The sequence below is a fragment of the Heptranchias perlo genome, chromosome 5 (assembly GCF_035084215.1).
Source record: "Heptranchias perlo isolate sHepPer1 chromosome 5, sHepPer1.hap1, whole genome shotgun sequence".
Taxonomy (NCBI): Eukaryota; Metazoa; Chordata; class Chondrichthyes; order Hexanchiformes; family Hexanchidae; genus Heptranchias; species Heptranchias perlo.
The window spans coordinates 78,721,205-78,865,383 of NC_090329.1; the positions used below are offsets into that span (position 1 = coordinate 78,721,205).

Sequence of the window (144,179 nt, forward strand, 5' to 3'; positions counted from 1 at the left end):
CATAAGGACAGTGGTGAGAAAGGATCTTGGCTCAGAAGATCGGGAAGTAGAATCAATATGGGTGGAAATTAGAAATAACAAGGGGTAGAAAACATTGGTGGGAGTAGTTTATAGGCCCCCTAATAGTAGCAATATCATTGGACAGAGCATTAATCATGAAATAATGGGAACTTGAAACAACGGAAATGCAGTTATCATGGGGGACTTTAATCTGCATATAGACTGGACAAATCAAATTGGCAAAGGCAGTTTGGAAGATGAGTTCATGGAAAATATTCGAGATGGTTTCCTCGAGCGATATGTCATGGAACCAATCAGAAAACAGGCTATTTTAGATCTTGTATTATGTAATGAGATAGGGTTTATTAGTAATCTCACAGTAAAAGAACCTCTGGGGAAGAGTGATCATAATATCGTAGAATTTCACATTCAGTTTGAAAGTAATGTACTTAAGTCAGAAACTAGAGTCTTAAACTTAAATAAAGCCAATTACATAGGTATGAGGGGCAAGTTATCAAAGGTAGATTGGCAAATTAAATTAAAGGGGTTGACAGTAGAAAAGCAATGGCAAACATTTAAAGAAATATTTCAATATTCTCAACAAGTATACATTCCATTGAGAAATAAATACTCCACGGGAAAAGTGATCCACCGTTGGCTATCTAAAGAAGTTAAGGAGAGTATTAGATTGAAAGAAGAGGCCTATAATGTTGCCAAAAAGAATAATAAGCCTGCAGATTGGGAGAGTTTTAGAAACCAACGAAGGATGACTAAAAAATTGATAAAAAGGGAGAAAATAGAATATGAAAGTAAACTAGCAAGAATATAAAAACGGATTGTAAGGGCATCTACGGGTATGTAAAAAGGAAGAGAGTAGCAAAAGTAAATGTTGGTCCCTTAGAGGCTGAGACTGGAGAAATTATAATGGGGAATCAGCACAAAAAGTATACCACTAGAGAAAAAGTACTGGACAAACTAATGGGACTAAAAGCCGACATCCCCTGGACCCGATGGCCTACATCCGAGGGTTCTAAAAGAGGTGGCTGCAGAGATAGCGGATGCATTGGTTATGACCGTCCAAAATTCTCTGGATTCTGGAATGGTCCCAGTGGATTGGAAGGTAGCAGATGTTACCCGCTATTCAAGAAGTGAGGGAGAGTGAAAACAGGGAACCACAGGCCAGTTAACCTGACGTCGGTCGTCGGGAAATTGAAGGAATCATTATTAAGGAAATGGTAACAGGGCACTTAGAAAATCATAATATGATTAGTAGAGTCAACATGGTTTTATCAAAGGGAAATCATGTTTGACAAATTTATTAGAGTTTTTTGAGGATGTAATTAGCAGGGTAGATAAAGGGAAACCAGTGGATGTAGTATATTTGGATTTTCAAAAGGCATTTGATAAGGTGACACATAAAAGGTTGTTGCACAAGGTAAGGGCTCATGGGATTGGGGGTAATATATTAGCATGGATAGAGGATTGGTTAAAGGACAGAAAACAGAGAGTAGGGATAAACATGTCATTCTCAGGTTGGCAGTCTGTAACTAGTGGGGTGCCACAAGGATCAGTGCTTGGGCCTCAGCCATTTACAATCTATATTAATGACTTAGATGAAGGGACCAAGTGTAATGTATCCAAGTTTGCTGACGATACAAAGCTAGGTGGGAAAGTTAGCTGTGAGGAGGACATAAAGAGCCTGCAAAGGGATGTAGACAGATTAAGTGAGTGGCAAGAAGGTGGCAGATGGAGTATAATGTGGGGAAATGTGAGGTTATTCACTTTGGTAGGAAGAATAGAAAAACAGAATATGTTTTAAATGGTGAGAAACTATTAAATGTTGGTGTTCAGAGAGGCTTGGGTGTCCTCGTACATGAGACACAAAAAGTTAGTATGCAGGCACAATAAGCAATTAGGAAGTCAAATGGTATGTTGGCCTTTATTGCAAGGGGGTTGGAGTACAAAAGTAAGGAAGTCTTGCTGCAATTGTACAGGGCTTTGGTGAGACCTCACCTGGAGTACTGTGTACAGTTTTGGTCTCCTTATCTAAGGAAGGATATACTTGCCTTAGAGGCGGTACAACGAAGGTTCACTAGATTAATTCCTGGGATAAGAGGGTTGTCCTATGAGGAGAGGTTGAGTAGAATGGGCCTATTCTCTTTGGAGTTTAGAAGAATATGATCTGCAAATTCCTGCCGTGCTCTTTGACCACAGTCTTAGCTAATTTACAGCGATGCTGAGGAAACAGTACTTTCCCCTTTCTTCTCCACTTCTTGCAGAGCATTTTGAGAGTCTCATCATCAAAGCCGGGGAGTCCTGCTTCTACTACTTGTACTGCCATATATTTTGCAACAAAGACACAGTAGCATGGCCAACAGAGAAAAAGGCAGTAGAAGTAATGCCAACTAATATGAAAATAATATGTAAACCAAAGCAGTCAGAACACTCAAAATGGCAAAGGTCAGCCTCACAAGAAATTCTGTCAGCTATCGATTCCCTCCTTCCTTCAGCACTTTTCAAAGTCCTGCTCAAAGTCGACGTGCACCCAATGGAAGGCCTCTACATGGGCCTGATGCATGCCCACTGCACATTAATCAGCCTGACTTAGAAATACGGCAGGCGTATCCACTTTCTGGTACAGGGCACGTCTGGTGCACAACACTTTCTTTGCACCCATAAGGACAGGGAGAAAAATTGGCGCTCAAGAGTCACTATGTGGAGAGAGCTGCAGAAATTATGTTTTTTGTACCATGCTTTAAAATTATTTGTTAAGTGTGTCGTAATAGCCAATGACAGAACAATGCTGCATCAGCCTACCTTTTATGTGATTGATAAGCTTCCTAATTTGGATACTCATGGTTTCTCCTATAGTTCCCTTTTGAAAAGTGACCTATCCATTGCATGTTTGCTTGCAGTTAATGCTTAGCAAAAGTGACTTTTTTGCTTATTCTGCAGTTATTAATCTATTATATCCACGTAAAGTTTTTCTTTAACAAAAATCTAATCAAGCCAGAAGCAGAGTTGATAACTGGTATTTGTGTGGCTATTTATTTAAAATGTATCATTTTGGATACATTGAAAGGGATTCCCTTTCAATGTATCCAAAATGATATACACGGATGTAAGGTAACTTAAGTAAACCTAGACTCTGGTGCCTAATATAAGTATGCTGTATTAACAGAAACTATGCCAAATCCAAACTACATATGTGTTGGCAACTGTCTCCATTGACTAGCTCATTCACTACAAGCTGTCTTTGCATTTTGCTTGCTAAAGCCCACATCCAGTCTGCACAGTGACATTAATAACAGCATCTGGTGTCTTCCTTTGACTAGAAACTGCAATGGGAATAAGAACATGGCCAAATACTGTTAGTGATGTATGATGACAAGCATTTTCAATTATTTCTATTAGGTCACCTTATTCCAAAGGTAGTACTTATCCCATATTGTAGGACATCACAAATATATATATTGAAACTGATGTAAATGGTGATTTGTGTCTAATGTTTTTTCAGAGTATGTTACTTTCCAATAAAAAGCATAGACATTTTCTTCCCCATAACTTCTGTAACAGCCCCTCTGATAGGGCACTTTTGTGACCAAGAGAGCTCCCAGTGCACTACTCCCAGCACTAAGATCAGAAACTCAATGGGGCAGAGTCTCGAAACTGCAGCCTTCCACTTGCAATGCTGTGTGCAGATATGTGTGGCCCACCTTGTTGGCAGCTGTTGACATTGTGGCATGTTCCTTTCTGTAATTGGAATGTTCTTGCTTTTGACTCTCATGGATGAACATTGATGATGGCATCAACCTCCTTAGTACAAATCTTAAAGTTAATGCAGACAAAAGTGTAATACTTAAGGAAGGATATTTTCAATAGTGTTACCGATCCATTTAAAAACAGAAGAGCAATGGGGTGAGGCCAATAGGCTCAGGATTGGGTTTCTTCCCACCTGGCTCCAGAGTACCCAAACGCCAATGCCCTATCAGGAGGGTGTTCGGAGATGGGCATGCAGTGGGAAGCTAACCAGTCCTCTTTAAGGTGCACAGTTTTATCTGATAAATCTCTAGCCGTATCCCCATGCACAATTGGGGCTTCTTGCTAACCTGTGCCTACGCTCTCTGGACTTAGGTAAAGTGGGGTGTGTCCCTACAGCACAAGAGTCTGCACTCCATATTTGGCAACTGAAACTCTACTTATGTGGATATTTCAGTAGCTTGGGTTTCTGCATGCGTTGACACTAGGCAATGAAGGGTCTACACCTGAAATTGTAACATATCTGTGCTCTCCAAAGATCCTGACTGACATGCTGAGTGTTTCTAGTATTTTCTGTTTGTGTTCCCAATTTTCTTAAACTTTTCCAATAAGTTAAAATCCTGTTACATAAATCATCTTTATTGCTCGTCTCCATACCCTCTCAAGTACAACAATTTTTCCTTTGATTAGGTGACAGGAAGTGCTTGCAATATTCCCGATAGGGGGTCTGTCCAACACCATAAACATCATAGCAGTGACTAGACTAAATTTGAGACTGAAAATGCAAATTTGACAAGTTATAAAATGTGACAGCTTCCAAATGGCCACTCCCTGGAATTTTGAATTTGCCACCAAGTTCCAGAAATCTCTCAGGGAAATGAAATGCTACCACTCCTCATTCAAATTACGAGTTTCCATGTAGGCTTCAAAGGTCTCAAAGCTGACTGTAACTTGCCGGGCCCTAACATAGTTTCAGAGTTTTGCTTAGTCCTGTTGTTAGCCGGTACTGTGATGGTGGTTATGAAACAGATCCACCAAAAAAATCATACTGAGGGATCGATAAAGGCACTGATTGCAATAGATATTTCATTGTCACAGATATGATCAAAATCAAGATTGTACGCAAATGATGCTGCTGCTTAGCCGGCTGGGCATCTGTGACCATTAAAACTCTTACTGGTGTGAGCACCTACAGCAACCCTTCAGCTATTAATGATGAACTTCTGGTGAATCTTTGTCATAATAATAATCGTCACAGCAAACAACATGACAAAGCAAAGTGGTGGAGGCTCCACCTGTTAGAAATTAGTTTACTAGTCTGGGAACTCCTCCATACATGCCCCCAAAGCAGTTGTAGAACATAGGGGGAAGGGTGGGCAGAAGGTTGGCTGCTCTCCTCAACCAGAATTTTACTGCTTTTTACAGGAGACAGAAATCTGGCAGATCTGGGTCCCCTCCCCCAAAATTGTAGCCCCTCCCCACAAGCAGTCCAGTACTCTATGTCCTTCCCAGCCCTTGGAATGTTATGCCCCTGTAGTCTAATACCTGAATTTCTGACTATTATATACTGTTGTATACATGGATCTTTATTTGATACATTTTCTAAAAAATGCAAATGACTGTAATACTAAGTCTACTTTACTTTTTCTTTCTGTCTCTCATGTCCCACAGAAATGACCCTGGATGTTGCTCTAAGCACAAAAAGTCTAAAGAATTGTACTGGGGTTACCATTGGCCAAGCTTAGAGCCTCTCCAAGGACTGATTCATGCTGCAACAATCCAGTTCAGCAAGTGACGGTTAATTCTACTTTTACAAATCAGCAAACAAAAGACAGAGTTCAAAAACACAGGAATAGAGGACAACAAGCACGCAAAGGAACAAAGGACCATAGATGTACACCAGGACAGAGAGAGAACCAGAGCTTTAGGATTTTACTCCAACAAAATTAGGTGTGCCAAATCCTAACAGCCTGATGTCCCTTTTTTAACTACAACAAAGTATTATGCTGATGGTTTTGTGGATTTCTCCACTACAACTCCAATTTATTTTCTGTTTAGCACATTTTACCATTACTCCAATTAATATTCTCCCTTTTTTCTCCTCTGTTAGTTACTTCACACTTATCCACATTGAATTACATCTGTAACCTGGTTCCCTAAAATCCTTTTATATCTGATTGTGTTGTTCATTATTCACCCTGCCTCTTAATTTAGTATCATCTGAAAACTTGGCGATTTTGCTTATTATATCTTCATTTGTCATTTAAAATATTTTTAAAAGTTGACTCATAAGATTGTATGGTAACCCTCCAGTACCTCACCCAAATGGTCACTCTTCCTATGTGAGTCTGGAAAGTGAGTGTTTTGCAGGCTGTTTGACTGTGGTGTGCACAAATGTCAAAACTGATCCTGTCTTTGTTTACATTTACATGCACTTTTCAGCAGGAATCACTGATACTGATCAGAAGCAGGAGCCATGGCTGATTTTCCCCTCCTAATCCAGTAGCACTTATGTTAATTGTACCACCTTCACTGCCATTGTGGCTGAAATTGGATAACCCAATAAATACAGGGATCTGCTGGTTTATTTTAGATGTGCTTCTCGCTGGACACTTACCCATTTCCATGAAAAAAAGGTCAATCTTGTTGATTGAATGGGAAAACATATTTATAGCACTTAAGGGATGGACTGTGGAAGAGAAAGAGCAACATTACATTTAATACTAAATTGTTTCCAGTGATTGGAGGTGTGACTGCTGCAGTCGCAAACTTTTAGGATACCATATTCTCTCACTGTTGAGAAAGTATATACAGAATCTCCCCTAATTGAGCAGTGCACTTTCCAACTAAGCCGATGTGGAACTGACGCATATAGATCAGGAAGATCCCAGGTTCAATCCGAGTCTGTTCTGAGTTAGCTGGGAGGTAAGTGTGCTACGCTTGGTTTCAGCACTGGAGAAAAATCAGCTGGGGTTTTCTCCTAATTGCTATCCAGTGACTCCTGCTGGAAAGTTTATTATGACAGAGTTGGCACTGAACACAGAGTCTGCTTGGGAAGTTAAGGAAGTTAAATTATCTGGAACTAAAATGATTTTATAAACTGGATTTGACTCTCCTGAGGATTTAAATGGGAGGGGCCTATTTGAAAAATATAGCACATTACAGCAGAAGTAAATTCTATTAAAATTGGCTCAGTTTCAGTATCTACTTAATTTTGTGAACTTATTTACTTACTTCCTGCTTTGGAAAACCCCCGTTATCTCTGATGCAACAAGTTACAATGGTATCAATAGGTGAGGTTTATTCCTGTTTGCAATGAGAGGTTGTATGTAGTTCAGTGGTTGTCCTTTGTTCTGTCCCAAGAATACCATGAATAAATGAATGAGTCTGATGCACTTTCCTAATTCTATCATATTCACCCTCTGAAATGAGCAGATAATCAGTTTTGCAGACGATGTGTGAAATAAAGGTGATATATTTTTGGAAAGCAGAAAAGAATCTCCGCAATCAAAACCTCAGCAAAATTAACAACCTTGAGACAAGCTAAAAGGGCTCAAAACCAATGGGCATCATTTTAGCACCCGCTATCGGGTGCGTTCCTGGCGGGGGGGCTCCGAAAATCGGAGAATCCCCGAGCTGGACCGGAGCCCGCCCCGAACCCGCGCACTTCCGGGTTCCCCACTGACGCAACGGCGTGCGCGCGCAGCCCCCACTGGTGGGAATCCCGCAGGCAATTAAAGCCTGCGGGGTTCCACTTGAAAGTACTTATTTAGGTATTTCTGGTCATTAACTGACCTGATTAAGGGATTATGTGAGGAGGGGTGGGATTTTAGAACAAACTGGGACTGTTTCCCACACTGGGGGAAACACTCCCAAGTCAAATGGACGTGTCGCAGCTGTCAGCCTGTGGCAGCTGCAAAGGTCCATTTGACAGGTCGGGGGGGAGACCCTCACCCATTGCAGGAGGCCACTCTGTCACTTGGGACAAAGTTTGGCCTCCACCACCCTCCTCCTGACAGTCAAAGTCACCAACCTCCGCACTTACCCCGGGGTCCGGAGACATGTACCTACCTTGCGGACCCCCTCAGATGTACATCTTGCGGATGGGGGCCGCCGTAGCTGCAGTCATGACCTCCTCGAAGGGCGAACAGCATCACCAGCCTCACCAGCCTCGACATCCACGCCGTCCACCTCTGACACGTGGAGCTCCACAACAGAGTGCTGTGACACATCCACCTGTACAGCAGGAGGGAGGGCTACCGCAGAGAGAGATGCGTCGCAGAGGGCACTACCCTCGCCACAGGGTCCACAGACTGAGGCTCAGCCTCCTGGACCTCTCTGAGCAGCAGTGCACACGGAGGCTCAGAGTCACTCGACATCTAGTCGTGGACATCTGCAGCCTCTTTCATGCCGAGCTGCTCCTGGCTGGCCCGAGCACCATCTTCTTACCTGTCGCTGTCAAAGTCACCACTGCCCTCAACAACTTCTCCTCCGCATCCTTCCAGGGTGCTACTGGGGACATCGCCAATGTCTCTCCGTTGTCTGCGCAGAAGAGCCCTGCAAATACACCTACACCCACTCTGCAGTGACACAATGGGTGGCATCAGTTGTGGGTCCTCATAGTGATCCTCAGGAGAGGGCATTATTGCACAAACCAGACATGATTTGCGAAGACATGGCAGTAATGGTGCCAATATAATATGTAATGTGAGTTGGTCAGAAATTCAATATAAGTAACACCCATGACAAACCCTCAAACACCCTTGTGCATCCCCTTCATGCTCACGACACGTTTGCCTTACGCTGCCTACTGCACATATGTGATGCATGCCCTGTGGCTGCAGCACAGGTAGTGGCAGGTTGAGTGAGGCTGACCGTGAAAGAGATGCACGAGAGGGTGAGTATGAGAGAGAGCCATGAGATTGTATGAGGATTGGGTTGAGTGGTAGTGGCGGGATGAGTACTGGCGAGGTGAGTAGGTGCAGGTAAGATGAGGATGAGGTTTGAGTGGGTATGAAGGGTGATGTGACAGAGTAATGTTGGCAGTGCTGAAGGAGATGTGGGGTGGGGGCAGTGATGTGGCAGACAGAGTCTAGGGGAAAGACTACGTGTACTCACTTTGGCTGACCTACTGAGGTCATTGGAGCGCCTCCTGCACTGTATGCAGGTGGGCGATATGTTGGTTGCGCTGGTGACCTCCTCTGCCACCTCGAGCCAGGTCTTCCTGGTGGCAGAGGCAGGCCACTTCCTCCCGCCCACCGGGAGGAAGATCTCTGTCCTCCCCCTCCTCCTCACCCCATGTATTGATACCTGGAGTGAGGCATCATTAAACTGGGAGCAGCCTTCCCCCTGGGCTGCTCCATGCTGTAATTTTTGCTATTTGTTGCAGCATGTGTCAGTGGAGGACTGCCCCTTTAAATAGAGCGCCTCCAGCTGATAGATCTTACTGCGCATGCGCAGCCCGCCCGACGCGCAGATCAACAGTGGGGAACCCGGAAGACAAGGTAAGTGGATCCAATTAGTGGATTGTCTGCTACAATCGCGCGGGGAGCTGACTAATTTCACCGGGCGCGTTACCCACGCGCCCGATAGCCCCCCCGCCGAGAACCCGCAGCCCTACTAACATCGGGCCCAATAAATCTCTGGGATAGATAATATTTATCCCAGATTGCTTAAGGAGACTTGGGGGAGGTTTATGAGGCATTGATAACCATCAGTGGCCGCTGAGGGGGTACTAGTAGGTTAGAAACAAGCGTCATGCCTATTTTTAGAAAGGGCGACAAATGAGGTATAAACAACTATAGACCCATCAGTCTTACTTCAATCCTCCTTTAAATAATTAAATCAATTATCAGATGTATTATCTGTATAATAATAACTTAATAGATTGCAATTAACATGGATTCAGAAGGTGAAGATCTTGGCCGGCTGTTACAAATTGAGGGTCTTGCTGTAGATATTCTCTTGGGTAAGTGGTGCTAGTCACTCCCATAAGCGATCGTAGCATCTTAGGTTTAGGGGTGTACCATACCGCCCAATATCTAACTATACAATAGCATAACCCAGGGATGTAACGATGGTATTACTTTGTGATCTGAACTGGATATTTCTGTCTTTTGTATGTGTGCTTCTTCAACCTTTTTGAAAGTGGATCAAGCAAGCACTTGGTAAGACAAGGCCATATACGAATTGTTAAGCCTTGACTGAGCACCTATTCTGTCACCTTGGCACCTCTATAAAGCACCACAGAGACACAATCTTCAACCCCCTTCTTTGTCTCCTTAATCCCAATGGGGAGCTGCTCACCCATTCTTGGCTTCTACCTTCCTTTCCTGCAGATCCACCAGAGAAACAGATGGCACAGGAGGAGGAAGAAGATGATGATGGTGAAGAGGATGATAAGGACCAAAACAACTAAGAATCACAGCTACATGATACTGTCGCCTCTCAGGACAGCAACATGTACCAAGCCTCCAGCTGTCCCCCTCATAGCACTAGACTTCTAGAACATGGGAAACACAAAGCTGCTAAGGAGCAAGCTGCCATGAGATGAGGGGCCCCTCAGAACCACAGCATGAGAAGCCAACCACCTCCCCCGATCTTGGCCCTGGGGTGGCACCTAGAACAAGATTGAGAATAGGTTAAAAAAGGCACATGTGTTCACACAGGGGAAGCACTCTGTTAAGAAAGTGTAGGATGCTTGTGTGCACTTTGGAATTCACTTTAATAAAATGGAATATGCACTGACATGGTGCTTTGTTATTGATGGAGCTTAAAATCACACAGGACAGAGTGCACTTATTTGGTGCTGACATCCTCAATCAGGTGATGATGATTGGCATGCTCTTGTAGGGGTAAAGAGAGCTGATGGACCATCATGTGGTAGGATGGGTAGTGGTCTGAAAATCAACTGGTGCTCTAACCCTATGAGAAGTAGTCAGAAGCAAGTGCAAGTGTCGGTAGGCAGGATGGGAAAATAAAAATGCTTTAAAGATTGTTTCCTACCTGCAGAAATTTATATTCAAAGATCTTCAGACTCTTGTGTGCCAGGAAGTCCTCACTTCTGCCTTGATCAGCTGATGCTGACAGCTGCGGTGCCTCATAGAACTCAGTGTAATTTACTTCGAGTGCAGCAGCAGCCCAAACCCAGGAAACTCAGAGCTGATTTGCCACTGGCTTTTGCTTTGACATATGCAAATGAGGCAAGTGGCAACTCAATGGGCTGATTGCAGGAGGGTCCCAAGAATAATAATGTGCAGGCATGGGATGAAGCTCAGAAGAGGAAAGCTAAATGGACAGATCAGTTACAACTATTTTGCACAGAGGGAGTTGAATGTTTGGAATGAACGGATCAAGGCTAGTAACACCAGTAATTTTAAGAGGAAGTTGGACAGGCATTTGGAAAGAAAATCAATTGAGGGATATAGATAATATATTCTGTTTTTGAACTCTATGACTAGATAAATGGATCAAACTGAACCAGACTATGTATGCAAGAGATGTGGCACCGGTTCTGCATACCTGTATGGGATACTTGTGGATGTGCTGTTATTAAAAAAAAACACTTAAAACATTCCTCTCTGATGGATATCAATATTAGTAAGAGACATGCCAACATCTGTCAATGGTGGTAAAACCGCTTCAGTTATGGTGGGGGAAGGAGCAGAGTGGGCTTTAACAAATCAGACTGGAGGCGGCTATGATTTTGCTTTCGCTGCCATCACAGTGGCAAGAAAGCAAAGTCAGAAATCAGGTCTGGCACCTCCAGCTTTTGGAAACCTTTCCTTTAAGTTAGCTTTGTTTTGATATGTGATGTTTATAGTGGAATACAGGAGTTGAACCAGGCTAGGCAGAAAAAATAAAGAGACCTGTGAGAATTTGAATTCAGGGCAGTTAATGAATAGCCTCTCAGTTATACGACGTGGCTTATTATGCTTTTCTTGCTGGCATTCTACACAAAGGGAGATAGTCTGAGCGAAGAAGAGAGAAAACTGTGGAAGAGAATTAAAATTATAAAGGAATTTGGAAATAGAAGGAAACTGCAAAGGGTATAGGCAAATATTGAGAAAAGAGTGAAAGGAATAGAAGCAGTAACTAAAAAAGAGGTAGAGACAAGATACATTTTTATCTTTAAATATCTTATTTTACCAGTTTTTCATACAGATACAACACAGTACAGTGTGATGCTCTTGATTTACCACAAAGTGTAGCTGGAACAGGCTGCCAGGAAGGGTGTTTGACATCAAGACACTGGTTTCATTTAAGAAACAGCTAGACACTGCAGTGAGAAGATGTTGGAGTTAGTACAGTATTCTAGCTCAAAATGGACTAAAGAATCTATTTGGTTTGGACCTATCAAGTAATCTTTTGATAAATTGCAGATGATACATCAGAGTATATAAATTGTAAAGCACTGACTTCAAAGTGTGTATGTCATTCCTTCTAACACATTCTAGCTCAATAAAGTGCAACAAGGATTTGTTAAAAGATATCTAAACTCGCCATCATGTTTATAGGAAACAGCATTTTTGTTTTAAATTGTAATTAGTCTCAGTTACACTTAGTCATACATTTATACATTGTTGCCATAGGACATAGAGCTCTATTCACTGGCCAGTAAATTTTTAATGTTTTCATAGCATGGGCTAGAAGGTCCACATTTTCATAATATTAAAAAGACTCTGGAGTAAGTTTATGAAGTGTTCCAGGTTATACTATCGCCAGTGCGAATCCAGTACAGAGGAGTACTGGAGGTCTTTTCACTTCTACAGCCAAAATACATTAAGGTGTCAGTTTAATTAGCTGATCATCCCTTAAATTTGCTTTGCAATGTTTCTAGGTTGCTTGCAAATAAACAGTTGCAACTCAAATCCACAACCATTGGATCATTTTCTTGCTGTACAGCATCACGATGGTTGATATTGGATCTCATTTTGACTTTGTTCCATCTAGAATGTGGAATTCTTCCTGTTTCTCAGCTCCAGGTCCACCAGAGGAACTATAGTCTGTGCCATACCTGTTAAACAGCTAATCAAGGGTGCACACTTGCTCCACCCAACACTTCATTAATCTAAGTGAGCTAATCCAACTCATGTTTCCACACAGACTGCTAGCTATTGCTTCTGTCGAAGGTGCTGTCTTTAGATGAGACGACAAACCGTCTGCCCTCTCAGGTGGACGTAGAAGATCTCATGGCACTATTTGAAGAAGAGCTGGGAAGTTCACCTCGGTGTACAGGATAATATTTATCCCTCAACCAACATCACTAAAAAACAGATGATCTGGTCATTTTCTCACTGCTGTTTGTGGGACATTGCTGTGTGCAAATTGGCTGCCGCGTTACCCATATTACAACAATTGTAAACAATTTTACAACACCAAGTTATAGTCCAGCAATTTTATTTTAAATTCACAAGCTTTTGGAGACTTCCTCCTTCCTCAGGTAAATGTTCAGGATCTCCTTGAAGCCTACGCATTTATACATATAGAACAATACATGGTGTTTACAGACTGCCCCTGCAACTGCCCGTTGCCAAGGCAATCACCGTGTTCAGACAGAGAGGTGTCACCTGCAGAACCCCCGAATACATATTACAACAATGACTACACTTCAAAAGTACTTAATTGGCTGTAAAGTGCTTTACGATGTCCTGAGGGCATGAATGGCACTGTATAAATGCAAATTCCTCTTCTTCTACAGTAACCAGCAAAAATAAAACTCATCCCACAAAACCTGAAATCCCCAGCTACAGGAATCAAACAGCATATGGTTTCTAAACTATTATTTAGGACGTTCCATAAGTGACCTTTGTCTAGTTGAAATTTCAATTGTATGCCCCTGAGAGATAGGGGGTAATTTTGACTTTGTTTGATAGTATAAAACGGGTGATAATGAATCGGCAGTCCACTTTACAATATAGCATTGAAGTCAATGGAAATAAAAATCGGGAGAGATGTAAAACAGGCTGCTGATTTGTTGTCACCCATTTTACACTATCGAACAGAGTCAAAATTACTCCCATAGATTCCAGTTTCAGGTGAACAACATGAATTACTCTATGATATACCTGCTGAAAATTAATTGTTATTTAATGTACAGACTTTGAATTTTAAGCCTGAAAGCCTCATGATTAATGCCTGATGCCTTATAGATTATTTACATCTGTTGTCAAGCACAAACTGGTGGCTGCTACCATTTTGGGCATTCTTGTTGAATTCACTAACATGCTTCAGACTAGTTTCATGTGCTTTGTGTCTTTATTTTGCTTGCTGCATTATTTATTATTTGGAATTGTGGAGGAGTGAGCTCAGGCTCAATTCTATGTGAAGAACTAAGAACGAAGGAAAAATATCAAGTCGAAGTCATGAAAAGAGATAGGAAGTGGAGGAAAGGGAAAGTGAGATGACGAGGTAACCATATCTGCCATTGTTTCTTGGCCCAAAATCTGGGCTTGAGTAAATGGATGAGTTCTTCAGGGAGGACAGCAGTATGAAGAGATCAGCAGGTTAGTAACAGTGACGAATGATTGGGGTAGATTTTGACTTTTGGGCAGCCGACTGGCAGAGCGCGATGGTCAGCCGTCCATTCCGGTGGCGAAGTGGCTTGAATGATTTTGAGGCTCCAACCTCATTTACATTCGCTAGGCGAGCTGCAAAGGGGCAAAGTTGGAACAAACATTCCAACGCGGCTCGCCAGATTCAGCACAAGAAAATTGACTAAAATGGCAATCAGGGGCCCTATTTACGTCATAGGACCCCGATTTCCACCACTTCGAGGAAGCACTGAGGGTAGCAAGGGCACAGAATGTACTCTGGGTGGGGGACTTCAATGTCCATCACCAAGAGTGGCTCGGTAGCACCACTATTGACCGAGCTGGCCGAGTCCTGAAGGACATAGCTGCCAGACTGGGCCTGCGGCAGGTGGTGAGTGAACCAACATGAGGGAAAAACTTACTTGACCTCGTCCTCATCAATCTACCTGTCACAAATGCATCTGTCCATGACAGTATTGGTAGGAGTGACCACCACACAGTCCTCGTGGAGATGAAATCCCGTCTTCGCACTGAGGACACCATCCAACGTGTTGTGTGGCACTACCACCGTGCTAAATGGGATAGATTCAGAACAGAACTAGCAGCTCAAAACTGGGCATCCATGAGGCGCTGTGGGCCATCAGCAGCAGCAGAATTGTATTCCAGCACAATTTTTAACCTCATGGCCCGGCATATTCCTCACTCCACCATTACCAACAAGCCAGGGGATCAACCCTGGTTCAATGAAGAGTGTAGAAGAGCATGCCAGGAGCAGCACCAGGCGTACTGAAAAATGAGGTGCCAACCTGGTGAAGCTACAACTCAGGACTACATGCGTGCTAAACAGCGGAAGCAACATGCTATAGACAGAGCTAAGCGATTCCACAACCAACGGATCGGATCAAAGCTCTGCAGTCCTGCCACATCCAGTCGTGAATGGTGGTGGACAATTAAACAACTAATGGGAGGAGGAGGCTCTGCAAACATCCCCATCCTCAATGATGGCGGAGTCCAGCACGTGAGTGCAAAAGACAAGGCTGAAGCGTTTGCATCCATCTTCAGCCAGAAGTGCCGAGTGGATGATCCATCTCGGCCTCCTCCTGATATCCCCACCATCACAGAAGCCAGTCTTCAGCCAATTCGATTCACCCCAAGTGATATCAAGAAACGGCTGAGTGTACTGGATACAGCAAAGGCTATGGGCCCCGACAACATCCCGGCTGTAGTGCTGAAGACTTATGCTCCAGAACTAGCTGCGCCTCTAGCCAAGCTGTTCCACTACAGCTACTACACTGGCATCTACCCAACAATTGCCCAGGTATGTCCTATCCACAAAAAGCAGGACAAATCCAATACGGCCAATTATCGCTCCATCATTCCACTCTCAATCATCAGCAAAGTGATGGAAGGTGTCGTCGACAGTGCTATCAAGCGGCACTTACTCACCAATAACCTGCTCACTGATGCTCAGTTTGGGTTCCGCCAGGACCACTCGGCTCCAGACCTCATTACAGCCTTGGTCCAAACATGGACAAAAGAGCTGAATTCCAGAGGAGAGGTGAGAATGACTGCCCTTGACATCAAGGCAGCATTTGACTGAGTGTGGCACCAAGGAGCCCTAGTAAAATTGAAGTCAATGGCAATCAGGGGGAAAACTCTCCGGTGGCTGGAGTCATACCTAGCACAAAGGAAGATGGTAGTGGTTGTTGGAGGCCAATCATCTCAGCCCCAGGGCATTGCTGCAGGAGTTCCTCAGGGCAGTGTCCTAGGCCCAACCATCTTCAGCTGCTTAATCAATGACCTTCTCTCCATCATAAGGTCAGAAATGGGGATGTTCGCTGATGATTGCACAGTGTTAAGTTCCATTCGCAACCCCTCAAGTAATGAAGCAGTCCAAGCCTGCATGCAGCAAGACCTGGACAACATCCAGGCTTGGGCTCATAAGTGGCAAGTAACGTTCGCACCAGACAAGTGCCAGGCAATGACCATCTTCAACAAGAGAGAATCTAACCACCTCCCCTTGACATTCAATGGCATTACCATCGCCGAATCCCCCACCATCAACATCCTGGGGGTAACCTTTGACCAGGAACTTAACTGGACCAGCCATATAAATACAGTGGCTACAAGATCAGGTCAGAGACTGGGTATTCTGCAGCGAGTGACTCACCTCCTGACTCCCCAAAGCCTTTCCACCATCTATAAGTCAAAAGTCAGGAGTGTGATGGAATACTCTCCACTTGCCTGGATGAGTGCAGCTCCAACAACACTCAAGAACTCGACACCATCCAGGACAAAGCAGCCCACTTGATTGGCACCCCATCCACCACCCTAAACATTCATTTCCTTCACCACCGGCGCACTGTGGCTGCATTGTGTACCATCCACAGGATGCACTGCAGCAACTCGCCAAGGCTTCTTCGACAGCACCTCCCAAACCCGCGACCTCTACCACCTAGAAGGACAAGAGCAGCAGGTACATGGGAACAACACCACCTGCACGTTCCCCTCCAAGTCACACACCATTCCGACTTGGAAATATATCGCCGTTCCTTCATTGTCGCCGGGTCAAAATCCTGGAACTCCCTTCCTAACAGCACTGTGGGAGAACCTTCACCACACGGACTGCAGCGGTTCAAGAAGGCGGCTCACCACCACCTTCTCAAGGGCAATTAGGGATGGGCAATAAATGCCGGCCTCGCCAGCGACGGCCACATCCCATGAACGAATAACAAAAAAATGGGGCCTATCGCCTGAATGAAGCGGGCGCTTTAGACACACGGCAGTAGGCCCCTTTTAAAATTGCAACAGCCGCATCACCGGTGTTGACGGGGCTGTAAGGCTGTCGACCCCATTTTGAGCCCATTACTGCCCAGTTAACACCAGGCGAGGCCACTCAAAATCAACCCCATTGACTCATCAGGCTGTGTCAGGAACATTTTTCTTTTCGGATGGAATTTTGTTTACAAAGAGAGAGTTTTTTTTTATGTGACATTGGGACACACAGGGTAAAATAAAGGTATATGTTAAAGGTGTAAAAAACTGACACTGGCCTGAAAAAATTTGCAACAATAATTAGAGAGAATTACATAAATCTGAATTTATTTTACACATGTCCATATAATCATGTTGTTCAATTAAAATAATGGAGGACTCCCAGATTATAATCATAGAATCATAAAATGTTACAGCATAGAAGGAGGCCATTCAGCCCATCAGGCCTGTGCCAGCTCTCTGAAAGAGTTTAGTGATGATTAGTGAAATTATGATCAGACTTCTTTTGTGTATCACTCAGTTTTTCCCAGTGAATTTCCTGTAGATTTCTTTGAATAAACCCTAAGTGAACAAGCACCAAGCAAAGCGGAGAAAGTAATGAAATTGTCACGATATTTCTTGATCTGTCAAAGGGTCTAAAATGTTTACTAACCCCATAATACTATTTGAGTGGTCTGTGCAATTCCCAGCCTCAGATTACATTTTTCAAACAAAAGAGCACCATTTTAGAATTAGAAAAGAACTATTGTCCAAATCTCAGTCAATCCTGTAATTTTGTGATTTCCTTCCCACGTCCAACCAATTTATCTTTTTCCAGTATCCCTGTAGATTGCCGTTGAATCATTTCTGTTATTTTTATAATCAATTTTTTTCCATGTGCATTTGCTCATTGAATTCATATTATCCAAGTGTCTTGGGCCCCTGTGATATAAAACAACAGAACTCACATATGGTCAGTATTTTCTCCTACCCTCATCTGGTGTCTACACAATTGCACTTTCCAGTGGGACCTCTGGATAGTAATCAGGAGTGGGAACCCTGGCTGATCCCTAACCAAAGGGACACTGAAGCCAATTGTCGACTCCTTTCACCACCTTGGCCAAAATCAGCTAACTCAGTGCAGATTGTAGATTGAACCTGGTCTGTATCGCTCAGTTTGATGCTGGACGTTTAAACCATTATGGAAGTTTACAATGTCTATTTTTCTTGCTGCTATGGATCAAATGCCCACCCATTTTCTTGAGTGGAAACACACAGAAAATGAAATGATCTAAAGTTTTTATGTCAGGAAAAATTATAGCCATGTAAATTGAGTATACTTTCCCAATATACTGGAAGAAAACCATCTATTTTATTAACTCACTTTGTAATGCAAAAAATCTGTCCCCGCCCCCCCCCAAGGACATTTATATGAGAGATGACAGGTTTTGTCAGTGTTCTGCAGGAATGCAACAAATTAATGATTCAGGACAAACAAACTCAGAAAGGTCTAGAGACACAAAAATAAATAATAAAAGTGAACCACTTAACATTCTGTAGTTTAAAAAATTGCATGCTTCTATGGATATGATTTCTTAATGATTACTGAATGAATGCTTCTAGTCACCAAGGTAAGGGATGTTGGGAAATGGAACACTTTCTATTTTCTTGTACCCAAAGTCAGCATCAGCATTCACAAGTCAGATACAATGTGGGTCGTACCCAGAGTAAAAGTCTCTATGTTGCACCTAACAGTCTGCCTTAACTATAATCTCAACACTATCCCCTACAGCACAAATGTGACATTATTGTTTCTTGCACCAGCCTTCATTATCAAATCCTAATCTATATTCAAATTATTAAAAGTTTTGTGGTGCAGACTCATGCCCATGAGGAACTGGGTTGCAATTCATTTCACACAGGACTCATAACCAGCAGAGAGAGACTTTCCATCAGTCTAGGCTACATTTAAACTTGGGTCCCATATCAGAAAGAACCATTCTAAACCACTGTGCCCCTTAATCTCCTGACAAACATTCAATTTAAGTGCCTGTTAAAGCTTTTATTAGTCCACAAAAAAATGTTGTTGTTTATAAATAAAACATAAATACCAGAAAGTTCAAAGATCCTAAATTATATCTTTTCATAAAGTCATTGTGACAAATCAAAGAAATTCAAGACTCTCATATTGTCAGAGTGTCAGCTGAGCTCAGTTAATAGCACTCTTCCTTCTGAATCATATGTGGATTCAAATTCTATTCCAATACTTGTGCATGTAATTTAGACTGACACTCCAATGCAGTACTGAGGGAGTGCTGCATTGTTGGAATTTTTGTCCTTTGGATGAGGCATTAAATCAGGATCCCTTCTGGTGGCTCAGGTAGACATTAAAGATCCTATGGCACTGTTTGTAGAAGGACAAAGAATTCTTCCAGTACCAACATTCTACCCTCAACTAACATCCCCAAAAAACAGGCATTTATCTCATGTTTGTGGGGTCTGGCTATGCGCAAAATGGCTGTCGCATTTGCCTACATAATAACATGATGTGGAGATGCCGGTGATGGACTGGGGTTGACAATTGTAAACAATTTTACAACACCAAGTTATAGTCCAGCAATTTTATTTTAAATTCACAAGCTTTCGGAGGCTTCCTCCTTCCTCAGGTAAATGTTCAGGAGCTCCTTGAAGCCTACGCATTTATACATCACAGAACAATACATGGTGTTTACAGACTGCCCCTGCAACTGCCCGTTGCCAAGGCAATCACCGTGTTCAGACAGAGAGGTGTCACCTGCAGAACCCCCGAATACACATTCAACAAAAAAACAAACAGGAAAAAAAAACAGAGAGAGGCAGAAACATCCGGAAGGCAGAGAAAGCCAGCAAATGACCCATTATATTAAAAACAGATAACATTTGTTCGCTGGTGGGGTAACGTGTAGCGTGACATGAACCCAAGATCCCGGTTGAGGCCGTCCTCATGGGTGCGGAACTTGGCTATCAATTTCTGCTCGACGATTTTGCGTTGTCGTGTGTCTCGAAGGCCGCCTTGGAGTACGCTTACCCGAAGGTCGGTGGATGAATGTCCATGACTGCTGAAGTGTTCCCCGACTGGGAGGGAACCCTCCTGTTTGGCGATTGTTGCGCGGTGTCCGTTCATCCGTTGTCGCAGCGTCTGCATGGTCTCGCCAATGTACCATGCTCTGGGGCATCCAGAGCATGGTACATTGGCGAGACCATGCAGACGCTGCGACAACGGATGAACGGACACCGCGCAACAATCGCCAAACAGGAGGGTTCCCTCCCAGTCGGGGAACACTTCAGCAGTCATGGACATTCATCCACCGACCTTCGGGTAAGCGTACTCCAAGGCGGCCTTCGAGACACACGACAACGCAAAATCGTCGAGCAGAAATTGATAGCCAAGTTCCGCACCCATGAGGACGGCCTCAACCGGGATCTTGGGTTCATGTCACGCTACACGTTACCCCACCAGCGAACAAATGTTATCTGTTTTTAATATAATGGGTCATTTGCTGGCTTTCTCTGCCTTCCGGATGTTTCTGCCTCTCTCTGTTTTTTTTTCCTGTTTGTTTTTTTGTTGAATGTGTATTCGGGGGTTCTGCAGGTGACACCTCTCTGTCTGAACACGGTGATTGCCTTGGCAACGGGCAGTTGCAGGGGCAGTCTGTAAACACCATGTATTGTTCTGTGATGTATAAATGCGTAGGCTTCAAGGAGCTCCTGAACATTTACCTGAGGAAGGAGGAAGCCTCCGAAAGCTTGTGAATTTAAAATAAAATTGCTGGACTATAACTTGGTGTTGTAAAATTGTTTACATAATAACAATCGCTGTATTCCAAAGTAATTCATTGTATGTGACCTGCTTCCAAGGTGCTTTATAATGTTTACCATACTGATTCCTGGGATGGCAGGACTGACGTATGAGGAGAGATTGGGTCGACTAGGCCTATATTCACTTGAGTTTAGAAGAATGAGAGGTGATCTCATCGAAACATATAAAATTCTAACAGGACTAGACAGACTAGATGCAGGGAGGATGGCTGGAGAGTTCAGAACCAGGGGTCACAGTCTCAGGATACGGGGTATACCATTTAGAACAGAGATGAGGAGAAATTTCTTCACTCAGAGGGTGGTGAACCTGTGGAATTCTCTACCACAGAAGGCAGTGGAGGCCAAGTCATTAGATGTATTCAAGAAGGAGACAGATATATTTCTTAATGCTAAAGGGATCAAGGGATATGGGGAAAAAGCGGGAACAGGGTACTGAGTTAGACGATCAGTCATGATCATTTTGAATGGCGGAGCAGGTCCGAAGGGCCGAATGGCCTACTCTTGCTCCTATTTTCGACGTTTCTGTCTATGTTTCTATAAGTGCAAGGTTTTCCTTTTCTTGCCCTGCTCTCCTGGAAGACATGAGCCTAGATAAGCAGGCTATTCACCTGCAGTGGTCTATTACAACCAAACCTAATCCTGGTGCTTTCCTGATGCCCATATACATATGTATTTCATAGCAGGGATTACTAGATAGTGACCAGAAGTAGCTGATTTTCCAACTCGTTGCTCCAGGGCACTGAGGTTAATTTTAGAACCCCAAACATTGCCCTGGCTGAAATCAGTGTTTTGAATCTGGGATTTCCCTGGCCTGTTTGGGTCAGTCCCACAGAGGGCAGTCCATTTACTAACTCAGCCATCACGACAGCCTGTATTACTTGGTTGAAACATTATGGCCCTAAATTTCTACAGGGGTTCCCCCAATCTCCTGCTGTAACTTTGGCACAAATCCAGAGGAACCCCTGGAGAAATGGCATAAACGACGGGAGATCGGGACAACGCCTGCAGAAATTCAGAGCTTATTTCGTCACTTTCTTTTCTCAGATGCATTCCAAAGTTGATGAACTTTTTCCCATGTTTACATTTGACATGGAAAAATTAACAGTGCAGGTCTTTTTATGACAGGCTTTGAATAATGACTTGAATGTAAGTAAACTGCTGATTTTCTAAATTACAGTTTCATAATAATGTTAACGCAGATTTGAGCCCCATGTGTATTAAGTTTCATGGTAACAGAAGCAAGGCCAAATGAGTTAGCTCAATAAAAATGTGTTTTGGTGCATGTGTTACATCACAAATGACATGCTGTATCAAAAGTAGAGTAGTTCTTTCTGGTATGGGACCCAAATGTGCATAATATGGAAGTAGTTACAAATTACATTGAATTCAATTTGTCACTTGCAGATTTGTGTTGAATATTTAATGCAATTTTAAAAATTCCAACTGTTATTCTTGGTATATTTCATCAACTAAATAAGTTGATGGCTTAATGATTTTAATGATTACATTTTTTTTTACAAAGTTTCCTTCTATATTTCAGTGTTTGAAAGGCAAAATCTGATAACCCTCAGCTATTCAGAGGCAACAGTCGAGTGCTGACTCGATACCCAAACTGGATTCGCTGAAAACAAGGTTAGCTGACTCGGCAAAGCTGCTTTGTTTAAAAAATCTTTTTTTAAAAAGTACATTTGTATTCCAGTTACCCTGAGACAATTTATGATGGGTCAAACCCAATTGAATTTTAAAAGATATTTCCAGCGTAAACATTAATTAGCAGCCTCTGGGCCAGGGAAGGGAAACATCAGCCAGGGTTCCTGCAGTGGACATTAAATGAGGACAGTATTGAGCTGAGCTGTGATGCCCCTCACTGTCAAACAGGCTGCTGACAATCAGGCTGCGGACAACTGGGGCCGATTTTCCTCAAATACTATGTTTGCAACCCTGGCGTAACTCAATGGAGGTGGGGTGGGGGGGGGTGGAAAATCGGGTTGGGAACTGCTTCTCTGACACCCTGCACCCATAACCAGTTAGCAACATAGGAACAGGGCTAGGTCATTCACCCCCTCGAATCTGTTCTGCCATTCAATTATATCATGGCTGATCTGTATCTTAACTTCATCTACCCACGTTGGTTCCATAACCCTTAATACCCTTGTCTAATAAAAATCTATCAATCTCAGTTTTGAAATTATCAGTTGACCTAGCCTCAATAGCTTTTTGGGGGTTAGAGTTCCAGATTTCAACTAACCATTGTATGAAGAAGTGCTTTCTGACATCACCCCTGAACTGGGATTTCAGATCAGAAATTATATTGGCCATTTAATATGCCCAGCTAAATATGGGCCAGTGTATTGTAATAAGGAGTGAAAGATAAGAATACATCATACCATGCATTTCCCATCATTTGCAACATAGCAATGCTGGACACTAAGAACACTGAGCATCCCTGGCATACAAGGCTGCTATGGCATGCAGAGAGAAGGGTGGGGCTGTAAATTTTAAAGGCACCAATGGAGTGTAATCAATTGCAGGGTGATCAATTGTACTCCCTCTGCTCCAATTTTTAAACATTTTTGATTTAAAAAATTGCTTCAGTTACCTCAGTGGCAATACGCCAGGCGCTGCTGCTGCAGATTTCTGAGGCCTATTCCTTCCCCCGTGGTGTCATTGCCCCATGTAGGTGGGGAACCCGCCGAGTGCCCATCAAAAATATAAGATGTACCTGACACAGGAAATTGTCTGAGGTCAGAGGCACAGGCATGAGGCAGCTGTGCCAGTGTAGAGGATGGGAGGAAAATTGGCCTAAACTCACATATGAAGACTGGTCACTTGGGCCGTTTACCAAAGGGCAGGTAGAATCCCGAGAGCTGAACCCCAACAAAAATCAGGAGGGAAGGGGGGAAAATCAGAACAGTGAATACTAAGTAAGAATCATGTGAATATAGTTAGAGGGGTGAGCAATTCAAATTAATTTGGGATTATTCAGATTCCAATCCCATAAAATTCTAATATTCAGAAATCTAATTCCAAATCCCTTGCAGTAATTAAACATTTGTAAACAATTTTACAACACCAAGTTATAGTCCAGCAAATTGCTGGACTATAACTTGGTGTTGTAAAATTGTTTACAATTGTAAACCCCAGTCCATCACCGGCATCTCCACATCATAATTAAACATTATCAGTATACAAGGTGGGAGAGCCTCATCAACCTGCCAAGAAACTCAGCCGACACATATACAGACTGTACCATTTTTTTAAAAAGTTAAATGATGGATCTTAAATGTTTATGGGTTCACATCCTAGAAAAGTTAATCTACACACTCTTTACTGTCATCCAGTATTAGAATTAGTCCTGAAACAGTATCAGTTATATCCCAGCAATGGAAATACTTGCAAAAAGAGCTAAAATTTAACACCACAACTTGTTGGTGTTTGCGTGCAACTGACACAATGTGCTGCTCTAAATAGATTCAATACACATCACGTGGGCATTTTGAATCACCTGGGGAAAGCACATAGAGGAAAATGGGGCAGGTAGGTGTGCACATCGGGAAAGGAGCCCACACGATGTTCCATCCATTTATATTTAGTTATGGCATCATAGAATGTTACAGAACAGAAATAAGCCATTTGGTCCATCAAGTCGGTGCCACTGTTTTTCTTCATATCAGCAGCCTAGTCTAATCCTACATTACAAAATTGACTACACTTTAAAAGTACTTCATTGGCTGTAAATCGCTTTGAGACATCATGAGGCCATGAAAGGCATTATATAAATGCAAGTCATTCTTTCTTTTAAACTCACACTCCTGCTACCTCCCATATATACCCTACAATATTCCTCTTTTTGAAGCAACTACCTAATTCACTTTTCAAAGAATTGATGGACTCTGCTTTAATAGCAACTTGTGGCAGAGAATTCAATATTCTTTGCACCCTCTGTATAAAAAAAATTGAACTTCTTCTTTAATTATCTTAAATTTGAAACCTCCTACCATCTCACTCACCAGTGGAAGCAATCTATTACTATTTACCTTATCATTATCCTTCATAATCATGAAAACCCTGATCAGCTCCAGTGAGAAAAGTCCTAACTTCTCATTGAACTGCATTTACCACCTGTCTGCCTATCCTTCTAGCCTATGTTCTCCTGTAGTCTTTTGTAATTTGCCATACTTTCCAATATGGTGTGATCAAAATATTTTGATATTGCTTCCTCAATTCCTAAGTCCAGGTCATTTATAAGTAAATAAAGCAGCCTCAACGTGAACGTTTGTGGAGCACCACTCACCACATCTGTCCACTCTGAGAAAATTCCTTTTACCGATACCCATTGTTTTCTGCCTCAACCATCTCTCTCTATCCGTTCTTCTTAATTCCATGTGTCATTATCTTTGGCATGTCTCTTATGTGGTACCTCATCAAATACTTTTTTGAAAATCCATGCAAACACATCCAATGTATTTCCTTTATCCTGTCTATTGTTTCTTTAAAGAATTCTATAATGTTGACCCATCTCATATTTCTCTACGTATTTAGTAATGTCTAGTCTCTAATGGTTTACCAACAATAAATCTGCCAATTTAGATACCTTGAACAAGATTCCATCCTCCAACTCATTTATGAAACTTGTAAACAATAGCTGGCTCAACACCAACCTCTGTGAGACACCATTAACAATAGTCTGCCACCAAGACTTGCTGCTATCAATCAGCCAATTTCTAGCCCAGTCAAATACAATTCTGTCTATCCCATGGGCTTAAACATTATGCAGCCTATTACATGGAACAGTGTCTAATGCCTTTCTGAAATCCAGATGTACAACATCCATTGTCTAATCCCTATCCACTAGATTCATAATCTTCTCAAATAAATTGGTTAAGAATGACTTGCTACTTCTAAAACCATAACCCCAGTCCCTCAAGAAGATCCCTTATACCATCTTTCATCATAGCTTCAAACAATTTCCCCACAATTGAGGCAAGACTTACAGGTCCGTAATTTGATAGCTCGTCCTTCGCCTCTTTTTTTAAAAAGGAGTCGCATTTGCTACTTTCTGACCTGCTGGGATGTGGTGACTAATGAGCTCTGTACAATATTGATGAGAGGATTAATAAGGGCTGATTCCAGATCATGTGCTCCCAGCAAGGAGCGGTACTTGTAAGGAGCACTGGTCAAGAAATCGTGGGCCTAAAAGAATTTAAGAGGATGAAAATCTCCCTCTCAAACAGATATACCGCTTTGGATACTGTTGGGGGAGATGGCTTATCGGGGGAAAGCAGCAAGAACCAAGTTCGTGGCACCACGGGTGGCTCTGCTGCACAGGAGGGGAGGTATAAGAGTGGCAGGGCTATATTGATAGGGGATTCAATTGTAAGGGGAACAGATAGGCGTTTCTGTGGCTGCAAACGTGACTCCAGGATGGTGTGTTGCCTCCCTGGTGCTAGGGTCGAGGATGTCACGGAGCGGCTGCAGGGCATTCTGGAGGGGGAGGGTAGACAGCCAGTAGTCGTGGTCCATATCGGTACCAACGAAATAGGTTAAAAAAAAGGGATGAAGTCCTCCAAGGTGAATTTAAGGAGTTAGGAGATAAATTAAAAAGCAGAACCTCAAAGGTAGTGATCTCAGGATTACTACCAGTGCCATGTGCTAGTGAGTATAGGAACAGGAGAATAGACCAGATGAATCCGTGGCTGCAGGGATGGTGTAGGAGGGAAGGATTTAGATTCCTGGGACATTGGGACCGGTTTTGGGGCAAGTGAGACCTGTACAAGCGGGACGGGTTACACCCGAGCAGGACTGGGACCAATGTCCTCGCGGGGGTGTTTGCTGGTGCAGTTGGGGAAGGTTTAAACTAGAATGGCAGGGGGATGGGAACCTGAGCAGGGAGACAGAGGAGGGGGAAACAAGGATAGAAACAAAAGACAGAAAGGGAAGAAGCAATAGTGGAAGGCAGAGAAAACAAGGGTGAAAAACAAATAGGGTCATAGTGCAAAATAAAACTAAGATGAGTAACAATCTTAAAAAGACAAGTCTAAATGCATTGTGTCTAAATGCGTGGAGCATTCACAATAAGGTAGATGAATTAACAGCGCAGATAGATATTAACGGTTATGATATAGTTGCGATTACGGAGACATGGCTGCAGGGTGACCAAGGATGGGAACTAAACATCCAGGGGTATTCAATATTTAGGAAGGACAGGCAAAAAGGGAAAGGAGGTGGGGTAGCGTTGTTAGTAAAGGAGGAAATCAATACAATAGTGATGAAGGATATTGGCTCGGAAAATCAAGATGTGGAATCTGTATGGGTGGAGCTAAGAAACACCAAGGGGCAGAAAACGTTGGTGGGGGTTGTCTATTGGCCCACAAACAGTAGTGGAGATGTAGGGGAGGGCATTAAACAGGAAATTAGAGAAGCATGCAAGAAAGGTACAACTATAATCATGGGCGACTTTAATCTACATATAGATTGGTCAAACCAATTAGCAATAATACTGTGGGGGAGGAATTCCTGGAGTGTGTACGTGATGGTTTTCTAGACCAATACGTTGAGGAACCAACTAGAGATATGAGATTGCTTTGGCAGATCAGGCAAAGGTGAATCCAAAGAGCTTCTACAAATACATAAAGGGCAAAAGGGTAACTAGGGAGAGAGTAGGGCCTCTTAAGGATCAACAAGGTCATCTAAGTGCGGAACCACAAGAGATGGGTGAGATCCTGAATGAATATTTCACATCGGTATTTACGGTTGAGAAAGGCATGGATGTTAGGGAACTTGGGGAAATAAATAGTGATGTCTTGAGGAGTGTACATATTACAGAGAGGGAGGTGCTGGAAGTCTTAACGCGCATCAAGGTAGATAAATCTCCGGGACCTGATGAAATGTATCCCAGGACGTTATGGGAGGTTAGGGAGGAAATTGCGGGTCCCCTAGCAGAGATATTTGAATCATCCACCGCTACAGGTGAGGTGCCTGAAGATTGGAGGGTAGCAAATGTTGTGCCTTTGTTTAAGAAGGGCGGCAGGGAAAAGCCTGGGAACTACAGACCAGTGAGCCTGACATCTGTAGTGGGTAAGTTGTTAGAGGGTATTCTGAGGGACAGGATCTACAGGCATTTGGAGAGGCAGGGACTAATTAGGAACAGTCAGCATGGTTTTGTGAGAGGAAAATCATGTCTCACGAATTTGATTGAGTTTTTTGAAGGGGTAACCAAGAAGATAGATGAGGGCTGTGCAGTAGACGTGGTCTACATGGACTTCAGCAAAGCATTTGACAAGGTACCGCATGGTAGGTTGTTACATAAGGTTAAATCTCATGGGATCCAAGGTGAGGTAGCCAATTGGATACAAAATTGGCTTGACGACAGAAGACAGAGGGTGGTTGTCGAGGGTTGTTTTTCAAACTGGATGCCTGTGTCCAGCGGTGTGCCTCAGGGATCGGTGCTGGGTCCGCTGTTATTTGTTATTTATATTAATGATTTGGATGAGAATTTAGGAGGCATGGTTAGTAAGTTTGCAGATGACACCAAGATTGGTGGCATTGTGGACAGTGAAGAAGGTTATCTAGGATTGCAACGGGATCTTGATAAATTGGGCCAGTGGGCCGATGAATGGCAGATGGAGTTTAATTTAGATAAATGTGAGGTGATGCATTTTGGTAGATCGAATCGGGCCAGGACCTACTCCGTTAATGGTAGGGCGTTGGGGAGAGTTATAGAACAAAGAGATCTGGGAGTACAGATTCATAGCTCCTTGAAAGTGGAGTCACAGGTGGATAGGGTGGTGAAGAAGGCATTCAGCATGCTTGGTTTCATTGGTCAGAACATTGAATGCAGGAGTTGGGATGTCTTGTTGAAGTTGTACAGGGCATTGGTGAGGCCACACTTGGAGTACTGTGTACAGTTCTGGTCACCCTATTATAGAAAGGATATTATTAAACTAGAAAGAGTGCAGAAAAGATTTACTAGGATGCTACCGGGACTTGATGGTTTGACTTACAGGGAGAGGTTAGACAGACTGGGACTTTTTTCCCTGGAGAGTAGGAGGTTAAGGGGTGATCTTATAGAAGTCTATAAAATAATGAGGGGCATAGATAAGGTCGATAGTCAAAATCTTTTCCCAAAGGTAGGGGAGTCTATAACGAGGGGGCACAGATTTAAGGTGAGAGGGGAGAGATACAAAAGGATCCAGAGGGGCAATTTTTTCACTCAAAGGGTGGTGAGTGTCTGGAACGAGCTGCCAGAGGCAGTAGTAGAGGCGGGTACAATTTTGTCTTTTAAAAAGCATTTGGACAGTTACATGGGGAAGATGGGTATCGAGGGATATGGGCCAAGTGCAGGCAATTGGGACTAGCTTAGTGGTATAAACTGGGCGACATGGACATGTTGGGCCGAAGGGCCTGTTTCCATGTTGTAACTTCTATGATTCTATGATTCTATGATAACAGGCGATCCTACACTGGGTATTGTGCAATGAGAAAGAATTAATTAACAATCTTGTTGTGCAGGGTCCCTTAGGGAAGAGCGACCATAACATGATAGAATTTCTCATTAAGATGGAGAGTGAAGTAGTTGAATCCGAAACTAGGGTCCTGAATCTAAATAAAGGAAATTACGAAAGTATGAGGTGCGAGTTGGCTATGCTAGATTGGGGAACTTTACTAAAATGGATGACGGTGGATAGGCAATGGCTAATATTTAAAGAACGTGTGCAGGAATTACAACAATTATTCATTCCTTTCTTGCGCAAAAATAAAACAGGAAAGGTGGCTCATCCGTGGCTTACAAAAGAAATTAGGGATAGTATTAGATCCAAAGAGGAGACATATAAAATTGCCAGAAAAAGCGGCAAGCCTGAGGATTGGGAACAGTTCAGAATTCAGCAAAGGAGAACAAAGAGATTGATTAAGAGGGGAAAAATAGAGTATGAGAGTAAACTAGCAGGGAACATAAAAACTGACTGTAAAAGCTTCTATAAAAATGTCAAGAGAAAAAGATTAGTGAAGACAAATGTAGGTCCCTTACAGTCAGAAATTATAATGGGGAACAAAGAAATGGCAGAACAATTAAACACATACTTTGGTTCTGTCTTCACAAAGGAGGACACAAATAACCTGCCAGAAATGTTAGGTAACCAAGGGTCTAGTGAGAGGGAGGAACTGAAGGAAACCAGTATTAGTAAAAAAATAGTGCTAGGGAAATTAATGGGGCTAAAGGCTGACAAATTCCCAGGACCTGATAATCTACATCCCAGAGTACTAAAGAAAGTGGCCCTGGAAATAGTGGATGCTTTGGTGGTCATCTTCCAAAATTCTATAGACTTTGGAACAGTTCCTACAGATTGGGGGGTGGCAAATGTAACCCCACTATTTAAAAAAGGAGGGAGAGAAAAAACAGGGAATTACAGACCAATCAGCCTAACATCAGTAGTGGGGAAAATGCTAAAGTCTATTATAAAAGATGTGATAACAGAACACTTGGAGGGCATTAATGGGATTGGACAAAGTCAGCATGGGTTTATGAAAGGGAAATCATGCTTAACAAATCTACTGGAGTTTTTTGAGGATGTAACTAGTAGAATAGATATGGGAGAACCAGTGGATGTGGTGGATTTAGATTTTCAGAAGGCTTTTGATAAGGTCCCACACAAGAGGTTAGTGTGCAAAATTAAAGCACATGGGATTGGGGGGAATATACTGGCATGGATTGAGAATTGGTTGACAGACAGGAAACAGAGAGTAGGAATAAACGGGCCTTTTTCCGGGTGGCAGGCAGTGACTACTGGGATCAGTGCAGGGATCAGTGCTTGGGCCCCAGCTATTCACAATATATATCAATGATTTGGATAAGGGAACTAAATGTAACATTTCAAAATTTGCAGAAGACACAAAGCTAGCATGGAATGTGAGCTGTGAGGAGGATGCAAAGAGGCTCCAATGTGATTTAGACAAGTTGGGTGAGTGGGTAAGAACATGGCAGATGCAGTATAACGTGGATGAATGTGAGGTTATTCACTTTGGTTGTAAAAACAGAAAGGCAGATTATTATCTGAATGGTGATAGATTGGGAAAAGGGGAGGTGCAACGAGACCTGGGTGTCCTTGCACACCAGTCGCTGAAAGCGAGCATTCAGGTGCAGCAAGCAGTTAGGAAGGTGAATGGTATGTTGGCCTTCATCGCAAAAGGATTTGAGTACAAGAACAGGGATGTCTTACTGCAGTTATACAGGGCCTTGGTGAGACCACATCTGGAGTATTGTGTGCAGTTTTGGTCTCCTTATCTGAGGAAGAATGTCCTTGCCATGGAGGGAGTGCAACGAAGGTTTATCAGACTGATTCCTGGGATGGCAGGACTGATGTATGAGGAAAGATTGGGTCGACTAGGCCTATATTCACTAGAGTTTAGATGAATGAGAGGTGATCTCATCGAAACATATGAAATTCTAACAGGACTAGACAGACTAGATGCAGGGAGGATGTTCCCGATAGCTGGGGAGTCTAGAACCAGGGGTTACAGTCTCAGAATACGGAGTATGTCATTTAGAACCGAGATGAGGAGAAATTTGTTCACTCAGAGGGTAGTGAACCTGTGGAATTCTCTACCACAGAAGGCAGTGGAGGCCAAGTCATTAGATGTATTTAGGAAGGAGGTAGATATATTTCTTAAAGGGATCAAGGGATATGGGGAAAAAGTGGGAACAGGGTTCTGAGTTAGACGATCAGCCATGATTATTTTGAATGGCGGAGCAGGCCCGAAGGGCCGAATGGCCTACTCTTGCTTCTATTATCTATGTTTCTATGTATGTTTCTAAAATTAACTTCAGCCAGGGTGCAAAATGGGTGATAGCAGATCGCCTTTGACTGCAGTGGAAAGAAAAATCGGACAGGATATATGATAGGTGGCTGATCAACCTCTGCCTATTTTGTGTCCCCACCATAGTTGAATTTCACCCCATAATTTTCTATCTATTAATTTAGAAGACAGAAAATCAGGGGCTGCAGGCCTGTTATTTCCCAACCAATTGTTCCTTAAAATGCCTCTTCTTCCTGGGAATGCCCGATCAAGAAATCAGCCTTACATTCTCCTGAGTCAACTCCTTCAGAACTCGACTGTTGCTTTTGACAGTGATACAAATTGTCCAAATAAAACTGAATCGGTGCAATGCTCCTGCAAAAAAAACATTTTAACATGATTTGTACACAATTTCAAAACAATGCTGATTCCTGTTAACAGCTTTATTTTGTGATGTTTCTAATTGTTTTAGAAAAGAAACCATGGGCAGAACGTACAGTTTTAATGCTGTTTCTGTTTTATCATCAATTGTGTTTTTTCTTAAATATAAGTAACTAACTAATGCTGAGTATTCTTAAAAACTTAGTCCAAATGATCAATCCTACTAATAATTGGAGACCTAAAAAGTGCCTTGTGGTGTGGTTGGTACTGGCCCGATTGAACTTCAAGCACGGCCTTCAAATAACCCTGGCTGTAACATCACATGACTTAGTGAATGGATAGCTGCGATTTAGAAATGTGTTTTAAAATAGTATGGAATTTGACTTGTGATGTGCACATCTTTCTCAATCAATGCAAGATGACATTTTTTACATGTGAATGGGGCAGTGGGGGTGGTGGTGGGGGGGATGGTGATGGTGGCAGGGAGATAGGTTGTTGGAATGAAATAAAGAAGCTGGGTACCACACGGCATGATCTGACTTTATTTTTATAAAACTCACATAATAACAACCTTCAGGAGATTCTTGAACTTGTGGGCCCTGTACAAGTAACAAATTAAAAGAGTTGGAATCTTGGTTGCCTACAGCAGGTCTATAATTTTGTTAACATTGGTGAACAACTAACATCATTAAATCATAGGTTCGGCACAATGGTATAGTTGGTGGGCCATAGAATCACAACCACAGTGATTTCCTACGCAGTGCTTTCAAGGCTTTAGGCCCAATTTTAACCCTCCGCACCTGGCGAGAACAGGGCTTATGGGGGGGTTAAAATCACATAACCGTGAAACCCATGGGTCCGTGCCAACCTCGCACCACACACCATTTTAGCAGGTGCGTTTAGGTCAGCCAGCGACCTCCGGAAGGCCCACAAGGAAACCTACAACTTCCTCTGTCCCAGGTTTCCTCCCCTCCCCATGATTCCCTCCGGGACTCCCCTTAGACTTACCATTGCTGGGGACTGTTCCTGTGGCTCCCTGGTGGCGGCCTCCTGCTGTGCTCGCTGGCTCCTGACTGCCGGTGCCATGTCATTGACGCTGGATTGGGGCAGGAGTCGGGCCTAGCTTATTTAAATGAGGCTTGGGAGTTAAAATACCCTAAGCCTCATATCAGCGAGCCAGGGCCCGGTTAAAATCAGGGCATTTGTTTAATTTTTCAAGTAAACGTAGCTGAAGTTGTTGTTTTATTTTTCATTTAAATAAATGAAGAGGAACACCTGGGTATACTTCCAAGTGTCAACATGAAGATCAAGGTGACAAAGAGGAAAATCATTCAGTCACCTATCAGTCTCGTCCTCACCCAACACCTTAGTACGTTTTATTGCAACATAAAACACATCAATGCAGATTCCATTGTATTGTATAACGTTTATGTCTTGGCATTGTATCCAGTTTCATTATTCTACAACATACTAGTGCTACACTGATCTTATCACAAAGACTGTTATCAGCATGTGCCACCTGCTGAGTGTTTAAGTGCAGTACATCTTAGTGGTGAGTTTGAATCAAATGAAACATGTAGTGGGTATTATTCGGCAGGGGTTTCACGTTTAGTAGGAGAACTCCACAGGCTTGTTTCCTCTCCTCCATATTCAAGTGCAAATATTATTCCTGTGTGATAATCAGGGTTTACCTCACCATCTGAGGGTAAAAATAGTTCCTGATTTATTTTTCAGGATTCTAGGCCGGTGATGGCGATGCTAATTTTAAATATTTTAATTCATTGAGCTGATAAAGGAGCTCCCTTAACATATATATCTATTTTTTTTCATAAATTTACCAGAGAGTCCTGTGCTGTTTCAGAGTGTAGTCTGGTAACTTCCTCACACACTAAATATTGTTCAGCTAATAATTCTGTAGCACAAGAGGGAGTGGAAAGATAGACTACACATTAAGTAACAAAAAAAACCTTTCAGATTGGAGAAGTGGGCACTTATCAGTTGAACACGGCCATTCGTTTAATTCCTTCTGTGTGCACACTTAGAATGAGTTAAATGAGTGATGCATAACATTCCCTTTCAATAAAGCAAGACTTGGAACTGAGGCAGATGGTGCTCTTGTACTGTGCAGATCACGTTCACAGATTGTTATTAATAGTGCAGCACCACTGTCTGCTGGCAGAAAATAGTATTGCATCAATAAAATGTCTATTTCAGCAATTTTTTCCCTTGCCAATTCTCTCCTCTCCCTTCCTTTCTCAAGTATGGTTTCCAAAGGCTTCAGCCATCCTCTGGTACCTTGGCCAAGTGATCATTATTGATGTGTGAGTCTTGGCAGGCTTCTTAACTACGGGGGGAATCACAGATAAGCCTGCTTATCTCCTCGCTCAGTGTCCACACAAGTGCACTTCCAGGAACGGGAACCCTGGCCAATTTGTCCTTCCCCAACTCAAGGGAGCCAAGGTCAATTGAACGCACCTAACACTACCTTGACTGTGATCAGATAACTCAGCACAGACCAGGGTTGAATCAGGGACTTTCCTAATCTGCGTGGTTTAGCCATTTACTGGCTAAACCACGCAGTCCATTGGATGAACCAAGCGAAATTAATTTTAAAGGAAATGGCTCAAAAAAGAGAAAGCAGATTTGGTTATTCTCTCTCATCCATAAGTACATTGAAAAATGGACATCAGTGGGGACTAATTTGACCTATCAGTCCATCCATTGTGTTCTGCCCTCGAAAACACAAGGCATTTAATCTGTCGAGGGCTTTGGAACTTTTATAGTAATAACCAGAAAGCATATTCATCTATTTGTGCACTGTTCCTATTTTTTTAAACATGTTAACCAATATACTGCATTCTTCAATTAATTAACTAAAATACTTATATATTACTGAAATGGGATTAAAATTAACATTGTACACCAAAGCAGCAAACTCAAACTCAGCTAGCTCCGGTGGGGAATGCTGCAGGGTTTCATCCAGACTACCACGTGAAGCACCTCATTTCAGGCGTTACAATGAGAAAATATTGCTTATACCGTGTCTTAAAATTCTGGAATTCCAAACGTTTTCAGGGCTTCCCAGTCGCTCAGTTAGTATGTTCACCGCAAATCTAGATGAATTTTAAGAAATTACTTCCATTATATTGACTTTACTCCATAGGTATAAATTAAATCCTGGTCTAAGTGTGACCTCTAACTCTGATCAAGTCCTTCACATAGCTATTTGGCATTTGCAGAATTATTAAGGTTAATAGGCCCCTCCTTCCAATAATTTACTAAATTGATATTATGGCCGAGGCTTTCCATCGCCCGAGATGACCCCCTGACCCCAGCTGTATTTCCAGCTGAGGGGGCACTAGGCCAAAATTGGAGGAGGAGTCTGTTCAAGCATTCTCTCAGGTAAAATAGAGTTTTTGCCACAGCAAGTCTTCACGTCCAGACTGGTACAACTCCTAAGCAGAGGCTGGGGAGCCTGCCTCTCATATGTTAATGATCTCCTAGGGACAGAAATATGGTCACGGTCCAGGGGCACCTTGGGGGACGGACGTAAGATCTACCACATAGGAGATGCGCCCCAATCTAGGGGGAAAGACAGAAAGCCCAGGTCTATTAGTGTATCCAAAATTGTAAACCACTATAAATAGCACCCAAATGCACTTTTTCCACTTCCTGTGTGTCAGTGGATCGACATAAATATGGCAGGAAATCACTCCAAAATCTTCTTTTAATGTAGTGAGTAAATAAAATTTAAAAATAATGTAAAAATTAACTTACTAAAATCAGAGGTTGCAGTGAAAATGTTTTCTTCTTTGCATGAAGAGCATATTTTGGCCAACTTCCTCTCGGCAGACATGAATTTTGATTTAGGTGGCCCCTGGTGCCTTGCCTCTTACTGACACTTTTATCTTGGTTGCCCTTTGTGGGGGTAGATATTTGAGGTAGAACCTGTTTAGTAGGAGACATTAATTACTTTATTGGATTATTATTGCTAAGGTATATCAATGTCCAACTATTATAGCCACCTCCAGCGCGATGCCACCACCAAACATACCTTCCCTTCCCTCCCTCTCAGCAATCCAAAGTGTTCCCTCCGTGACACCCTGGTTCACTCTTCCATCACCCCCAGCACCCGCTCCCCTTCCCACGGCATCTTCCCGTGCAAGCACAGGAGATGCAACACCTACGCCTTCACCTCCTCCCTTCCCACTGTCCAGGGCCCCAAACACTTCTGCCAGGTGAAACAGCGATTTACTTGAACTCCTTTCAATTTAGTATACTGTATTTGCTGCTCACGATGTGGTCTCCTCTACATTGGGGATACCAAACGCAGATGGTGTGATTGCTTTGCTGAACACTTCCGTTCAGTCCGCAAACGTGACCCTGAGCTTCCGGCCGCTTGCCATTTTAATTCTCCGTCCCACTCCCACTTTGACCTCTCTGTCCTCGGCCTCTTACACTATTCCAATAAAGCTCAATGGAAGCTTGGAAACAGCACCTTATCTTTTGATTAGGCACATTACAACCTTCTGGACTCAACACTGATTTCAGTAACTTCAGATCATAACCACTGCTCCCTTTTTTTGGACAGTAGGTACTGGTAATGATTCTGCTGTTGCCATTTACAGCTCCATCTTTTGTTTCTTTACTTGTCCCATTACCATCCTACTTGCCTCACACCATCATCCCTTTTGTTATTTAATAAATCCTGCCCTCCACCCTATCACAGACCTTCCTTTTTGTTCTTTCCTCCCCTCCCCTTCCTTTCCCCCGCCCTTTGCCTGGCTCCGTACTTGCTTAAGAACTGTTAAACCTTTAATTTCTTCCAGTCCTGACGAAAGTCATCGACCTGAAACTTTAACTCTTTTTCTTTCTCCACAGATGCAGCCTGACCGGCTGAGTATTTCCACCATTTTCTGTTTTTATTATAGAACTGTGATTGCTGACCCAACAATAGCCTCCATACATTTTAAGAATTCTTTTGTCAATACATGAAATTCCATTTTCCCCAAAAGAATTTTATAGCTTAAAACGTAAGATTTATCTATAATCCATCGTGATGTCAAATCAGTTGTGAGGAGTTGGGGTGAATTTGGCCCTGCAGAGTTTTAGTGTTGAAAAGTCCCTTTTACAGAGACAAAGTCATTGGATGATACACCCCTAAACTCCTTCACCTCTGAGCAAAAGCGAAACAATCGGTTCTCATGTGAGCTACATATTTTGTGCCATAAAAATGTTGACATCATTTGCGCTTCTGAAATGAGTGTTTAAGTATTTTTGTATGTACTGGAGTTAAAAAACAAAACAAAAATCCAGCTTTTGTGTGTATCTCCTACTTCCGGCTACAAATCTGCTGAACAATATTCTAACTTCCATCTTCCATATTATTGTTTACAACATTTTTCAGCTTAAAAGTCACTTTAATTCCTGCAAACTCCAATTTGACAAATCACAGTGAAACAAAAACAGAGTGTGTCAAGAGAAACTGCAGTATATTAATCACTAATAATCCATTAATCCTGACGCCTAATGGCACCAATTACACTAAAATATTTAACGTAACAAATTAGGTGCTGTTGTGTTTTGTATGTGTCTAATAACAAAACGTTTAATTAAAAGAGTTAATGTAGAAGCTGAAAGTTTAATTAAAAATGGAGCTACGCTAATCATGTTAAAGTTTAATTAAAATGCAATTAATAGCTGAAACTTTAATTAAAATTGGGTTAAGGGAAAATTTTATACAGGATATAATTGACTTAAAAAAAAATAAAATGCAGTCTTTCTTCTGATAATTTAACTACAAGATGAAGAAAACAAATTGCTGAACTTATGGGAACCACGCAGCTTTACACCTTTAGGAGGCTTTTTCATGCATTTAATGGTCTAAATGCATTCATGGATATTGTACAATACAAATAGGTTTTTGAATACAATTTTGTCAGTGATTCTAATGCATTTATCTTAAGTTTGGGTTGTTTGCAAATAAAAACAGAAGAAACAATATTGCTGTATATTCTCCACTTCTCGATATTAGGAACATAGGAACAGGAGTAGGCCATTCAGCCCCTCGTGCCTGCTCCGCCATTTGATAAGATCATGGCTGATCTGTGATCTAACTCCATATACCTGCCTTTGACCCATATCCCTTAATACCTTTCGTTGCCAAAAAGCTATCCATCTCACATTTAAATTTAGCAATTGAGCTAGTATCAATTGCCATTTGCGGAAGAGAGTTCCAAACTTCTACAACCCTTTGTGTGTAGAAATGTTTTCTAATCTCGCTCCTGAAAGGTCTGGCTCTAATTTTTAGACTGTGCCCCCTACTCCTAAAATCCCCAACCAGCGGAAATAGTTTCTCTCTATCCACCCTATCTGTTCCCCTTAATATCTTATAAACTTCGATCAGATCACCCCTTAATCTTCGAAACTCTAGAGAATACAACCCCAATTTGTGTAATCTCTCCTCGTAACTTAACCTTTGAAGTCCGGGTATCATTCTAGTAAACCTACGCTGCACTCCCTCCAAGGCCAATATGTCCTTCCGAAGGTGCGGTGCCCAAAACTGCTCACAGTACTCCAGGTGCGGTCTAACCAGGGTTTTGTATAGCTGCAGAATAACTTCTGCCCCCTTGTACTCCAGTCCTCGAGATATAAAGGTCAGCATTCCATTTGCCTTCTTGATTATTTTCTGCACCTGTTCATGACACTTCAATGATCGATGTACCTGAACCCCTAAGTCCCTTTGGACATCCACTGTTTTTAACTTTTTACCATTTAGAAAGTACCGTGTTCGATCCTTTTTTGATCCAAAGTGGATGACCTCACATTTGTCTACATTGAATTCCATTTGCCACAATTTTGCCCATTCACCTAATCTATCAATATCGCTTTGTAATTTTATGTTTTCATCTACACTGCTTACAATGCCACCAATCTTTGTGTGGAGATGCCGGTGATGGACTGGGGTTGACAATTGTAAACAATTTTACAACACCAAGTTATAGTCCAGCAATTTTATTTTAAATTCACAAGCTTTCGGAGGCTACCTCCTTCGTCAGGTGAACGATGTGAAATCACATCGTTCACCTGACGAAGGAGGTAGCCTCTGAAAGCTTGTGAATTTAAATTAAATTGCTGGACTATAACTTGGTGTTGTAAAATTGTTTACACCAATCTTTGTGTCATCGGCAAACTTAGATATGAGACTTTCTATGCCTTCATCTAAGTCGTTAATAAATATTGTGAATAATTGAGGCCCCAAGACAGATCCCTAAGGGACTCCACGAGTCACATCCTGCCAATGTGAGTACCTTCCCATTATCCCTACTCTCTGTTGCCTTTCGCTCAGCCAACTTCCTAACCAAGTCCGTACTTTTCCCTCGATTCCATGGACTTCTATCTTAGCTAACAGTCTCTTATGTGGGACCTTATCAAATGCCTTCTGGAAGTCCATATAAATAACATCCATTGACATTCCCCTGTCCACTACTTTAGTCACCTCTTCAAAAAATTCAATCAGGTTTGTCAGGCACGACCTACCTTTCACAAATCCATGCTGGCTCTCTCTGATCAACTGAAAATTCTCGAGGTATTCAGTCACCCTATCCTTAATTATAGACTCCAGCATTTTCCCCACAACAGATGTTAGGCTAACTGGTCTATAATTCCCCGGTTTCCCTCTCTCTCCTTTCTTAAAAAGCGGAGTGATATGTGCAATTTTCCAATCTAGAGGGACAGTATTACAATAGAAGGTGCAAGAAAGGAGCTCATTTTCTGTCTGAGCATATGGGGAACTATCAGCTTGGCCCCTCCTCAGGTTCATAGAACTACGATATGGATTTCACCACGTGAGGAGTTGCAGGATCAGATAGGTTACTAATAGTGGGGTAGAAATTGCATAGCGCCGGATGGACTGCGCAAACTGGGTACAGGGAACGATCCCTGCGCCGGAACAAGTAGGCCCGAGGCCCAATCGAAACTAACATAGGAACATAGGAACAGAAGTAGGCCATTTAGCCCCTCTAGCCTGTTCCGCCATTCAATGAGATCATGGCTAATCTGTGACGTAACTCCATATACCCGCCTTAGCCCCATATCCCTTAATACCTTTGGTTAACAAAAATCTATCAATCTCAGATTTAAAATTAACAATTGAACTAGCATCAACTGTCCATTTACGGAAGAGAGTTCCAAACTTCTACCACCCTTTGCATGTAGAAATGTTTCCTAACTTCACTCCTGAAAGTTCTGGCTCTAATTTTTAGGCTGTGTCTCCTAGTTCTAGACTCTCTAACCAGTGGAAGAAGTTTCTCTCTATATACCCTATCAGTTCTCCTTAATATCTTGAAAACTTCGATCAAATCACCCCCTAGCCTTCTAAATTCCAGGGAATATAGCCTTAGTTTGTGTAACCTCTCCTCCACTACCTCAACTTCTCTACTGCCTCTTTGTTGTCAGACTGCTTGCCAACATCCAGTCTTGGATGACATGCCATTTCCTCCAGTTAAACATTAGGAAGACCAAAGCCATCGTCTTCAACCCCTGCCACAAACTTTGTACAGTTGCCACTGATTCTATCCTTCTTACCAGCCACTGTCTCAGGTTGAACCAGACTGTTTGCAACCTTGGCGTCCTATTTAACCCTCAGCTGAGCTTCCAACCGCATATCCTCTCCATCACTACTTCCACTTCCATAACATTGCTCACTTCTACCCTTCCCTCAGCCCATCTACTTCTGAAACCCTCATTCATAGCTTTGTCATCCCTATTTCAATACTCTCCTGGCTGGCCTCCCATCCTCCATAAACTTCAACTCATCATAAACTCTGCTGCCCGTATTCCATCTCGCTCCAGGTCCTTCTTACCTATCACTTCTGTCCTTCCTGTCCCCATACATTGGCCCCTGGTCCCCAATATCTCAAATTTAAAATTCTCATCCTTATGTTTAAATCCCTTCTTAGCCTTGCCCCTCTCTATCTCTGTAACCTCCTCCAACCCTACAACTCCACCCCCCCCCTCGCCCCCAAACCTCCAGGACTCTTTGTTTCTCCGACTCTAGCCTCTTCTGAATCCTCCTCTTCGCCCAACGATTGATGGCCGTGTCTTCAGCCATCTAGGCCCTAAGCTCTGGAATTTTCTCCATAAACCGCTCCACTTCTCCCTCCTCCTTTAAGATCCTCCTTAAAATCTACCTCTTTGGTGAAGCTCTTGAACCCCACTCCGAGTATCTCCTTCTTTGGCTTGGTGTCCTTTTTTGTTTGATTACACTTCTGTGAAGTGCCTTGGGATGTTTTGCTACATTAAAGGCGCTATATAAATGCAAGTTGTTGTTACTCACAAGAAGCATCAAAACTAACTGGAAGATGATAGTCATTTTCCACAAGAGGGTGCTCTTTATTTACCATTTGATTGTAGGAAGCAAAGCAGGTGATAGTGAATATTTTGAGCAGTTTAGATTTATTGGATATAGGGCAAAAAAATGTAGATTTTTTTCAGAAGTGATAAGCTTTTCCTGTACATGAAAAGGAGGGTTGATGTTACTTATAGTAGAATGTCAAATGACAAAATAAAAATGCCAATGCATTATAATTTTACACATCAATATAGTTGACTGTGTCAGTTTTGCCACCATTTTTGAATATAGGTACGACAGTCGCCGGTTTCCAAGCTACTGATACTAACCCAGTATCGAGTGACTCCCTTATAATGATGGTCAAGGCCTCATTAACCTCTTCCATAGTCTCCATCTATCCCTAGTGTTCAGTCCTTTAAGCCAGTCTAGGTAGCATAGTGGTTCTGTTACTGGGCTAGTAATCCAGAGACCTGGACTAAAATCCAGAATCATGAGTTCAAATCCTGCCACGGCAGCTGGTGAATTTAAATTCAATTAATTAAATAAAAATCTAGAATTAAAATACTAGTATCAGTAATGATGGCCATGAAACTACCGGATTGTCGTAAAAACCCATCTGGTTCACTAATGCCCTTTAGGGAAGGAAACCTGCCGTCCTCACCCAGTCTAGCCTATATGTGACTCCAGACCCACAGCAATGTGGTTGATTCTTAATGGCCCAGCAAGCCACTCAGTTGTAAAATCTCGCTACGAAAAGTCATAATAAGAATAAAACCGGACCGACCACCCGGCATCGGACCACTGGACACGACAACGGCAAAACACCAAGCCCAGTCGACCCTGCAAGGTCCTCCTTACTAACATCTGGGGACTTGTGCCAAAATTGGGAGAGCTGTCCCACAGACTAGTCAAGCAACAGCCTGACATAGCCATACTCACAGAATCATACCTTTCAGCCAACATCCCAGACTCTTCCATCACCATCCCTGGGTATGTCCTGTCCCACTGGCAGGACAGACCCACCAGAGGTGATAAACAGTCAGGAGGGAGTGGCCCTGGGAGTCCTCAACATTGACTCTGGACCCCATGAAATCTCATGGCATCAGGTCAAACATGGGCAAGGAAACCTCCTGCTGATTACCACCTCAGCTGATGAATCAGTCCTCCTCCATGTTGAGCACCACTTGGAGGAAGCACTGAGGGCAGAAAGGGCACAAAATGTACTCTGGGTGGGGGACTTCAATGTCCATCACCAAGACTGGCTCAGTAGCACCACGACTGGCCGAGTCCTGAAGGACATAGCTGCCAGACGAGGGCCTGGGGCAGGTGGTGAGCGAACCAACACGAGGGAAAAACTTACACTGTCGCAAATGCATCTGTCCATGACAGTATTGGTAGGAGTGACCACCGCACAGTCCTCGTGGAGATGAAGTCCTGTCTTCGCACTGAGGACACCATCCAACGTGTTGAGTGGCACTACCACCGTGCTAAATGGGATAGATTCAGAACGGATCAAGCAGCTCGAAAACTGGGCATCCATGAGGCGCTGTGGGCCATCAGCAGCAGAATAGTATTCCAGCACAATCTGTAACCTCATGGCCCGGCATATTCCTCTCTACCATTAACCAACAAGCCAGGGGATCAACCTTGGTTCAATGAGGAGTGTAGAAGAGCATGCCAGGAGCAGCACCAGGCGTACCTAAAAATGAGGTGCCAACCTGGTGAAGCTACAACTCAGGACTGCATGCATGCTAAACAGCGGAAGCAACATGCTATAGACAGAGCTAAGCGATTCCACAACCAACGGATCGGATCAAAGCTCTGCAGTCCTGCCACATCCAGTCGTGAATGGTGGTGGACAATTAAACAACTAACGGGAGGAGGAGGCTCTGCAAACATCCCCATTCTCAATGATGGCGGAGTCCAGCACGTGAGTGCAAAAGACAAGGCTGAAGCGTTTGCAACCATCTTCAGCCAGAAGTGCCGAGTGGATGATCCATCTCGGCCTCCTCCCGATATCCCCACCATCACGGAAGCCAGTCTTCGGCCAATTCGATTCACTCCACGTGATATCAAGAAACGGCTGAGTGCACTGGATACAGCAAAGGCTATGGGCCCCGACAACATCCCAGCTGTAGTGCTGAAGACTTGTGCTCCAGAACTAGCTGCACCTCTAGCCAAGCTGTTCCAGTATAGCTACAACACTGGCATCTACCCGACAATGTGGAAAATTGCCCAGGTATGTCCTGTCCACAAAAAGCAGGACAAATCCAATCCGGCCAATTACCGCCCCATCAGTCTACTCTCAATCATCAGCAAAGTTGGAAGGTGTCGTCGACAGTGCTATCAAGCGGCACTTACTCACCAATAACCTGCTCACCGATGCTCAGTTTGGGTTCCGCCAGGCCCACTCGGCTCCAGACCTCATTACAGCCTTGGTCCAAACATGGACAAAAGAGCTGAATTCAAGAGGTGAGGTGAGAGTGACTGCCCTTGACATCAAGACAGCATTTGACCGAGTGTGGCACCAAGGAGCCCTAGTAAAATTGAAGTCAATGGGAATCGGGGAAAACTCTCCAGTGGCTGGAGTCATACCGAACACAAAGGAAGATGGTAGTGGTTGTTGGAGGCCAATCATCCCAGCCCCAGGACATTGCTGCAGGAGTTCCTCAGGGCAGTGTCCTAGGCCCAACCATCTTCAGCTGCTTCATCAATGACCTTCCCTCCATCATAAGGTCAGAAATGGGGATGTTCGCTGATGATTGCACAGTGTTCAGTTCCATTCGCAACCCCTCAGATAATGAAGCCGTCCGTGCCCGCATGCAGCAAGACCTGGACAACATCCAGGCTTGGGCTCATAAGTGGCAAGTAACATTCGCGCCAGATAAGTGCCAGGCAATGACCATCTCCAACAAGAGAGAGTCTAACCACCTCCCCTTGACATTCAACGGCATTACCATCGCCGAATCCCCCACCATCAACATCCTGGGGGTCACCATTGACCAGAAACTTAACTGGACCAGCCATATAAATACTGTGGCTACGAGAGCAGGTCAGAGGCTGGGTATTCTGCGGCGAGTGACTCACCTCCTGACTCCCCAAAGCCTTTCCACCATCTACAAGGCACAAGTCAGGAGTGTGATGGAATACTCTCCACTTGCCTGGATGAGTGCAGCTCCAACAACACTCAAGAAGCTCGACACCATCCAAGATAAAGCAGCCCGCTTGATTGGCACCCCATCCACCACCCTAAACATTCACTCCCTTCACCACCGGCGCACTGTGGCTGCAGTGTGCACCATCCACAGGATGCACTGCAGCAACTCCCCAAGGCTTCTTCGACAGCACCTCCCAAACCCGCGACCTCTACCACCTAGAAGGACAAGAGCAGCAGGCGCATGGGAACAACACCACCTGCACGTTCCCCTCCAAGTCACACACCATCCCGACTTGGAAATATATTGCCGTTCCTTCATTGTCGCTGGGTCAAAATCCTGGAACTCCCTTCCTAACAGCACTGTGGGAGAACCGTCACCACACGGACTGCAGCGGTTCAAGAAGGCGGCTCACCACCACCTTCTCGAGGGCAATTAGGGATGGGCAATAAATGCTGGCCTCGCCAGCGACGCCCACATCCCGTGAACGAATAAAAAAAGACTGCCATTTTACCTATATCAGGCATTTTCATAGAATCATAGAAGTTTACAACATGGAAACAGGCCCTTCGGCCCAACATGTCCATGTCGCCCAGTTTATACCACTAAGCTAGTCCCAATTGCCTGCACTTGGCCCATATCCCTCTATACCCATCTTACCCATGTAACTGTCCAAATGCTTTTTAAAAGACAAAATTGTACCTGCCTCTACTACTGCCTCTGGCAACTCGTTCCAGACACTCACCACCCTTTGAGTGAAAAAATTGCCCCTCTGGACCCTTTTGTATCTCTCCCCTCTCACCTTAAATCTATGCCCCCTCGTTATAGACTCCCCCACCTTTGGGAAAAGATTTTGACTATCGACCTTATCTATGCCCCTCATTATTTTATAGACTTCTATAAGATCACCCCGAAACCTCCTACTCTCCAGGGAAAAAAGTCTCAGCCTATCCAACCTCTCCCTATAAGTCAAACCATCAAGTCCCGGTAGCATCCTAGTAAATCTTTTCTGCACTCTTTCTAGTTTAATAATATCCTTTCTATAATAGGGTGACCAGAACTGTACACAGTATTCCAAGTGTGGCCTAACTAATGTCTTGTACAACTTCAACAAGACATCCCAACTCCTGTATTCAATGTTCTGACCAATGAAACCAAGCATGCTGAATGCCTTCATCACCACCCTATCCTCCTGTGACTCCACTTTCAAGGAGCTATGAACCTGTACTCCTAGATCTCTTTGTTCTATAGCTCTCCCCAACGCCCTACCATTAACGGAGTAGGTCCTGGCCCGATTTGATCTACCAAAATGCATCACCTCACATTTATCTAAATTAAACTCCATCTGCCATTCATCGGCCCACTGGCCCAATTTATCAAGATCCCGTTGCAATCCTAGATAACCTTCTTCACTGTCCACGATGCCACCAATCTTGGTGTCATCTGCAAACTTACTAACCATGCCTCCTAAATCCTCATCCAAATCATTAATATAAATAACAAATAACAGCGGACCCAGCACCGATCCCTGAGGCACACCGCTGGTCACAGGCCTCCAGTTTGAAAAACTGAAATACAAGTTCCTTCTTTCTTTATGTCTCTTCAGCTTTCTTTACTTCTGCAAAAAAAAATTAGTTACTCAATCCTTTTCTCATAACTTATTCCCCTAAGGCCTGGGTTGATCTTGGTGACACTTCTCTCAAACCTTTCTAATGCATCTATACACTTTTAGAAGTATGGTGATCAAAACTGAAGGGCGTTAGTTCCATCTCTGCCATATGTTCTTAGTGAGTCATCAGTAATCTTTTTCTGTAAGGATAATTTATGTTATTAAAAATGGTCATCAGTAAATTCCGCAGGAGTTCTCTGATCTCTGGCTGTAACTGCGAAAACCACGGAGAAACAGTGTAATCCTCGGTTTATGGAACTTCTCCGTGGTTTGAAGATACAGCCCAAGATCTGGGAATCCCTGCAGAAATTCTACCCCCTTATGTCCTGTTATCTTTTCATTTAAAAGTCCTATGTTAACAGCACCTACGGGTTTTACTGTGTTAATTATGTCCACATCTAGCACCACCTATTGTCACATTTTTAATAGCATTTTCACATTAATGAGACAGCCTATGACTCTAATTCCACACTTTGGCCTCTGGGTGGGATTGTGGAGCAGATTTGTCAACATTCATCTGAAAATGTTTTGCCTTGGTTAACTCTGTTTGGGGAGGGCATGTCGTTCATACCTTCTCCAATGAATATTTGGAGGAAGTAATCATTTAGAATATTTCTTATTTTGTGCTTCCCATTCCAGAGACTTGAGCACAAAATCTAGGCTGACACTCCAATGCAGTACAGAGGGAGTTCTGCATTGTCGGAGGTGCTGTCTTTTGAATGAGACATTAAATTGAGGCCCCATCTATCCTCTTAGGTTGACGTAAAAGATTCGAAGAACAGGGGAGTTCTCCCTGGTGTCCTGATCAATATTTATCCCTCAATCAACGTAATTAAAATAGATTATCTCATTGCTGCCTGTGAGGAATAAGGAAATGGCAGAGACGTTAAACAAATACTTTGTATCTGTCTTCATAGTAGAAGACACAAAAAACATACTGGAAATAGTGGGGAACCATGGGGCTAATGAAAGTGAGGAACTTAAAGTAATTAAGATTAGTAAAGAACAAGTACTGGAGAAATTAATGGGACTAAAAGCTGACAAATCCCCTGTACCGACATCCTAGGATTTTAAAAGAGGTGGCTGCAGAGATAGTGGATGCATTGGTTTTGAACTTCCAGAATTCCCTAGATTCTAGAACGGTCCCCGTGGATTGGAAGGTTGCAAATGTAACCCAGCTATTCAAGAAAGGAGGGAAAGAGAAAACAGGCCAGTTAGCCTGACATCAGTAGTAGGGAAAATGCTAGAATCTATTAAGGAAGTGGTAACAGGGCACTTAGAAAATCATAATATGATTAGGCAGAGTCAACACAGTTTTATGAAAGGGAAATCGTGTTTGACAAATCTATTAGAATTTTTTGAGGGTGTAACTAGCAGGTTCGGAGTGGATGTAGTGTATTTGGATTTTCAAAAGGCATTCGCTAAGGTGCCACACAAGAGGTTGTTACACATAATTAGGGCTCATGGGTTTGGGGGTAATACATTGCATGGATTGAAGATTGGTTAACGGACAGAAAACAGAAAGTGGGCATAGAGTCATTTTCGGCTTGGCAGGTTGTAACGAGTGGGGTGCCACAAGGATCAGTACTTGGGCGTCAGCTGTTTACAATATACATCAATGACTTAGATGAGGGGACAGAGTGTAATGTATCCAAGTTTGCTGACGTTGCACAGCGAGGTGGGAAAGTAAGCTGTGAAGAGGACGCAAACAGAGATAGAAAGGTTAAGTGAATGAGCAAGAAGGTGTGATGTGGAGATGCCGGTGATGGACTGGGGTTGACAATTGTAAACAATTTTACAACACCAAGTTATAGTCCAGCAATTTTATTTGAAATTCACAAGCTTTCAGAGGCTTCCTCCTTCCTCAGGTAAATGTCCACAACATTCACCTTCCTTAATAGATTCTAGCATTTTCCCTGCTACTGATGTCCACAACATTCACCTGGGGCAAGAAGGTGACAGAGGGAGTATAATGTGAGGAAATGTGAAATGACCCACTTTGGTAAATAGAAAAGCAGAATATTTTTTGAACTGTGAGAGATTAAGAAATGTTGGTGTTGAGAGAGATTTGGGTGTCCTTGTACACGAATTACGAACAGTTAACATGCAAGTACAGCAAGCAATTAGGAACACAAATGGTATGTTAGCCTTTATTGCAAGAGTGTTGGAGTATAAGAGTAAGGAGGTCTTGATGCAATTATAAAGGGCTCTGGTGAGACCACACCTGGAGTACTGTGTACAGTTTTGGTCTCCTTACCTAAGGAAGGATATACTTGCCTTAGAGGGGGTGCAACAAAGGTTCACTAGATTAATTCCTAGGATGACAGGGTTGTCCTATGAGGAGAGATTGAGTAGAATGGGCCTATATTCTCTGGAGTTTAGAAGAATGAGAGGTGATCTCATTGAAACGTATAAAATTCTTAAGAGGGCTTGACAAGGTAGATGCTGAGAGGTTGTTTCCCCTGTCTGGAGAGTCTATAACTAGGGGTCATAGTCTCAAGATAAGGGGTCTGCCATTTAGGACCGAGATGAGGAACAATTTCTTCACTCAGAGGGCTGTGAATCTTTGGAATTGTCTACCCCAGAGGGCTGTGGATGCTCAGTGGTTGAGTATATTCAAGACAGATATAGAGAGATTTTTGGACACTGAGGAAATCAAGAGATATGAGGATAGGGCGGAAAAGTGGAGTTGAGGTCGAAGATCAGCCACGATCTTATTGAATGGCGGAGCAGGCTTGAGGGGCTGTATGGCCTATTCCTGGTGTTCTTATGAGACCTTGCTGTGTGCAAATTGGATGCCGTGTTTCTTACATATACAACAGTGACACTTCAAAAGTACTGCATTGGCTGTAAAGCGCTTTGGAATGTCCTGAGGTCGTGAAAAGTGCTACATTAATGCAAGTTTTGAGAAAATTTGCAACATTTATATTGCTCATCTCTTCTCTGACTACCCTCTTACTATTGTAGCACAGAACAATTCTTTTATTGTTCCATTTTGCCTCAGCAGCTCAGCATTTTTCTTGGTCTCTCTTGGCCCTTTTGATCATCTTTCTAATGTGCTTTTGCACGTTCCCGTATTCATTCCTCTAGCAACGATGAAGGAACAGCGATATATACCCTAGTCGCAATGGTGTGTGACTTGGAGGTGATGGAGTTCCTGTGCATATGTTGCCCTTGTCCTGCTAGGTGGTGGAGGTCATGGGTTTGGGAGGTGCTGTGGAAGTTTTGAGACCCAGAAGGCTACTCGCAAACAGGCAAAGAAAGTTTACAAATCCAAGTTTTAGTGACAAATGACAACTTCTATTTTTTGTACAAAATCCCCCTCCTACACACCAGCCTTCAGATTTGTTCACTTAACAGTTTTGCAGTCTTAGAACAGATTGAGAACATTTGGGAGGGAAAACACAACAGGTCACATTAGGTGTAGGAGTGAATCTGTAGTTTTCTGGTTGAGCAATGAGACTGCAGGCCTATCCATCACTCTATAGAACAGCAGAGAGACAGAGGCACCCAGGATAGCAATCACCTTCACAAGCCAAAGCTCCTCAAAGAAGCAAATCCATTAGAAGCAGAGGGAAAGAAAAGAATGGCAGGGTTAGGGGGAAGAGGAGCTGTCAGTGCACCAGGGCAGGGAAGGACAACCCTTTTTGCTAGTCGCACATTTTCAGTGCATGCAGGTCAGTGCGAGGCAGCAGCGGGTTTTGTGAAAGAAACTGGTTTTGTTGAATGGGGAGTTCTTTACCCAGCATCCATACCACTCTATCCCTGGGATAGAACAGTGCAAGCATTCAATCCCAGAGACAGAGCGGTTTCTCTGCCTCTCTGCCACCACGGATGCTGAGAAAAGAGCCCCTCATTCCAAAAAGGCCATTTCTTTCACAAAACCTATTACCACCTCGTGCTGACCTGCATACACTGACCGCATGCAAGTGGTACGCCCAAGTGAATTTGGGGGCAGAAAGAAAGCACGCTGCAAAGGGAAGAGCCAGTGATCCAAACTTAGTGAAAGTAACAGTTATAGCAGCTTTGCAACAGGCGGTGTCCCTTGTTTTAAGTTGTAAAAGGGCTTGGTGCATTGAAGGCTGTCCGTAGTTCATAATTTGTGAGTGTCCGTGGTTTCAGAGTGCCTCTTGTATATTTTACAATGTAAGTTATTTAGGTCCCTCAATAAGTGTCTGTTTATACAGGTTTCACTGTACTTGTTTGCTGATTTTGGGCATACATTTGTCCTACGTTAATTCTTTAAAGGTGTTCTACTTGCCCTCTACTTAAGTGTTGTTCAACATTCTCCTCCAATCTATTTGCTTTACCAACCATGACAAGTTGTGAAATTAAATTAAATAAATCTAGTAATTGTGGACTCACACCACAAAATGACCATAAAAGCTGACAGATTGTCATTAAAACCCTATAGGGAAGGCAACATGTCACCCATACCTCGTCTCGCCTACATATGATTCAAGTCCACACCACAAGGTTGAATCTTAGTGCCATCTGAAGTGGCCTGGCAATTCATCCAATTGTACAAACACTACCTTCTAGAGATCATAGGCAATAAATGCAGCCTTGTCAGTGCCAACCAGAACCTGAGAACAAATTAAGCAAAAAAGAAACTGACCTGGATACATTCTAAGAAACCCTCCCCATTTTGACCATAATGTTTTGTCTTATCCCAGTCTGTTTTAAGATTTTTATAGTCGTGGGGGATTTTAACTATGAGAAAAATTCTGCATTTGTAGAATTTTCACTAACTTAAGATTTTAAATGTGGTAATGAGTTTGCACACATCAGATACCTACTGACCGAAATAAAAATTTAACATTTAACTTGTATGTTGTTTTATTCTCATCTCCTTGTTGATTCACTTCAGTCAAGGCTTTGTGAGTGACTTCAAATCTGCAAACCTCTATAAATACTGAATCAATTCCAAATATATTCTAGTACTGTACTTAAGACACAATAATAATGATTTTAGACAGCAACTGGTATTTGTCATCCAGAGTATAATGTCAACTTTATTCCTTCTGCAATATGGTACCAAATTTTCCAGTTGCTTTGCTGAACTTTGGTAGAGATTTTTTATTCTTCCCAAAAATTATATTGCTTCAAGTACAAACTATGTACTGTTTTTGGGATATGCTAAACCTAACTATCATTTAGTTACTGAAGGTTGGTTCAAAAACTTTTTTGTTGTACATCTCAAATTACTGTTGCATTTTCAATTTTGCACACTGCAGATATTCCTGAACACAAAATCAAATGGCCCTTTCACCGAGGAATAAGTCATTTGAAAGACATGGATCAGAAATCAATCACTTTAATTGGAACCAGCAAGAGAAAAAGTGAGTTTTATTTCTTATGTCTGTGTACAGTGAGGTATTTTCATGGTATAATGTAGATGTAATGAGAATGTACTGAAGGCATTCAGTCTAGTCACTACAATATTAATGACCCAACACTGCTTGCACTCCTTGTTCTCTGGTAATCACATTCTATATCCTCAAGGGGCTATAGATCTTTGCAATGTTGGCACACGTAACATAAGTGGAATGCTAAATGAATTTCATTTTCACCAATTATTTTTAATAACAGCAGAGTTGATATTTAGAATTCTGAATCACTCAGGATTATTGTTAAAGTAGACTTTTTAGGTAGTGGGAATGTTTGTACTAAATTGCCATTTGGAAGATCTGTACTTGAACCTCAGCCAGTGGCCGAGTTTCATCAGCTCTTGACTAGACTACTTGAGAGAATATTTTTAGTGGAGCACTCCATCATGCCAGACATCAGAAGTGCATTTCCTACCTTGCCCTGACAACATATTTCAAATTTGACTGCATCATCTAGTATAACACTTGGGTTTCACATCATTTTGGAATACTTACTTCAAGACTGTGTACAATTAAAGAAACACTTAAAATGAAATTGTTCTTTACCTTATTCCTCAAGAGGAATCTCCTACAGAATTTTTGTTGGGAAAGAAAGCAAAAATTATATATTTTTTTATTTTAAACTAAAATAGCACATAGAAGTAGCAATTTCTATTACTATTAACTGGATTTATAACCAGACAATTTTTTTTTCCATTACATTCTAATATAAATCTGTACAAGATACAGGACCAGTTTTCAACAAACCCAAAGTAATAATACAAAAATATGTACATCTGCATACATTTTTAAACAATGTTAACACTCCTAACTCTGAAGATGCCACACCAAAATGGTGTTTTTGTTAATTTAAAAACAATATCTTTCAAAAGCAATACAGTAAGGGTTCCACTAAATGAGGTTATATTTACTTCATAACAAAAAAAATACACTACTATATTGATCTATTGCCAAGTGCAAACCTGTCTACTATTACTCGACCCAAAATAAAATGGCAGGTTCCTGAAAGGACACGTAACCCACTTAAGTTTGTTATCCACTTCTGGGGGAGGTGATGATGTAAGTGGGCAAGAGATTTCAGTTTGTGAGGGAGGAACAGTCAAATGGTATAAAATGCTTTGAACCGTAGATTTCTTCTCTTCCCCATATTATAGCAGTACAATAAAGTAGTTTTAAAAAAAGCACTGAGGAAACGAATACTCTACTTGTCAGCTGATTTTCCAACACAGATGGCCTACAATGGTTCCCTGCACCAGCACCCGTCTCCATAATCACACACAAAACAGGATTCTAATGTTCTTTTCATTCACAGTTATAAATTTAGGCTCACATCCTGCTAACACCTAAAAGCAATATGTTAATAAAGCAGGTGGCTTTTGAGCTTGAAACCTCTGCTTACAAAAAAAAAATGCTCTTCTGATATTTCTGCTCAAAATAGACAGCTTAATAATCTAGCATCAAAGATGGTAGCAAATTGCAAAAAATAGGAACCATCACTGTGGTACTCAAAAAAAAATCATACAGTGTAGATGAAAGTTTCTTTCAATATCACACACTCCTGCAGTATTTGGTCATATAACACCATTTAATTACAAATATTTGTAAAAGTAGTAAAAACAGTTTTCAACAAAGTAACAAATACCACACTTAAAATCAAAACAGTTTGGTTAAAAAAAGAAATACAGATTTACTTACAAATGCTATTATTTGCAACATGGTAGGGTGGTTGTCAAAACTAAACCTTTCTTCCTCTCAGTTTCATAATTAGGGCTGTTAGAATATCACAAAAAAAGCTGACAAATACAGATGTCCAGTTTTGAAATAAATATGTGGTCCATTTGAAGTAGTACAAAAAGTCTGCAAACTCTCAAAACAAAACTTTGTTTCTTTGAGATGTGACATTCATTTGCTACACAAAAGGACTCCAAATGTTCATGGGTTGCTGGGTTGTTCAGACTTGATCCTGATATAAAAAAAATAGAATTGGTGATTTTTGTTATCACAACACCATGAATACAAGCATTGCATGATACAATGACCATTTTAATGCAGAAAAGAAAGAACAGATTATATATGTTTTTAAAAACATATTTCCCTCCAAATATTTTCCCCACCTTTACTAGGGCACGTCCTCTGGTACCTTGCCCAAGTTATTCACGCATGAGTCTAAATAATGAGTGTCAGCAGGCTATGTAGTGGCAGAGAGCATTACAGCTCAGCCTCATCCTGTTCTAACACAACATCCAAATGTGTGCACCTTTCAGTGGAGGATGCTGGATAGTGGTCAGGAGTTAGAAGCCTGGGTAATTTTTTCCCCCTCAGTTGTAGCACTCCAATCACTATCAAATCTATCAAAAAAGATACAATGACATTTAAGATAGAAAGGGGGGAGATAATTGATAAACTAATCAAACTTAGAGAGGATAAAACCTCTGGTCCAGATGGATTGCACTTGTGCATATTAATGAAGTTAATGAAGAGATCGCAGAGGTACTATTTCATATGTAAAAATTCATTAGAAAAGGGAATAGTGCCAGAGGACTGGCGGACAGCTAATGTAATTCCTATATTTAGAAAGGAAGATAGAACCAGTCCAGGAAACTATTGACCAATTAGCTTAATGTCGGTGGTAAGATAATGGAATCCTTACTCAAAGATGTAATAGAAAAACATCTAGAAACTGAAAATACAATGAAGATCATGCTTGACCAACTTTATTGAATTCTTTGAAGTAGTAACAGAAAGGGTAGACAAGGGTAATGCAGTAGATGTAATACATTTGGATTTTCAAAAGGCCTTCGCTACGGTACCGCATAGTAGATTCATGACTAAGTCAGAGCATGTGGACAAGTAGCAGAAAGGATAGCAAGCTGGCTACAAAACAGAAAAGAGAGTGGGGGTTAAAGGTAGTCACTCAGGCTGGTAAAAGGTGGGAAGTTGTGTTCCACAAGGATCGATGCTAGGACCACAGTTGTTCACCATTTACATAAACGATTTGGACCTGGGAATCGGAAATACAATTTCAAAATTTTGTGGACACCACCAAATTGGGGGGGTATAGTTAATACCGAGGAGGACTGCGACAAAACACAGGAAGACATTACTTAAAGAATGGGTGTGTAATTGGCAAATTAATTCCAATATAGATAAGTGTGAGGTATTACATTTTAGTAGGAAGAATAAGGAGGCCACATACTGCTTGGATAATAAATCTAAAAGAGGTCGAGGAGCAGAGGGATCCAGGGGTTCAGATACACACATCACTAAAAATAGTGACGTAGGTTAATAAGGCTTAAAAACAGCAAACCAAGCACTGAGGTTCAGTTCTAGAGGGATATAATTGAAAAGCAGAGAAGTTATGTTAAGCTTGGATAGAACCTTGGTTAGACCACACTTGGAGCACTGTGAACAGTCTCCACATTTATAGAAAGAATATAGAGGCACTAAAGAAGGTGCAAAAATGATTTACTAGGATGATACCAGAACAGAGATTATACCTGTCAGGAAAGATTGAGCAGGCTGGGGCTCTTCTAGGTATATGAAACAACTTTACTAATTTAAAACATGTAGATAGCAATTTAGCTTACCCTTTTACATCTGTTTTCTCTGTACTGATATCTTTAGCTTTGTCTTCCTCTTTGACGTCTGCAAACAGTTCAGTCATTATCAGTTTGAGTAAGGATAAAGAGGAATTTACAGAAGTAAAGGCCATTTAAACATGCTCCTCTTAGTGGAGTGGTTCTTTAAGTAGCACCTACCACTAGTTTTTTAATCCCCATCCACAGACTTGTCAAGTCATGATTTTTCAGAGTGAAAATGTGTTAAACTTGCTACCGTAGAAATGGTCTTCCTCATTCTTTGATCAAAGTTCAACCTTCTTATACAAATAGGATACTGCTATCATCCTTTATAGAGTAAATCAATTGAGACAGTGTTCCTCAGCAAACAGAAAACCAATGAATGGCAATTTAATTTTTTTCTGATGTGAGGCAGAGATGATCTGCTCTCACAGCAGGAGCTGGAACAAAATGAGGGCAAAACCAGAATGAGGTCTTACATACAGCATACTATGGGAGCATCATCTGATATCCAAGGGTGCAATGTATTTAAAGAACAGTGTATGCAGAGATTACCTCCCCCCCCGCCCAGGATAAGGGCATTCTCCTATTTATGCATGGAGTTCCAAAATAACCTACTCTATTCATTTCAATATTTCTGGAATTAAGATTACATTTCTCAAAATAAAATAAAAACCTTCACCAACTCCGATGGTCTAACCTGACAACAATGCAACCCATTATTTTGAAAAAAATCCATCAATTCTGCCAATGAATCATGGAATTTACAGTACAGGTGGTCATTCAGCCATCATGCTTATGCAAACTAATCAACTGGATCTATCTATTCTAATCCCATTTACCTGCCCTTTCTCACTATCCTTTTACATTCCTTTTCAAATAATTGTTCAATTCCCTTTTAAATAGGGCTATAGTCTTTGCCTCATTAGCCACTTGATCTAATCATTTTCTGTGTGAAAAAAAATTCTTCTGACTTCTCCTTTGTTCTCATAATTCGGATAATCCTGAGTCTAAGCCCTCTGGTCACTGATTCACCAACTAGTGGAAACAATCTTTCACAAGTCTAGAACTCCAAGGTACAACCTCCTTTAAAATGTTTAATCAAGTTTCTCAATTTTTGAAAATATTGCAGCCTTTCATCTTAGATCTCAAAGGAATTTTTCCAGTTCATCTGTTCCTCCAAATCCTAAATTGTACCTTCTTCCTCTATTTTGCTGAATAGAATAATCTTTATTGCTGTCCTCTGTACCCTATTGGACCAATCTATAGCATATGAAAGTGCTGTACACATAAATATGCATCCTATATTGAAAATGCAGCCTTCCTAATGTATTATTGACTAAATGCAAGATTGATGGACTTGTATTCCAAACTTCTAGCAATGTAAAACCTTCAATGTGCAAATGTCATGTCATTTTCAAAGGCAATTATACAGTACAACATAGTCAGATCCTTTCCCCTTCAAGTGCAACCATTCCCCTTATAATCACACTAAGTTGCTTCTGTGCATTACTAATGAATAGTAAGCAAATTTTTTGCATTATTCAGAACCCTTCCAAATATGTACATATTTACTTCCCACACAACTTGGTTGCAGAAAATAAATTCTGCCTTTATTTAGATATAGTGTACTCACCATTTTTTCTCTCTTCTGGTTCCTTATTTTCTTCTTCAATTCTTGCTCGCTTGGTACTTTTCTTATGATTTGCAACATTTCGTCTACCTCCTTGTCCTTCATCCTCAGAGTCTGAAAATTCCTCATCACAGGCTATGCGCTTATCAGAAGCTCGGACTGCAATAAAGAAAATAATTCCATTTACAAGGTGCCTGTTCTAGGTTCAGAAGTTTAGGATCCTTTCATATAAACATTCACACATACAAAAAAGACTTGCATTTATATAATGCTTTCATGATCTCAGGATGTCCCAAAGCGCTTTACAGTCAATGAAGTAGTTTTGAAGTATAGTCACTCTGTAATGTAGGAAACACGGCAGCCAATTTGCGCACAGCAGGGCCTCACACACAGCAATGCGGTAATGACCAGATAATCTGTTTTAGTGATGTTGGTTGAGGGATAAATATTGTCCAGGACACCAGGGAGAACTCCCCTGTTCTTCTTCCAAAATTGCATGCGATCTTTTATGTCCACCTGAGAGGGCAAAAGGGGCCTTGGTTTAACGTCTCATCCAAAAGATGGCACCTCCAACAGTGCAGAACTCCCTCAAGTATTGCACTGGAGTGTCAGCCTAGATTTTGTGCTCAAGTCTCTGGAGTGGGACTTGAACTCACAACCTTCTGATTTAGAGGTGAGAGTGCTACCAGTGAGCCATGGCTGTCATGGCTGTACATGATTTTAGTATAGAGAGAGAAACAATGTAAAACATAATCAAATCTCAATTTGTTTACAAGTTCTTGTTAATACAGCTAGTCCTTCGATAGTGGAAATAAACCATATTATTTTATACCATGAGCCACAAATCAGAATTTCTGAAGACAGACATCATAGTAGGTACAGCACCGGAGGCGGCCATTCGGCGCATCATGCCTGTGTCGGCTCTTCGAATTAGTCCCATTACCCTGTAAATTTTTTCCCTTGAAATATTTATTTAATTCCCTTTTGAAAGTAACTATTGAATCTGCTTCCACCAGCCTTTCAGGCAGTGCATTCCAGATCGTAACAACTCGCTGCGTAAAAAAAAAAATCTAACTTCATTTCAGCCTGTTGGATTCACACATTTTCCACTTAAAGGTATTCTCGCCATATCATTTCATACATAGCTTTGGCTGGAAATTGCTCTATTACTCCCATTAGCAGTTAAGAGTGGTGTGGCTTAATAATTAAATATATCTTAAACATATCTCTCAACCAACAGATGCTTAATAAAGCATCTGTCTAGATTTAAAATGTGAGTTGCTTGAACACATAGGTAACCCAACTGGCTCCAAATCATCTAAAATGACAGATGGGTTGTTGCACCTATTACTGACTAGCAGACTTTGCCCTTCTTCAAATCATTTATGGATTTGTAGGAGGTCCCAGCACAGATTACTAGGGTATACTAGCTATATCTTGCTAATCCAAGAAATATGCATTTTGTCTTTCAATCATTCCTCTATCCATACTACCACTTTACTTTTAATACCATGGGTCTTAATTTTTGCAACTGGTCTCTTGTGTGGTACTTTAGCAAACACTAATGGAAGGAAGTAGGGCCATTGTATAATTTTTTCCTGATTGGCCAATTGCAGCAACCCCATGCAGAGATCATCAAAAGCTGGAGCCTTTCCAGTTTGAACGGCTCAGTACCAAACCACATGGTACATTTTATTTTGGGGAAAAGATTCTGTAGCAGTTTTATTTTAAATTTATTTTTCAACACTGAAAACTTGATGAGCGGCAATCAAATTCCTACTACATTAAATCAATAGATATCTTTTTACTACCACTGGATTTCTCTCATGGGCATTTGAAATACTTTTACATTGTACATTGGTTCTAAGCATCTAACTCTAGAAGAAGTGTAAAATATTTGTATATGCATGGTGGCAATAACAGATTATACAAACATTCATTTATATAAAGAAGATTTTGGGTTGCAGTAGATATCCCTTCCCATCAGTAACCTCCTCTAGCCCTATAACACTCCAAGAATTCTGGCCTTTTGTGCATCCCCCACTCCCTTTGCCCCACCAACGATGGCCTTTAGCCATCTAGGCCTCAAGCTCTGGAATTTCCTCACTAAACCTCTCTGCCTCTCCACCTCCCTCTCTTCCTTTAAGGCCCTCCTTAAAACCTATCTTATACCAAGCTTTTAATCACCCCTCCTAATATCTCCATCTGGGGTTCAAGATTACGCTTCTGTAAACATTTTTCTCTGTTAAAATTGTTATAAAATACAGGTGTACTAGCACTAACTTGAAATTCGTTTGTCAGGATCTTCCTCCTCCTCTTCACCGCTGTCTTCTCGAATAGCATCTTCTGGGATAGCCTGCATCTGGACACCAGGAGCATGAGGCAGCATACGTAGATTTTCAAATAAACGCAGTCTAGAAAGAGACAGATCAAATTACATTAAAAAAAAATCTTTTCAACAGCAATTATACAACTTTAAATGCAATGGAGAAAACTTTAATCTATATTAAAATAGGTTGACATATGCAACTAAACTATAGAATTAGAACACATCAACATTTTATAATAAAACCAAAAGGGTTTCACGCATGTGCAAAATGGACATTCCCAGTCAGCAAGGTACAACTCATGCCTATTGTGTTCGAGAAGGCCCAGGTCCCACTCGGCGGGGATTGTCTAGTATAGGTCAGCCTTTCTACTTGTAAACAGAGATAAAACAGGGATAAGAACACGCTGAGTCAGTTTTTAAAAAAAAAAGTGGTGCAGGGCAGGCTTTCACCAGAATCACAAGGTTAGAATGCAGGACAGTTAGGAGTTATTTTAAGTCAAGATGACCCAAAAACTTGCATTTATATAGCGCCTTTAATGTAGAAAAACATTTGATGTGGGGAAGTGTAACATGTTCATTAATTTGTATTACACAAAGACAAGTTGTACTAATTGAACTAAGTGAGTCTAGTCATAACAATTAATACTTGGCCTCATCTTACCAAATATTTTCTGAGTTCACCTTTCAAAAGATTGGTGCGGAACATGTGGGGCCAATTGTAAAAGAGCCAGATATCCAGTTTGGATCACAAGAGGGTACTATCATAACATCCCGGGTTATGCAATAGTTCATTACTGCACGTAAGTGATGGAAGGTGCTATCAAGCGGCACTTACTCACCAATGCTCAGTTTGGGTTCCGCCAGGACCACTCGGCTCCAGACCTCATTACAGTCTTGGTCCAAACATGGACAAAAGAGCTGAATTCCAGAGGTGAGGTGAGAATGACTGCCCTTGACATCAAGACAGCATTTGACCGAGTGCGGCCCCAAGGAGCCCAAGTAAAATTGAAGTCAATGGGAAAACTCTCCAGTGGCTGGAGTCATACCTAGCATAAAGGAAGATGGTATTGGTTGTTGGAGGCCAATCATCTCAGCCCCAGGACATTGCTGCAGGAGTTCCTCAGGGCAGTGTCCTATGTTCAACCATCTTCAGCTGCTTCATCATGACCTTCCCTCCATCATAAAGTCAGAAATGGGGATGTTCGCTGATAATTGCACAGTGTTATGTTCCATTCGCAATCCCTCAGATAATGAAGCAGTCTGTGCCCGCATGCAGCAAGACCTGGACAACATCCAGGCTTGGGCTGATAAGTGGCAAGAAACATTTGCGCCAGATAATTGCCAGGCAATGACCATCTCCAACAAGAGAGAGTCTAACCACCTCCTCATGACATTCAATGGCATTACCATCGCTGAATCCCACACCATCAACATCCTGGGAGTCACCATTGATCAGAAACTTAACTGGACCAGCCATATAAACACTGTGGCTACAAGAGCAGGTCAGAGGCTGGGTATTCTGCAGCGAGTGACTCACCTCCTGACTCCCCAAAGCCTTTCCACCATCTACAAGGCACAAGTCAGGAGTGTGGTGGAATACTCTCCGCTTGCCTGGATGAGTGCAGCTCCAACAACACTCAAGAAGCTCGACACCATCCAGGACAAAGCAGCCCACTCGATTGGCACCCCATCCACCACCCTAAATATTTGTGCCCTTCACCACCAGCGCACCGTGGCTGCATTGTGTACCATCTACAGGATGCACTGCAGCAACTCACCAAGGCTTTTTCGACAGCACCTCTACCACCTAGAAGGACAAGGGCAGCAGGCACATGTGAACATCACCACCTGCACGTTCCCCTCCAAGTCACACACCATTCTGACTTGGAAATATATTGCTGTTCCTTCGTCGTCGCTGGGTTAAAATCCTGGAACACTTTACCTAACAGCACTGTGGGAGAACCTTCACCACATGGACTGCAGCGGTTCAAGAAGGCAGCTCACCACCACCTTCTCAAGGGCAATTAAGGATTGGCAATAAATGCTGGCCTTGCCAGCGATGCCCACATCCCATGAAGGAATTTTTAAAAAATACAGGTACACCCCTAAACGCAAGATGCTCAGACCACTTAATGAAGCCACCAACACCACTGTACCCTATAGAATATCTAAGGCAAGGCCCAAGTTTATAACAAGCACCTTTAGTGACACATTCTTCATCAAGGCTTGAATTTCTTCCATTTTACCGAATACGTCAAGGAAATACCTTCCTGTACTTTTTAGGCTATTTAGCAGTGATATTTTACGATAAGTATTTAGGGGTAGAGTTTCCACTAGATTGTGCTGGTTTTATCAGCACAATCCGTCCAAACCAGCGTAAAAGTTTGTGGAAAATCAAGTGCAATTTACATCAGGAGTAAATCGAGTTTCCCCGACCTTTTGCACTGGTTTAAAAATGATCATGCTCGAAGCCAGCCCTGCCCATAAAATTGGCCGTGCCCCCAGAATGAAATAACGAGGATGCGAGTTTCCGTCGACTGCGCTTGTTTGCGGCCGGACAAGGAGGGTCTTCAAATTAAGCTTGTTTTCTTTACACACATAGGCACGTTTTAACATATTAAAAAATATTTAATTTACTAAGGAACTGACTAGTGCACACCGATGAAAAGTAGTAAATGGTTCAGTATAGTTTTTAAGTCATTTTCAGTGATTTAAAATCAGGTTACTCACAGGTGGAGGACTAGATGCATAAAAAAACGCTTATATTTTGTGATAAACCCATTTTCACCTGTATTAATAAAAGTGCACATCTTAAATACATCAATGAATACTTTTTATTGCAAAAAAAATGATTATGCTGTATTAAGCTGCCGGATTGCGCTGGTGCATGGAAGATTTTACAGTTGTGATTATGCAAATGCATTTTAGCAAAAACTTGAACTATAACCTAACTGGCGCAATTTTCACCCAATTACCGATTGCGCCCAAAGCAGAAACTCTACCCTCCAATGCTGAAACATGATTCATAGCCATGCTTGAGACTTGGATTCTCAGCATAAATAGTAAATCACAGTGGTGAGGATGGAGAAGTGATGACAGAATCCAAACAAATTAAACAAGAATTTGCAGGCCTCTAGTTGAGCCTGAATTTCTACTCAATCTGAAACGTCACCCACCCATACAACGCAAAGGAAACAGGATTAAATGGCGAGTTGATTGGAACATGAAGGACGTTCATTTGCAATTTTAAAAGCCATAGTTTTACACCTATATCAGAAACTTTTCACACTTGCCGATACTGGATCAGGAACTCAGTTTTTATTTTTGGCCTGTAAAAAAATCCACGGCACTTACTTAATCTTTTCCATATATTCCAGTGTGTTCTGGTTTGTCATATTGGAAGGACTGATGTGCAGTTTGAAGTCTGGCCCAAAGTACTCAAAATAGTCATTGTATGGTAATTCTAAGTTAGAAAAATAAGCAAAGTAAGTTTAGGACTACAATAATGTCAAAAATACCTGGCAAGACAACAATACTAGTCCATCCTATTCATACTCATTTAATAGCTCACCAGAAGAATTAGTTCTTTCATAATACAGGTTACTAGAGGAATAGAATTCAAATGCAGAGAAGTTATATTAAACTTATATAGAACCTTGGTTATACCGCAACTAGAGTACTGTTCAGAGTTCTGGTCTCCATATTACAAAAAAGATATAGAAACACTGGAGTAAGTGCAAAAAAGATTTACAAGGATGATACCAGAACTACCAGAGGCTACAACTATCAGGATAGACTGAACAGGCTGGGGCTCTTTTCTCTAGAGAAAAGATTGAGAGGTGTCCTGATAAAGGTCTTTTAAGTTTTGAAGGGGTAGACATAGAGATGTTTCCACTTATGAGGGTGTCCAAAACTAGGGGCCATAAATATAAGATAGTCACTAATAAATCTGATAAGGAATTTAGGAGAAACTTCTTTACTCAGAGAGTGGTGAGAATGTAGAACTCGCTACCACAAGGAGTAGTTGAAACGAATAGCATAGATACATTTAAGGGGAAGCTAGATAAGTACATGAGGAAGAAAGGAATAGAAGGATATGTTGATAGGATGAGATGAAGTAAATAGAGTGGGAGGAGACCCATATGGAGCATAAACACTGGCCGTATGGGCTGTTTCTGTGCTGTAAATTCTATGTAATACTATGTACACTAGCTGGATACAATTGTAATTTTCTTTCCCGAGGCCCTAAACGTATATATATTCTTTAAAAAAAAACTGAACTGAGAAGCACAATTACTTAATTCGGTATAATATCATACAGTACAACCTAAATCCTTAAGAAATGTAACTGATTTGCTGAGAGTTCTGTCCTTGGAATTTCTGTGGAAGTTCTCTGGCATGACATCAGGAGAACCCCAGAGAAATGGTGTAAATGGCTAAAAATGTTCATTTTTACTATATCTCTAGGAGTTCTGCCAATTGCATGAAGTTATAGTAAGAGATCAGGAGAACCCCGTTGAAATTCAAAGCTCTTATCAATAACTGGGAATCTTACCTACATCCATTTCACTTATTTGAACAACAGAACTCATTTATATTTCCCCCTTGCACAAGTGACAAAATATGTAATCTTCTGATCAAACTAGTGCAAGTCAATCTACAGAACGTATAAATCAAACAAATGCAGTGTACCAGTTTTCCTTATGAGTCCAAAAAGGATATTGTATGGTTGGTACATTAAAATACTTGTATGGAACTGGTACAAAACCTGTGGGAATCACCAGGCAGAAACCAACATTATTTACTTAAAAGTTGCCGACCTTGAACGAGAACTAGCAAAGCTTTTTGTATCAATTAATTACCATTTGGAATCTCTGTATCCAGTGCCACAGCAGTCTCATATGTCCAGCAGCGAGCAACATTGCGGATTGTGTAGCCTCCGCCTCCCAGCATCAGTAGGGGTAAGTTGAAGGTCTTAATGAATTCCACACATTTAGCATGACCTATTTTAAAAAACAGTAACAATCTATAACAGCACCAGTTATAAACTATCAGAATGCACTACAAGTTTTTCAATAATAAATATACCTTTTATTGTGAGATTGAAACATCCAAGTCTGTCCCCTGACAAAGAATCGGCTCCACACTGCAGCAGAACTGCACTGGGCTGGTACATTTCTATTACCTTGGTCAACGTCTGCATTACAAAGATATCATATGTAGGATATATATATATATAATCTAGGTTTTGTTTGACACAATTATGATGAACAGTTTAATAAAATTGGCAACACTTCATAACGTGTTCTATTTCTCAAAATACAGCAAAGTTTAAATAATTACTACAACAGTAAAAGAAAATTCAAAATACTTACTGGCTTGAATATCTGCTCATAAGACTCATCATCAATTCCATCTCTCAGTGGGAAGTTAACAGCATAATATTTACCTTTTCCTGCACCTATGTCCTATAGGCATAAGACGTCAAAATATGAATTCAGTGCCAATTTTGAAGCACAATAATTATTGATGAACACTACACAAACAGTACTTTCAGTGCATTGAATATCTACACCTTGAGATAGTTAGTGTCTTCAGATAAGTTTGTGTATTTAGGTTGGCATTTAATTTCTCCTTGGGTTTCCAACCTGAATTATAAATTTTGACTGGATCACTGGAATTCCAAACACCAGTCACTACCCTTGTAACTCCTCCCTGTTGATGGCTAGATCTTATGTGAATGAATATTCTCAACCATTTTCCAGGGGTCAAACCAAGAAATGTTCTATTCCTATCACAGACATCCCTAAGCTAAATCTTTTCTTTAAGAGGGTTGCAGTTATTGAGTAATAAAGGGGCTAGGTTACACAGCAGGTTAGAATACTGTCCTTTAGATCTTGGACCCAAATTTAAAACCTTTCAAAGCTGCCAGGATGCAAGTATCCTCAGGCAATTGAGTATTTTTTTTAAAAAAGAGGAGAAAAAGTACCAGCTGCTATACTGTCTCACCATCTGGCAGACCACATCACTACAACATAACCTGCTGGGCCATCGTGAGTATCTGCAGATTGCAACAGAATTGTCATGATCTCTACGACACCTGGCCAGTAACCCAATCAGAATTCAAGGTAGCAATCCCCCATGCATTGAAGAGAAAAGGCTCTATTATGTAAATCACAGCTAACAGTATGGCACACTTTATAAATTAACCCAACCGCATTTGTCTGGCATTAAATGGAACAAAACCATGTAGCTTGCTCATCTGTTTTTTTGAGCAACAATTAATTTCTTTCAAATCAAGCCAATAATTACGACATATGGGCAAAAATAAGAACGACCAAATCAGAGTGTACCATAAACTAAGTTTCTCAGCAATTTTCTCCTGGTTTTACTTATTTATGTATGTTATTGTTTAGAACAAAAAAACGTAGCATTTTCTACATATTAGGAGTGGGTTTGAAAGGCAGGAAACAGGTAATTATCTCCACTATCTTAAGGCTCTTAGCAAACAGTGTAACCACCACATTGGCCAAAATAATCTCCTATTCAGTTGTGAATTCTAACCATGTACAAGTCTATGCTCAAGTTATTAAAATAATTTAGTTTAGGTATTGAAGCTTGTATTTATGAATATCTTTTGTACTGAAACAAACACTCACCCGAAGATCACCTGTGCCAGGGAAATATTCGCCATATTTATGGAATGAAACTGTCATCACACGGTCTGTTGTAAAAAAGGCCTCTTCCACACCATCCCCATGGTGGATGTCAATATCAATATACAAAACTCTCTGATGATATCTGTGGAAATAGAACATAATCTCTCTGGGAAGGGACACTATAATTCCTTTAAGTCACAGCCAAACATCTGGCATTTAAGAGGAAGCCTATGAATATGATTTTATTTTATGCAGACCAATCTTCTGTGTCACTGTTCTCATACTTTAAAACAGCTGGCATTCTGTGAACATGTGTTTGGTGCAGAATTTCCCCTTCTCCAATCATATTTTCCTGATATCACTGAAGTGGATTTTGCTACATAAAAACGTGCCCCAGGCTGCCAGGTTGAGAAGAGAGCACACCACAAAGTAAGCTGTTAACAGAATGAGGTGGAAAGAGTGTTAAAACAATACTTCCACAACAGCATGTTTGGCTAGAGTGGGAATTCATAGAATCACAGAATGATACAGCATTGCGGGAGGCCATTCGGCCAATCGTACCATCTTTGGTAGAACTATCTAATTAGTCCCACTCCCCTGCTCTTTCCCCATAGCCCTGCAAAGTTTCCCCCTTCAAGTATTTATCCAATTCCCTTTTGAAAGTTACTATTGAATCTGCTTCCACCACCCTTTCAGGCAGTGCATTCCAGATCATAACTACTGGCTGTGTAAAATTTTCTTTCCTCATGTCACCTGTGTTTCTTTTACCAATTACTGTAAATCTGTGTTCTCTGGTTACTGATCCTTCTGCCACTGGAAACAGTTTCTCTTTATTTACTCTATCAAAACCTTTCATGATTTTGAACATTTCTACCAAATCTCCCCCTAACCTTCTCTGCTTTGAGAACAACTCCAGTTTCTCTAGTCTCCCCATGCAACTGAAGTCCCTCATCCCAGGTACCATTCTAGTAAATCTCCTCTGCACCCTCTCTAAGAGGTTAACATCTTTCTTAAAGTATGGTGCCCAGAAATGGTCACAGCACTGTGGGAGAACCTTCACCACACGGACTGCAGCGGTTCAAGAAGGCAGCTCACCACCACCTTCTCAAAGGCAATCAGGGATGGGCAATAAATGCTGGCCTTGCCAGCGATGCCCACATCCCATGAACGAATTTTTAAAAGTTTGCCGATCTCATTATGAGAACCTATTAGATACGAGTGACTCTCTGGCATCACGAGCAGCCACGTGAGCCGCTGTTCTGCCAATGGTTTGCCCATCTTCGTCCTCCTCCTCCTTTTCATCTTCTTCAATGTTGCCGGCAGATGCGGATGGGTCATAAGCGTGTTGGAGCTCTTCCACCTGTAACCCTCTCTGTTGAGCGATGTTGTGCAGGATGCAACACACAACTATTATTCTGCACACACTCGTCGATAAGTACTGAAGGGATACCTCAGATCAATCCAGGCACCTGAAGCACATCTGGAGTATTCCAATGACTTGTTCAATGACAGACCTGGTGGCGGTATGACTGTCGTTGTACCGCTGCTATGTCTCTTTGGTGGGGTTTCTCACAGGTGACGTGAGCCATGTCTGCAGGAGATAACCCTGGTCTCCAAGCAGCCATCCCTTAATTCTGTTTTGTGCGTGGAAGAGGGCCGGGATGTTGGACTTGCACAAAATGAAGGAATCATCGCAGCTGTCAGGGAATCTGGCACACACCTGCAGGAACCTCTTCCAGTGGTCGCAAACCAGCTATGCACTGATATCCCTTTCGGCTGATTGACAGTCCTGGCTCATGTGCAGGTCCTCGGATTGCTAGGTGCACACAATCAATTGCGCCCTTCACCCGTGGGAAGCCAGCCAGAGTGTGGAAACCGACCGCCCTCTCAGTCTGGCCAATGGGGAAGTTGACATTGTTGAATGCGCTGGCAAACAAGCCATCCGTAAACCTGTCGTATACACTAATGTGCAGACAATTGAGAGATCCTGGTGATGTCACCGGTGGCACCCGGGAAGGAACCGGAGGTGAAGAAAAAGAAGTGGTTACTTTAACTGCGACGAGCAATGCGTGGCCATGAGGCCCAGCCAGGAGCAGCTCTGCACGAAGGAGCGTGCAGATGTCTGCGGCCACCTGGCGACTCAATCTGAGCCTGCATAGGGCCTGCTCCTCAGAGAGGTCCAGGAAGCTCAGCCTCTGCTTGTACACCCTCTCACATGGGTAATGCCTCCTGCGATGTCAGCCTCTCCATTGTTACCCTCTCTGCTCTTCTCCAGATTCCTATTGCGCACCTCTGTCTTGCGTACCCACAACTCCCAGAACTGCATGCTGTGCCTGCCGAGAATAGTGATGTGCCTCCTCCTCAGATGTACTGTAGAATAAATCCATTGCGCACGCCCCCCCCCATCCTGATGTTGTCAGTTTGAGGGGGTCCAAAATGTGCACAAATATGTCTGAACACAAAAATTCTGAGTGTGAATGAAGAATTCTCAGTCTAAACACAAAGAACTCCCAGCCAAAGGTTTATCCAAGAGAAATGATTACCCAGCTGCAAAAACTCACCTTTTCTTCACGTGTCAATCACTGGTTGAAAGGTCCAAATGAGGGTCGGCTGCAACTCGCCTTTGTTTCCATGGCGTGTTTCAGAAGCCATGGAGACGCGTTCAGGAGCAGTTAAAATGGCTTGTGTAGGTCAATACACAAAAAGTTAACAGGTTTAAGCACTTCAAGTACCTTAATTGGCCCTTTAAAGCCGGCGGGACTTCTGGGTTTCAGAAGCGCCCACGCACCCAAGCGCATCTGGGTCAAATCCAGGAGTAGGCCCAATGGAGCCAGGATGTGATCCCACTCCGAAAACAGAGAACTTTTACTCCCCACCCACCCCCCATTCTTGGGGGTTAAAATTTACCCCAAGATCTCAGAACTGACATCAGGGAGGGTGAGAAGTTTCTGGAGCAAGAATTTCAGAGGTAGTCACCCTGCTAGTAGATACGGTACAGGAAGGAGTGGGACTATCCATAGATTAGGGAAAGTGAGGAGGGACAGGCTACAGCAGGAATGCCCAGACCAAATTATTCTCCAACATGTTTGAAGCTCTGGCTTCCTGCGTGGAGGATGAGGCCTCTGCGTAGGACCATCAAATGGACTACAATGGAACCAAATAAACATCAAATGGTTTGGCGGGGGGGGGGGGGGTGATTGGCAATTGAATTAGGAAGGCAGTAGTAACAGGCGACTTGACAGACCAGTACCTGCTGTCCAAAAAAATGGGAGCAGTGGTTATGATCGAAAGTTATTGAAATCTATGTTGAGTCCAGAAGGTTGTAAACTGCCTAATTGAAAGATGAAGTGCTGTTCCTCGAGCTTCATTGGAACAGTGTAGGAGCCCAAGGGCAGAGGTCAGAGTGGGAGTGGGACAGAGAATTAAAATGGCAAGCAAACGGAGGCTCAGGGTCACGCTTGCGGATTGAACGGAGGTGTTCAGCAACGTGATCACCCAATCTGCGTTTGGTCTCCCCTATGTAGAAGAGACCGCATCATGAGTAGCAAATACAATATACTAAATTGAAGCACAAGTAAATCGCTGTTTCACCTGGAAGTTGTTCTTACATTTACTCAGTGGGTAGCACTCTCGCCTCTGACTCAGAAGGTTGTGGGTTCAAGTCCCAATCCAGAGACTTGAGCACAAAATCTAGGCTGACACTCCAGTACAGTACTGAGAGAGTGCTGCACTGCCGGAGGTGCTGTCTTTCAGATGAGATGTCAAAACCGAGATCCCGTCGGCCCTCTCAGGTGGACGTAAAAGATCCCATGGCACTATTTCGAACAGCGGGAGAATTCTCCCTGGTGTCCTGGCCAACATTTATCCCTCAAACACTAAAACAGATTATCTGGTCATTATCACATTGCTGTTTGTGGGACCTTGCTGTGCGTAAATTGGCTGCCGTGTTTCCTACATTACAACAGTGATCCCACTGCAAAAAACTTAATTGGCTGTAAAGTGTTTTGGGACGTCCTGAGGTTGTGAAAGGCGCTATATAAATGCAAGCCTTTCTTCTTTTCCCCTTTCTTTTGACTCTAATCACTTCCCCCAAATAAAAGGTGTCGCTATGAGAACCCATATAGGTCCTAGCTATGCCTGCCATTTTGTGGGATATGTGGAACATTCTTTATAAAACCTTTATAAAACACTGGTTTGGCCACAACTGGAGCAGTGTGTCCAGTTCTGGGCACTGCACTTTAGGAAGGCCTTAGAGAAGGTGCAGAAGAGATTTACTAGAATGATTCAGGGGTGAGGGACTTTAGTTAGTGGATAGACTGGAGAAGCTGGGATTGTTTTCCTTGGAACAGAGAAGGTTGTGAGGAGATTTGATAGAGGTATTCAAAATCACGAAGGGTCTAGGCAGAGTAGATAAAGAGAAACTGTTCCCATCGGTGGAAGGGTCAAGAACCAGAGTTACATCCTCAAAAAACTCATAATAAATTTGTCAAACATGATTTCCCTTTCATAATACCATGTTGACTCTGCAAATCATATGATTTTCTAAGAGTCCAGTTACCACTTCCTTAATAATGGATTCCAGCATTGTCCCGACAAGTGATGTCAGGCTAACTGGCCTGTAGTTTCCTGTTTTCTCTCTTCCCTCCTTTCTTGAATAGCAGGGTAACATTTGCTACCTTCCAGTCCACTGGGACCATTCCAGAATCTAGAGAAGTTTGGAAGATCATAACTAATGCATCCACTATTTTTACAGCCACCTCTTTTAGAACTCTAGGATGTAGGCCATCAGGTCCAGGGTATTTGTCGGCTTTTAGTCCCATTAGTTTGTCAAGTACTTTTTCTCTAGTGATATTAATTGTTTTAAGTTCCTCACTCTCATTTACCCCTTGGTTCCCCACTATTTATTGTATGCTTTTCGTGTCTTCAAAATATTTGTTTAACGCATCTGCCATTTCCTGATTCCCCATTATAATTTCTCCTGTCTCAGCCTAAGGGACCAATGTTTACTTTTGCTAATCTCTTCCTTTTTACATACCTGTAGAAGATCTTACAATCCGTTTTTATATTCCTTGCTAGTTTACTTTCATATTCTATTTTCTCCCTTTTTATCAACTTTTTGGTCGTCCTTTGTTGGTTTCTAAAACTCTCCCAATCCCCAGGCTTATTACTCTTCTTGGCAACATTATAGGCCTCTTCTTCAGTCTAATACTCTCCTTAACTTCTTTAGTTAGCAATGAGTGGATCACCTTTCCCATGGAGTTTTTATTTCTCAATGGAATGTATACTTGTTAAGAATATTGAAATATTTCTTTAAATGTTTGCCACTGCTTTTCAACTGTCAAACTCTTTAAATTAATTAAATTAATCTACTTTTGGACAACTCGCCTCTCATACCTATGCAATTGTATGTAATTGGCTTTATTTAAGTTTAAGACTCTAGTTTCTGACTTAAGTACGTTACTTTCAAATTGGATGTGAAATTCTATCATATTATGATTACTCTTCTCCAGAGGTTCTTTTACTGCGGGATTACTAATTAACCCTATCTCTTTACATAATACAAGATCTAAAATAACCTGTTGGTTCCATGACATATTGCTCTAGGAAACCGTCTCAAATACATTCCATGAACTCGTCTTCCAAACTACCTTTGCCAATTTGATTTGTCCAGTCTATATGCAGATTAAAGTCCGCCATGATGACTGCATTTCTCCTTTGTTACAAGCTCCCATTATTAATACTCTGTCCAATAGTATTGCTACTATTAGGGGGGCCTATAAACTACTCCCACCAGTGTTTTCTGCCCCATGTTATTTCTAATTTCCACCCATATTGATTCTACTTCCTGATCTTCCGAGCCAAGATCCTTTCTCACCACTGTCCTTATGTCATCCTTTATTATTAGGGCTATACCCCCTCCTTTTCCATTCTGCCTGTTTTTTCTAAATGTCATGTACCTTGGAATATCCAGTTCCCAACCTTGGTCATTTTGCAACCATGTCTCTGTAATGGCTATTAGGTCAAACCCATTTATCTCTATTTGTGCAATTAATTCATCTTAGTCCTACTCAGCTCACCTCCCTCACCTCTTTTCTCAGCGCACCGATGATTGTAATGGTGTTGCTTCCTGCTCTCACCCTGAACAGGAAAATGTTATCAACTTAGCTTCCAATTTCCATCTCTCCCTCACCTCCCATCTCCGACTCTTCCCTTCCTCGACTTCTCGATCTCCATTTCTGGGGATAGGCGTCAATCAATATCTACTATAAGCCCACCGACTCCCACTGCGCCCTTGATTACACTTCCTCCCACCCCGCTTCCTGTAATTTTCTCTGTCGCTTCTGTTCCAATGATGCCACCTTCCACACTAGTGCTTCTGACATGTCTTCTTTTTTCCTCAACTGAGTATTCCCCTCCATTGTAGTTGAAAGGGTCCTTGACCATGTCCGATCCATTTCTCGCACTTCTTCCCTCATCCCTTCCCTCCTAGAACCACGATATGATCCCCCTTCCATCCCACCAGCCTCTACATTCAACGGATTATCCTCCAACCATTTCCGCCACCGCCAGCGCGATGCTACCACCAAACTCATCTTCCCCCTCTCCGCCAGCATTCTGAAGCGATTGTTCCCTCCCCGACACCCTGATCCACTCTTCCATCACCCGTTCCCCTTCTCGTGGCACCTTCCCGTGTAAGCGCAGGAGATGCAACACCTGCCCTTTCGCCTTCTCCCTTCCCACCGTCCAGGGCCACAAACATTCCTTCTAGTTGAAGCAGTGATTTACTTGAACTTCTTTTCAATTTAGTATACTGTATTCGCTGCTCACGATATGGTCTCCTCTGATTGGATGATCGCTTTGCTGAACACCTCCGTTCAGTCTGCAAGCGTGACCCTGAGCTTCTGGTCACTTGTCATTTTAATTCCCTGTCCCACTCCCAATCTGACCTCTCTGTCCTCGGCCTCCTTCACTGTTCCAATGAAGCAAAATGTAAGTTCGAGGAACAGCACCTCATCTTTCGTTTAGGCGCGTTACAACCTTCCAGACTCAACACTGATTTCAATAACTTTAGATCATAACCACTGCTCCCATTTTTTCGGACAGCAAGTGCTGGTAATGGTTCTGCTGTTTCCATTTACAACTCCTCTAGACCCATCTTTTGCTTATTTACTTGTCCCAATACCACCCTCCTTGCCTTGCACCATCACCCCTTTTGTCATTTTATCACCCCTGCCCTCCACACTATCACAGACCTTCCATTTTATTCTTTCCTCCCCCACTTTCCCTGGCTCTGTACTTGCTTAAAAACTGTCAAATCTTTAAGTTCTTTCAGTTCTGAGGAAAGGTCATCGACCTGAAATGTTTCTCTCTCCACAGATACTGCCTGACCTGCTGAGTGTTTCCAGCATTTTCTGTTTTTATTTCAGATTTCTAGCATCCACAGTATTTTGCTTTTGTTTCAGTATTTTATAAATGTTTAGCATAAATTCCTTGCCTTTTTACTCTATGCCTCTATTAATAAAGCCCAGGATCCCATACACTTTTTTTTTTACTTTAAATAGCCTTCTCAACTTGTCCTGCCACCTTCAAAGATTTGTGTTCATTCCACCCCCAGGTCTCTCTGTTCCTGCACCCACTTTAAAATTGTACCAGTTAGTTTATATTGCCTCTCCTCATTCTTCCTACCATTCTGCGTTAAATTTCATCTGTCATGTGACTGCCCATTTCACCAGACTGTCTATGTTCTCCTAAAGTCTGTTACTAACCTCCACATTGTTTACTACATTTCCAAGTTTCATGTCATCTGCAAACTTTCAAATTATACCCTGTATACCCAAGTCTAGGTAATCAATATATATCAAAAGGTAGTCCAGCAATTTTATTTTAAATTCACAAGCTTTCGGAGATTTTCTCCTTCCTCAGGTAAATGTTCAGGATCTCCCAAAATCTCCGAAAGCTTGTGAATTTAAAATAAAATTGCTGGACTATAACTTGGTGTTGTAAAATTGTTTACAATTGTCAACCCCAGTCCATCACCGGCATCTCCACATCATTATATCAAAAGGAGCAGTGGTTCTAATACCAACCCCAGGGGAACATCACTGTATACTTCGCTCCAGTCTGAAAAACAACCGTTCACCTCTACTCTCTGATTTCTGTCCCTTAGCCAAGTTTGTATGCACGTTGCCACTGTTCCTTTAAATCCGGGGGCTTTAATTTTGCTAACAAGTCTATTATGTAATACTTTAGCAAATGCCTTTTTGAAAGTCCATATACACATCAACCCTCTCCGTTACTTCATCAAAGAACTCAATCAAGTTAGTCAAACACAATTTGCCTTTAACAAATCTGTGCTAACTTTCATTTATTGGTTCATACTTTTCCAAGTGCCAATTAATTTTGTCCCAGATTACCGTCTCAAAATTTCCCCACTATCGACGTTAGGTTGACTGGCATGTAATTGCTGAGTTTATCCCTGTCCCCCTTTTTGAACAGGGGTGTAACATTGGCAATCCTCCAATCCTCTGGCACCGCCCTCATATCTAAGGAGGATTGGAAGATTGTGGCCAGAGCCTCTGCAATTTCTACGCTTACTTCTCAGTGATCTAGGATGCATCCGATCTGGACCGGGTGATTTTCTACTTTGTGTACTGCCAATCTTTTAAGTACCTCCTTTTTATCCCATGCAATATCACTACTACCTGCTTCTTTACTGCTACATTGGCAGCATCCTCTTCTCTAGTGAAGACAGATGCGAAGAATTCATTTAGTACCTCAGCCATGCCCTCTGCCTCCACATGATCATCTTTTTTGTTCCTAAACAACCCCACCCTTCCTTTGACTACCCTTTTACTATTTATATGTTTATAAAAATAGGAGCTAGAATAGGAAAGCATAGGAATTTAGGGAGATCAACACGTGCCTAATGGGGGCAGTGTCAGGAAGAGAATTTCCACTTATGGGGCATTGACACCAGCTCTGGGGAAAATGGAAGCTATTCTACAAGGATGGGCTTCATTTGAACAGGAACTGACCTAATAAACTGGCAAAATGCTTAAATAGGAAAGTGGAGTGTCATTTAAACTAGGAAGGAAGGGAAGCAGGAAAAATAAAAGCAATCAGAAAAGACAAGTATAGAATGTAGAATTAGATGAGGTTAATATACAAATAAAGAATATAGCAAAAAGAATAGAATGCAGAGGAAATAAAGGGAGTAGAGGCAGAAATTCAGATCGACCAGTTATAAGCAGGAAAAAGACAGTTAAAGGAATGAGGTTTTTACTGGTTAGTGTTTTTAGTGGTTAGCTTTTTTTCTTAAGCGGTTAGAGTTTTAGTGTTAGCTAAACAGTTAAATAGACTTAAAGTTAAGCGAACAGTTTTAAATAACTATTAACCAACATGGTAGTACAGCTGAGGCTCGTCGCACGTACATCGTGTGCCATGTGGGAACTCCAGAACACTCCGTGTGTCCAGGAGAATCAAATATTCACTGCCCGAGGGAGTGGTAGAGGCAGAGTCAATCATGGCCTCAAGAAAAAATGTGCAGGGCTACAGGGACAGGACAGGGTAGTGGGACTAGCTGGATTGCTCATGCATAGAGCCGGCGCGGACTCAATGGTCCAAATGGCCTCCTTCCGTGCTGTAACCTTGATTCAAGAAGTGCCGCCAACTGCTCGAGCTCAAGCTCAGAGTTTCTGAGCTGGAGGGGCAGCTGGCGTCACTACAGTGCATACGGGAAGCTGAGAGTTTTGTGGATGGCACGTTTCAGGAGGTGGTCACTCTGCAGCTACAGAGCGTTCAGGTGTAAAGAGAGTGGGTGACGACCAGGCAGACTAGGAGGAACAGGCAGGCAGTGCAGGAATCCCCTGGGAGTGTGGCACTCACAAACTGGTATTCAGTGTTGAATACCAGTGAAGATGTTGGCACCTCAGGAGAGTGGAGTCAGAAAGCCAGAACCAACGTCCTCATGGGGAGGTTAACTAGTGCTGTGAGGGAAGGTTTAAACTAATTTGGCCTGCTTTGGTAGTGGGGGGGGGGGGGGGGGGGGAGGAAGAATGAAGAATTCCTAAAATGTGTACAGGAGAACTTTCTTAATCAGTAAATCAGTATGTTTCTCGCCCAACGGGAAGGAAACAGAGCTGGATCTAGTTCTGGGGAATGGAGTAGGGCAAGTGTTTCAGTGGGAGAACATCTGGGTAATAGTGATCACAATACAATTAGATTTATAGTATTTATGGAAAGGGACAAAGAAAAATTAAAGGTGAAAATACCCAACTGGAACAGAGCCAATTTCAGTGACTTGAGAAGGGATCTATCACAGGTGGACTGGAAACAAAGATTGGCCAAGAAAACATATGGGAGTGGTGCCAGAGGACTGAAGGATTGCAAAAAAGGCCTGTTCAAAAAAGGAGAGAGGGATAAACCTGGTAACTACAGGCCAATCAGTCTAACGTCAGTGGTGGGAAAACTACTAGAGGTCACTGTCGAGGACAAAATTAATTCTCACTTGAAGTAGCATGGGTTAATAAGGAACAGCCAGCATGGATTTGTTAAAAGCAAATCGTGTCTGACTAACCTGATTGAGTTCTTTGATGAAATAACAGAGGGTTGATGAAGGTAGTGCAGTAGATGTTCAAAAGGCATTTGATAAAGTACCAAATAACAGACTTATTCGGAAAATAGAAGCACATAATATTAAAGAGGTCGTGGTACGTAAACGGCTACGGGTTAGGAGGCAGAAAATCACGGTGAGTGGATGTTTTTCTGACTGGAGAGAAGTATGCAGTGGGGTCCCCGAGGAGTCGGTATTAGGACCACTGCTTTCCTTGTTAAATCTAAATGACCTGGACTTGGGTGCAGGGAGTACAATTTCGAAGTTTGTGGATGATGCAAATCTTGGCAACATAAAAAAGAGAGCAGGATAGCAGCAGACTGCCGGAGGACATAGACAGACTGGTGAAATGGACAGAGACATGCAGATGCAATTTAATGCGGATAAGTGTGAAGTGTTGCACTTTGGAAGGAACAACATGGGAGAGGTAGTATAATCTAAATGGTACTATTTTGAGGGGAGTGCAAAAACTGAGGGACCTGGGGGTGCATATTCACAAATCTTTGAAGGTGGCAGGACAAGTGGGTAAGGCAGCAAAGAAAGCATATGGGACACTTGGCTTTATAAATAGGAGCATTGAATACAAAAACAAGGAAGGCATGCTAAACCTTTACAAATCACTGGTTAGGCCTCAGTTGGAGTACTGTGTACAATTCTGGGCACTACACTTTAGGAAGGATGTCAAGGCATTGGAGAGGATACACAGGAGTTTTACTAGGATGATACCATGGATAAGGGACTTCAGTTATGTGGAGAGACAGGAGAAGGTGAGATTGTTCTCCTTAGAGCAGAGAATGTTAAGGGGAGACCTAACAGAGGTATTCAAAATGATATGGAATTTTGATAGAGCAAGTATGAAGAGTCTGTTTCCTCTGGCAAGTGGGTCGGTAACCAGAGGTCATAGATTTAAAATAATTGTCAAAAGAACTAGAGGGGAAATGAGGAGAAAAGTTTTTACACTGAGGGCTGTTAAGATCTGGAATGCACTACCTGAAAGGGTGGTGGAAGTAGATTCTATCGGAACTTTCAAGCAGCAATTGGACATGTACTAAAACACTAATTTCCAGGGTTATGGGGAAAAGCTGGGATGTGGGACTAAACTGGACAGCTCTTTCAAGCACCCGACACAGGCACGACAGGCCGAAAGGCCTCCTTCTGTGCTGTAAGATTCCATTATTCCATGAGCTTGGACCAAAAAAAAGGAAAAGCAGTAGCGTTAGATATGAACAATAAAAAGATAAAGTGCATGTGTTGCAATGTTGGAAATAAACTGGAGGAATTAGAAGCAATTAGGTCAGGAAGATAAAGGTATACTCCTCCTGTATTATGTGGAAAGTCATGGACACTACCAGTGTCCCTGGCGACCATGTGTGCAGGAAGTGTGTCTAGCTGCAGCTACTGGCTAACCATATTTCGGAGCTGGAGCTGCGGGTAGATTCACTGTGGAGCATCCGCGATGCTGAGACTATCGTGGAGGATAGCACGTTCAATGAGGTGGTCACACCGCAAGTAAAGATTACGCAGGCAGACAGGAAATGGGTGACCGCCAGGCAGAGTAAAAGGGCTAGGCAGGTAGAGCAGGAGTCCCCTGGGGCCATCTCCCTCTCAAACAGATATACCGCTTTGGATACTGTTGGGAGAGATGGCTTATCAGGGGAAAGCAGCAAGAGCCAAGTTCGGGGCACCACGGGTGGCTCTGCTGCACAGGAGGGGAGGAATAAGAGTGGCAGGGCTCTAGTGATAGGGGATTCAATTGTAAGGGGAACAGAAAGGTGTTTCTGCGGCTGCAAACGTGACTCCAAGATGGTATGTTGCCTCCCTGGTGCTAGGGTCAAGGATGTCTCGGAGCGGCTGCAGGGCATTCTGGAGGAGGAGGGTGAACCGCCAGTAGTCATGGTCCATACTGGTACCAACAACATAGGTAAAAAAAGGGATGAGGTGAATTTAAGGAGTTAGGAGATAAATTAAAAAGCAGGACCTCAAAAGGTAGTGATCTCAGAATTATTACCAGTGCCACGTGCTAGTGAGTATAGGAACAGGAGAATAGACCAGATGAATGAGTGGCTGCAGGGATGGTGTAGGAGGGAGGGTTTTAGATTCCTGGGACATTGGGACCGGTTCTGGGGAAGGTGGGACCTGTACAAGTGGGACGCGTTACACCCGAGCAGGACCGGGACCAATGTCCTCGAGGGGGTGTTTGCTAGTGCTGTTGGGGAAGGTTTAAACTAGAATGGCAGGGGGATGGGAACCTGAGCAGGGAGACAGAGGAGGGGGAAACAAGGATAGAAACAAAAGACAGAAAGGGAAGAAGCAATAGTGGAAGGCAGAGAAAACAAGGGCAAAAAACAAATAGGGTCATAGTGCAAAATAATACTAAGATGACCAGCAATCTTAAAAATACAAGTCTAAAGGCATTGTATCTTAAAGCGCGGAGCATTCGCAATAAGGTAGATGAATTAACAGCACAGATAGATATTAACGGGTATGATATAGTTGCGATTACGGAGACATTAGTGGAGATGTAGGGGAGGGCATTAAACAGGAAATTAGAGGTGCATGCAAGAAGGGTACAACTATAATCATGGGTGACTTTAATCTACATATAGATTGGTCAAACCAAATTAGCAATACTATTGTGGGGGAGGAACTCCTGGAGTGTGTACGTGATGGATTTCTAGACCAATATGTTGAGGAACCAACGAGAGAACAGGCGATCCTAGACTGGGTATTGTGCAATGAGAAAGGATTAATTAACAATCTTGTTGTGCGGGTTCCCTTAGGGAAGAGCGATCATAACATGATAGAATTCTTCATTAAGATGGAGAGTGAAGTAGTTGAATCTGAAACTAGGGTCCTGAATCTAAATAAAGGAAATTACGAAAGTATGAGGTGCGAGTTGGCTAGGATAGATTGGGGAACTTTACTAAAAGGGATGACGGTGGATCGGCAATGGCTAATATTGTGTGCAGTTTTGGTCTCCTTATCTGAGGAAGGATGTCCTTGCTATGGAGGGAGTGCAACAAAGGTTTACCAGACTGATTCCTGGGATGGCAGGACTGACGTATGAGGAGAGATTGGGTCGACTAGGCCTATATTCAGTAGAGTTTAGAAGAATGAGAGGTGATCTCATCGAAACATAGAAAATTCTAACAGGACTAGACAGACTAGATGCAGGGAGGATGTTCCCGATGGATGGGGAATCCATAACCAGGGGTCACAGTCTCAGGATACGGGGTATGCCATTTAGAACAGAGATGAGGAGAAATTTCTTCACTCAGAGGGTGGTGAACCTGTGGAATTCTCTACCACAGAAGGCAGTGGAGGCCAAGTCATTAAATATATTCAAGAAGGAGATAGATATATTTCTTAATGCTAAAGGGATCAAGGGATATGGGGAAAAAGCGGGAACAGGATACTGAGTTAGACAATCAGCCATGATCATTTCGAAAGGCAGAACAGGCCCGAAGGGCCGAATGGCCTACTCTTGCTCCTATTTTCTATGATTCTATGATTTAATACCCCTAACAGAAACTTGGCTGCAAACTGGACAGGAGTGGAAAAAAAATATTATAACCCGATATGTTTAAAGAGACAGAATAGGTAAGCTTGGGGGAAGTAGCAATATTGGTGAAGGAGGTAATACATGATGTAGAGAGGACTGATAAAGAAATAAACTTGCATTTATATAGCACATTTCATGACCTCAGGACATCCCAAAGCACTTAACAGCCAATGAAGTACTGTTGAACTGTAGTCATATAAGAAAAATGAGGCAGCCAACTTGTGCACAGCAAGGTCCCACAAACAGCAAGGAAATAAACGTCCAGATCATGTATTTTAGGTGTTGGTCGAGGGATAAATATTGCCCAGGACACCGGGAGAACTCCCCTGCTCGTCTTCAAATAGTCCTCTGGGATCTTTTATACCCACCTAAGAGGGCAGACAGGGCCTGGGTTTAACGATTCATCCGAAAGATACCACTTCCGACAGTGCAGCACTGGAGTACTGAAGTGATGTACATAAAAGGGAGGTACAGACATAGTCAATATGGTTAGAGATCAAAGATTTTAAAAAGGGATCATTACATTACGGGGTTGTTCTACAGACCCCCTAATTGTGGGAGGGAAATGGAAGAGGAAATCTATAGACACATCAGGAAGAAGAGTAGGAACAACAATTAATGTTCTACAAGACGTTAACTGCCCACTCAAAAATTAGGATGGAGGGAATAAATGGAGAAAAGGGTAAGGAATTCCTAAAGTGTGTACAGGATTACTTCTTCAAGCAGTATGTTCACATGCCTACAAGGGGAGAGGCATTGCTAGATCTAGTTATGAGTAACAAAATAGATCAGGTAGATGAATTAAATATGGGTGAGCACCTCAGGAGTAGCTATCACAATATGATAAAGTTTGAGGATCAAATGAAAAGGGACAAAGTTAGTAAAATAACAAGTGCACCAGATTGGAATAGGGTGGAATTTAGAAAGATGAGGAGTGAGCTAGCTGAGGTGAGGTAGGAAGAAAAATTGGAACACAGGAATGTAGATCAATAATGAGATATTTTTAAAAAGGAGGTTGAAAAGTTGCAGAATAAATACATACCATTAAAAAAGGAGACGACTTCAAGTTTCAGGATACTGTGGATAAATTAAGAGGTTAGAAACAAACTAAAATTGAAGAGGGCTTTTGGGATCTTTGGATATGATAAAAATGAGTGAATACAAAAAGGTAAAGAAAGAGGTCGAGAAGGATAAGGAGAGCAACAAGGGAATGTGAGGACAGAATCTCACACAATATTAGAAACAGTATAGTATTCAACAAATATATCAGTAAAAAAAAATTGTTAAATATGAGGTGGGACCCAAGAGGAGAAGAAAAACAGAAATTGGCAAGGATATGTAACAAGTACTTTGGCTTCAATGTTTACAAAAGAAAAGGATCTTGAGGTGGAGGTAAATGGTGAATAGGTTAAAAGTGAGATGGCATATTATATAAAAAAGGGAAAGTATTGGAGAAGTCATTTAAGCTAAAGGAGCACTAAGTGCTGGATCCTGACAGGATACATTCGAGGATCCTGAGGGAGATGGGTTGGGAGAAAACCAGAAACCCTACAAGTTATATTGAGAGTGGCCAATATAATACCAATTTTCAAAAAAGGAGAGCGCTAACTCAGGTAATTACAGGCCAGTTAGTTCAGCATTTGTGGTAGGGAAAATTTTCAAATCTTTAATTAAAGATGAAATTACTAAATATCTAGATAGAGAAAATAATTAGAAGCAGCCAACATGGATTTCAGAAAGGAATATCATGTTTGACAAAGATAAAATCTCTTTAAAGAGATGATGGATATGGTGAATGGGAGAAATGCAGTGGAAGTGGTTTACATGGACTTTCAGAAAGCTTTTGACAAGGTACCACACAAGAGAATATTGGAGAAGATTAAGGGGTATGGAATCAAGGCAAAGGGGAGCAAATTTAATTTAAAAACTGGTTGGAAGGGAGGACAGGGAAGGATGTACGGTCAGTTTCTCAGGCTGGTTAGAAGTGGGTAGCAGTGTTCCACAGGATTCTGTTCACCTTGTACTTCAATGATTCGGATACAGGGCTAGAGGAAGTTGTATCAAAACTTGCAGACCATACTAACATAGGAGGGACAGTAAATAATTGCGAGGACCAAAGGAAACTACAAAGGGATATTGATAAGGTGGGGCAATGGATAAAAGAAGAAGCAAATGGAATTCAATGTCAATAAGTGTAAGGTTAAAAAAAAATTACACAGTGAAACCTGTAAATTGGGGACACCTAAGGGACTTGCATCAGGTGCCCTTTATTTGCAGGTGTCCTTTTTTTCAAAATGGTCATTGTATGTACAATAAATCGGATGAGCCAAATATCCCAGGATCGGCTGTAACTCCTGCAGCGTTCCCTCCTTTCTTCGCCCTCGCCTGGGAAATCGTGCCTAATTCTGGAGCCCTGCCAGCAGGATGTGATTTCAGTTCATTTTCGGCTCGTTGGGTTTCCTAGTTCATTGCCATCCCAGAGTCCTTTTCCATTGGGGGGGTGGGGGGGGGGGGTGGAATGTCCTGATCCTGGGATCTGCTATGTTGGCAGCCTGCACAGGGTGAGGTGGCTGCTGTAGGGCTGGAGTGCCTGGGAGATCCCAGCCAAATTGGTGCTGGTGGGGAGGGCATTAATGTCCTGCAGACCCCTGCCGGGCCCCCTCCCTCTATGTGCTGCAGCTGCTAATGGTTGAAGTGCTGGGGAGTGGGTAGGGGGTTGTTAGCAGCTCATCAGTACCTGACACACTGGAGGAGTAGGGTTGCTAACTCTGGTTGGAGGCATTCCTGGAGGTTTGACCATGTGACTTCTACAAATGTTATTCGATTTACCTTATAAAGGTTGGGTCCTATGTAGTTGAGAATCTATTTGTGCTTTGTGTAAGAAGATCGGAGAACCAGGAGGCCACCCGTGAGCAGGCGAAGAGGGGAAACCATTCTCTCCCCCCGAATTCCCAGTCTCCATCTCTTCCCCACCACCCATTCCCGTCTCAAACCCCCATTCCTCAGTCTCCATCTCTCACCACGAGTCCCCTTCCCACAGTCTCCATCTCTCACCGAGCTCCCTTTCCCCAGTCTCCATCTCTCACCGAACTCCTACAGTCCCCATTCTTCATTTCTTCCACTCCCCACCCTCCCAAGCCCCCCATTCTCCAGACTTCCTCTCCCCTTGAGCCTCCATTCCCCAGTCTCCCTCTCCTCCCCCACCCCAAGCCACCATCCCCCTCTCCCTCCAGCCCCCAGCAATTTCAAGCCCCCCAGTGCTTTTAAAGGCCCCCCCCAAATTTCAAGTTCCCCTCCCCCCCCCCGACCGACAGTTCCCGGGTTTTGAGGAATGGGGAGTTCTTTACCCAGCATCCAAAACAGCAGTGAAACTGCTCTATCCCCGAGATAGAGCCACGCAAGCATTCAATCCCAGAGGTGGAGCAGTTTCTCTGCTGGTATGGAAGCTGGGTCAAGAGATCACCATTCCACAAATTCTTTCACCCGCTACTGCCTCGCACTTTCCTGCATGTCCCGTGTTTTAAGATGTAAATGGATTTGGTGCATTGAGGCTGTAGGTAGTTCGTATATTGAGAGTGCCCGTAGTTTACATCGAAACTACAGCACAGAAACAAGCCATTCGGCCCAACTGGTCCATGTCGACGTTTATGCTCCACAAGAGCCTCCTCCCTCGCTACTTCATCTAACCCTATCAGCATATCCTTCTATTCCTTTCTCCCCCATATGTTTATCTAGCTTCTCCTTAAATGCATCTCTGCTATTTGCCTCAACTCTTCTTAGGGTAACAAGTTCAACATTCTTACCACTCTTTGGGTACAGAAGTTTCTCCTGAATTCCCTACTGAATTTATTAGCGACTACTTTATATTTGACTTCTAGTTTTGGACTCCCCTATAAGTGGAAACATTTTCTTTACGTCTACCCATCAAACCCTATCATTATCTTTAAGGCCTCTATCAGGTCACCCTTCAGCCTTCCCTCTTCTGGAGAAAAGAGCCTCAGCCTGCTCAGTCTTTCCTGATAAGTATATCCTCTCAGTTCTGGTATCATCCATGTGAATCTTTTTTTTTAAAAACGGCACAGCTTGTAACTATTACAATGTAAGTTATTTGGGACAGTCAATAAGTGTCCGTTTTTTGCAAGTGTCCATTTGTACAAGTTTCACCGTACTTCGAATGGGACAAGACTGGGTGATGTGAAAGAGCAGGGCGACTTGGAGGTTCAGGTTCGCAAGACGTTAAAAGCAACACCTCAAGTGGATAAGACCATAAAAAGCTAATGAAATACTGGATTTTATGTCAAGAGTTAGAGAATATAAAAGTGGAGATGTAATGATGACTCCATGTAACACCTTAGTAAGACCATAATTGGAATACTGTGTGCAATTTTGGGTTCCACACTATTGGAAGGATATTGATGAGGCAATAGTAAAGGTAAAGCAGAGATTCACTTGATGCTGCCTGATAGGAGGAAATGCAGATACAAAGAAAGTTGTTTTCATTACAAAGAAAATTACAAGGTGATTTGATAGAGGAGTTAAAATTATGAAGGGGTAGGACGGGGTAGTTAGAAACAGAATGTTTCAGTGGTTGAAGGACATAAAACGAGGGGACATAGGTATAAGATTAAATGTAAAAGATTTAGGACAGAGAGCAGATAAAACCTTTTCACACAGAGTTGTGGGCCTGTGGAACACACTATAGGAGTTAGTGATTGAAGCAGAGACCATGTCAACGTTTAAGAATAGGTTAATAGATGGTTAAAGAAAAGGGGAATAAAGGGAAAGGGGAATATAAGAGGGATATGGGAACCGGACGAGCCCATGGGATGAGGACTGCTGCTCGCATGGAAGATAAACACTAACACAGACTGGGTGGGCAAAACTGCCTATTTCATGTTGTAATTTCAATGTATTTTTATGCCTCTACCTAGTAATCTTCAAAGCATAAAATATGGGGGGGGGGGGGGGGGAAATTACTGCAACACCACTATTGTAATAGGTACCTACTTTGGAAAATTTAGAATTGTGTGTCAATTTAGACATAATTCTCCCCGTAATTTCACTGCATGGAAAATTCTACTGATTATTTGTACAGTGGGGTTCCACTGTAGTTCTACAGAATAAACCAAACAAAGTCAGTCAGTTATTGCCCTTAAAAAGACAATAACTGTTTTACTTACTTCAGTAATTCAAGGATGGCGAGAACAATATCATTGACATAACAAAAGCCTGATGCCTCAGACTTCTTGGCATGGTGAAGGCCTCCAGCCCAGTTAACTGCAATGTCAGTCTGTTGCCTATTGAGTTTTACTGCTGCAGCTATGTAGAAGAGGAAAATTAAAATTCATTAGATTTACTCAGTAGAAATTTTACTTGCAATAAAATATGCAAAGTTATTTGCAATGTGATGTCAGTTAAATAGCTGTCAATGCAAAAGTGCCCAGAAATTTTGCAAAAACTCACCCACTGAACCTCCTGTTGATAACTGACAAAATTCAAACATTCCATCAAATACTGGACAATCTTCTCCAACATTAACTGTAGAAATAAAAATAATTTAAAAAAAATCTTGTGTGCAATCCTAGCAAACATTAAAATTAAGGATTAATATACAAGATTTGTTTTGTATAATTTTTGAAAGACAGTTCCTGTCACTGGGTTTATTCAGAATATTAGTACCAATATGAATACAGTAGAAACTGCTTCTAAATCAATAAGCACATATTGCTCCCACTACTAACACCAATATCAGAACAGCAATGATTTAGATGAAGACCTGTTGCTTCTGAATCAGAAGGTTTAAGCCCGACTTTAGGAGTTGAGCACATAATCTTGGCTGATATGTCAGTGTAGTAGAGGCGCACCCTTCAGACGAGATGTTAAATCAAGACCCCTTCTGACTGTTCCAGTTGTTGAATTAATTCACTGTGAAGCAACTTTCCAGGCAATTATGAGATGGGTCACAGCTTCCTTTGCTCTGCCCAACCTCATTGGTGCATAATTGCACTGGTGTGATATTTCTATTTCTCACATCACGCATCCTTATGGTATTTGAGGAAAATTTCCATTTATGGGTTTCCTCTTACCAACTAGAAACAGAATTGAAATTACACAATCATTTCAAATATGCAGCTTCAGAGAAAGAGAAAGAGAGAGAAATTGAGAGAGAGAGAGAGAGAGAGAGAGAGAGAGGAGAAAAGAAGAGAGGGACTTTAATAGCAATGTGAGTTATATTTGAACACAGAAGTGACAGGACAAAGTTCTAACTAGTACCAAATACTGGATGACATGTGCAATTCCCTAATGGTAATCATGAACCCTCAGTCCGGGATTATCTACCTGTGGATATTTTTTTTAAAAAACAAATACTGAATTTTTGGACCCATATGACTGCATTGCACAATACAATTTAAATTGCATTCTTACATCTCTGCATCTGTTTGCTGTACTCTGGCATATTGTCTTGTCGTATTGACCGCAGAAATTTGATGTAGTCATCACTGTGGTATTTTGTCATCTCCTCTGTTGTGGCCTTGTGTGGCCGCTAATGGAAAAATAAAAAGAATAAGCTGATTACATTACTGCCAGTTCTCCTTCTCCACTCCCCAACTAAATAGGTTTAGAAAATACAAGTATCAACTTACATAGATTTCCATCTTTCTGTACAAGCCATAATTCAGCAACAGATTATGGGTCATACGGATTCGGTGTGGTTTCATAGGGTGTCCCTGGCCATAATAGTAGTTCCCTATGTCACCTATTAAAAGTGAAAAGGAACTGCTCATTAATCAAGAAAAAAAACTGCAGTTATGCAAGCATTTTAAAGACTCAGCCTATAGACTTCAGTTAAAAAAGATATCTGGTACTATTTCTCAATTGGGTCCCAATAACTAAGTATTGCAAAAATCTGAACCAAAGTACACTGTTCAGAAATTACTCAAAGACCCAATGTGTCAACAGCAAATCACACATGTGGCAGACACTTCAAAGGATTTGAATACTAAGTGTAAAAAAAGGAATTCATGGGCACATTTGACAATACCAAAAAGGTACAAACAAACAGTTACATGGTTGCATATATTAGGTGAATAAGGAAGACCATAGACAAAAGAGTGGCTAAGCTTAACAATTACATAATGAGCTTACCAATTCATTTTGTGAACTATGAGCTCCAATACTAAGCCAGAGGAGTTCACAATGAATGACCAACTGGTTGTACTTTCATTTCAAACAAAATCTACTGATCAGTATTATTATAATCAAGTTTGGGAGAGGACAACCATTAATTCCACATCTTAATTGAAAAGACTGGTTTAACAGCCAAAAAATTAATTTAAATTTTAAGTTTAAGTTTGTCAACAAAAATCACACAATAGATTTTGATTATAATGTCCTTTGTGCTGATTAAACAACATCTGCTGAGAGGAAAAAAGGAAACTTGCATTGCTCATAAGACCATAAGAGATAGGAGCAGGAGTAGGCCATTTGGCCCCCCGAGCCTGAGATTCACTGAGATCATGGCTGATCTGATTTTTACCTCAACTCCACTTTCCCGCCTTTTCCCCATATCCTTTGACTCCCTTGCTGATCAAAAATTTGTCTAACTCAGCCTTGAATGTATTCAATGACTCAAGCCTCCACAGCTCAGTCTTTAACTGCTTTATGCATGCAAGTATGTATGTAAAGAAAAAAGGTCCTTCACGCCGTCCTACCCATTCCTTCAAACAAGCTAAATACAGTCCAAACCATCACAGATTCTTTCCAACTCATCAGATCAACCGAGATGAATAACTACAAGTAAAATTTCTGAGAAAACTTCTCCCGAACCCCAAAAATTAATTTGATGAACACTTTTAAGGTCAAGAATCCAAAGCCCCCTTTGAACTACTGTATTCCCTGCTATGGCATCATAGTGACATGAGTAGGCCATTTAGCCCCTCAAGCCTGTTCCAGCATTCAATGAGATCATGGCTGATCTGTGACCTAATTCCATAATACCCGCCCTAACCCCATATCATAGAATCAAATTAAATAGGAGCAAGAGTAGGCCATTCGGCCCTTTGGGCCTCCTCCACCTTTCAAAATGATCATGGCTGATCGTCTAACTCAGTACCCTGTTCTCGCTTTTTCCCCATATCCCTTGATCCTTTTAGCATTAAGAAATATATCTATCTCCTTCTTGAATATATTTAATGACTTGGCCTCCACTGCCTTCTGTGGTAGAGAATTCCACACTGAGTGAAGAAATTTCTCCTCATCTCGGTTCTAAATGGCATACCCCGTATCCTGAGACTGTGACCCCTGGTTATGGATTCCCCAGCCATCGGGAACATCCTCCCTGCATCTAGTCTGTCTAGTCCTGTTAGAATTTTCTATGTTTCGATGAGATCACCTCTCATTCTTCTAAACTCTACTGAATATAGGCCTAGTCGACCCAATCTCTCCTCATACGTCGCTCCTGCCATGCCAGGAATCAGTCTGGTAAACCTTCATTGCACTCCCTCCATGGCAAGGACATCCTTCCTCAGATAAAGAGACCAAAACTGCACACAATACTCCAGATGTGGTCTCACCAAGGCCCTGTACAACTACAGTAAGACATCCCTGTTCCTGTACTCAATCCTCTATCCCTCAATACCTTTGGTTAACAAAAATCTATCAATCTCCGATTTAAAATGAACAACTGAGCTAGCATCAACTGCCGTTTGCGGAAGAGAGCTCCGAACTTCTACCACCCTTTGCATGTAGAAGTGTTTCCTAACTTCACTCCTGAAAGTCCTGGCTCTAATTTTTAGGCTATGTCCTCTAGTCCTAGACTCCCCAACCAATGGAAATAGTTTCTCTCTATCTAATCAATCGGTTCCCCTCAATATCATGAAAACTTCGATCAAATCTCCCCTTAATCTTCTACATTCCAGGGAATACAACCCTAGTTTGTGTAATCTCTCCTGGTAATTTAACCCTTGGAATTCTGGTATCTTTCAAATAAATCTACGCTTCAGTCCCTCCAAGGCCTTTCTAAGGTGCGGTGCCCAGAACTGGACAAAGTACTCCAGGTGTGGTCTAACCAGGGCTTTGTATAGCTGTAGCATAACATCTATCACCTTGTATTCTAGTCCCCTAGATATAAAGACCAGCATCCCATTAGCCTTTTTAATTATTCTCTGTACCTATCCAGGTCATTTTAATGATTTATGTATATGGACCCCAAAGTCTTTTTGGACCTCCACTCTTTCAAGCGTGGTTGACCTCACATTTGCCTACATTGAAATCCATTTGCCACAGTTTTGCCCATTCACTTAATCTTTTAATATCACTCTGTAATTTTATGCTTCTATCTACACTGCTTACAATGCTGCCCATCTTGTGTCATCGGCCAGCTTGGATATGTGGCTCTCTGTCCAGTCATCTAAGTCGTTAATGAACAGTGAATAGTTGAGGCCCCAACACAGAACCCTGTGGGACACCACCAGTCACATCCAGCCAATTTGAGTACCTGCCCATTATCCCTACTCTCTGTCTTCTGCTGCTCAGCCAATTTCCTAACCAGGTCAATAATTTGCCCTCAATTCCGTGAGGGTATGATTGAAGGCAACCTTGTGGTATAAACTACTGAATGCTTTTGTTGTTGGAAGCAGTGATACCCTTAAGTATGGGTTTTCCAACTGAAAAGACTGTACCATCGACAGCAAAGCAAAATAAGTCCTGCCAGCAGAAATTAGGCAAGGTCCAACATTGTGGATCTGGCTACAGACAAGCTGACCTTTCTATGTGCCTGTACAGGCCAGGAATGTGCTTTCAGTATTTCTGGCCTGTGCAGACCTTTCCCCAGTATCAAGGAATATCCTTATCAGATTTATAGAGGCGCAAATGTAACTAGGCACCAACCGCAAATGGGTGAGATTAGCACATTAGAAGTGTTAAAGTCACATTTGCAGCTTCAAAGCAATTGTGCATATATGAGATTGAGCAGTTTCTCCACTGCCAAATCATCCTGCATATAAATAGAGCAATTCTGCACCAATGGGAAGCAGCACAACTACTTGGAAGCAGTTCAGTAACAAGAGGGACAAAACAACACAATCGTTGTTATTCATCCATGAGTAATTATTCATCACATCATATTACTTAATGTTAATCTGCACTAGACTTTCTACTAACCACACAATACAAAAATAACATAGAGGATGTATACTTCTTGGCATACAAATATAAAGTACTGTTAATTTATCAACTTTGTCCTTTTATTGCCCAATTTTGAATTCAGTTAGCTAATTTCTACCAAGAAGAAAATATAGATTGAGAGAAGGACACACAACCCATTAAAGTCCTTCCATGCACAACATAATGGTCAACATTTTCCAAGACCACCATTCCAATGTAGAGCCTTGCAGGCAGAAAATTGCAGTCGCAGTACCTGTAATTTTCCATCCACTGACTTCAGTGGGCTGTAGAAAAGGTCCCATTGGTGGCACAAGATCGCAGAAATTTTCACCCATAATCTGGTCTTCATGGATTCTACCCAACTCTGAGGCAAGGTTGTGTAAAATTTCTCCTTATCCCCTCAAATAGTAATCAAATGAAATTTCATAGTATCAATCCAACATTATCTTATTCATTATTAATTCTCTGTAGCTCATGGACTTCTTTATGACTAAGATTGAGATCATCTGTTCAGCTGCCTCTGCTGTTTCCCTCCCTTCCCCTAGCCCACCAAGCCAAACTTCCCCGAAGGTTCCCCCCCTGCCCCAGCCCTGAACTTACATCTTTCTCTAGTTTCTCTCCTATCTCCCCTCATGCCCTCCCTGAGCTCATCTTGGCCACGAGACACACCTCCTGCTCTCTCAACCCTACTCCAACCATGATGTGGAGATGCCGGTGATGGACTGGGGTTGACAATTGTAAACAATTTTACAACACCAAGTTATAGTCCAACAAATTTATTTTAAATTCCACAAGCTTTCGGAGGCTTCCTCCTTCGTCAGGTGAACAGTTTGGTTGGCTATTCCAACCAAACTGCTGACTACCCAACTTCCCTTCCTGGCCCCCATGTTAACTGATATTGTTAATGCTTCCCTCGCCTCAGGTACTGTCCCCCTGCTCTTCAAATCTGCCATCACCAACCCCCTCCTCAAAAAACCCACCCTTAATCCCTCCGTCCTTGCAAACTACCGCCCTATCTCCAACCTCACTTTCCTCTCCAAAGTCCTTGGACATGTTGTCGCCTCCCAAATCCGTGCCCATCTTTCCCACAACTCCATGTTTGAATCCCTCCAATCAGGTTTCCGCCCCTGCCACAGAACTGAAACAGCCCTTATCAAAATCACAAATGACATCCTATATGACTGTGACCATAGTAAACTATTCGACCTCATCCTTCTCGACCTATCTGCAACCTTTGACACAGCTGACCACACCATCCTCCTTCAACCCCTCTCCTCCGTCGTCCAGCTGGGTGGGACTGCGCTCGTCTGGTTCTATTCTTTTCTATCCAGTCGTAGCCAGTAAATCGCCTGAAAAGGCTTATCTTCCCGCTCTCGCACCGTTACCTCAAGTCCCCCTAGAATCTATCCTTGGCCCCCTCCAATTTCTCATCTACACGCTGCCCCGTGGCGACATCATCCGAAAACGTCAGATTCCACATGTACGGTGATGACACCCAGCTCTACCTCACCACCAACTCTCTCGACCCCTCCACTGTCTCTCATTTGTCACATTGCTTGTCCGATATCCAGTATTGGAAGAGCAAAAATTTCCTCCAACTAAATATTGGGAAGGCCAAATCCATTGTCTTTGGTCCCCAGTGCAAACTCCGTCCCTAGCCACCGACTCCATCCCTCTCCCTGGACACTGTCTGAGGCCGAACCAGCCCATTTGCAACCATGGCGTCCTATTTGTCCCTGAGATGAGCTTCCGACCACATATCCGCTCCGTCACCAAGACCGCCTACTTCCACCTCTGTAACATCGCCCATCTCCACCCATCTGCTGCTGAATCCCTCATCCATACATTTGTTACCTCTCGACTCGACTATTCCAATGCTCTCCTGGCCGGCCTCCCATCTTCCACCCTCCATAAACTTGAACTCATCCAAAGCTCTGCTGCCCGTATCCTGACTCGCACCAAGTCCTGTTCCCCCATTATCCCTATGCTTGCTGGCCTACATTGGCTCCTGGTCCAGGAACACCTCGATTTTGTTGTTGTAGTATTTTTATAACTCTGAAGCCCATTTCTAATCAGATATTTACCCACTTTAATTGTGTTAATCAACAGCAGTAGTTGACTTTGCTGGAAGTCTATCCCATATATCCAATACTATATGTGGGAAAAATTCTTTGTAACCTCAAATCTCACTTGAAACTCATTTATTTTATACTTGTACTGCCTAGTTATGCAACCATAATCCAAAGTAAATAACCTGCTCAGATCTACATTTTATCACAGCATTTTAAAAACCTGGTTCTTGTCCCCTCTCAGTCTTCTTTTCTCCACTGAGGGCAAGCACAGCTCTTGGGGTTTCAATTTATAAAGAATAAATCATCCTCAGCACTCTTCTCTAGCTCATCAACAACCTCCTGAAGGCAGGGTAACTAAAAAAATGACACAACCGGATTATAAATATGATACATACAGAATTATTTGTTTTGGCTTTTTATCACTCCAGTGTTTGATTAGCCTAGATGGTAAGTTCTACATTGACCAGAAACTTTCAGTGAATGATTATCATATCTAATCCTTTTCTGCCATTGCTAACAGACATCCCTTCATCATGTGCCTATGATTTCAACATGTTTTTACATATATCCACATTAAAATCTGCCTACCTCATCCTAGCCAAATTGTTTAATTTGTTAAGCTCAATTTGAATGATGCTAATCTCCCTTACATTTATCATATATAGCTCGATGCTAGCAGCTCATTTACCCAAAAGTTTGTTTCTATTTTCTTACTCTGCAAAATATCACAGGCCACCTAACTAATTTAACTTGCTATCTCTTCCTCTTCCCTTCCCCCAATTTCTATTATACTCCTACTCCACTAAACTCTGCCTCATTCGCATTACTGCAGGAAAATATATTGTGCTTTAAGAACGAACATTCTCACAGAACAGGATTACTGGCCTACAACCAGTAACTAGTAATTATTTACTTGATGTCATAGTTGTTTGTCTGGAAGTAATTCTGTGCAGCAGTAACCATTAGGGTCAAAGTCATGTGTCAAACAAGTCACAAAAAGTGGTCTTGAATTTCAAAAGGCCTAATTTTTTTTCTACATTAACTTTGTCCTTGCTGAATATTTCACAGCTATCCTTGTATATATTACATGTATGCAAAATATGAAGCTAAAACTTTTGGTGCGTATATTTAAAATATAAGTATAAGGAACAATGTCTGTCATTGTATTGATCATACTTGTACTTTGAACTATAGCAAGCTTCAATCTGAAAACCAGTAGTTCAAGATAGCAAAACTTGTCAGATTGAGGACTTTGTGAATCATACTATTGTGATGCTATCAATGCTGGGAAATGGAATATTTTAATACACTTGGCACCCAGTAGGCCATTAAGTACTCCCAGATGAGATATAGCATAGGCAGGAGTGTGAAACAGTTTCCACCTTGCACCAATTTGAAAAAAGCATCCTACTAAATCACAAAACATGCCACTAAAGTACACACTACGAGTATCTGGCAATAACACTGCCAATCATGCCTTCACCTTGCTTGCGTATTCCAGAATGTCACCGGACTGGAAGAATCTACTACATGAGCAGTCCACATTGTTCACAATTCAAAGTCAGAGCATATTAGAAACTAGAAACACTGGTTTACAAATGACAATATAAATTGGCTATCGCCAAAAGGCTGATGCAGTAGACTTTGAAGAACTTCACACATATCTACACTGCATAAAACTCTAAGAACTCTACTCGCTGGCTTCCCAAACTCCACTCAAACATCAAATCATCCAAAACTCTGTTGCCTGTATCCTATTCTGCACTGAACGCTACTTGCCCATTACCCTTTACTGGCTCCCTGTCCCCCAACGCATGCAAGTTAAAATATTCATCTACAAACCCCATCACGGCCTTGCCCCAGCTTACCTCTGCAACCTCCTTCAACCTTACATTTCTTCCTGTGCCCTCAAGTACTCTGATTCTGGCCTTCTGTGGATCCATGCCTCTTCCCTATTTTGCCATTGGTAGCAGAGCCTTCAGCTTCTTCAGCTCTACTCTCTGGGACTCTCCTTAAACCCTTCTGCCTCTACCCCTCTCTTTACCTACTCAATACTCTCTGCCTTCCCAAAACATCTCTCTTCAACCAGGCTTTCAGTCACAGTCCTACTAAGGCAGAGTGGCCATTCATTTCTTCCTCTGAAGTACCTTGGGATGTTTCTCTGCATTAAATGCACGATATAAATACATTGTTGTTGCTGTCAACAAGGTCTACAAGGACAGAACTTGGGAAAATTAAGGAATCCACTCTGAAGTTGCTCTCCAGTTGAATTATCGTGAAATGATGCACTATATCTTAGCCTACATCAAAGGGATTCTTAAAGATTCTTCTCCGTATGATAAATGATAAAATATTGTAAATACTTATCCAGTGGGAAAAAAAATCATTCATTAAGCAGCATACTTTGCATTCTCAACATACTCCATAAGAAATTAAATATTAAAAAGTATTTTCTTAGAAATGCAATCACACGCTTCAATACACAGGACAATGCAGAGAACAAAGAAGCAGCAATGTTAGCTTGCAAAATGTATCCAACAATAGCTTATTAAATTTCAGAAAGACGACTGCATGGGACTAGTTATTGAAATATCAACCAACATTTCTTTGTGACTCTGAAACTCAATATTTTGGCACAAGAATAAATCAGTCAAGCAGCATTCATTTATACATATTGCCAAGGCTGGCAAGAATTCCATAAGCCTTTACTAGGATTATATTTATGGATGAGAGGAAATATGGGCACTAGGAAATTCAAACCTTATTATACACAAACAGCCATTCATGGCAAAGTGTATATTTATGGTGGGGAGTTTTTTTTTAAAAGCAGCTGATTTTTCTTGCTCAATTATCACTTATGTTAAAACTATCAAATATTACACCTGTTAAAAAATAAGTTAATATACAGTGTGGATCCAAAACTCATTGTAAAAAGTGGAGGGTGACCAGTATATATATATATATATATATATTTAAAAAATTTTAAAAATCAAATTGCTGGCATAAGATCAAATAACATTTCCAACAATAATTTAAAGGCATAAAACACCTTTACTGTCAAGCCTAAACAACCTAATATTAAGGGAAAAAGAAACTCAGTGGGTCCGATTTTTGGACAGCCGAGCGGGTGCGTTAGGGGCGGGCGGGCTCCTAAAACGGCGGAATCCCGAAGCAGGTTCAGAGCCCGGCTCCAACCCACCGATGTCCAGGTTCCCCAATGACACATTCGGATGCGCACGCAGCTCCCGCATGCGGGACTCCCACCGGCAATTAAAGCCGGCGGGATGATAATTTACATTGTTATTTAGGTAGTTGAGGTACTCGACAGACCTCATTGACCGGAGATTTTGGCAGGGTTGCAATTTTGAAGGATCCTGTTTGGGGGGTGGGGGTGGGGGGGCGGAGTACCTCATTTATTGCAGCAGGGCACTGTCACTTCAGACAAAGTTTTGGCTGCAACACCTTTGTCTTTCCTCTCAAAATTATTAATTTATACCCTAAACTCTGCTGTGCAAACACAGTTACCTACTTTGCGGACCCCCTCAAACTCACACCGTCAGGATGGGGGACGCCATAACTGCATTCATCTCTTCATCCGAGGACGAGCAACATCACCAGCCTCGCCAGGCACGCCGTCCACCTCCGCCACATGGAGCTCCACAACACAGTGCTGCGCCACAGGCACCTGCACAAAATAGTCCTGCAACTACACATACACCCACTGTAGGGTGACCCAATGGGTGGCATCAAGCGTGGGTGTTCATGGTGAACCTCATGAAAGGGACTTATAACACAAGCCAGTCAAGAATGGCCAAGATGTGGCGGTAGTGGTGACAATAATAATATTTAATGTGCCATTAACAAAAATCAAATATAAATTTTAAAAATGACAAACCGTCAAATACCCTTGTGCATTCCCTTTGTGCTCACAAAACCTTTGCCATACGCTTACAAGTACTCCTACGTGGTTTCCCCTGTGGCTGCAGCAGAGGTAGTGGCAGGTTGCTCTTGTTCATACCCTGACCGATTAGATGCTTTGGGCCTACGCCCTCTGGGTTTTGGTGCCCGTGAGGGCCCCTCCAAAGACTGCTCCACCTGCACCTATGCAGGGGCAGACTCGACCACCTGGAGAGGTGGCAACATTGTGGGTACTGGTTGAGAGGGAGGCAACGGGTGAGACGTGGGAGTGCTTTGAGTGGCGTCCCCACTTCCATGTCCCCTTTCGCCATCATCCCTCTCCTGGGCCAGGCCTACATCACTCCTACCACCCTGCTGGACGACAGTTTGGAGGACATGTGTGAAACCTTTTAAGGCCCAGTGCTAATGCATCAGCCTGCCTGTTTAAGGCGGCAGAAAGTTGCTCATCCTGAGTCTGAAAGGCCGTTGTCAGGGCCTCAATGGACTCATTGGTGAGCCGTGCTTGAAGCTTGATGGAGGCTAGCCTTCCCTTCATTGTAGACATTCCCGCACTTATCTGCGACAGTATCTCAGAGATGCCCTCCTGTACCTGTGCCACCATCCTACTCATGCAGGAGTTGGACTCCTCCATCATCTGCGCGATTGTGGAGAGTGCGCATGGCACCTGTGCCAGCACCTCGCAAATGTGCTGCTGCCCCTCGATCATTCTCCTTTTCAAGGATGGCCCCCAGGGCTCAGCATCTGTGTCCAGCTCAGCAGAGCCTGGAGAAGAGTGCTCCCACCGACGCGGACTCGCCACAGCTGCCCCGTCACCAGTGTCTGCTCGTGCTCACATGTGCGACCCACCGAGGTGTGTGTATCTGCGATGGTGGATGGCTCGCTCAGATGTGACGGTGCCCCCTCAGAGGCCGGCAGGTCCTCTGAGGAATCGCCCTCCACCGTCACGGCAGTCGCTGAAGGCCCTGTAAGAGAACAGATGTTGAGGTGCTGAAGATGTCAAGGCATGTTAACATCATTTGCTATTGAGTGCTGAAGGTTAAAGTTCTGTCACCAGCCGTTTGTCGGGTGGCAGTCTCGGCATCCCCAATGGACAGGCACTTGAGGGTGCAGCTCAGTTCAAGAGCCTCCTGCTCCGCGTCCGTGAGGACAGCCTAATGTTGCGGCCCCCCTCCGGTCTTCGCCCTCTCCCGTACATTCCAGGCTCTCTTCTCCTATAAAGGGAGAAAGTAGAGAGGGCGTGAGCGAGGGATGGTGACGTGGCCAACCGCTGAATGCATTGATTTAGGTGAGGCTGACCATGAAAAAGATGTACCATAGGGTGAATATGAGACAAAGCCATGACATTGTATGAGGATTGGGTTGAGTGGTAGCGTTGGGATGAGTACTGGGGAGGTGAGTAAACGCAGGTAAGTTAAAGATGAGGTTTGAGTGGGAGTGAGGAGTGATGTGATAGAGTAGTGTTGGCAGTGCAGAAGGAGTTGTGGAGTGGGGGTGGTGATGTGGAAGACGGGAGGGTAGGAGAATGAGTAAGTGTACTCACTTTGGCTGACCTAGTTAGGTCATTGAAGCGCTTCCTGCACTGGATCCATGCGTGGGAGACGTTGCTGCTGCTGGTGACCTCCTCTGCCACCTCGAGCCAGGCCTTCTTGGTGGCAGAGACAGGCCACTTCCTCCCGTCTGTTGGGTAGAAAATCTCCCTCCTCCTCCTCATACCATCCATTAGGACCTGGAGTGAGGCATAGTTAAATCTGGGAGCAGCCTTTCACTTGGCCTGCTCCATGCTGTACTTTTGGCTGTTTGCTGCAGGAGCAGCATTGGAGCACTGCCCCTTTAAATAGGGCTCCTCCAGCTAACAGCCTGTGATGTGGGTGCGCAGTCCGCCCGCTGCGCAGGTTGACGACGGGAAACCCGGAAGCCACAGTAAGTGCCTTCAATTTACCCGCGATCGCGTGGGGAACAGACCGATTCCACTGGGCGGGTTACCCACGCGCCCAGTCGCCGCCGCCGCCCCCCCCCCACGGCTGCCATCCCGCCTCGGGGCCAATAGGTCTTATTCCTCAGGTTAAAGCTTATTTTTGCTGCCTGAAATTGTCAAATGCAGTTGAATTGCAGTCACATGTAAATCCATATGAACTAAATAAATTAATTAGAGTGCATGGACCAGAAAAAAATAAAGCAATAAACATTCACAGTATTGAGAAGAGTGAACAGTGTAATAAAGTAATTACATTGAGGTTGAGTTCCTTTTAAACAATGCTCTGCTCACACCAAATCCATTCAGCCACTATATCAGAATAACAGACCTCACCTGTTGGTAAACACATATTGCTGAAGTACGTACAGAACACAAGTTTAGTTACATCCATTTTGCATTGCCAGTGAAAAGAGCAACACTACACTGTACCTGTAGTTCAAAAAATTCATTCTGTTCTGCAAAATAAACTGTTCCTAAGCAAAGTAAATAGATTATTTTTCCCTTTACTTGGTAGAAGTCACCTTAATATTCATCTCCCTTACAATGAAGCTCCCCCATTTTGAATAATGTCTGTTCTCAGACCAGGAAGCTGTTCCAATTATGTAGATTATGGGTCCATTATGGAACAAATCCATATAGAAATCAGAAATTGGTATTTGGGACCAACCTGGGTGGTGCTTAGCACGCAAGTATCTCTCAGATAGTGCTGACTTTTCCAGCTTAGGCACCTGCAGATTAGCCATGCCAAAATTGGATTTTTCTGAAAGCCACTTTCTGTTGGAGTAGTTGCTTGGCATAAAGAGACACAAAAGCCCCGATATTAGCGGGGAGGCGGGTTGGCACCGGGGGGGCGCCAACTGGGCACATGGCAAACCCGAATGAACCAAACTTAACGTTTCCGACACGATTGCACGTTGATTGCTGATGATTAATGTCATCTCCGAGTTTTGTGCCCGGCAGCTAGCCTGATTGACATCGGAGCGGGAGACATCAGAACAGGTTTCAAAGGTAGGTGCATGTCTTTTTATTTAATTTATTTAGTTTCTTTCTCCCTGATCTGGCCCTTCATGCCTGATTTCACCAGGCATCAATCAGAAGCGGTGAGCAAGCCGCCCAGGTAAGTTAACGATCTTTCTAATGACTTACTCTTTCACAGGTAAAATGCCTTAAGTACCTCAATGAGGTACAATTGGCTCTTTAAAACTGTCATCCCACCGGCTTTAATTGCCAGCAGGACTTCCAGTTTCGAGTCGCCCGCACGCACACAGGTGGGTCCCTGGGAAACTCGGAAGCCGGCAGGTTGGAGCCGGCTTCCGAACCTGAACAGGATGTGCGCGATTTGCAGAACTCCCTCGCCTCCAATGCACCCGCATTTGCCTCCTAAAATCACCCCCAAAATGGCAGGTCTCAACAAAGAGAAAAAATGAATGCTGTGAGAATGTTTCCCATCAACTAGGGGGTTTTCCTCTCCTTTCCAATTGTTTTGATTGGGGGTGGGGAGGAAGTGAAGCAGCCTGTACTAAAAGTACTGACCCTCTGTCTCTAAGTTGTTAATGACCATTAATTTATTTCAGAAAAATATTTTGAATTAGTAAGTGAAGAAGAAAAATCATCAGATGTGTTTTGAACCTGCTTGCTACATTTGGCAATATTGCTACAATCTCAGAATTATCACATACAAATTTCAATGCTCCTTCGGTCTTTTGGTCAAAAGCAAAAAACTTACCTACATCAGTACTGTCAACTCCACTTAAGTGAATACCTGATAAGCGACTATTTCTGTTAAGTAAGTAGTAACTGAAAAGCCAAAACCAATTTCTATCTAAACACATTTAATAAATGAATAAATTTCAATTTATTACACGATTTACACATTTGGTTGTCCATTCTAAACTGCAATTACTTTTGTACGACTGCTGTTTTTTGAACAATGCATCGACATTACAGATAACTGTATGAATACTTTATACTATGGACAATGCTCCATTAAATAAAATACATTGTGCAACAAAAAAAAACTAATAGCTCACTGTGAACTCTACATAAGGGAATAAATGTTGTGGAAACACGTTTAAAGAAAAAGGAATCACCTGCACTTTTATTGAAAACTTGCTTTTACCTATTCATAAAACTTTGCCTTCCCCTTCCCATTATTGCAAAATCAAAATCGAGCCTTTTAGAGAACAATGCTCTATGCATGTGTGGAGAACAGAAAAGATTATGGTCAATATAAAATGCTAAAGAATTCCATTTTAATGAATCTTTGTGACTAAATATAATTTTACTTGAACTCCTCTTCCAGAATGTCCAGGAAATCTTAATTTTCCATGTCACCACACTTACTTAGCGCTACAGGAAAAGATGTATACTTATGCGGATGGGCTTTAATGTTATACATACACTTATTGTATATTCTTCATTTACGTAAAATTGATCCCATCATCAAGAAACTTGCAGCCACAAGTACTTCACTCTCAGTCTATTCCTGTTAATTCAAAGTTTTATTTTGCACTAAAAAAAAATTGAATCATCCAATAATTTGAAACAAACAATTTTGAATGAAGAGTAAACTACATTCAAAATAATCATCGAACAAACACAATCCACGATTGGAAGGACAAAACCTATATACTATAAAACTTTCACATTCTGAATGTTGAGCTTTACCAAGCTTGGTGTGTTTTCAGCCCAACGAGGAAGGAAGCAGTGCTAGATCTAGTTCTGGGGAATGAATTGGGGCAGGTGGAGCATGTTTCAGTGGGGGAGCATTTCGGGGACAGTGATCATATTAGGTTTAGAATAGTTGTGGAAAAGGACAAGAAACAATCAACAGTGAAAATACTTAACTGGAGGAGGGCTAATTTCAATGAGTTAAAAAGGGATCTTGCCAAGGTGGACTGGAATCAAAAATTGCAGGCAAAATAGTAATTGAACAATGGGAGAATTTCAAGGAGGAGTTGGTTCAGGTAAAAAGTAGACACATCCCTACGAGGGGGAAAGGGAGGGCATCCAAAACTAGAGCTCTGTGGATGACTAAAGATATAGAGATTAAAATGAAACAGAAAAAGGAGGCTTATGACCAATATAAAGTTCATAATAGAGTAGAGAACCAGGCTGAATACAGAAAGTACAGAGGAGATCTTAAAATGGGGATAAGAGGGCCAATGAGAGAGTATGGAGAATAGATTAGCAGCTAACATAAAAGGGAACCCAAAAGTCTTTTTATAAACATATAAATAGTAAACGGTCAGTCAAAAGAAGAGTGGGATCGATTAGGAACAAAAAAGATCTTCTTGTGGAGGCAGAGGGCATGACTGAGGAACCAAATGAATACTTTGCATCTGTCTTCCCTAAAGAGGATGCTGCTATTGTAGCAGTAAAGGAGAAGGTAGTAGCGATATTGGATAGGATAAAAATAGTTAAAGAGGAGGCACTTAAAAGATTGGCAGTACTCAAAGTAGAAAAGTCACCTGGTCCAGATGGGATGCATCCTAGGTTACTGAGGGAAGTAAGGGTGGAAATTGTGGAGGCTATGGGTACAATCTTCCAAACCCCCATAGATAATGATCTTTGAAAAGGCATTTGATAAAGTGGCACGTAATAGGCTTGTCAGCAAAATTGAAGTCCATGGAATAAAAGGGGCAAGTGGCAGCATGGATACGAAACTGGCTAAGTGACAGGAAACAAAGAGTAGTAGTGGTGAATGGTTGTTTATCGGACTGGAGGAAGGTGTACAGTGGTGTTTCCCAGGGGTCGGTCCTAGGACCACTGCTTTTTTTGATATATATTAATGACTTGGACTTGGGTGTACAGGGCACAGTTTCAAAATTTGCAGATGACACAAAATTTGGAAGTGTATTAAACAGTGAGGAGGATAGTGATAGACTTCAAGAGGACAGAGAGGCTGGTGGAACAGGCGGACACAAGGCAGATGAAATTTAATGGAGAGAAGTGCGAAGTGATACATTTTGGCAGGAAGAATGAGGAGAGGCAATATAAACAAAATGGTACAATTCTAAAGGGGGTGCAGAAACAGAGAGACTTGGGAGTATATGTGCACAAATCTGTGAAGGTGGCAGGTCAGGTTGAGAAAGTGGTTAAAAAAGCATACTGGATCCTGGGCTTTATAAATAGAGACACAGGGCTCAATTCTGAAATGGTGGCGGTTTGGCAGCGGTGGGGGGGGGGGTGAAGGTGCGCTCGGCAAACCCGAATAAACAAAACTTACCATTTCCGACACGATTGCAACGTAATTGATGGTGATTAAAGTTCTTTCTAGGCTTCGCTGATTGACAGGCTGGCTGCCGACAGGAGCTGCAACATCGGGTCCGGGGGGTGGGGAGGGGGAAGTCGGGGCACTTCTGGGTTCGGGACGCCTGCACGCGCACTGGTGCATCCATGGGGAACTCAGAAGTCGGCGGGTTGGAGCCGGCTTCCGAACCCGCTCTGCATTTCTGCAATTTTCGCAGCCCCCCACCCCCAACGCACCTGCAATTTACCTGTAAAATCGAGCCCATAGGGTACAAAAGAAAGGAAGTTATGTTGAACCTTTATAAGGTTCAGCCACAACTGGAGTCATTGGACACAACTGTGTTCAACTCTGGGCACTGCACTTTAGGAAGGATGTGAAGGCCTTTAGAGAGGGTGCAGCAAAGATTTACTAGAATGGTTCCAAGGATGAGGGACTTCAGTTACGTGGATAGACTGGAGAAGCTGTTCTCCTTAGAGCAGAGAAGATTGAGAGGAGATTTAATAGAAGTGTTTAAAATCATGACAGGTTTAAATAAAGTAAATAAAGAGAAACTGTTTCCATTGGCAGAAGGATCGAGAACCAGAGGACACAGATTTAAGGTGATTGGCAAAAGAACCAAAGGTGACATTAGGAAAAACTCTTTTACGCAGCGAGTAGTTATGATCTGGAATGCGCTGCCTGAAAGGGTGATGGATGCAGATTCAATTGTGGCTTTCAAAAGGGAACTGGATAAATATTTGAAGAGAAAAAATTTGCAGAACAAGGGATATGGTACTAACTGGATTGCTCTTACAAACAGCCTGCACAGGCTCAATGGGCTGAATGGTTACAGCACAGAAGGAGGCCATTCTACAAAATATGGGGACGGTGCCAGAGGATTGGAGGATTGCAAATGATACACCTCTGTTCCAAAAAAGGGAGAAGGATAAACCCGGCAATTACAGGCAAGTCAGCCTAATGTTGGTGGTGGGGAAACTTTTAGAGACAATAATCCAGGACAAAATTAATTGGCACTTGGAAAAGTATGGGCTAATAAATGAAAGTCGGCATGGATTTGTTGAAGGAAAATCATGTTTCACGAACTTAATTGAATTCTTTGAAGTAACAGAGCGGATTGATGAGAGTAATGCGGTTGATGTTGTGCACATGGATTCTCAAAAGGCATTTGATAAAGTACCACATATTAGACTTGTTGGCAAAATTGAAGCCCATGGGATTAAAGGGTCAGTGGCTATGTGGATACATAATTGGCTAAGGGACAGAAAGCAGAGAGTAGTGGTGAACGCTTGTTTTCAGACTGGAGGGTAGTATACAGTGATATTCCCCAGGGGTCAGTATTAGGACCACTGCTCTATTTGATATATATTAATGACCTAGATTTGGGTATAGAGGATATGATTTCAAAGTTTGCAGATGACATGAAACTCAGAATTGTAGTAAACAATGTGAAGGATAGTAACAAACTTCAAGAGGACATAGACAGATGGTGAAATGGGCAGACACATGGCAGGTGAAATTTAAAGCAGAGAAGTGTGAAGTGGTACATTTTGGTCGGAAGAATGAGGAGAGGCAATATAAACTAAACGGTACAATTTTAAAGGGGATGCAGGAACAGAGATACCTGGGGGTGACATACACACACCTTTGAAGGTGGCAGGACAAATTGAGAAGGCTGTTAAAAGTATATGGGATCCTGGGCTTTATTAATAGAGGCAAAGAGTACAAAAGCAGGGAAGTTAGGCTAAACCTTTATTAAACACTCGTTAGGCCTCAGCTGGAGTATTGTGCTCAATTCTGGGTACCACACTTTCGGAAGGATGTCAAGGTCTTAGCAAGGGTAAAGAAGAGATTTACTCAAATGGTATCAGGGGTGAGGGATTTCAATTATGTGGGAAGACTGAAGAAGCTGGAGTTGTTCTCCTTAGAACAGAGAACGTTAAGGGAGATCTGATAGAGAATGGTTTTGACAGAATAAATAAGTAGAAACTGCTTCCAGTGGCAGAAGGGTCGGTAACCGGAGGTCACAGGTTTAAGGTGATCGGCAAAACAGCCAGAGGCAACGTGAGGAAACATTTTTTTTTAATGCAGCAAGTTGTAATGATCTGGAATGCACTGCCTGAAAGGCCTGAAATTCAATAGTAACTTTCAAAAGGAAATTAGATAAATACTTGAAGGGAAAAAATTTACACGGCTATGGGGAAAGGACAGGGTAATGGGACTAATTGGATAGCTCTTTCGAAGAGCTGGCACAGGCACGATGGGCCCAGTGGCCTCCTCCTCTGCTGTATCTACCATGATACTATGAAAAATAACCAGCGCCTGTGCGTAAAGCAATGCACAGGCCCATTATGTTTTACTGAAATTTCAGAGAGCACGCTGAACATCCAATCAAAAGTAAATGTGCTTTGCTTACCCATATTTAGCATAGTAAAGTCAGCTTTTTACATATTGGCTAAAGACCATCTTTTTAAAATTACAGTTCATCTTGTAGATTTGCTGAATGAACACAATTCCGGTACAACAAGGTGGTTCTGGCTTAGCCGAGCATAAAAAGACCAGCAATCGCTGCCAACTACCAAATAGAGTATATAAGATTCTACCCTCCCCGAGATCAGCACAGTACAATTACTTCTAGGGTCTACAGTAAAACTTTTCAAATAAGGCTTCTCATTTAATAAGACAATTAAAAACTGCTTCCTGGGACACATAATGGTATGAAAAACTTCACCTTGACCCTACGCTTTGACAGAATCTTCCAATTCCTTCCAAAATCTACACCAATCTATCCTTTCAACAGTTAATTTTAATATTTAAAGCTGCAGCCCCCCCCCCACCCCCCCAACTCCATTTTTTCCTTCTTTTCATGGGCATACATTGAAAAGACTTTTCCCCGCCCTCCCACTGAAGTGTTTTGATAAGTATTTTTTATTTGAAAATTGTTTCTTTAGATAATGAACTGTGCCCGTCCAGATCAAGCCAAAATTGGAAAATGAACACACAAGAACAATTCTAGACTAGCAATGTATGAAATAGTTAATGAAGCCACAGTAATGTAACACCGCAGATCTAAACCTTACTGGACTTGCTGTATTGGTATGAAGTCAGCATTCAAGCTGGCACTCCAAGAATCAAATATTTTGCCTTTGTAGAACATGCATGCCAGGGAAATGCAACCTAACATTTCATAATAATGGTGGTAGAACTAAAAATGCTTTGTAACATACAATAATTCTGTAAGTAATAGAATCTATACATTTTATAACCAGTAACAATTAAGCCCTTTCCATCTTATTATCAGCCATTGAAGGAGAGTTCACATTGAGGCCTATTACGCAGTTATCAGACTGCAAATTCTTCCATTACTTCACGTTATTCTCCAAGGAGAAGAGTGTGAAAATACAAAAACAACAATCTCAATATGGAGTATGGGTGAAGTCTGTCTATATTAGCATAAAACTAACTCTCTCAACCTTTAGTCAGAGAAATTGATTTAAAAAAATTATGGCTGTGGTTGGAACAGACAGAATTAAATAAACCACCAACTCAAAACAATTGTGAGCATAAAGGACGAAAGGTGCTAGAGAAAATGAAAGCACCACAACACAAATGAAGAGGAGAAAGTTAACAATGTACACTTATATAGCCCCTTAATGTACTGAAACATCCCATGACACTTCACGGTGGTAGGAGCAGTGATGAGAGAGGGGTACGGAAGCATAGTGGTTATGTTACTGGACTAGTAATCCGGAGTCATGAGTTCAAATCCTGCCACGGCAGCTGGGGAATTTAAATTCAATTAATTAAATAAAATCTGGAATTAAAATACTAGTATCAGTAATAGTGGCCATGAAACTACCAGATTGTCGTAAAGACCCAGCTGGTTCACTAATGTCCTTACCCGGCGTGGCCTATATGTGATTCCAGACCCACAGCAATGTGGTTGATTCTTAATTGCCCTCTGAAATGGCCGAGCAAGCCACTCAGTTGTAAAATCTCGCTAAAAAGTCATAATAAGAGTAAAACCGGACGGACCATCCGGCACCGGACACGACAAAGGCAAACCAAGCCCAGTCGACCCTGCAAAGTCCTCCTCACTAACATCTGGGGACTTGTGCCAAAACTGGGAGAGCTGTCCCACAGACGAGTCAAGCAACAGCCTGACACAGCCATACTCACAGAATCAGACCTTCCATCACCATCCCTGGGTATGTCCTGTCCCACCAGAGGTGGCGGTACAGTGATATACAGCCAGGAGGGAGTGGCTCTGGGAGTTCTCAACATTGACGCTCGATCTCATGGCATCAGGTCAAACATGGGCAAGGAAACCTCCTGCTGATTACCACCTACCGACCTCCCTCGGCTGATGAATCAGTCCTCCTCCATGTTGAACACCACTTGGAGGAAGCACTGAGGGTAGCAAGGGCACAGAATATACTCTGGGTGGGGGACTTCAATGTCCATCACCAAGAGTAGCACCACTACTGATCGAGCTGGCAGAGTCCTAAAGGATATAGCTGCTAGACTGGGCCTGCGGAAGGTGGTGAGCGAACCAACACGAGGGAAAAACTTACTTGACCTCGTCCTCACCAATCTACCTGTCACAAATGCATCTGTCCATGACAGTATTGGTAGGAGTGACCACCCCACAGTCCTCGTGGAGATGAAGTCCCGTCTTCACATTGAGGACACCATCCAACGTGTTGTGTGGCACTACCACCGTGCTAAATGGGATAGATTGAGAACAGATCTAGTAGCTCAAAACTGGGCATCCATGAAGCACTGTGGGCCATCAGCAGCAGCAGAATTGTATTCCAGCACAATCTGTAACCTCATGGCCCGGCATATTCCTCACTCTACCATTACCAACAAACCAGGGGATCAACCCTGGTTCAATGAGGAGTGTAGAAGAGCATGCCAGGAGCAGCACCAGGCATACCTAAAAATGAGGTGCCAACCTGGTGAAGCTACAACTCAGGACTACATGCATGCTAAACAGCGGAAGCAACATGCTATAGAGAGAGCTAAGCGATTCCACAACCAACGGATCAGATCAAAGCTCTGCAGTCCTGCCACATCCAGTCGTGAATGGTGGTGGACAATTAAACAACTAATGGGAGGAGGAGGCTCTGGAAACATCCCCATCCTCAATGATGGCGGAGTCCAGCATGTGAGTGCAAAAGACAAGTCTGAAGCGTTTGCAACCATCTTCAGCCAGAAGTGCAGAGTGGATGATCCATCTCGGCCTCCTCCCGATATCCCCACCATCACAGAAGCCAGTCTTCAGCCAATTCGATTCACTCCACCTGATATCAAGAAACGGCTGAGTGCACTGGATACAGCAAAGATGTGGAGATGCCGGTGATGGACTGGGGTTGACAATTGTAAACAATTTTACAACACCAAGTTATAGTCCAGCAACATCCCGGCTGTAGTGCTGAAGACTTGTGCTTCAGAACTAGCTGCGCCTCTAGCCAAGCTGTTCCAGTACAGCTACAACACTGGCATCTACCCGACAATGTGGAAAATTGCCCAGGTATGTCCTATCCACAAAAAGCAGGACAAATCCAATCCGGCCAATTACCACCCCATCAGTCTACTCTCAATCATCAAAGTGATGGAAGGTGTCGTCGACAGTGCTATCAAGCGGCACTTACTCACCAATAACCTGCTCACCGATGCTCAGTTTGGGTTCCGCCAGGACCACTCGGCTCCAGACCTCATTACAGCCTTGGTCCAAACATGGGCAAAAGAGCTGAATTCCAGAAGTGAGGTAAGAGTGACTGCCCTTGACATCAAGGCAGCATTTAACCGAGTGTGGCACCAAGGAGCCCGAGTAAAATTGAAGTCAATGGGAATCAGGGGAAAAACTCTCCAGTGGTTGGAGTCATACCTAGCACAAAGGAAGATGGTAGTGGTTGTTGGAGGCCAATCATCTCAGCCCCAGGACATTGCTGCAGGAATTCCTCAAGGCAGTATCCTAGGCCCAACCATCTTCAGCTGCTTCATCAATGACCTTCCCTCCATCACAAGGTCAGAAATGGGGATGTTCACTGATGATTGCACAGTGTTCAGTTCCATTTGCAACCCCTCAGATAATGAAGCAGTCTGAGCCCGCATGCAGCAAGACCTGGACAACATCCAGGCTTGGGCTCATACGTGGCAAGTAACATTCGTGCCAGACAAGTGCCAGGCAATGACTATCTCCAACGAGAGAGACTAACCACCTCCCCTTGATATTCAACGGCATTACCATCGTCAAATCCCCCACCATCAACATCCTGGGGGTCACCATTGACCAGAAACTTAACTGGACCAGTCATATAAATGCTGTGACTACAAGAGCAGGTCAGAGGCTGGGTATTCAGCGGCGAGTAACTCACCTCATGACTCCCCAATGCCTTTCCACCATCTACAAGGCACAAGTCAGGAGTGTGATGGAATACTCTCCACTTGCCTGGATGAGTGCAGCTCCAACAACACTCAAGAAGCTCGACACCATCCAGGACAAAGCAGCCCGCTTGATTGGCACCCCATCTACCACCCTAAATATTCACTCCCTTCACCCCGGCGCACAGTGGCTGCAGTGTGTACCATCCACAGGATGCACTGCAGCAACTCGCCAATGCTTCTTAGACAGCACCTCCTAAACCTGCGACCTCTACCACCTAGAAGGACAAGAGCAGCAGGTACATGAGAACACCACCACCTGCACGTTCCCCTCCAAGTCACATACCATACCAACTTGGAAATATATCGCCATTCCTTCAGCGTCGCTGGGTCAAAATCCTGGAACTCCCTTCCTAACAGCACTGTGGGAGAACCTTCACCACACAGACTGCAGCGGTTCAAGAAGGCGGCTCACCACCACCTTCTCAAGGGCAATTAGGGATGGGCAATAAATGCTGGCCTCGCCAGCGACGCCCACATCCCATGAACGAATAAAAAAAAATTGACATTGAACAAGAATTTGGAGAATGAGGTTGGGCACGTGTTCAAAGCTACAGACAAAGAACTAAATTTAGAGGAGACTTTTCAAGATGGCAAGAGATGTAGCAAGGTGGAGGAGTTTGGGAAGAAATTTCCAGAGTGTAGAGCCATAATGACAAAAGGCTCTGACACCAATGGTACAGCTGAGGGTGAGGACATAGGCCCAGACTCAGCAGAGTGGACAGTACAAGTTGGGATGTCGGGCTAGAGGAAGTTGCAGAGGTAAAGTGGTTCGAGGTCATGCAGGGATCTGTAAATAGACAAAGATTTTGAATTCAATACACTGGATGATGGGTGAGTTGGACTTGTCGAGTGCAAACAGTAGAGTTCTGGATAAGTTAGTGCTTGTGCAGGGCACTTGGGTTGTGGGTTAGCAGGATGCTGGAATGATCAGGGATGGAGGTGAGTAATGTCTTAGATCTGAAAATATGCAATTTTGGCAATGGACTGGATATGGGGTTTAAAGCTCAAGGTGGAGCAGGACATCAAGGTTGTCTATCATTTGGTTCAGCTTGAAAGCTCAATGAGAAGAACAATGAATAACAAGCCAGCAAATAAACCAAATCTGAGGAAGATATTAAAACAGGAAAAAGAGATTAAATAGGGAATAAGACAAGAAATATAAAAATACATACAAAAGCAAATAAAAAGGGAAAAGGCCAGAAGCAGGCTGGATTTCACATTATTGAAATCCATGACAACCCTGCAGTGGACATGTGGAATAGACTTCCATCAAAAGAAGTTAATGCAGTGTTGATTAACTGCTTGAAAAAGGAACTGCATAAATATCTAGCTAGGTATTGGGTTGAAGGTTACAGGATAGACAGAGATAATCAAATACTCCTGGGACACAATGTTGCTGTGACTAAGGAAATATTTGCAGAAAGCAACTAGGCAGGATTAAAAACTGGAACCGCAGGGATGGTACGTATGCTGCAGTTTTGCATGATTGCTCTGGGGAAAAAAAGGAGAATTTTCCCTCAGGACATGAAATAAATGTGATCGAGTCCATCATAGGGTAGACTATACATAGCCTGTGGAAGTAATGGGCTGCATGGCTTTTTCTCATTCAAAGCTTTTTGTTTTTTTCTCATTCAGCTTTTTCTCTGGGAGATAAAACATTTGAGCCTTCCAGCTGCTGGACTGGTGTTGCAGCAGAAAACACCACAGTGAAAAATATATAACCCATTGTATTGATTACAATCCAAGAGACAGAATTTAATACAATTTGACTCAATCTTTAAAATTTAAATTTTTATACTTACTATACGATAATGTAAAATTTTCAATACATATAACATCTCAAACATTAGCACAGGAAGAGAAGTTTTTGCTAATGTTAATAAACTAGAAGTGCTTAAGACTTGTACAAACATTGAGGCACTATTCAATTATTAGATTAGTACATTATTGTAGTTTAAAAGGGCAGGGATCTTTTTAAACCATAAGCTTAATTTTTTTGATTTTAGGCAAGATTTCATTTATATATTTTGCAATGTAGTCAGTACATGGAAGCATTTTGACTTCAACTGGGAATTGACTAAATAGGACTCATTTTAAAGTAGGCTGTACTGTGTCTTCATATCTACCCTGATTGCAATTGGTTTTCTTCACTTATTTTAAGAAGCATTCCCCATGATAAAAACTCAGGAATGCAGTTTTAACAAAAATAACAACATTGGACATTTTTGTAAACCTTGATTTAACTTTGTAGTAAGTTCTCCAGTGACCGTGCAAGAATATTGTTTAAAAATACGTAACAAATGAATTGTTTATCTCAAAATTATACAGAATAGGCTGATAACCACTAAAGGCCCACTATTTGCTACATCATGACTCAGCCAGTCATTAAATATCCCAGCACCGGGCAGCTTTCTCGATAGCCGTGTTTATCCAGTTACATAGCATTTACAGCACAGAAATAGGCCATTCGATGCAGGTATATGCAGATGTTTATGCTTCACATGAGCCTCCTCCCACCTTTCTTCATCTCATCCCATCAATGTATCCTTCTATTCCTTTCTCCCTCTCATATACTTATCTAGCTTCCCCTTAAATGCATACGAACATACAAATTAAGAGAAGTAGGCCATTCGGCCCCTCAAGCCTGCTCTGTCATTTGATAAGATCATGGCTGATCTGATTGTGACCTTAAACCTACTTTTTTTAAAAATTCGTTCATGGGATGTGGGCATCACTGGTGAGGCCGGCATTTATTGCCCATCCCTAATTATACTCCACATTATACTCCATCTGCCAAATTTTTACCCACTCACTTAACCTATCTATATCCCTTTGCAGACTCCTTATGTCCTCTTCACAACTTATTTTCCTACCTACCTTTGTGTCATCAGCAAATTTAGCAACCATACATTCGGTCCCTTCATCCAAGTCATTGATATAGATTGTAAATAGTTGAGGCCCAAGCACTGATCCCTGTGGCACTCCACTCGTTACATCTTGCCAACCTGAAAATGACCCATTTATGCCTACTCTGTCTCCTGTTAACTAACCAATCCTTTATCCATGCTAATGTTACCTCCTACACCATGAGCTCTTATTTTGTGTAGTAGCCTTTGATGTGGCACCTTGTCAAAAGCCTTCTGGAAATCCAAGTGCACCACATTCACAGGATCCCCTTTATCCATGTTGCTTGTTACTTCCTCAAAGAACTCTAATAAATTGGTCAAACACGATTTTCCTTTCACAAAGCCGTGTTTACTCTGCCTGATTGCACTGAGATTCTCTAAGTGCCCTGCTATAACCTCTTTAATAATAGATTCTAGCATTTTCCCTATGACAGATGTTAAGCTAACTGGCCTGTAGTTTCTTGCTTTCTGCCTTCTATAGAGGAGTTACATTCACTATTTTCCAATCTGATGGGACACTTCCAGAATCTAGGGAATTTTGGAAAATTAATACCAATGCATCTACTATCTCTGCAGCCACTTCTTTTAAGACCCTAGGATGAAGTCAGTCAGGACCTGGAGACTTGTCAGCTTTTAGTTCTAATATTTTTTTCAGAACCCTTTCCCTGGTGATTGTAAATGTTTTAAGTTCCTCCCTCCCTTTCTCCTCGATTCACAATTATTTCTGGCATATTACAGTGAAGACGGACACAAAATATCTGTTCAATTCATCCGCCATTTCCTTATTCTCCATTATTAATTCCCCAGACTCACTCTCCAGAGGACCAACACTCACTTTACTTACTCTTTTCCTTTTTAAATACCTGTAGAAATTCTTACTATCTGTTTTTATATTTCTAGCTAGCTTTCTCTCGTACTCTAATTTCTCCCTCATTATTCTTTTAGTCATTCTACACTATTCCATGTCGTAGCAGGTCTTTTTTTATTCATTCATGGGATGTGGGCGTCGCTGGCAAGGCCGGCATTTATTGCCCATCCCTAGGTCCCACATTCTAACCACTGAGTGACGAAGTTTCTCCTGAATTCCTTATTGGAGTTATTGGTTCCTATCTTATATTTATTGCCCCTAGTTTTGGACACAAGTGGAAACATCTTCTCTACATCTACCCTATCTAAAGGAAAAAGGCCCAGCCTGTTCAGTTTTTCCTGATAGTTATAACCTTTCAGTTCCGATATCATCCTAATAAATCTTTCTTGCATCTTCTCCAGTGCCTCTTTATCCTTTTTGTAATATGGATACCATAACTGAGCAAAGTACTCTAAGTGTGGTCTGACCAAGGTTCCATATAAATTTAACATAACTTCTCTAAGTGAGTAGCTAACCCTTTCAGATCAGGATGGTCCCCTGGTTTAATCCCTGCTCTATACCGAGTTAGCTGTTCTCATTCAAGGCAATAGCAGAGCACTACACTTGGCTTTAGCATCCCTAAAGCCGGGGGGGGGGGGGGGCAGCGATATTAGCCATCATTCCTGCTCCTGAACCCTATCAAGCAACCCCAAACAAAAGTTTGCATGTGCTGACATTTGTGAGGATCAGATTAGAATTGGCTGCATTATCCCTGTGGTGTTGGCTCTCACAAATAACCACTTGAACAAAGGTCAACCAGTGCTGATGGTTAACCTCTGTTCAATTTAGGTTGCAGTTAGAATACTGCATCTGGTTTTGTGAAGCTTCAATATAGGGATGTCAAGGCCAGAAGAGATTCCCTAAAATGAGAGGCTTTATTCATGAGGAGAGGCTAGAGAAGCTGGGACTCCGTTTAGTAAAACAAAGCAATGTCCTGGGAAACCCATCGTTTCACCTTTCTCCTGTAACATCTTTTGATAAAGGAGGTTCAAAAGCAATCTGACAGACGTGTTCAGAATTTTTAAAGCTTTTGTTAAGGTAAGTCAGGAAAAACTATTTCTACTGGTTGGTGAATCAGTAACTAGATGGTAGAAATTTAAGATTGTCACCAACAGGGGTAAAGCTTAGGATATTCCCCTCCCCCCACCAGCCAACCAAAAGGGTTCTTAGGGCATAGGATGGGCACCCAGTGGTGGCAAAGTAGACAGAATCCATAATAACTTTTAAAAGGGAAACAAAAATATTTGGAAAGGCAAAATTTAACAAGATCTGGAGAGAGGTCAAGGAGATGGAAGTAGGAGTCAGTACAGGTGCGATGGGCCGAATGGTTCTTCCGCACTGTAAAATTCGGGCTGATTCAAACAACTTAAGAGGGAGAAAAGCGACAAGAATAAAAGCTGCCCCCACTCCCTGGACTGGCACAATCCAGGGCCAGACCCACTCCCCCGGTCTGGAAAGCGAAGGCCGCCCGTCGACCCGCTCCTCGGTCAGTCGCTGGGAGAGAACCCGGACAGGAGAGGGTCAGCGATAACATCGAGGATCACTCCGGCCCAGGCCGCCGCAGTCAGAGACCCCCCGGGGGGCCGGTTCCATCTTTGAAAAACAGCCGCTTCTTCACACTCCTCCGGCCTTTACCGGGGACAACAGAGTCCGCTGCGGCCCGGCCTGCTGTTAGGCCCAGGCCCAGGCCCAGGCCCAGGCTCAGGCTCAGACCAAGGCCCGGGCCGTGCGGACTCGGACTCGGAGCCTGCCTCTGTCCTCTGCAGCCCCAGGCTCAGCCCCAGCGCCATCTCTTACCGTCATAATAATAACAAACTTTCTTCTTTCCGCCTCCCTGAGCGAGCGCCATGACAGCAGCGCGAGACACAGACTCGGCATCGACCAACACCAACCTGCCGCGGGGGGGGGGGGGGGGAGGATCAAGTAACTGTATAAAGATCAGCCCCTTCCCTCCTCCACCCAGTCAGGCGCATTCATAAACAATAACACTGCAATACTATAAAATGTCAATGGGATCTCTGTGCACCAGTTAAAGATAGTCTACAAGGACTGTGGGTTTTCTAACTCCTTTCTTCCCTCCCTCCCCTGGGAAGAGTCCATCCCGCCGACACGTCAATCAGTCGCGCGCGGGCCCGCGCTGCTCTGGGGAGAGGCGGGCGGCGGCGCGCGGGCGGGCTCGGTCTTAGGGGGGGGGGGGAGGAGAGGGGGAGTCCAGTCCAGTCCACCCGCTTATGGGATAACTTTTGTTTGGCAACTGTTTTTTTTTGGAGCGTCTAAAGGCATCAATGACCTGAAAAGGCGATAACAATAGCTGTTAGCAATAGATAAACGAGACCGAGGAAACGCAAAGAAAATCTGCAGCTGCTTAAAGAGCAACCAGTGTGGACGGATTGTGGATTGTTTAAAAGGCGTTTCTGCATTCTTATAATGAGTTTGCTTCTTCCTCAGTCTTCAACGGTGTTTTGAATAAAAGTAGAACATCCTGGAAATATACAGCAGTTAGTCAGCATGTTTTTTAAAAAATAGTTCTGACCAAGTGCTCCTAGCCAAAACAACAAAGGAACAGGAGTAGGCCATTTAGCCCGTTCAGCCATTCAGTGAGATCATAGTGGATCTGTGACCTAACTCCATATATCTGCCTTAGCCCCGTATTCCTTAATACCTTTGGTTAACAAAAATCTTTCAATCTCAGATTTAAAATTAACAATTGAACTAGCATCAACTGCCGTTTGCATAAGAGAGTTCCAAACATCTACTACCCTTTGCGTGTAGAAATGTTTTCTAACTGCACTTCTGAAAGTTCTGGCTCTAATTTTGCACATTCACTTTATTAATATTTCACCGTAATTTTATGCTTCCATCTGCACTGATTACAATGCTGCCTATCTGTGTCGTTGGCAAACCTGGAGATGTGGCTCTCTATCCCATCGTCTCAGTCGTTAATAAAAAGCTAGATTTTCTTACCAGATGTGGATGGATCTGGTGTTTATTCCTAGCAATTTTTATATTCAGACATATTTCCTCTCTCAGCACCTGCCTCCAGCTTGGACCTATTCTCCATCAATTCCAGGTGAACATTTCACCGGTTCTTTTTTTGGTCCACCTCTTGATCATTAATCCATGATATTCAACACTCCTGTGACCACTGTTCTCACATGCCATTTTATGTATTCTCTTGACCTTTCTCCAGTAGCATCAACTTAATCTACATCGCAGCTGCTTTGGTCCTCAGTATCACATCATCCTTCAACTCATCCAATACTTCAACAAAGGACTTTTTTGCATTCACCCCATCATGTCTGGGCCGGCTCTTTGATAGAGCAGCTCAAAGCTAATCCCACTGCCCTGGTTTTTCCCCATAACTCTGTATCTTTGTTTGCGTCAAATAGTTATCCTTTCTCCTGAAAGATGCCTCAACCAGAAACTGTGCCAAAGCATTCCATTCTGCAACGATCCTATGTGTAAAGAGATTTCTACCAATCTCTTTCCTCACTCTCAGTGACAATTTTAAGCTGATGACCCGTCGTTATTGACTCTTTAACTAGAGGAGATAATCTTTGCTTATTCACTCTTACCAAAACCATTCACAATTTTAAGAAACCTCTACTAAATCTCCTTAGCCTTATTGCTCCAGTGGAGATAGTCCCAGTATCTCAAATCTCTGTTAATAACTATGGTTTCCCATCTTATCCTAGTGAATCTATGCTGCATGCTTTCTATATAACATTAACATCCTTTCTTTAATTGGGCATCCAGAACTGCAGAGTATTCTAACTGTGGACTAATCAATGCTTTGTACAAATTTATTGTTGTTTCTTTACTGTTATACTTTATGTCCAAAAATTCTGTTGGCTCTTTTATGGCTTTATCTACTTGAACTCACACTTTCAGGGAATTATATATTTGAATACCAGATCACTGTTTCGCCACATCCTTCAATGTCATTCCTTTGAATATATTCCCATTGTTTTTCCTCCCAAAATGTATTACTTTACACTTATCCACGTTAAGTAACACCTGTCTAGCCCATTATGCTAATCTGTTTCTGACTTTCTGAAGTATTTTACAGTCCTCCTCGCTGTTTGCCAAACTCTCTACTTTTATGTGATTAACAAATTTCAGTATAAAAACAGAAAATGCTGGAAACACTCAGCGGGTTAAGCAGCATCTGTGGAGAGAAAAACAGTTAATGTTTCAGGTCAGTAACCTTTCATCAGAACTGGAAGGAGTTAGAGATTTAACAGTTTACAAGCAAGTACAGGGGCAGAGAAAGGTGGTGGTGGGAAGGAAAGAACAAAAGAGAAGGCCTGTGATAGGGTGGAGAGCGGGACTAATTAAATAACAAAAGGGGTGATGGTGCAAGGCAAAAGGGACAAGTAATGGGACAAGTAAAGATACAAATGATGGGTTGAGAGGAGTTGTAAATGGAAACAGCAGAACCATTACCAGCACGAGCTGTGCGAATAAATGGGAGCAGTGATTATGATCTAAAGTTGTTGAACTCAACGTTGAGTCTGGAAGGTTGTAAAGTGCCTAATCAAAAGATGAGGTGCTGCTCCTCGAGCTTCCGATGAGCTTCATTGGAACAGTGTAGGAGGCCGAGGTCAGAGTGAAAGTGGGATGGAAAATTAAAATGGCAAGCGACCGGAAGCTCAGGGTCACGCTTGTGGACTGAACGGAGGTGTTCAGCAAAGCGATCACACAATCTGCGTTAGGTCTCCGGAATGTAGAGGAGACGACATCATGAGCAGCGAATACAGTATACTATGTTGAAAGAAGTACAAGTAAATCACTGTTTCACCTGGAAGGAGTGTTTGGGCCTCTGGGTGGTGGGAAGGAAGGACGTGAAAGGGCAGGTGTTGCATCTCCTGCATTTGCATGGGAAGGGAAGCGAGTGTTGGGGGTGATGGCAAAGTGGACCAGGGTGTCGGGGAGGGAATGGTCCCTTCGGAATGCTGGTAGGGGAGGGGATGATGTGTTTGGTGGTGACGTCGTGCTGGAAGGACAGAAATGGTGGAAGATAATCCATTGAATGTAGAGGCTGGTGAGGTGGAAGGTGAGGACAACAGGGACCCTATCGTGGTTCTGGGAGGAAGGGGGAGGGGTGAGAGCAGATGCAGGAAATGGGATGGACACGGTCGAGGGCCCTGTCAACCACAGGGGTGGGGAATCCTCGGTTGAGGAAAAAAGAAGACATATCGGAAGCACTAGTGTGGAAGGTGGCATCATCAGAACAGATGTGACTGAGATGGAGAAACTGGGAGAATGGAATAGAGTCCTTACAGGAAGCTGGGTGGGATGAAGTGTAATCAAGGTAGCTGTGGGAGTCGGTGGGCTTAAATAGATATTGGTGCAATATTGTGCTGCCTGTGCCCAAGTACACCACTTCCAATTATTCTCCAATCTGAGCAATACCTGTTTACCGTAACTTTCTTCCCTGTCCATCAATCAACTTTCTATCGATACTTCTACATTTCCTCTTATACTATGCACCTGATTTTTTTCTAACAAGCTCCTTGTGAAACATCTAATTGAATGCCTTTTGAAAATCTATATACACTACATCTAGTGCCTTTCCTTTATCTAACTAATTGGTCACTTCTTCAAAAAACTTTTCAAATTTCTCAAACATGACTTGTCTTTAATAAATCTGTGCTGGCAATCCTTGATTAACTCATGAACTTCTAAATATTCATTAATTTTATCAAGAGTTGTGGATTCTAAGAAACAGACTTCCTAGGGAGACCAAAGCAGTTAGTATTGATTTATTATGTGGAGATGCCGGTGATGGACTGGGGTTGACAATTGTAAACAATTTTACAACACCATTGCCTAGATGTTCCCCTACGCATACTTCTCTTATCTGTTCTGGTTCATTTTGCATAACTAGATCCAGCAGTGTTGGGAAATGAACCAGAACAGATAAGAGAAGCAAGCATAGTATATTGTATTTTCTTTTGACAGTGTGGCCTCCTCTACACTGGGGAAACAAATCACATACTGAACAATAACTCCTTTCTATCCTCAAGCAGGACCCTGTCTTCTTTGTGGCTCAACTTTACTATTGAATAAATCAATAGTAAAATTGTTTACTATTGATTTATTCAAATACAACCTAGATAGATTTCTTTCAGTAAGTAACATAGAGTCATGAAATCATAGAATGGTTAAAGCACGGAAGGAGGCCATTTGTTATTTATGTGTTTGTAGAATAATTTACTATTTATTTTTATATTCCTTGATAATTTAATTTTGTAATTTCTCTTTGCCTTCCGAATAGTTTTTTTTAACTTCTTTCCTAACCTTCTCATATTCCCTTTTGTCATCCTCTTCTTTGTTGTCTATGTACTTAGTGTATGCCTTGTTCTTTAGTTTCAATTTTGCCCTTATTTCATTATTCATTCATGGTACATCATTATTGGCTAGTTTGTTCTTGCTTTTTAGTGGGATATATTTCTCATGGACTCTATTGATCACCATTTTAAATATTTCCCACTGCTGTTCTATTTCTTTATTTACCAGTTAATTTTCCCAGTTTATTTTCCCTATTTCCATCCTCTACTCCTGAAAATCACCTTTTTTTCCAATTTAGCACTTTGGTCTTTGTCTTACTTATGCCCTTCTCAATCTTTATCTTAAACCTTATTATATTGTGATCGCTATTGCCTAGATGTTCCCCTACGCATACTTCTCTTATCTGTTCTGGTTCATTTTGCATAACTAGATCCAGCAGTGTTGGGAAATGAACCAGAACAGATAAGAGAAGCAAGCATAGTATATTGTATTTTCTTTTGACAGTGTGGCCTCCTCTACACTGGGGAAACAAATCACATACTGAACAATAACTCCTTTCTATCCTCAAGCAGGACCCTGTCTTCTTTGTGGCTCAACACTTCCTCCCACTCCCATGCAAACCTTTCCATCTTTAGCCTCGCACACCCTTGCAAGCAAGTCCAATGTAGACTTCGGGAACATCTTCCTCCTGGACACCGCAACTCTTTGGTCTGAGCATTGACTTTAGCAACTTCGGGCATTAGCTGTCTTCCTTCATTGTCTTGCCAGTTTCTCCCATTCATATTCCACTTTACAAACATGAAAATGACAGACAGGAAAAAGAAACAGCTGGTCCATCATGAAGGGTAAGCGTCAATATGGGCCAAACGGCCTGTTTCCATGGTGTAACATCTATGTATCTCTATGTATCCTGATCCCCAACACTCCCCACCCACCAGCAGCCTGCAATCTCCTAGGAGAGACAACAAGGAGATTTTTAAAAACCTAGACCAATTCAGGGAAAAATAAATTCTGGGAAATTCTCTCCTTTCTATTATGGAGTTGTTTTGCTAATTTTTGTTTTCCTGATGGATTTTCACAGACTGAGTGAGACAAGCTTTGCGCTTAATCCAACATTGTTCCTCTCTTTGCAGCTTAAAAAATCTGTTCATAGGCTATTAAATGAACTATTTTTTTAGTTAGCTGGAGATCTAACTTATGCAGAAACCCATCATCATGTTTAAAAGCCTCCAAACCAAATTACCAAGAAATCCACATAAGTACAGTTTCAGTTTAAGTAATATAACACAACAGAAGCATTGCAGGGTTCGAGACCAAACCCGCAACTTCCACCACCTAGACGGACAAGGGCAGCAAGTGCATGGGAACACAGTCACTTCCAAGATCTCCTCCAAGTCACACACCATCCTGATTTGGACATATATTGCCGTTCCTTCATCGTCGCTGGCTCAAAATCTTGGAACTCCCTTCCTAAAAGCTGTGTGGGAGAACCTTCACCACACGGACTGCAGCGGTTCAAGAAGGCGGCTCGCCACCACCTTCACAAGGAGAACAAGGGAGGGGCAATAAATGCTGCCTTTGCTAGCGGTGCCCATATTCTGAGAATGAATAAAAAAAGGTGGTGGAGAGGTACAGCTGGGTGTTGTCAACATATATGTGGAAGTGGATAATGAGGAAGCAAAGACAGGGATGGGATTAGGAGGAATGATTAGGACTGATGGTGAGGGAGTGGTTGAGCAAATCAACTACCAAAGGTATTGTAGCAAATGGAGGGCTAAAGGTTAGGCAGTTGAGAGTTTGAAAGTGCAGTTATAATTGTCTTGGGAGAGTTTTTTCAAGGGTAGATGCAGAAGAAAGTGGGATTGAAAAAGGATAGAAGTATGTGGGTGCTGAGGGATACAAGGAAGTGGTCAGAAATAGCCCTTTTAGTGATCGAGACCATGAGAGTGGAGAGGGCACGAGAGATTGCACAATTAAGAAATTGGCCATGAATATGGGTAGGAGAATTTATATGGAAAGAATGGTTTAGGGAGGACAGGAGGGCAGTGAATTAAGGGGAAAAAGGGCAAGTGGAGCAGAGATGGAGATTGAAATAATTGGGGATGAGGAGTCGCACCGTGCAAAGGCTGAGGAAGGAAAGAAAAGCAGATATTTTGAGGCAAAGCTCTAGGTGGGGTTTGGAGGGAGGTAAACAATGAGGACGAAGATTGTATCTAGTGAACTAACAATGATCTCTTAGTTGTCAATCCAATTTACTGTGAACATTATTACATATCATGAGACAATTTATTGACAGTAGCATTTGGCACAAACACATTCAAATTTGAATGAGAAAACAATAACATTTTACAGCATGCAAATAAGGTCAACTTAATATTATCATCTTGGAATTCATGAATTGGAAACCTATCAAGCTTCAGTCAAATGGTTTAGAATTTTAGCCATAACTTATTTAATGACACCTGGCCCCAAGAATCAGTTCTTCATCACGGCTAACATCTTCATCACTTTCACCTCTAGCAAAGACAGCAATGTGTGAATGCAACGCAATGCTACTGAACTACTGGCTCTCAGAGTTGAGAGGGTCATCGACTACACTCATTTTGCCATTCAGGCCCTATATGACCAAAAGGAAAGGTTTTATCTCAGTGGGGGCATCATATGCATTACAAATTTCAGGTCTGCACTGGATATTCTTGGGATCGCGTCACTCTGCATCCCCCTACAATCAGTTTACCCTTTTTACTGCTCGATACAGTTGTCATCGTTTGCCCTTCAGTATCAGAGAAAACACTCAGAACATCATCTCATTTTTTGCAGACAGTTCTTTGATGACTGATGAAAATATTCTTGCTCAAAATGAGCATCTGCAGATTGAACAGTGACTCCCGGATACACCAGGTTGGGACTCTTGATTTTTCAAGTGAGACTTCCTCAGCCGGCGTTTACATTCAGCATCAGCAATGCAACAGGCCTTATAGTACAAGCTGCATTCATGGATGGTTTTTCACCATGCTTTCTCATCTTGAGTAAGTTGTTCCCACTTATGGACATCTATTTTGCACTGTTTTAGAGTCGCTTTTAAGCAGTCTTTACACGCACAATTTTAGCCCCCAAGATCGGGTGCGTTAGAGGCGGGCGGGGGGGGGGGGGAATCAAAATCAGAGAAATCCAGAGCGGGAACGAATCCCGGCTCCAAGCCGCAGACTTCCATGTTCGACCCAGATGCATCTGGGTGCGCACGCTTCAGGAAGCCGGCGGGCCGATATTTAAAGGAGTAATTAAGAGAGTTGAACTTGTTAAAGTGTTTAATTTTATGTTTATTGAGGCAGGGAAAGAATTTTAACTCTGCCTCAACGTGTTTCCTGTGGCCTTTGAAATACGCCACGGAAACGGAGGCGGGTTGCAGCCAGCAGCCATTTGGACATTTAAATTAGTGTTTGACAGATGGGGATAAAAGGTGAGTTTTTGCAGCAGGGCACTCAGTTCTCTCAGGAAAAACTTTGGCTGGGACTTCTTTGTGTTTAGACTGAGATTTCTTTGTTCACACTCAGAATTCTTCTGTTCACACGTATTTGACTACATTTTGGACCCCCTCAAACTGAGAACATCAGGATGGGGGTGGGGGGGGGGGTGCGGAATGGATGTATAGACCACTACATCTGAGGAGGAGGCACAAAATCATCCGTGCCAGGCATAGCGTGCATTTACGGGAGACAACAGAGGTGCGCCACAAGGACCTGCAGAAGAGCAGAGAGGGGAACAACGGAGGGGCCGAAGTCACAGGAGGCGCTACCCTTGTGAGAGGGTCTACAGACAGAAGCTGAGCTTCCTGGACCTCCCTGAGGAGCAGAACCTACGCAGGCTCAGTGTGAATTGCCAGGTGGTCGCAGACATCTGCACGCTCCTCCATGCAAAGCTGCTCCCGCTGGGCCTGGTGGCAATGCATTGGCCGTCGCAGTTAAAGTCACTACTGCCCTCAACTTCTTCGCTTCCAGATCCTTCCAGGGTGCCACCGGTGACATCGCCAAGGTCGCTCAGTCGTCTGCCAATAAGTGTATACAACAGGTCACGGATGGATTGTTTGCCAGGGCATCCGACTACGTCAACTTCCCCATCGATGACATCAGCCAGACTGAGAGGGCAGAGGGTTTCCACTCTCTGCAGTCCTGCCACATCCAGTCATGAATGGTGGTGGACAATTAAACAACTAACGGGAGGAGGAGGCTCTGTAAACATCCCCATCCTCAATGATGGCGTAGTCCAGCACGTGAGTGCAAAAGACAAGGCTGAAGCGTTTGCAACCATCTTCAGCCAGAAGTGCCGAGTGGATGATGCAGCTCGGCCTCCTCCTAATATCCCCACCATCACAGAAGCCAGTCTTCAGCCAATTCGATTCACTCCACGTGATATCAAGAAACGGCTGAGTGCACTGGATACAGCAAAGGCTATGGGCCCCGACAACATCCCGGTTGTAGTGCTGAAGACATGTGCTTCAGAACTAGCCATGCTTCTAGCCAAACTGTTCCAGTACAGCTACAATACTGGCATCTACCCAACAATGTGGAAAATTGCCCAGGTATGTCCTGTCCACAAAAAGCAGGACAAATCCAATCCGGCCAATTACCGCCCCATCAGTCTACTCTCAATCATCAGCAAAGTGATGGAGGATGTCATCGACAGTGCTATCAAGCGGCACTTACTCACCAATAATCTGCTCACTGATGCTCAGTTTGGGTTCTGCCAGGACCACTCGGCTCCAGACCTCATTACAGCCTTGGTCCAAACATGGACAAAAGAGCTGAATTCCAGAGGTGAGGTGATAGTGACTGCCCTTGACATCAAAGCAGCATTTGACCGAGTGTGGCACCAAGGAGCCCGAGTAAAATTGAAGTCAATAGGAATCAGGGGGAAACTCTCCAGTGGCTGGACTCAAACCGAGCACAAAGGAAGATGGTAACGGTTGTTTGTGGCCAATCATCTCAGTCCCAGGACATTGCTGCAGGAGTTCCTCAGGGCAGTGTCCTAGGCCCAACCATCTTCAACTGCTTCATCAATGACTGTCCCTCCATCATAAGGTCAGAAATGGGGATGTTCGCTGATGATTGTACAGTGTTCAGTTCCATTCACAACCCCTCAGATAATGAAGCAGTCCGTGCCCGCATGCAGCACGACCTGGACAACATCCAGGCTTGGGCTGATAAGTGGCAAGTAACATTCGCGCCAGACAAGTGCCAGGCAATGACTATCTCCAACAAGAGAGAGTCTAACCACCTCCCCTTGACATTCAACGGCATTACCATCACCAAATCCCCCACCATCAACATCCTGGGGGTCACCATTGACCAGAAACTTAACTGGACCAGCCATATAAATACTGTGGCTACAAGAGCAGGTCAGAGGCTGGGTATTCTGTGACGAGTAACTCACCTCCTGACTCCCCAAAGACTTTCCACTATCTACAAGGCACAAGTCAGGAGTGTGATGGAATACTCTCCATTTGCCTGGATGAGTGCAACTCCAACAACACTCAAGAAGCTTGACACCATCCAGGACAAAGCAGCCTGCTTGATTGGCACCCCATCCACCACCCTAAACATTCACTCCCTTCACCACCGGCGCACCGTGGCTGCAGTGTGTACCATCTACAGGATGCACTGCAGCAACTCGCCAAGGCTTCTTCGACAGCACCTCCCAAACCCGCGACCTCTACCGTCTAGAAGGACAAGGGCAGCAGGCACATGGGAACAACACCACCTGCACGTTCCCCTCCAAGTCACACACCATCCCGACTTGGAAATATATCGCCGTTCCTTCATCGTCGCTGGGTCAAAATCCTGGAACTCCCTTCCTAACAGCACTGTGGGAGAACCTTCACCACACGGACTGCAGTGGTTCACGAAGGCGGCTCACCACCACCTTCTCAAGGGCAATTAGGGATGGGCAATAAATGTTGGCCTCGCTAGCGAGGCCCACATCCCATGAACGAATAAAAAAAAACTCTGGCTGGTTTCCCACGGGTACAGGGCGCAATTGCTTGTGTACACGTAGCAAACCGAGCACCTCCACGAGCCAGGAATGTTCATCAATCGAAAGGGATATCACTCCATCAATGTGCAGCTGGTTTGCGACCACCGGAAGAGGTTTTTGCAGGTGTGTGTCAGATTCCCTGGCAGCTGCCATGATTCTTTCATTCTGTGCAAATCCAACATCCCGGCCCTTTTCCATGAACAAAACAGACTTAAGGGCTGGCTCCTTGGAGACAATGGATACTCCCTGCAGACGTGGCTCATGACACCTCTGAGAAACCCCACAAGCGAATCACAGCATCGGTATAATGACAGTCACATTACAACCAGGTCTGTCGTTGAACAAGCCGTAGGACCGCTCGAAATGCGGTTCCTGTACCTGGATCGATCTGGGGGAGCCCTTCAATACTCACCAGCGAGAGTGTGTAGAATAATAGTCGTGTGTTGCGTCCTGCACAACATCGCTCAACAGAGAAATTTACCGGAGGATGAGGCCCCATGTGCTCAAGAAGCAGCCGCACTTGCCATCAACATTGAGGAGGAGGAGAAGCAGGATGTGCAGCCCATCAGCAGAGCAGTGGCTCACATGGCTGCACATGATGCCAGGGAGTCACTCATACCTGATAGATTCTCATAAGGAGATCTGCAAAATGAAGATAGTCAAGTTCTCAGACCACCTGGAACGAGCACCACCAACACCAGCGCCCCCACCACCCCCCACCCCCCACAACCTTGCACAAAACATTTCTACAACCACACTTACACCGACTGTAAACACACCCAATGGGTGGCATCAAGGCTCGCCGTTCATGATGAAGCACATGAAAGTGCGCTTACTCAAAAGGGACTCAAGAATGGGCAAGATATGGCAGTGTGATGAGATTTAATGTGCATTTAACAAAAAACAAAGAGAAATGAAAAACATGACATTTTGTCAGACACCCTTTGTGATTACAAAACATTAGCCTTTCTCTTCCTACTTCTACGTGGTGCATCCCCTGTCGCTGTAGCAGAGGTAGTGGCAGGTTCCTCAGGTTGAAACCCTGGCTGATTAGATGATTTGGGCCTACACCTTCTGGATTTTGATGTCTGTGAGGGTCCTGCCAAAGACTGCCCTACCTGCACTTGTGCAGGGGCAGACTTGGCCACCTGGAGAGGAGGCAGCATTGTAGGTATTGGTTGAGAGGGGGGCAACGGGGAGACATGGGAGCACTTTGAGTGGAGTCCCCACTTCCATGTCCCCTTTCGCCATCATCACTCTCCTGGGCCAGGGCCACATCACTCCTACCACTCTGCTGGACAACAGCTTGGAGGACACGTGTGATGCCTTGGAAAGCCACTTCTAATGTATCTGTCAGCCTGTTTAAGGCAGAAGAATGTTGTTCACCCTGTCCGCATGGCCATTGTCATGGCCTGAATGGACTCATTTGTGACCTGTGCATGAAGCTCCATGGAGGCAGCCATTCCCTCCATCACAGACATTCCCACACATACCTCCACCACCAGTCCACTAATACTGGAGGTGGACTCCCCCATCCTCTGCGCTAATGTGGAGACTGAACGTGGCACCTCTTCCAGTACATCGCAAAGGTGCTGCTGCCCCTCGATCATTCTCCTTTTCAATGATGGCCCCCGGGGTTCAGCATCTGCGCCCAGCTGAGCAGAGCTTGGAGAGGAGTGCTCCCACCGACCCGGACTCTCCACAGCTGCCCCTGCCACCGGTGTCTGCTCGTGCTCACTTACATGTGGTGACTCACCAGGTGACAACCCAGCTAATTCTCTAGTAGGACCAACCGTGGTGTGAGTATCTGCGCTGGCGGATGGCTTACTAAGATGTGACGGTGCACCCTCAGAGGCTGGGAGCTCCTCTGAGGAATCGCCCTCTTCCACCGCTTCTGTCCTTGAAGGGCCTGGAAGAGAACACAAAGCAATATTAAGAATCATCACAGGTGTGATGTTGTGATGAGCTAACTGAGGTGTGCTTATGTCAATCATTAATAACATCAATTCATGTTGTGTGTGATGAATGTTAATGTTCTGTCACCAGGCTCGGCATATATGATGGCCAGGCACTCCAGCATCCGACTCAGTTCCAACGCCTCTTCCTCCGCCTCTGTGAGGATCACTATTTGTGGATGCCCCCCTCCAGTCCTCGCCCTCTCCCGTGCATTCTGAGCTCTCTTACAAGGAGTGAGTGAGGGTGAAGTGGGTGAAGTGGTCACCCGATGGATGAATTGCTTTGTGTGAGGCTCACAATGAAAGAGATGCATCAGAGGATGACTACACGACAGATTGATCACATTGCATCAGGATTGGGGTGAGTGGTAGTGGTGGGTTCACAAATGGGGAGGTGAGGAAGTGCTCAGAAAGTGAAGGTAAGTTGACAATGAACCTTAAGTGGGTGTGAGGAGTGATGTGATGGACTAGGCTTCGCAGGGCAGAGTGTGAGGGGGCGATGTGGACCATAGAATGCAGGTGAAACTTAACTATACTCACTTTTCCTGACCTGGTCAGGTCATTGAAGTGCTTCCTACACTGAACCCAACTGCGTGAGATGGTGCCGCTGCTGGTCACTTCCTCTGCCACCTCGAGTCAAGCCTTCTTGGTGGCAGAGGCAGGGCGCTTCCTCCTGTCCGCTGGGTACAGCGTCTCCCTCCTCACCCTGGCCAGTGGGACCTCAAGTGAGGAGTCATTGAACCTTGGCGCTGCTTGGTCCTCTGCTGCTCCATTTTCAACATAGACTTCTCACTCCCACAAAAGCCATTCATGCAATGGCTCTGTAAATACTCCAGCTGACAGCATGTCATTGGGGTGCGCAGTGCGCCCACTGCACAGCTTGGAGATGCTAAACCCGGAAGCCGCATTATTTACCAGCAATTACATCGCGATTGCTTGAGAATAGGTAGGAAATTTTTTTCCGGGTTACCCATGCGCCCATTGACTCCCCTGTTGACATCCCCTCACCATGCCCTGTATCTCTTGTTGACCACCATGAAATCGTTCTCCAGTTGTCAATGCGCCATAAAATATCCTTGGAATTCGTTCATCAGACATTCGCACCACATGACCTGACCATTACAGCTGTTCCTTCATGATCAAAACATCTATGCTTGGCATGTCAGCTGTGTTAAGAACTTCGGTGTCAGGGATCCATACAGTATCTAGTCATACAATAGCATAATCTGTGGGTCATAACAATGGAACCTTTTGTTGTGTGAACTGGATACTGTAATCTTACACATCCAGCCATGAGAGACTGATAAATAGAATCATAGAAAATTTACAGCACAGAAGGAGGCCATTCGGCCCATCGTGTCCACGCCAGCAAATACTGTAGTGAGATTAGGTCAATTGTAATCCAACAAGCTAGTCTATTTTACATGCAATGTACGAATGAACAGAATACAGTTTTCAGTGGAATTCAAACTAATCTTTATTGCTCCGCATTATATAAAAAATAGTAAGTTACACAAGCTTAGCCAATTCAGGCTAAATTTCACCTTTACAAGTCAGTACTAGCTGAACTGACTGGCTCTAACCTTACAGAGAGAGATATCTCCCTCTGAGTAATTCCACTCTAAATTTCTGGAGACTGCCTTGTGTTCCAGCTCAACAGGAAACCAAAGACTTGACTTCTGACCTGTCCCAGCTCTCTGTGTCAGAGATTGTTCCGTTGAGCTAGCAATCAATCCTGGTACTACCTTATTAGGTATGGGCCACCTGGCAGCAATCCCCTGCTGTGTTCAAATGAACTGCTATGTTATGCAAGAAATACCATTCTGACAGGTACTTCATCTGGTCTCAGTTGTTGGGTCAAATATGCTTTCCCAGATAGCTTGTGTGTTATGTAGATTTAACCCCTTGAGAGCTGAATTTAGCTTAATAGTAGCATTGTAATATTAATTTACTGGAAACTCCTCCTAAACCAAATAATCAAAAATCTCGGAAAACCATCACAGAATTATATAGGTCAATTCCTGCTTCCCTAAAAGCTCTCATGATGCCATCATTTTAAGGCAATTATCTATGAGAAGTGAATGAATGGTACCAGGGAGACTAAGGCTACCCCGTGCAGTCATGGTTTATGACATTAATGCGCCAACAACAGACAGAAGCAGAGGATAGACACAATTAAGCTGATGTTACAACCAGAATTATTGGGCTCGATTATTGGGTGAAGGAGCAGGTGCGTTGGGGGTGGGGGGCTCTGAAAATCGCTGAAATCCCGAGCGGGTTCGGAGCCCAGCTCAAACCCGCCGACTTCTGGGTTCCCCAGTGACGCGTCCAGGTGCGTGCGCGCCTCCCGAATGCGGAGGTCCCACCGGCAATTAAAGCCAGCGGGATGGTACTTTGCATAATTTGTCAGCTGGTTGAAGCACTTGAAGTACTTGATTGACTCGGCATTTTGGCAGGGGTGAGAATTTAAAGGATCCTCAGCGTGTTTCCCGTGCTGTGGGACAAACGTGTTTCAGCCAGCAGCCAGTGGGAGATGCAAATGCTTATTTGACAGGTGGGGAGAAAACATCATTTATTGCAGCAGGGCACTCTTGTCACTTCAGACAAAGTTTTGGCTGCAAGATCTTTGTGTTTTCACTCAAAATTCTTACTTTCCACCCAAAACTCTGCTGTTCAAACATATTTAATCACTTTGCGGACCCCGTCAAACTCACACCATCAGGATGGGGGGGGGGCGCAATGGCTGCATTCACCACTACATTCGAGGACGAGCAACATTACCAGCCTCGCCACGTGGAGCTCCACAACACAGTGCTGCACCACAGGCGCTTGCACAAGAGCATGGAGGGCAACAACAGAGAGAGCGACATCGCAGGAGGCACTACCCTCGCCACAGGGTCTACAGAACGAGGCTCAGCTTCATGGACCTCTCTGAGGAGCAGTGCATACGGAGGCTCAGAGTCAGTCACCAGGTAGTTGCAGACACCTGCAGCCTCCTTCATGCTGAGCTGCTTCCGGCTGGCCCGAGCAGCATCCCCTTACCTGTCGCTGTCAAAGTCACCACTGCCCTCAACTTTGCCTCCGGATCATTCCAGGGTGCCACCAGGGACATCGCCAGGATCTCTCAGCCGTCTGCACACAAGTGCATAAGGCAGGTCACCGATGGCTTGTTTTGCAGGGCCTCATACTACGTCAACTTCCCCATGGACGACCTCAGCCAGATGGAGAGGGCAGTGGGATTCCACGCTGTGGCTGGCTTCCCATGGGTGTAGGGTGCAATCGATTGCACCCATATAGCAATATGAGCACCTCCACACGAGCCAGGACCGTTCATCAACAGGAAGGGCTATCACTCCATCAACACTCAGCTCGTTTGTGACCACCGCAAGAGATTCCTTCACGTGTGCACCAGATACCCTGGCAGCTGCCACAATTCCTTCATCCTATGGAAATCCAACATCTCGTCCCTCTTCCATACACCGAACACCCGTAAGGGCTGGCTCCTCGGGGACAAGGGATATTCCCTGCACACGTGGCTCATGACACCTCTGAGGAACCCCATCACCGAGCAACAGCGTCGCTATAACGGCAGTCACATCGCCACCAGGTCTACAATTGAGCATGCTTTAGGGCTGCTCAAGATGCACCTCGGGTGCCTTGATAGTTCTGGAGGAGCACATCAATACGCATCAGACAGAGTGGGACGCATTATAGTCGTGTATTGTACCCTGCACAACATGGCACAACAGAGAGGGGTGCCGCTTTAGCAGGAGGAGCAACCCATGGGCAGAGCAGCGGCTCACCTGGCTGCTCGTGAGGCCAGGGAGTCACTGATATGTGAATGGTTCTCCTAACATCAGACAGTGTGAAGAGTCCAGTCCTCACACCACCTGGATAGAGCAGCGCCCACACCACGCCACCCACCCTCCCGCACAAAACAGTCCTACAACTACACATACACCCACTGTAGAGTGACCCAATCAGTGGCATCAAGTGTCGGCGTTCATGGTGAACCTCATGAAAGGGTCTTATTACAGAAGCCAGTCAATCATAGAATCATAGAAAATATACGGCACAGAAGGAGGCAATTCGGCCCATCGTGTCCACGCCGGCTGAGAAACGAGGCACCCAGCTTAATCCCACTTTCTCACATTTGGTCTGTAGCCCTGCAGGTCATGGCGCTTCAGGTGCACATCCAGGTATTTTTTAAATGAGTTGAGGGTTTCTGCCTCTACCACCCTCTCAGGCAGTGAGTTCCAGACCCCCAACACTCTCTGGGTGAAAAAAAATTCCTAATTTCCGCTCTAATCCTTCCACCAATCACTTTTAATCTATGCTCCCTGGTTATTGACCCCTCCACTAAGGGAAATAGGTCCTTCCTATTGTAAGATTCTCAAAATTCACAGATCCCCCAAAACTCAGAGAAAAACCCTAAAAAACTCTGAGTAAGGGAAAACTTTGGCCATTGACTAAAAACCTAAAATGGAAGGATAGGTGAGAGGTCACCAGACGAAATCAACAACACACACACCGTGGAGCTTCAGACATATCTCTGTTTTAATGCAAAACGGACAGCAGGGGGTCGACAATCACTCCCATTGAAAGATTGTAAACAATTTTACAACACCAAGTTATAGTCCAGCAATTTTATTTTAAATTCACAAGCTTTCGGAGGCTTCCTCCTTCGTCAGGTGAACGATGTGAAAATGAAATCCTCGAAATGAAATCGCATTTATAATTCACAGAACAATGCTTGGTGAGTACAGACAGTTTTTTCAACTGCCCGTTGCCAAGGCAATCAGTGTGCAGACAGACAGGTGTTACCTGCCAGGTCTCACAGAATATACAAATCACCAAAAAAAACAACAAACAAAAAAAAACAGAGATAGAGAGGTAGAAACATAGAAAAGACAGCAACTGACCCGTTATATTAAAGACAGATAACATTTGTTCGCTGGTGGGGTAACGTGTAGCGTGACATGAACCCAAGATCCCGGTTGAGGCCGTCCTCATGGGTGCGGAACTTGGCTATCAATTTCTGCTCGACGATTTTGCGTTGTCGTGTGTCTCGAAGGCCGCCTTGGAGTACGCAACCCCCAAATAAGTCCAAGGTCTAGAACCCAGGGAGTGGGAGCGATTCGGACCGCTCAGAAGTCAGAGGTGAAGCTGACACTATCCACTCTATCTAAGCCCTCATAATTTTGTACAATTCAATCAAATCACCCTCAGCCTCCTCTGTTCCAAAGAGAACAACCCCAGCCTATCCAATCTGTCATCATAGCTAAAATTCTCCAGTCCTGGCAACATCCTCGTAAATCTCCTCTGCACTCTCTCTAGTGCAATTACATTCTTCCTGTAATGTGGTGACCAGAACTGTGAGCAGTACTCAAGCTGTGGCCTAACTAGCGTTTTATACAGTTCCAGTATAACATCCCTGCTTTTATATTCTACGCCTCAGCTAATAAAGTAAAGCATTCCATATGCCTTCTTAACCACCTTATCTACCTGTCCTGCTACCTTCAGGGATCTGTTGACATGCACTCCAAGGTCCCTCTGTTACTCTACACCTCTCAGTATCCTCCCATTTATTGTGTATTCCCTTGCCTTATTTGCTCTCCCCAAATTCATTACCTCACACTTCTCCGGCTTGAACTCCATTTGCCACTTTTCTGCCCATCTGACCTGTCCATTGATATCTTCCTGCAGTCTACAGCTTCCCTTCTCACTATCAACCACATGGCCTAGCTTTGTGTCATCTGCAAATTTCTTAATCATGCCCCCTATATTTAAGTCCAAATTGTTAATGTATACCACAAAAAGCAAAGGACTTAGTACCAAGCCCTGCAGCACCCCATTGGAAACAGACTTCCAGTCACAAAAACTCCCATTGACCATTACCCTTTGCTTCCTGCCACTGAGCCAATTTTGGATCCAATTTGCCACATTCCCTTGGATCCCATAGGCCTTTACTTTTTTGACCAATCTGCCATGTGGGACCTTGTCAAAAGCCTTGCTAAAATCCATGTAGACTACATCAATTGCGCTACCCTCATCGATCCTCCTTGTCACCTCCTCGAAAAATTCAATCAAGATACTCAGACACGACCTCCCCTTAACAAATCCGTGCTGACTGTCAAGAATGGCCAATAGTGTTAACAATAATAATATTTAATGTGAGTGTAACAAAAAGCACATATAAATAAAAAACATGACCAACTGCCAAACACGCTTGTGCATACCCTTTGTGCTTACAAAACCTTCCCCTTTTGCTTCCGACGACTTCTATGTGGTGCATCCCCTGTGGCTGCAGCAGAGGTAGTGGCAGGTTGCTCTTGTTCATACCCTGACCAATTAGATGTTTTGGGCCTACGCCCTCTGGGTTTTGGTGCCCGTGAGGGCCCCTCCAAAGACTGCTCCACCTGCACCTGTGCAGGGTCAGTCTCGGCCACCTGGAGAGGAGGCAGCATTGTGGGTAATGGTTGAGAGAGGGGCAACGGGTGAGACGTGGGAGCGCTTTGAGTGGCGTCCCCACTTCCATGTCCTCTTTCGCCATCACCCCTCCCCTGGGCCAGTCCCACACCATTCCTACCACTCTGCTGGACAACAGTTTGGAGGACTTGTGTGAAGCCTTGTAAGGCCAGTGCTAGTGTATCTGCCTGCCTGTTTAAGACGGCAGAATGTTGTTCACCCTGAGTCCAAATGGCCGTTGTCAGGGCCTGAATGGACTCATTTGTGAGCCGTGCTTGAAGCTCCATTGAAGCTAGCCTTCCCTCTATCGCAGACATTCTCGCACTTACCCACGACAGTATCTCAGAGATTCCCTCCCATACCTGTGCCACCATTCCACTCATGCAGGAGTTGGACTCCTCCATTCTCTGCGCTATTGTGGAGAGTGCGTGTGGCACCTGTTCCAGCACCTGTTGGCTTGGGTGCGACTGACCGTGAAAGAGATGCATCTGAGTATGAGACAGAGCCATGACATTGTATGAGGATAGGGTTGAGTGGTAGTGGTGGGTTGAGTAATGGGAAGGTGAGGAATTGCAGGTAAATTGAGGATAAGCCTTAAGTGGGTGTGGGGAGAAATGTGATAGAGTAGTGTTGGCAGTGCAGAATGAGTTGGGGGGTGAGGGCAGTAATGTGGAAGATAGAATAAAGAGAATGAGTAAGTCTACTCACTTTGGCTGACCTAGTTAGGTCACTGAAGTGCTTCCTGCACTGGATCCAAGTGCGGGAGACGTTGCTGCTGCTGGTGACCTCCTCTGCCACCTCAAGCCAGGCCTTCTTGGTGGCAGAGGCAGGCCACTTCCTCCCGTCCGCCGGGTAGAAGACATAGCTCCTCCTCCTCACCCCATCCAGTAGCAACTGGAGTGAGGCATCGCTAAATCTAGGAGCAGCCTTTCCCCTGTGCTGCACCATTGTGGTGTGTGGGTGTTTGCTCCAGGAACAGCCATTGGAGGACTTCCCCTTTAGATAGAGCTCCTCCAGCTGAAAGCCTGTGATTCAGGTCCGCAGCCTGCCCTCTGCGCTGCTTTCGGACGGCAAACCCGGCAACCATGTTAAGTGGTTCCAATTGACCAGCGATCGTGTGGGAAACGGACAGATTTTATTGGGTGGGTTACCCACGCGCCCAATCGCCCCCCCTCTGGTGTTATCCTGCCTCTCCACTAATATCGGGGCCATTGTTAAACTCACCATCGGAATCTTGAAGCAGCGCTTCACATGTCGGGATTGATCTGGATCAGACTTATATTATGATAGCCCCCAGGGCTTCCAGAATAATTATTGTCTACTGTATGCTCAATGCCCTGTCGTAGCCACAGAATCTCCTGCAATTTCTTCTCTTTTTGGGGCCCTAAGCTCCAGAGTTCCTTTCTAAACCTCTCTGCCTCTCCACCTTTGACCAAACTTTTAGTTACCCATCCTAAAATCACCTTGGTGTCAATTTTTGCCTGATTACGCTCCTGTGAAATGCCTTGAGACGTTTTACTACATTAAAGGTGCTGTATAAATGCAAGTTGTTGTTAAAAAGAAGCTGCAGCATGCATAACAAGGATGGCAAATCATGGTAGAGTAAGATGGAAAAAATGCTAATGTGGAATTGGCAGTGGAACCAGCAATGCAGCAAGGAAGACTGGTGCACCAGGGACTAATTCCAAATGCTCTCCAAGGTGTTCCACTGCTAATCCATTTCTTAAAAGGGCAACCATATCTGCCCTCCACTTGACTTAAACATTGTGCTGACCATTTATTGATCATTGGTTATATTACAGCAGAAGATACTTAGAGGGTTAATTTCCATGGGGATTCTTCTGCTCACCCGCTGCAACTTCAGCAAAAGAGCCTCGAAAACCCCAGAATAGTGATGTAAATACCAAATATCGAGCATTTACTTCCCCTATTGTGTAGTGTGTGTCAATGTTGGCAGCTTGAGTTGGCAGCTTGATGCTTTTGCTTTGTTTCAGATGCGCAACACCTAACCTACCACTCCTAAGTGATCCCTTGTGGAAGGAATAATTATGTTGACTGGCTGGAGGGATTCCATATCAACTTGCTGGGATTCTGATGGTCCTAGACCTCCCTGGCTATGCATTTCAAGAGCATTGCATGTGAGTTAGTCACATCTGGAGCTGGTGACAGGCTGGCGTTGCCTCCTTTAATTTACCTGCTCTTACGCCTCATGCAACAGACACTTTGGGGTGGGGCTGGTCAACAGTCCCATAAGTTGTGTGGCTTCTCTCCCTGAGACCTAACAGATTCTGGCCTATCAAACTCGTTTTCCTCTTGCAACAGCACTCAATTCTTCAGCAATTTTGTTTGCATTCCCAGTACTATTTCAAGTGCTTAACTGGTATCTAATAGGAGTTCACAGCTGATTTAGAGGATTAGTGTTATTTCCTTTTCATTGGTTGGTTCTGCTGTTTGGGAGATAAAGCTCACATTTTAGCCCAGGTTAGCAAGAATTAATTCTTCCAGATATTTTTAGGGGCATATTTTCCAACAGATGCAGTTCTCTTACAAATGCTTAATGCATTTCTACTAAGTTCCTCTGTGCACTTTTTTAACATGAACATTAATCTGAAATGTGTTAAAATGTGCATTAAAACAACACACAGATGAGTTTAGTACAAAAGCGTTAAACATTTGTACAAGAACAATGCCGGTTGGAAAATATGACCTTTAATAACCTACAGTACCCCCAGAAATAGCTCACCAAAAGCAATTTCTTGGCTATTATACTCATAAAAAAGAGACATTTTTAGTGTTAAACGTACTAGATATTAAATAGTAAAATTATTTTTCTGAATGTTAGTCTGCCAGGAAAGTCAAGAGAGGATCATCATTGAGAATGTGGCCTGCATCTCCTGGTTCGATGGATCACATTGCTTTATGCACTCTGCTTTTTGCAGAAGATTTGGGACAGAAGTATACTGTAGCATTTTGGTCTTTTGTGAAGTTAATTTTTATTTTCAGTAGAACTTAAGCTATATCTGAGGACTTGAATTCTGTCTTGTTTTATGTACCATTCTGAATAGTCTCATTATTATCACAATTGTACACTTGAATCAAAATGATAATGTTGCGTGTGTTTCTGCAATGAACTGAATTATCATCTAGGGTTTTGCATTTGCCAATAAGACACTTTAAACTGGCCAAATACCAACATGGAAACAAAATAACACAATTAACCAAACTGTACAGCTACTTTAGCATCCATTCTGATGGAAAGAAGAAAAAATACCATTGAGAAAGCTCCAACATAGTGCAAATTTCATGACCAAAATCTGAGTTAAATCTTCTGATTTGTTTATCTACTTTCATTTGCAGAATTTCTGAGTGAGCCATTGTGTTAGCTTTCAGTTTTTATTCATTTATCCTAATCATTCATATTTTAATATTGATTGTTCCCACAACCAACAAAATCAAACATTTGTTTGTAACTTTTGTAGCCAAAACTTTGCTCTGAATCAAATAAGAAACATTTGATGCTTGGTTTTGATGTTTCTTTTTTTGTAGTTGTAACAATCTCTCTCTCTCTTTTACACACACAATATATATATTGCATATATGTGAGCAACACCTCAATACCAGGTTGCTGTATGTTAAACAGGTATGAAGCACTATTTTCATTATTAAGGGTGCTTATTTCAGATTCAGTAAGTGGACAGGACATTCAGACCTTTGCTACTGTTAATAAGTTTAAAAAGTTTGTTGTGCATGAGTTACAGTTTTACTTGCTTCTTGGAGCAGAGTTATACCACACAGTTTGCATTGATGTGAAGCTGACACCATGTTGTATTGATGCAATTGGTGCAGTATGGCAGGCCTGGAAAAACAGTTGTCCTTTACCAATGCTCTATAAGAATAGAACAAAAAGTTGATAAGAATGACTTCAACTTTATAGAAAAGTAGTTTTGTTCTAGGGATTATACTTTACTTATTTGTGGTTAGTTCAGCATTTTTCCTTTTTGGCGTTGGTATCTAACACAATTTTAAATTGGAACTTATATTTTGGCAAATGGCCAATTTGGAGCTTTTTCACTATCATGGACAAAGAACTCTGTGCATACCAGTTGACCTTAAATCTTATAATAGGATTAGCTCATTATTATATCGTTTACCAGTTTATGATATTAACAGATTGGGAGAGGATTTTTGTTCACTCTTAAAATATTTTAAAAAGGAACATTTAAAAAACATTTATTTTATTTTGTAGAATGCAATAATTATTAAGTACATTCTCTGCCAAACAAAATAATTTAATTTTATGATGTACAGTACCTCTAATAGAATACATACACAGATGTGATAAGATAGAAAATAGTTGTTGACAAATCTGTATTTTTTTAATGTATTTTAACTGTTTTGGATTATATTCATCTGAATTTTAAAAATTTGCAACAAGGATGACGAGAGTAAATATATATTGATAAAGGAAAAGAAATAAATAATATAAGATTGATTTTTTTTTCCCAGCCAGTTTTCTTCCCTCCTCCATTAAAAGGCATCAGGGTATAAATCCATCATGGGCTGTAATGCAAAACTGGCGAGTGCGAATTGGCCGCCTGTTTTGCACTCCGTCTGATAAAGAAAATCGGACCGAGTGCAAAATGGGCTGCTGACTCGCTATTGCCCAGGACCAATTTATACCCAATTGACACCTTGCTGGGGTAAAGTTCAACTTGGTACTTGCTACCCTCTGGTACTTCATCCAAGCAGCCATTATTTATATGTGAGCTTTGACAATGAATACTATCACATTTTATCACATTAGATGCACATTTCCAACTGGGATCACCGGATAACAATCAGGAATGGAAAGAGTGGCTAATATTTCCCTCCCTGACCCATAGGTGCTAAGGTTAATGGTAGGACTTCTACCATCGCCCAGTTAAGAAAAGCCAACTCAGTATAGGTCAAGGATTGAACCTGAGACCTTCCTGTAAATAACTGTAGTGGGAAAAGATCTTATTTTTCAGATTATTATTGGAATGTTGAAATATAAGTTTCCACATTTTTGAACATAGTCCACCTAGATGTATTTGGTGGCAGATATGTGTCATCCTATCCCAATTGCACCATTTGTTAAGAACAGGTTTTCTAACAATGCATATTTAAATTCTTCTAGCAGCTTAAAGCTAATTTCATATTGATCACAGGGAATTTTATAAGTATCTGTAAACTTATAATTTTTTTACAGTACAGTTGATAAAATAGAGCACAAATTCATTACATGGCTTTGCAACACCTTTATTAGCACAGGAAAATAGAAAACTTGCTCAATCAAACATGCTTGAGAGCAAGATCTTCAGAATTCTCTCAACAGAGATGAATGTGATTCGTTCTGGAGGAAAGCAAATGTCACCTACAATAGAATTCAAGAAGAACAATTTAAAAATTTTCACCAAGCTTGTTACACACACTAAAAGCTGCAGAAATGTAACACAGCTATTTCAAATAGATTGATGTAGTGAAGAAAACACTGTTTATATCATCTGGATCTGCCATCTAATACACTCACACCAGAGCTTGAGCCTCCCAAAAATTTCAATATGTTTGTGCAGGAAATGTTGGCTTGTGATTTATGTCCAAAATTAATTACTTCATGATGAGATTATAATTTTGGTTCAGAGTTGCACTATATAAAAATGGTGCAATTAAAAGAAAACAATAGTAGCCGATGGTTCTTAAAAGTGTATAATGCAGCCCTGACAGGAGTCACCACTAGGCTCTTACCTTAGAAGCATAAAGGATTTTAAACAAAACCAACAACTTGCATTTATATAGAGCCTTTAACAGAGTAAAACATCCCAAAGACGCTTCACAGGAGCAATTATCAAACAAAATTTGACATCGAGCCACATAAACTGATATTAGAAAAGGTGACCAAAAGCTTGGTCAAAGAGTTAGGTTTTAAGGAGCGTCTTAAAGGAGGAGAGAAAGGTAGAGAGGCAGAGTGGTTTAGGGAGGGAAATCCCGAGCTTAGGGCTGCCAATGATGGAGCGAAGAAAATCGGGGCTGTGCAAGAGGCCAGAATTGGAGGAGCACGGAGATCCTGGAGGGTTGAAGGGCTGAGGGAGGTTACAGAGATAGGGAGGGACGAGGCCACAGAGCGATTTGAAAACAAGGATGAGAATATTAAAATCGAGGTATTGCCAGACCAGGAGCTAATGTAGGTCAGTGAGCACAGGGGTAATGGGTGAACAGTACTTGGTGCGAGTTAGGATACGGGCCGCAGAGTTTTGGATGAGCTGAAGTTAATGGAGGGTGTAAGTTGGGAAGCCAACCAGGAGAGCATTGGAATACTCGAGTAAAACTAAACTAAATTCCTTTTCATTAATTATGAAATATTATGCAGTTCAGTTATAGATGTGATTAATATTATTATAAACAGCAAGACTAAGGCTTCACAATACCATACATGATCAATATCAACATAATAGAATCTCTCAATTACAGATCAGGAAACAGTTCAATGATATGAGGAAAACCAACAAGGAGAAGATTGCATTCCACCCCATGCCGAGAAAGCACTTGGAGAGCTATAACACCTGAAGGAACTGTTCAGCCCTCAATATCTGCAGTAATATCAGCTGATTCGAGGGCTTCCACTACCAACTCTAGCAAGATTCAGTATCATTGCTGCCATGCCATCAAAAACATCTTACACAATCTAAATGCTAATATTTATTAATAGAACATCATGAGAATATCAATACTAATATCATGCATTGTCATACAGTAACTATTTGTCAATATGTAGACATGTGCATTACTACATATGTTTTAGAATCATAAAATCATGGAATCTTACAGCACAGAAGGAGGCCATTCGGCTCATTGTGCCTGTGTCGGTTCTTTGAAAGAGCTGTCCAATTTAGTCCCACACCCAGCCTTTTCTAGTATACAGTAGTGATTTGTGCTATTCTCTTGTACACAGATTAACCAGGGCCACAACACACTGCACCACAAGCAAAACAAATAAAAATGATTTCTATACCAGGCATAAGCGTAGACACAGGGACTTGGATTAGATATAAATACGGTGTCATCAGTACATGGGCACTCACCTGGCACTGAGGTCATAGCATTCCTACCGTTTAAAGGTCAATTCAAGGGACTAGATGTCAAACATCTGAGATACGATAGAGGAGCAAGAGGCTATGAAGAGCACTAGGCTTGTCCTCAAATAAGTGCTGGAGTAGCAGCAGGATATTTACAGGTGGACAGCCTATTGGACAAGTGGTTGGACATTATTGGCAACTACCCCTTTGACATATTTATAGTACTGTCAGTCTGGTCGACTGCACTGATAACATGACATGAAACATAGTAACTATAATAGAATAATTGGTGATAGGGAAACTGTACCATATAAGAGCATTAAAGCAATCTGCTCTGACTGTGACTATGTCTCACAGCTATCTTTCACAGCACTGAAAGCAGATCTATAGTCAGGACCAGAACATCTTGGGGAGATAATACAGCAACCTCAAGGATGAATTTGCAGATTTTACAGACGTCCATTAATCAATCCACTGACAGATTAATGCCTGCTTTGAGCAGAACCGCAAGACCAAAACTTAGGACATCTGAGCCAGGAGATGAGTCTCAGGTTGATAACCTGGGCATTTTGTCAAAGAGCCAGGTCACAAATCTGCTCAAGCCTCACTAGAAGACCTTCCTAGATGTGATACTTTCCATCAGTGATATTGCTACCATGGAAGCATCATCTGGAACATATTCAGAAATGTCTGGGCACTTGGTGAGTAGACGTTCACAGGCGTCAGGAATAAACAAAAAACTACACAGTAGGTGAACACATGAGAAATAAAGTAATAAGAAATGCTAAGTATATCTATGCTCCATGTAAAGATGGACTTTGTGTATTTGACAGCATAGTTGCTCTTAGATGCATAAGATAGGGATATTATTGAGAATTCTTGATGGGCGCAATAAGGTTCTTTCTCTCGATCCCTCTCTCGCATATGTGTATAAATATATTTATTTACGAGCAATGATGGGTTGGTGAGTACATTTAGGAGACTTCATATAGGCAGGACAAATGGGCACATGAATCATATTAAGAAATAAATCATATTGAAATCATAAATTACATTGGCACAAATGGCTCCTTGAATTTAAATAATTGTAAACAATTTTACAACACCAAGTTATAGTCCAGCAATTTTATTTTAAATTCACAAGCTTTCGGAGGCTTCCCCCTTCGTCGGGTGAACGATGTGAAAATGAAATCCTTGAAATGAAATCGCATTTATAATTCACAGAACAATGCTTGGTGAGTACAGACAGTTTTTTCAACTGCCCGTTGCCAAGGCAATCAGTGTGCAGACAGACAGGTGTTACCTGCCAGGTCTCACAGAATATACAAATCACCAAAAAAAAACAACAAACAAAAAAAAACAGAGATAGAGAGGTAGAAACATAGAAAAGACAGCAACTGACCCGTTATATTAAAAACAGATAACATTTGTTCGCTGGTGGGGTAACGTGTAGCGTGACATGAACCCAAGATCCCGGTTGAGGCCGTCCTCATGGGTGCGGAACTTGGCTATCAATTTCTGCTCGACGATTTTGCGTTGTCGTGTGTCTCGAAGGCCGCCTTGGAGTACGCTTACCCGAAGGTCGGTGGATGAATGTCCATGACTGCTGAAGTGTTCCCCGACTGGGAAGGTACCCTCCTGTTTGGCGATTGTTGCGCGGTGTCCGTTCATCCGTTGTCGCAGCGTCTGCATGGTCTCGCCAATGTACCATGCTCTGGGGCATCCTTTCCTGCAACGTATGAGGTAGACAACGTTGGCCGAGTCACAGGAGTATGAACCATGCACCTGGTGGGTGGTGTCCTCTCGTGTGATGGTGGTATCTGTGTCGATGATCTGGCATGTCTTGCAGAGGTTACCGTGGCAGGGTTGTGTGGTGTCGTGGACGCTGTTCTCTTGAAAGCTAGGTAATTTGCTGCGAACGATGGTCTGTTTGAGGTTGGGTGGCTGTTTAAAGGCGAGTAGTGGAGGTGTGGGGATGGCCATAGCGAGGTGTTTGTCCTCATTGATGACATGTTGAAGGCTGCGGAGAACATGGCGTAGTTTCTCCGCTCCGGGGAAGTACTGGACGACAAAGGGTACTCTGTTGGTTGCGTCCCGTGTTAGTCTCCTGAGGAGGTCTATGCGATTTTTTGCTGTGGCCCGTCGGAACTGTCGATCGACGAGTCGAGCGTCATATCCCGTTCTTACTAGGGCGTCTTTCAGCGTCTGTAGGTGTCCATCGCGTTCCTCCTCGTCTGAGCAGACCCTGTGTATTCGCAGGGCCTGTCCATAGGGGATGGCCTCTTTGACGTGGTTAGGGTGGAAGCTGGAAAAGTGGAGCATCGTGAGGTTGTCCGTGGGCTTGCGGTAGAGTGAGGTGCTGAGGTGCCCGTCTTTGATGGAGATTCGTGTGTCCAAGAAAGAAACTGATTCTGAGGAGTAGTCCATGGTGAGCTTGATGGTGGGATGGAACTTGTTGATGTTATCGTGTAGTCTCTTTAGTGATTCCTTGCCGTGGGTCCATAGAAAGAAAATGTCGTCGATGTATCTGGTGTATAGTGTTGGTTGGAGGTCTTGTGCAGTGAAGAAGTCCTGCTCGAACTTGTGCATGAAAATGTTGACGTATTGGGGTGCAAATTTGGTCCCCATGGCTGTTCCGTGTGTTTGGGTAAAGAACTGGTTATCGAAGGTGAAGACATTGTGATCCAGGATGAAGCGGATGAGTTGTAGGATGGCGTCCGGAGATTGGCTGTTGTTGGTGTTGAGTATTGATGCTGTCGCAGCGATGCCGTCATCGTGGGGGATACTGGTGTAGAGTGCCGTAACGTCCATCGTGGTGAGAAGTGTTCCTGGTTCAACTGGTCCGTGGGTACTGAGTTTTTGTAGGAAGTCTGTAGTGTCGCGACAGAAGCTGGGGGTTCCCTGTACGATGGGTTTCAGGATGCCCTCGATGTATCCAGAGAGGTTCTCACACAGGGTTCCGTTGCCTGATACGATAGGACGTCCGGGTGTGTTGGCTTTGTGTATCTTTGGGAGGCAGTAGAAGTCTCCCACGTGGGGAGTACGTGGGATGAGAGTGCGTAGGATGTTTTGAAGGTCTGGATCGAAGGTCTTGATCAGTTTGTTGAGCTGGTGGGTGTGTTCTTTGGTCGGGTCTGCGGGTAACCGTCTGTAGTGTTCCTGGTTGTCCAGTTGTCGGTATGCTTCTTTGCAATAGTCCGTTCTGTTCTGTATGACTATGGCTCCTCCTTTGTCCGCTGGTTTGATGACGATGTTGCGGTTGGTCTTGAGAGCGTTGATGGCGTTGCGTTGTGCTCGGGTGACATTCTGGACTGTCTTCTGAGTGCGGCTGATGAATCTGGCATTGACGCATTTCCTGATAGCTTGAGCATACATGTCAAGCTGAGGGCAGCGACCCTCCGGAGTAGTCCAGTTTGACTCTTTCCTCTTCGGTTGCTGTACCGCGGATCCCTCTGTCTGCTGTTCCGGATCGTCGATTGTCTCATTGGGTTCGCTGCTGAAATCTTGGGGTTTGTGGTAGAATTCCCGGAGCCTCATTCTCCTGATGAATTCCTCTGTGTCCGCCGCGAGACTAGTGGGGTCCATTTTGGTAGTGGGGCAGAAATTGAGCCCTCGGCTGACGGCACGATGACGGCATCGCTGCGACAGCATCAGTACTCAACACCAACAACAGCCAA

The 144,179-nt window shown here is 43.0% G+C and overlaps 1 protein-coding gene across 1 annotated transcript; it reads right to left on the reverse strand.

The window, feature by feature from the left end:
* Positions 1 to 51,586: 51,586 nt before the first annotated feature.
* Positions 51,587 to 114,564, reverse strand: LOC137321878 (histone deacetylase 2). The gene is made up of 14 exons (XM_067984691.1): positions 114,459 to 114,564; positions 86,662 to 86,774; positions 86,444 to 86,561; positions 85,481 to 85,555; positions 85,198 to 85,336; positions 65,844 to 65,985; positions 64,560 to 64,652; positions 64,273 to 64,381; positions 64,047 to 64,187; positions 62,539 to 62,647; positions 59,139 to 59,269; positions 56,859 to 57,014; positions 55,232 to 55,289; positions 51,587 to 53,607 (listed from the first exon to the last, which is right to left on the reverse strand). The coding sequence occupies exons 1-14, from the start codon at positions 114,508 to 114,510 to the stop codon at positions 53,577 to 53,579; spliced, it is 1,467 nt and encodes a 488-aa protein (XP_067840792.1). The 5' UTR covers positions 114,511 to 114,564; the 3' UTR covers positions 51,587 to 53,576.
* Positions 114,565 to 144,179: the final 29,615 nt, after the last annotated feature.

Coding starts and splice junctions, on each gene's coding strand:
- LOC137321878 (XM_067984691.1), bottom strand. CDS start 114,510: ATGGCGCTCGCTCAGGGAGGCGGAAAGAAGAAAGTTTGTTATTATTAT. Junction 62,648..64,046: donor GGATACAGAGATTCCAAATG/GTAATTAATTGA, acceptor TTTCTAACTTAG/AATTACCATACAATGACTAT. Junction 53,608..55,231: donor GAGAAAACAGATGTAAAAGG/GTAAGCTAAATT, acceptor TTTTTATATCAG/GATCAAGTCTGAACAACCCA.